General features: G+C 38.8%; 4 protein-coding genes and 1 pseudogene across 13 annotated transcripts in view; 3 read left to right on the forward strand and 2 right to left on the reverse strand.

The window, feature by feature from the left end:
* The window catches only part of RNFT1 (ring finger protein, transmembrane 1), an 11444-nt gene extending 5577 nt beyond the window's left edge, over positions 1-5867 (forward strand). The window contains exons 5-9 of the mRNA XM_021703989.2: positions 1-72; positions 677-835; positions 1201-1266; positions 4044-4142; positions 4935-5867. The exon at positions 1-72 is cut by the window's left edge and continues 82 nt beyond it. Coding sequence (XP_021559664.1) covers positions 1-72; positions 677-835; positions 1201-1266; positions 4044-4142; positions 4935-5069 — 531 coding nt within the window. The 3' untranslated portion in view covers positions 5070-5867. The remainder of the gene's footprint in view (positions 73-676; positions 836-1200; positions 1267-4043; positions 4143-4934) is intronic.
* A 4892-nt stretch (positions 5868-10759) lies between these two features.
* RPS6KB1 (ribosomal protein S6 kinase B1) lies at positions 10760-48613 on the reverse strand. Of its 6 annotated transcripts, none has more exons than XM_021703894.2 (15): positions 48419-48613; positions 40011-40060; positions 38880-39000; positions 37575-37643; positions 26741-26888; positions 24604-24661; positions 23058-23158; positions 21011-21101; positions 20735-20825; positions 20134-20241; positions 19354-19416; positions 18889-18966; positions 15053-15160; positions 12718-12830; positions 10760-11774 (listed from the first exon to the last, which is right to left on the reverse strand). In XM_021703894.2, the coding sequence occupies exons 1-15, from the start codon at positions 48557-48559 to the stop codon at positions 11537-11539; spliced, it is 1578 nt and encodes a 525-aa protein (XP_021559569.1). In that variant the 5' UTR covers positions 48560-48613; the 3' UTR covers positions 10760-11536. The 6 variants fall into 6 exon arrangements, with proteins under 6 accessions (XP_021559569.1, XP_021559570.1, XP_044777845.1 ...); XM_021703895.1 differs by lacking the exon at positions 48419-48613 and adding an exon at positions 47812-47927; XM_044921910.1 differs by lacking the exon at positions 37575-37643.
* A 355-nt stretch (positions 48614-48968) lies between these two features.
* Positions 48969-76304, forward strand: TUBD1 (tubulin delta 1). Its single transcript, XM_021704165.1, has 9 exons — positions 48969-49061; positions 49884-50099; positions 53155-53302; positions 54097-54313; positions 55200-55431; positions 62721-62885; positions 70072-70212; positions 74255-74438; positions 75960-76304. Exons 2-9 carry the CDS (start codon positions 49928-49930, stop codon positions 76060-76062), a joined length of 1362 nt encoding a protein of 453 aa, XP_021559840.1. The 5' UTR covers positions 48969-49061; positions 49884-49927; the 3' UTR covers positions 76063-76304.
* A 15775-nt stretch (positions 76305-92079) lies between these two features.
* VMP1 (vacuole membrane protein 1) overlaps positions 92080-144179 on the reverse strand; it is a 139109-nt gene continuing 87009 nt past the window's right edge. For 4 of the 5 annotated variants that reach the window (XM_021703977.1, XM_021703974.1, XM_044921390.1 and 1 more), the window contains 5 exons: positions 123720-123800; positions 119781-119897; positions 113446-113507; positions 94662-94764; positions 92080-93404 (listed from right to left, as the gene is read on the reverse strand). In XM_021703977.1, coding sequence (XP_021559652.1) covers positions 93261-93404; positions 94662-94764; positions 113446-113507; positions 119781-119897; positions 123720-123800 — 507 coding nt within the window. In that variant the 3' untranslated portion in view covers positions 92080-93260. The remainder of the gene's footprint in view (positions 93405-94661; positions 94765-113445; positions 113508-119780; positions 119898-123719; positions 123801-144179) is intronic. The other variant, XM_021703976.1, reaches the window with a different exon arrangement.
* LOC110593112 overlaps positions 134858-144179 on the forward strand; it is a 25922-nt pseudogene continuing 16600 nt past the window's right edge.

A 144179-nucleotide genomic window follows, 5' to 3' on the forward strand; every position in this document is an offset into this window, starting at 1 on the left:
AAATTCCTCTTCATGGGCTTAAAATGCCTTATTTTGTTGATGCCTTCTTTCATCATGCCTTTTAAATCCAAGGTAAGAAACTAACATTGTTTATTGAAAAAATGTTAGCAAAATCACATTAATGCTATTTAGTCTTTGTTGAAATGACTCTTTTATAACTTTTCAGTTTCCTAAATAACCTAATTTATCTGTATTACCTCAGACTGGCAACCACTGCTCAAAGACTTGAACCCAAATATTAATCTAGTCCAATAAAATCAGAATTATATTTGCTTCAGAATAATCTAAATCAGTCCCCACATCACATATAGAAAAATAAAATTTAGATTTGTACTTCTGTTCTCCAGGGCTTTATCAATTAATAATTGATAACTGACTATATTCAGTGTTTTTCCCATACTCAGTAAAAACTTTAATATAAATTTTTGTAATCAGCAAAAATGTAAGTTTTACTTATAGTATATATAAAAAATTTTCAGTCATTCTTTAGAAATTCTTTAGAAACAGTAGTTGTGAAAACGAGGTTGAGATTGTCAATCATAACCATTATCATTATGAAGATTAATTTCATAGTTATTGTGCCATATGCTCATGATTATTTCAGTCCAGTATGAAATATTTGTGCTATGTATATAAGTAGCTTGTGTAGCTGTTTTTTTTTTTCCTTCATTTTTAGGGTTACTGGTACATGCTTTTAGAAGAATCATGTCAGTATTACCGAACTTTTGTTCCCATACCAGTTTGGTTTCGTTACCTTATAAGCTATGGGGAGTTTGGTAATGTAACTAGACGGAGTCTTGGGATATTGCTGGCTTTACTCTACCTCATACTAAAAGTAGGTAACATGGGGTGCCTGGGTGGCTCAGGCCATGATCCCGGAGTCCTGGGATCAAGCCCCACGTCGGGCTCCCTGCTCAGCAGGGGAGTATTCCTCTCCCTCTCCCTCTGCCCCTCCCCCCTACTCGTTCTCTCTCTCTCCCTCTCTCTTTCTCAAATCTTTAAAAAAAAAAAAGTTGGCTTAAATCTATAAATTGAGTAAAATATTCCATAATTGGATTTTAAATATATTTAGAATGAAATGAATATGCAATAAGCATTGTTAATATCAGTATTTGATATTATGGGATTTTAGCTTCTATCTCTGGGTTTAACAGATAGGGCTCTTTGAATTAAAAAATTCTCTCTTATTTCCTCTTTCAGCTTTTGGACTTTTTTGGACATCTGAGAACTTTCCGACGGGTTTTACGAATATTTTTTACACGACCAGTAAGTACTTTTTAAAAGTTAAAAAAAAACAAGCACTTTACCTTTCTTCATTATAAAAATGTTTTAGTTCATAAATTTTACAAGTATGGATTTCATAGGGAGCCTGGCTGGCTCAGTCGGTAGAGCATGTGACTTGATTTTGGGTAGTGAATTCAAGCCCCACATTGGGCATAGAGCTTGCTTTAAAAAAAAAAAAAAAGTGGATTTCATAATTACATGCTTTTTTAGTACTTTGGCACATGGGGCTATGGTAATAATTTCAGTTTTATCTCTGTGATCAGTTTCTTGACTTGAATGTTGACAACCACCTGATAGTTGATGTGGTGCTTATATTTTTCAATGTGCCGCTTCAGATCACTTGATGTAAGGGTTTATATACATTCCCTTAAAAATCTTGTCATGAACTTTTGTACTTCCTTTTTTTAAAAATTCACATGGGGTGCCTGGGTGGCTCAGTCGGTTGAACATCTGACTCTTGGTTTCAGCTCAGGTCCTAAATCTCACAACCCCGTGTTGGGCTCCGCATTCTGCAGGGAGTCTGCTTAAGATTCTCTCCCTCTACCTCTGTCCCTTCCCCTTCAGCTCCCCTTGCTCACGCATGCTCTCTAAAAATATATAAATCTTTAAAAAAATTTTTTCACAGATGGTGGTTTTGTGTACTTCCATTAACTCTTTAGCTCCTATAAAAATGCTCTCATTATAATTTATTGTGTATATGAGAAAAGCTCATTACCAAAAATGTCCCTTGAAACTTTCTTACTGGAAAAATTTCCCCACCAAGTCAATTCTGTAACACAGTAAGTTCACAGCATGGAATTTAACAATAAATTGAGATTCCATTGTCAATTATAAACTTGATTATTATGTGATTCCACTGATGTTACACACTGCAGAGAAAGGCTCATTTGCTATTTAGTAGCCTCAAAGGTTGTCAGTACTCAGATGTGGACACTCTTTGGCTAGATGTAGAGCTAGTAATCTTCTATTTTTTTAAAGTAAGCTCTATGCCCAATGTGGGGCTTGAACTCATGACCCTGAGATCAAGAGTCACATGCTCTACCAACTGAGCTAGCTAGGTGCCCCTAGAATTACTAATTTGGTAACAGGTTTTGCTGCATCCTATTCAGATTTCTTTCTTTAGACAGGTACATTAAAATTGAGAGTTCTTTGATGAAGTTTATTCAATTGATTATATGCGTTATCAGCCATTTTACTATAATTTAGTAAGGCCTGTGCTGAAATACTTTGATATTCATTCTTTGTGAGGCATAAAGAGAAATCACAGTCTTTGATACTCTTTGATTTATTCGTGAGTCTCATGAATACATGTATACACATATTCCTGAACTTTGCCAGGGAAATGGCAATCACCATCAAAATAAGTCTTCACCTGAAGGGAGTCTGCAAAATGCCAGACAGGAGTGCTATTTTTTTTTTTAAGATTTATTTATTTATTTATTTGAGAGAGAAAGCGGGAGGTGCAGAGGGAGAGAGAATCTCAAGCAGCTGTGCTCAGGCCCCCAAGGCAGAGCTCAATCTCATGAGATCACAACCTGAGCCAAAACCAAGAGTCTGAAGCTTAACTGACTATACCACCTAGGCACCCAGGAGTGCTATTTTAAAAGTTTGTCAGCTTATGCTTATATATCTGCAGTGCACTCTGCTAAATGACATTTTAATGAAGGAAAATTGGCACCAAGATCATCCATCAGTATCCCAGTTTGTTTCTGGAATCTTTAACATCACCAGACTTAAAAAAAAAAATCTTATTTTTAAATATTTTTATCCTTTGAGTCTTCGTTTGATTTTATTAACTCTCAGTATTTAGTAAAATAAGTTTAGATCATAGCCTCAGGTTGAGTCAGGTCATGCTTTGCTCTCATTACCATGACTGAACTTGGGTATTCTTACTTCTCTTCAGCCACCTTTTCCTCATCATTTCTACAAAAAAGTGATCTCATTGGCAACATTTTGTCATGTCTAGTTAATGACTATGGTCTACTGAATTTGGTGATGAAGTTATTAAGGTCTTAAAGAGATCAAAAACTTTAAGGACTTTAGGAGAAAAGGAAATTCAAAGAATTGTGTTACCGTTCAATCTGTTTTGACAGTTATAACTCTACCCATGACATTTTGCAATTCCAGTTCTTTTGTAAAATTTTATTTTTTCTTAGTACTAAGTGTTCTCTGACTTTTGTGATAATTAAGGATGACGGTCAAATTATTTTTAGATTGAGTAACAATCTTCTTCATTCAGTTCACTTAGCTTTCAAAAATTAGATTCCTGGGTCACATCCCAGTATGTCTGGACCTATTGAATCAATCTCCAGTGTGGAGCACAGAAATCTATTTTTAAAGTTATCTCTACATGAGTTACATTCAGCCAGCCAAGCTTTGAATGGACTGTTTTGAACCAATGCCATATGTAATAAGTGGGCTAATTGGTAATACTAGGTCACATAATACGTGAATATAGATTTTATAATAGTTCTATTTCAGATTGCTTAGTCTCTTAAGCCAGTTGAATTTGTAGCACTATCATTATTTGGGAAGTCAATGAATCTTAACAATCTTCCAAGATCCTATTATGTATCTGATGAGTTCACCTGGATGCACGCAGTCCATCAAGACATGGTTCAGCTTTGAAATATTTGTGTCCTTCAGGAGAGTTTTCAAATGCCTAGTTCCAGGGAGATTTGAGAAATACAGCATCACCTATGTATTTGAGTAACAGGAAAGAAAGATTTGTAGATGAACAGAACTTTTTATCTTCATAGAGTTATGGAGTGGCTGCCAGCAAGAGACAGTGTTCAGATGTGGACATTTGTTCAATATGTCAAGCCGAATTTCAAAAACCAATTCTGCTCATCTGTCAGGTAAGTATATATATACATATATATATATATATAAATTTTTTTTAAAAAGATTTTATTTATTTATTTGAGAGAGAGAATGAGATAGAGTATGAGAGGGAGGGGGGAGGGTCAGAGGGAGAAGCAGACTCCCCGCTGAGCAGGGAGCCCGATGCGGGACTCGATCCCGGGACTCCAGGATCATGACCTGAGCCGAAGGCAGTCGCTTAACTGACTGAGCCACCCAGGTGCCCAGGTAAGTATATTTTTTAAGCATACCAAATATAGCACTTCTCTGAGTCACAAGTCATATTTATATTAGTTCAAAGGAAAAATCTACAGTGTTTAGCCTAAAGTAGCATTCAGGCCACATACTAGTAATTTCTTACCTGTAATCAGGGGTTTGGTACATTAGCTAAGTCTTGTCCCTTATGTTCTAATGATTTGTATGGAGAGGAACGTATGTAAGGCCCTTTCCTATACTTTATGGCAGTTACTCATAAAGACTTTATTAAGCTTTTAAGTCATTATACTTAAAAGTTATCGTCTAGAGATAGCTTATATTATATATATATGTTATATATAGTTTATATTTATTAAAAGTCGTTAAATGAACAGTCAAAAGAACACTAGTGGCTCTACTACTGACACTGCCTTGTGTCCTTGAATGTCCTATTTGTTTTCTTATTTGTAAAATGAAGGGATTAAGTGTTCTCCAAAATGCCTTTCAGCTCTGGAGTATGATTCTCTGCAGTGTGATGATTTTAAAATTAAGATGTTATAAAGTATAAAGCCTAATTTTTAATTCCCTTACAGCATATATTTTGTGAAGAATGCATTACCTTATGGTTTAACAGAGAGAAAACATGTCCACTGTGCCGAACTGTGATCTCAGACCATATAAACAAATGGAAAGATGGAGCCACTTCATCCCACCTTCAAATATACTAAGTTGTACAAACTATGAAGGCCACAAAACATTAATTTCATTTGGTTACACTGATTATTGATAAAGACATTAGAATGGGTTTTCAGGACTAGAAGTTAAGGAAAATGTTTCCAAATGGTTTTAGATTATTATGGTAAGACATGAGTATGTAGTCTAATTTATCAAAAGATTAAATGAAAGAACCTTATGTTTTAAGAAATATATAAGTAATGTTCAGCCTAATGCATATGGCACATTTATTCTGTCCTAATTATTTGACAGGTGGTTGCAGTGTTAAATTGTGAATGTTTTCTCATTAATGTTACCAAAACAGCAATTGGGTAACTAAAACTAATGGTTTTAGAGGAACTCAGGTATTCTTTTCCTGACATTGTTTTCAGAATAAAGAATATTTTTCATAATATTTTAAGATACACATTATCTGAAAGTAGAATTTTCTTTAGCATTGACTTTTGTAATTCCCAGTCTAAAATTTCTTAAAATTTTCATAAAGTTTGTATTTTTAAATGAAAGTTCTAAAAGCTATTTTTCATCTGTAAACAATCAGATTTTCTAAGTGCAGATTAATTTACTGAGGATGATATATTTTAATACTGTATTATTCTTTGTAGTATGCTTAGCAATCAGTTTGTGGACCTGATACATACAATCCTGCCATCAGCTTTAATGTACATGATCTTGCTTTTTGTATAGTGCCATGAACTATTTTAAAGTAACTATTAAAATAATCACATGGATTACAAACAGCTGGCTTCACTGATGATTTGAATAGTGTGATAAAGGAGACCTACTCAAACTCTAAAAAATAATTCCCCTTATAAAGTCTTCTCCAAAAAGTTTTGGAATTTTACACGTGAGTCATCGTTACTTGGGAGATTAAAGCTTGCACTCAGAGCTTCCAGGAAAAGCCTTAGTGTAGTTTGTTTGCCTCTAGGTCCTTGTGCAGTGTGATAGAAAAGGCAATGAGGCAATTTCTCTCTCCCCATGAAACCTGTAAGGCAGAATCAAATCTTTAACAGAAGTATGAAGGGCTAGTTATATCTAGAGTAGAAGTTTCTGCCCATTTCCTCTATGACCATTAATCAGTTTGCACACAAGGGAGATAGTGGAAAGGAAAAGTTGGGAGGTAGAAAATAAATTTGCAGTATTAAGACAAAGTCTAAACCAGCATGGATTAATAGCATATGGATTAATGACAGTGACCAACCAGCTCCAGATTAAGTCCTTTTCACGCCTGTATAGCCACCCAAATTGACAAAAGAATATTAGAAAGCGGGGCACCTCCGTGGCTCAGTTGCTTAAATGGCTGCCTTCGGCCCAGGTCATGGTCCCACAGTCCTGGGATCCGAGCCCTGCATCGGGCTCTCTGCTCAGCGGGGACCCTGCTTCTCCCACTCCCTCTACTGTTTCCCCCACTTGTGCTCTCTGGCTCTCTGTCAAATAAATAAAATCTAAGGGGAAAAAAAAAAGAATACTAGAAAGCCTGTAACTATTTTTCCTACAGTAATTGCCAGGTTTTAAGTACAACTGTTGCTATTCAGTGATGATATATTTAACTATTACCTACTTTGAGAACAGTTGCAAATATTGAAACAAGCTTACTTGGCCTTAACTCACCTTCTTGACTGTGATGAAGCCAACAGTTATTTAGGTGTACAGCAGGAGATGGGTGAGAAAGGCAGTTTGGGATTAGAATTTGAGTGTGAAAGATAGCTGTGCTGATTTCCTATTACCAATACAAGAGTAGCATCTTACTCACATGGGTAAGCCCTATTACAATACCTACTCTTCTTACCCTATGGCTATATGGATAGTGTTGTTTCTTAATATGATTTAATAAAAAAGGAGGTCCATGATAGTTGTGTTTTTGTTTTTAATGAACAAGAGAGCAGTTCACATACGAATTTAAAGGGGGGGATGTAATAGGAGAGCTATGCCATCCACCAACAACACTGATGAACTGGAAGCATTTCTCTACTTCTTCACCTCAAAAATGGAACAGGGATTCAAAAACCCATTTATTCTGTGAATTCAGATCACACCCTCTGAAAGACTTTTATCAGCACTAAAAGCCACAACCGTGTTTTATAAAAAAGTCAGTTTGAGAACTTCTATACAGAAATCATCCAAGTGTGATAGAATTACTTCAAATAAGTGGCTTATACTAAACACCCATCTTACACTAGATATATTGAGACATTAGTTAAAAACAGATTTATGCACTACATTATGTAGTACATACACACCCAGTAACCAAATGTAGTTGAAAAGTGTGGCTGAACAAACTGTTGATTGTTAGCACAAGAAAGTCGTCCTAGTGTATCTATGTGAAGTTATTTTTCACATGAGTTTTTTTTAAGCAACCAATTCAACTATTGGACAGAACTTGGAAATTACAAGTGTGTAACATCTAATATATAATATCAGTTCTAAAACTTGTTATATATTTAAGTAGCTTAAATTGCTCAGCAGAAAGTTTTACAACTGTCAGTCCTCACATATTATATAAGCAGTTTATTAAATACGAGAACCTGAACATACCTGGTATGTTAGCACAAAAAAATTACTGAAACCATTTGTGCACCTGATTGATATTTCTTCCTATCTTAGAATAATAAAAAAAATCACTTCTATTTTATGTTCATTCAAATTTGCATTTAATTTCTATTTACATTCATTCAATCCGAAATCAAAATACTTAATACAGTAAACTAATACAAGATGAAAAGCAGAAAAATGTGTTACCCTCATAGCACTCCTAATAAGGCAGCTGAAGAATTTATTTACTCTGATAGATGCAAAGCCAACTTGGAATAGGAAAAAAAAATAATAGCTTAAAGAGCAAACAGATGAACCCATCTTTCAGACGTTACTTCAGATAATCCACTGAGATAATACTTGTGCTGTAGTGATAAATTAAGAATCACACAAGAAAAGCTTTTTATCGATCAGCAACAGACCACAGGTCATGGTGTGACAGGTACTTTTATGATTGTTTTGTCCAGCTTGCTGTGTCTACTCCTATGAAAAAGCGTAGATGGTTGGACACTGATGTTTTTGAGAAATTAACCATTTTCAAAGCCCCAAAATCCATTCTTCATAAATTCAACATTTCTCATGGGAATAATCTTTTTTTTTTTTTTTAAAGATTTTTTTTATTTATTTATTGAGAGAGTGATAGAGAGAGAGCATGAGAGGGGGAGAGTCAGAGGGAGAGGCAGACTCTCGGCCGAGCAGGGAGCCCGACGCGGGACTCGATCCCGGGACTCCAGGATCATGACCCGAGCCGAAGGCAGTCACTTAAACAACTGAGCCACCCAGGCGCCCCTCTCATGGGAATAATCTTAAGATCTAACCCTTGTAAGCTAGGAACCATATGACTGAGTAACCAAAATAGTTAGGTCCTGTATTAAACACAAAATCCAAGGCTCAATATATTAATACTCCTGAAGATGCATCTTGTTTATAATCATTTATTAAAGAATGTTGAATTTATGGAGTATCATACATGCATTCTTACCCCCCACCCCCCAATTATCTTCTATCTCAAAAATAGTATGGAAAAATTCTTCTTGAAGGATTCAAATTAGGTGAGACCATAAAGGGGAAAAAGAACATAATTTTCCTAAAAATCTGGTTCAAGTTCAGTAATTCTTTACATTGTTAATCACAGCTGGTTTATAAATCCCAGTTTATTCTGTAATGCTACAAACCTTATAAAATCAAAATTAGTAAACTTCAGTTCTCAGTGATTATATTTTAATTAAAAAACAACATGTATAAAGTAAAAAAATATCCTGTAATAGCTGATTTTAAAGAAAATAAGTGATGAAAGAAAAGCACTTAATCTCTTTTATATACTTACCTGGAATAATCATAGAGAATCCTCTTAAGAAACTTAAGACTAGTAATATTGACATCATATATTTTAAACTATGCTTGGATTTTTACAAATAAATATAGGGTAAGCCATATTGCATAGGTGTGTGCTTTCTGTCTGTGACACTTTATAAAGTGGCACTTGACATGTTTTCACAGTCATAGTAGGGATATCCATTTATGAAACACAATTTCTCCGTAAACTTGCCACAGCATAGGAAATTAATTTCACTCAATGTTAAGTTTGAAAAACTATTTGTATGGATGGTAGGTGTGCAATTAATGCTTTTTATGCAGAAAAGTTGCAGTGTGTGCCACTACTGCTGGTAGTACGAATTATGAAAATAGTTCATGGGGCGGTTAGAGCCAGCCAATCATAGTGCAAGTATTACTAGTAAATAGGACTGAGGAGGGCTATTTTGGTGTACAAATTTCTCTGGAATTTGGTTAGGCAGTCAACACTACAGTTAGTAAACACATTTGCAAACAAGTATCAGAGTAGCACAAGCCATTTATAGTCTGAAATAAAGCCTGTACGTATCACCACAGCTTTTGGGTTCTGTTTTTTCAGACATTATAAATTGTCAGAGAACAAAGATCTGCACTCTAAGTACAATTTCTGCCCTTTTCATTACTGTAGCTTCTAATTTACTAGCTACAGTTACAAAGTTCTCAGTAGGCTGCTGCAATGAGGGAGGAGGGGGTCTAGAGGAAGTGATTAAAAAAAAAAAAGGCTTTCTGTCCACAGATGAACTGTTACCAATTCTTTCATTTATTGCCACAATTGAAAAGGTGTATTTCCAATCATTCTTCATGGTTCTATTTTGCCTAATGTCATAGGATTTCATCTTACCTCACTCGAATTGCCATTTAAATAAGCAAAGCTTTACTCTTTTCTGACTGAATTCAACATGCATAAAGAATCTTATGGCTTGGATCCTATGGCTCAAAAAGGTCTGAAGAACATAGCAAGCAGCATCTATTTTAAAAAATTGTAGGGTTGCAAAATATTACAAACTGACTTTGCACACTCAGACTGAAGACATTATAAAAAACAAAAAGAGGTGGTTAACACTCAACTGCAACTGCATGATCATCTATTATATACCAGTATGCACTGAAATGTATTTTTATAAAGCTCTGCAGATATTAAACCCTTTCACCAGCTAAAGTCATGGAAATGCTCTCTTTAAGGCAGGAAGTATTTAAGAAAGGTAAAGTTACCTTTATTTTTATTCTTTGTACCTGTATATCACTTATGTCGATTTTGTTACAATTTCAAAAACATAGTGTCTTGTTAACATATTTCCTAAATTAAGCCACTAAGTTTTCTTATTCACTGTGGAAGACATTCATCAAAAGGCCATCAAATATTTTTACAATCAAAAAATGTAGCCCCAGTATAGGAGAAAAAAATACTTTTTTTTTCCCTTTTAAAACTGTTGAGGAAAAAAAAATGTAAGGAAGGTAGACAGCAAAAACAGTTAAAAGTAAAACTTAAAAATCTTACCAATTTGCTGTAAAGAGATTAGACACAGAGAGTGGAACATGACAACACCCTCTTCCCCTGGATCTCCCTCTCTTCCTCACTTTACTGCCCTCAGTATGCATTTTATCCTGACTCTTTTTCATCCTTCTTCAGCCATGGGCTGAAAATATTTGGCATCTTGAACCAAATACTGGTATAAGAACAGGTGGCGATATTTTTCCAGTGCAATGCAGGCCCAGGACAAGGATGAAATGTAGGACATACAATTTATGCCCATTCCAAAGCTTCCAGTTAAGCTTAGCACATAGCAGTACTGCAAGTAGAAATGATTAAATAGATTTTTTTTTCTAGTATTACAGACAGGTATTGCAGCTGGGTTACTGAAAATAAACCCCAAGTCCACCCCAATCCCTCAAACGAGCCACAGCTGTGGTTAACAATGATTCATTTGCATTTTTATTATTTCACCAAGAGAAGAAACAGAAGTTGTCTGGCTTTCTTCACACCAACCAATAATTTTGCATTTTAAAGTTGGGATGTTTTCCATAATGAGCTGAATCAAAAATCTATTTGAAAAATATATATTTATATAAAAAAAAGATTCAGGTTGTTTGCACGTAAAACATCAATTGTTAAGTTTCTTTTGTCTTTGATTCCATGTTGCTGGAAAAAGTTTGAACAAGCTTGCATGCTAATTTGTCCTTAGTTGCAAGTATTACAGGCAATTTCATACTTTGCCTAATGAAAGGATAACCCTTCTTCGACACAATCAGAACTCAACAGTGATTCAGAAGCAACATCCTACCCTTAATACTGTCAGTTCGAGCCATGAAAATCCTTGATAAGGTTGAGAAGATGTCGCTAGGAATCAATTAATTGATGTGCCTAAGAGTTCCACAATACTATTTTGTTTTTTTTTTTTTGCACCATTGATTGATTTTTTAAAATCCATGTTTATTTTTCCTCTGTCCAAAGTGTTCAAATGTAATGACACTGACTCTTCAAGACTGTCATTTTGAGTCTTCTTGTTTCACCTTACAGGATGCTCACACATCCCTTCCCCACCTTTTTTGCCTTAAATTCATTAAAATCTTTGCTCTGTCATAGATTCATACGTAGGTGCTCTGGTCGTTTGGAGATCATGGGAAAAGCTTGTTTTTTGTATGGCCCGGAGTTCGGCTGTCGTATTGGAAGTGGTGCTGAAGCTTCCCCACTCATCGTCACATCCATCTGCTCTACTCCACTTGTTTCCATTGGATATTCCACAGGTGTCTGAGGATTTGCCGTGCTGGCTGAAGCACCTCTTCCCCAGAAATCCCCAGGAGAAAATTTGACTGGGCTTTAAGACAAGGAAGAGCTATCATTCATTTATCTCAAGGATTATCTCAACAAGAAATATTTCCCTTAAATTTCAAGGGAGTGGGGTAATGTGACATTTATTTTTATTTAATTTTATTTTTGTGTGAATTAGTACAAAGGCCATTGCTCCCCTAGACTAACTGCTAGAGTTTCCTAACTGGTGTCTTTACCTCTATACCTGCCTCTGTAAAACCCTCAGTGATACTTTTTTTTTTAAATCATTTTACTCCCCCAACTTAAAATAGCTTCCCATTGCATTTAAGATAAAATACTTCTCCAAACCTTTCTCTTCGTCACTCACCACACAGCAGGAACATTGACCTTTCATTTCCAAGACCAAGTTTTTCCTCCCTTAGGGCTTAGGGCTTTTGCATGGGCTGTTGCTCTACCTGTAACATCCTATACTTTTATTTTTTGTATGGGTGGCGTTTTCTCTTCATTCCTAGATGTTACTTCACCAGGGAGGCCTTTCTCTGACCACCATGAATACGAGCCGCCCTGTTATTCTTAGCTACCACCGCACTTTTTTTCTTCATATAGTAACTTGACATTACTTGTGATTACATAATTCTTATATTTCCTTCTTTGGTTATTTTAACTCTCTTCTCACTAAATTGTAAGCTTCATCAGGACAAGGATAATTCCTATGTTAATCATGTATCCCCATCATGTAACACAGCCCCTGGTATACAATAAATGTTGAATGAATGGGTAAAGACGACATTTGCCAATGCAGCAGCTTACTTTCACAGGAGGGAAGGTAAACTATATAGCATATAATACAAGACGTAGATGCTGTGCTTATGTCAACCACAGAGAATATGACAGAGCTTTCATTTATGTAACGTGGCATAAATTTCTTAAGCATACTCTTCCAGGTTAAAAAAAATAAAAAAGATGTGAGAATAACAAAGTCTGAATACCTGACAGGTGTTCGTGGGCTGCCAATAAATCTTCGAGGTGATCGGATTTTTGGTTCAAAGGAAAATTTTTCTTTCACACTTTCAAGTACAGATGGAGCCACATATGTAAAACCCTGAAAGATAGTAATTGTAGACTCCAGAATGGCGTTTTGTCATATACATTAAGAAAATGTGGTTTCAGTCTCTGACACACCAAAACAACAGTGCACACCTAAAATCACCACTCTGGGTCCTCCCATTTCCCCAGTCTCATTTCACACCTGTTAGCTTCTTTCCAGCCATTTCTTGAGGCAAAGACCTCAGGAAGGCAGAATTCTATTGAGTCCCATATGCCAGTAAACAATATTCTACTTTGTTGAAAGAAAAACAAAATAGGAAAATGTAGGCTTCACATTAAGATATTAAATACCAAGATGAATGCAAAGAAAATTCTAGTGTTTCTAGCCCACATGCCCATGAGCAACTAAGATTATCACACCCCAAACAGTTTCTCATTATTAGGCCAAAGTAAAAATAGAATTCTCTAACTCGGCACGTGTGATCTCTCTGGTTTTATAACAATGATTGGATAGATTTGGTATTTTCTTGATGTATAAGGGTCAACATTGTGAAAACCCTCAATTATAACAGGCAATTATGCAGTTTTATTAGGTTTAGTTCTTTCTTGGACCTTGCTATCAGACTACCAGGTGTCATTTCTCTTGCTGTAAATGTTTATCCCTTTAACAATCAGTCCTCCACCTAACTTCCCTTCCATTTATTATTCTAGTCACCTATGAATAGGCATTTTGAGTTATAGTAAGAAGACTCAATAAGCCTCTGGGTGAAGTCCGAACAAGTGAGGTGCAATTCTATAGCGCATATGCTTCAGAAACCATTTCCCCACATAGTCCAGTGGGCTAAAGCTCTAACTACCAAGAGGGCCAGGCTGTGCCTTAATCATCTTTCAATTTCCTTTAATTCTGTGATAGGAATTTAAATAATTATTGAACTGAAGTTGCTCTGACCACAGTCTCCAGGTAAGTGGGATGTTACTGTTTTTTATTAGTTTTTAAGAGGGGTACCTGGGTGGCTTAGTTGGTTAAGCAACTGCCTTCAGCTCAGGTCATGATCCCAGGGTCCTAGGATCGAGCCCCGCATTGGGCTCCTTGCTCAGCAGGGAACCTGCTTCTCCCTCTCCCTGCTACTCCACCTGCTTGTGCTCTCTCTCTCTCTGTCATATAAATAAATAAAAAATCTTAAACATAAAAAATTAAGAGATTCACTTTATGTAACAAAGGAAATGATATAAAATGAGGTTTTTGTTGATCAAAATCTAAAAGCTCTAAAAAAAAAAATCTAAAAAATCTAAAAATCTGGGGTGCCTGGGTGGCTCGGATGGTTAAGCATCTGCCTTCAACTCGGGTCGTGATCTCAGGGTGCTGGGATCAGGCCCCACGTCAGGCTCCCGGCTCGGCTGGGAGTCTGCTTCTCCCTCTGCCTCTGCCTCTCTCCCCTGCTCATGCTCTCTCTGTGTCTCTCTCTCTCTCTCAGATGAATAAATAAAATCTTAAAAATAAATAAATTAATTGAATAAAATAAAAATAAAAGTAAAAAATCTAAAAATCTAAAAGCTTTGCTTTTCTGAGGCGACAAGGTACAAATCAACACAGATACTTCTACAAATAATTTACTATTACATATGAACCAATATATTTTGATGTCAAATATTCATAATTAACAGGTTAAAAATCCCCTACAAAGTTACACTAAATGTACCAAAAATCTGTAGCTATTCCAGGAATAGAACAGTTACAGTGAGCTCTTCTACTGTTGTAACGGTGTGACTTCCTTTTTTTTTTTTTTTTTTTAAAGATTTTATTTATTTATTTGACAGAGAGAGACACAGCGAGAGAGGGAACACAAGCAGGGGGAGTGGGAGAGGGAGAAGCAGGCTTCCCGCCGAGCAGGGAGCCCGATGCGGGGCTCGATCCCAGGACCCTGGGATCATGACCTGAGCCGAAGGCAGACGCTTAACGACTGAGCCACCCAGGCGCCCCGTAACGGTGTGACTTCCAATTGAGATACTGAGCCAAACATTTTAAGTCAGTGGCCCATCTAAAAAGGGAATCATATACTCCAAAGAATCAGACAGTCCCACTCTAACTGCTGAAATGGAATACTGGATTATGGGAATCAATTTTCTAACTTAGCAAGTTGTAAATTAACTTAATAAAAAATAGCATCCCAGGTTATCTACATCAACTGCAAAGCAAACAAATTGAATTTTCTTATTGAGAAGGGTCCATCCCAATACTTAAATTTCTCATGGCTACATGGAAATTCTTTCACTTACCAGAAAGACCTGGTTGGCACTTTCACTGAGAGTTGAGTCATCTGGGCTGTCAACAGGTGTCTGACGTGTAAACTTTGAATCAAACTGACTCACATCCTCTTCAGATTGCTTTGCGAAAAACAAAATTAGAAAACGATGAATAGTCTATATTATACGTATCAATCAAATGCATGACTTATATTAGAGAAGGCTCTAGCTAGAACTCTCCATAGGGTTTGATTGTAATAAAATATCAGAATAGTTTTAGCAGGCACAGACTGAAAAATAAATTGGAAATAAATTGGTGGAAAGTTTCTTTCTTTTTTAAGGTTTTATTTATTTGAAAGAGAGAGCTAGAGAGAGCACAAATGGTGGGGAGGGGCAGAGGGAGAGGGAGAAGCCGACACCCTGCTGAGCAGAGAGCACGACGCAGGGCTCAATCCCAGGACTTCAAGCTCATGACCTGAGCTGAAGGCAGACGCTTAACCGACTGAGCCACCCAGGTGCCCCCAGGTGGAAAGTTTCAAAGGTCAAATTACATCTTCAATTTTTAAGCATTTATTAAAGTAGATTTTAGTACACGCACATCATTTTAAAAAAAAAAAATCTGTCAAAAAAAATTTGAATGTCAATCTTCCCCACTTACAAAGCTTCAGGGCGCCTAGTCCACTGGCTAAATTCCCTATTAGATATAATTTGCTCAGCTGGCCACTGCAGGTTTATAATAAACCTGAAAAACTACTGAAACAGAACACAAAACACATTTGTAAAATGCTCTAAAGCTTCTTCCCATAGCTTATTTCATCCTACTACAGATTTCTCAAGGAGCAAAAATGATATTCTACACTGCATGAGTACATTTTCTTATGAAAAACATCACCTAAATCTAACCACCACATCTGTTTAATTCCTTCTCTCTGGCAACATCAGACTTTGTGGTCATGTCAAAAGAGCTAAGGAACCCAGTGTCAAAAGATGATAAAAACTAAGCATCAGTAAAAATTACTGCAATGGACTGAAACACAAATATATTAAAAGGCATAAGTTCATAATTTTTTTTTTTAAGATTTTATTTATTGATTTGACAGAGAGAGAGACAGAGAGGGAACACAAGCAGGGGGAGTGGGAGAGGGAGAAGCAGGCCTCCCGCTGAGCAGGGAGCCCGATGCGGGGCTTGATCCCAGGACCCTGGGATCATGACCTGAGCCGAAGGCAGACACTTAACGACTGAGCCACCCAGGCGCCCCAAAAGGCGTAAGTTCATAATTATACTGAAAAAAAAAATCAAAGAACTGGTCAATTTTGGAAGATGTTAAAGAACTAATTTATTATTTTGAAAAATGGGAAAGAAACAAACATTCATCCTGCCTTTCCTGTATGAACAATGTAGGTTTCTCTTTAGGGAAAAATTCACTAATGAGGAATCAATAATAGTATTAGAATAAGACAATTTTGCAAACCCCCACTGAAATCCTGAAACTAGGCCAGAGTTTCTGAATCTCAGCACTACTGACATTTTGGGCTTGATAATTCTTGTTGTAGGGGTCTGTCCTATGTAAAAGAGGATGTTTAGCAGCATCTCTGGCCTCGACCCACTGCAAACCAGTAACATCCCCTCCCCAAGTTATGACAACTTATCTCCAAACCTTGCCAAATTGACCATACCTAAGCATCACTAATGTTGGCAATGATCACAACATCACTAAAAAAAATACAAATACACATTATGCCTCCTGACTAAAATATACAACATCAAAAGTTTAATCTGAAGCAGATTAAGTATTTAAATCTAAATACTAGTTTTTGGAAATACAGGGAACAGATGAATATGGTCAATGACACTATGGGGTTAAAATCAGCAAAATCAAAGTTAGAAACCCTATAGGACATATAGTCCAGTTTCTTCAGTAAATACTCAGGAGAGGAATCGAGAGGGGGTTGGAAAGAGACCTAAGAGATACAATAACCAAACTGTATAGACCTTGACTGAATTCTTATTAAAAGAAACCAACAGGGAGGAAAAGAAAACAAAAGAAACTGGGGAAATTGTCAGCTTTTTAGTTGTGATGATAGCTAGCAGTTCTGTTTATGTTTAAACAAGATGACCTGACAAGCGGGACCATTGGTACAGAAGGGTTAATTATCCTCCTTACAATTATATATGCGAAAATTTTAAAGCAAGTCACCTTGTGCTCCAGAACCAAATTATCATCATCATTATCTTCCTCCTCCTCCACCTTCATTCCAAGAAATAGAAAAATAAACTATATTTTCTCAAATTCTGAGGTGGAAGAAAGACAAGAACTAACACACTAACTCATGTACTCATAAACACATTGTTATGCAAACATAAAGGCAGAGATCAGGTAATGTGCCTACAAGCCAAGGAATGCCAAAGAGTGCTAGCAAGCCACCAGAAGCTAGGAGAGACGCACAAAGTGGAACAGAAGGCTCTCACAGCCTTCATAATGAACCAAGCCTGTCAATACATTATCTTGGACATCTAGTCTCCAGAACTGTAATACAATAAACTTCTGCTGTGTAAGCCACCTAGTTTGTGGTACTTTGTTACAGCAACCCTAGCAAACTAATACACATTTATACTATATTTTAAAGAAAAAAATTCCCAGAAAATCAAATTCAAAACAGGGTTGAATCAGAGGGTAACCACACTTACCCTGGTGAGCATTATGTTATGTATATAACTGTTAAATCACTATGCTATATACCTGAAACTTATATATTATTATATGTCAACTATATATATGACATATATATTATATGTCAACATATAATACATGTTATATATTATATTATATGTCAACTAAACTTCAATTTAGAAATAATAAAAAATAAGGGGCACCTAGGTGGCTCAGTCGGTTAAGTGTCTGCCTTCAGCTCAGGTCATGATCCCAGGGTCCTGGGATCGAGCCCCACATCAGGCCCCCTGCTCGGCGGAGAGCCTGCTTCTCCCTCTCCCTCTGTTGCTCCCTCTGCCAAATAAATAAATAAAATCTTTAAAAAAAAGAAAAGAGGGGTGCCTGGGTGGCTCAGTTGTTAAGTGTCTGCCTTCTGCTCAGGTCGTGATCCCAGGGTCTTGGATTGAGCCCCACGTCTGGGATCCTCCTCAGTGGGAAGCCTGCTTCTCCCTCTCCCACTCCCCCTGCTTGTGTTCCCTCTCTCACTGTCCCTCTCTGTCAAATAAATAAAAAATCTTAAAAAAAAAAAAAATTTAATTAAATTAAGGGCACCTGGCTGGCTTAGTCAGAGGAGCATGTGACTTTTTTTTTTTTTTAAAGATTTTATGTGCTTACTTGAGAGAGAGATAAAGAGAGTGCAAGCAGCGGGCAGAGGTAGAATTAGGCTCCCCACTGAGCAGGGAGAGAGAGACCCTAGGATCATGACCCGAGCCGAAGGCAGATGCTTAACTCACTGAGCCACCCAGGTACCCTGAGCATGTGACTCTTGATCTCAGGGTCATGATTTTGAACCCCATGTGGGATACAGAGATTACTTAAATAAATAAAACTTTAAAAAAGTTAAAAATAAAAAAATAGAGTAAAAGATTATACTCCATAAAAATAAAATACGGTTGAATTAAGCAAACAAAGCAAAAAAGTTCTAACTACTTGAAATATTTAGTTGTCTTAGGCAACCAACTTAAAAATAGTTAATATACTCATCAATTGCTGCTGGCAGTAGTCCTTGAAAAGACTGTACAGAATAAAGATTCTGAAGAGAACATAAACCAAAGTTTTCTGAATTGTTAATATAAACATAACGTTTCTGAATGCTCTGAGATTTTATTCTAAGTAAGTACCAGGTCCTTCAAGTTATATGGTTTCATGTATACATACCAACAGAGGTTTAAAGGGGGGCTCCACCTTCCGAGCTAGCAGTTCTTCCCAGTTAATATGCCTGAAGAATGGATGAGCCTAGGAAAAAAGAACAGGAAGCAAAGTCAAGGCAAATAGACTTCATTGGATTGACAAATTAACTGTTTGTTTGAAGTTACAAATCACAAAATAAACTATACTATTTATTTTTTAGATTTTATTTATTTAAGAAAGAGAGCATGAACATGAGTGGGGGGAGGGGCAGAGGGGAAGGGAGAGGGAGAATCTCTCAAGCTGACCCAACACAGGGCTCGATCCCAAGACCCTGAGATCATGACCTGAGCCAAAACCAAGAGTCGGATACTTAACCAACTGAGCCACCCAGATGCCCCACAAAATAAACTTTAAACAACTCCATACAATCCTCACAAATACAAAGAATTAGCACTATCTTCCCCTCAAACCACCAAAAAGGCCAATCCCTACTTGAACTTCTCCAGCATCCCCAGGGCCAGCTCCAAGCCGAGAAGCAGCATTTCTTTTCAGCAGCTTTAGGGAGGGAAAACAAAACAAAACAAAACATTTATGAACCTTAGCCAAATTGATTATTTTTTATTTACAGAATTTGCTTGTCTATATTGCTTCTCTATTTTGAGAAAATAGGCTTTATTAATTACTACTAAATATTGTTTGGGAATAAAAAGGAAAAATCTTTTTTCTTTTTTTTTTTTTAAAGATTTTATTTATTTATTTGACAGAGAAAGACACAGCGAGAGAGGGAACACAAACGGGGAGTGGGAGAGGGAGAAGCAGACCCCCCGCTGAGCAGGGAGCCCGATGCGGGACTCGATCCCGGGACTCCAGGATCATGACCTGAGCCGAAGGCAGTCGCTTAACCAACTGAGCCACCCAGGTGCCCGGAAAAATCTTTTTTTTTAATTATTTGAGAGAGAGCAGAGAGAGAGAAAGCACACATAAGCTGGTGGGGCAGGGGGTAAGGGGCAGAGGGAGAGGGAGAAGCAGACTCCTGCTGAGCAGGGAGCCCAATGCGGGGCTTGATCTCAGGACCCTGTGATCATGGCCTGAGCCAAAGGCCAGCCACCCAGGCACCCCAAGGAAAGAAAATCTTTAAACAAATTTGTACTTTACCTGCAAAAACTGTAGGCTTTTTTGTTTAATATATGTGTATGATTCTTTATTCAAAATGTATGTTCAATTCTATCTATTTAGATCCCAGTAGTTAAGGGTCATCGTTTCGTGTCCTACCTTTTTAAGCAGATCTCTGGCTTCTTGTGTGAGGTAGGGAGGCAAATTGAGTTTACATTTGAGGATTTTGTCAATTGTTTTCTTTCTATTCTCCCCAGTGAACGGGGGCTAGGAATAGAGAGAGTGAGAAAAATTAGCATATAAAAAATAAAATTATCCATTTTCTGAATTAGTCAGCTATACGTAGAAATCAGAAATGTATGCTGTGATATGGGCTGACTGCTAAAGATCTATAGTTTTTAAGCAATGGGACAGAAGAAACAGCAACATCTCAGAAGAAACTGGGTTTCCACTATTAACTTTATGTTATAATAGGTTAGCCATGTGATTTTATGCTTTACTTTCTCCTTTTATAAAATAAGGGCAGTAATCTATTTTATATCTCTTTCACAGGACTGACACGACAGATCATTTAAACAAAAATGTTTTGAAAAGTATAGGGGCCCATTCTACTACCAATAAAGCTTTATTAGGGTTAATTTTTTTTTAAATAACTCCATCAGTAACATTTTAAAAAGCGCAGGAAAGGTCTCTTGCCATAATGATTTAATAACTACTCAGCACAGACCATAATACATGCAGCTTTTAACTGTGCACCTACTGCTCCAGTCAGCATGTCATACATTAATGCTCCCAAACTCCACCAATCCACAGCACGATTGTGGCCACTTCTCATCAAGATTTCAGGGGCCCTACAATGAGAAAAATAATATGCCTAAAAAATTCACCCATTTGCATATCATCTGAATTAGAAGTTTTAAAAACAACATATGGAGCCAAATGATGCTATAGAAAATATATAGCACACTATTAAACCAGGTAAAAGTTAGCTATTACTCCCCCAAACCAGTTTTATTTCTTTCAACATGCAGCTCACATGTATTCTATTGTTCCACAAAATGTGTGTGTGACTGTTCCATCATGAATAGATTCTTTGCATAGTCCAAAGTCTGTTAGTTTCACATGACCTACAATGAAAGATCACAGCAGTTATTCTGAGAACTCTAAGCATGTGCAGTGTTTGAATGTATCATACAAGACAATAATCTATCCTTCCATTTAACTTTTTCTGCCTTAAATATTTTTTGAAGATACAACTAGTAAGGTGCCATCCATAAAATGGGATGCTAACTTTTTAAAGCTAATAGTCATTTTTTGCCAATGATGTAATATAAAAGGAAAATAGAGAAAAAAAGTAAAACAGCTTGTCCAAGGCTCTAGCTCTACCATCCTGAGAAAACAAGCCCTTTCAAGAAAAATTTTTGAAAGTCTGGTTAAGTACACAAACCCTAATAAAGATATGCTGCACCTTTTAAAGGTCTGACACTGTATTTCAAATATATAACTTTTTACCACAGTGAACTGTGACTGGACAGTTTTTTAAATAGTCTCAGAAAGTCACTATAACAAGTTAGCTTATTCTGCCAATACTGCCAGTTCAGAAAAAGAAATGAAATTGCTATGGCATGGGACTGTCATCTCTAATCCAGAAAGTGAAAAACTCACCACCTTACACAAAGAACATTACTGAACTGTTATCCAGTGGTTCAACCACCCCAGGGACCCTACTATTCCAGGTTTATTTCAGAGAAAAGAAAAGGCAATGGCCTATTGATACAAATGTAAATGTGTACTTTACTCTGACACAGAAAAAAATATGACCTTTATTTTCACAGAGCCACCTGACACACTCAAGCTTATGGATCAAAGAAGTTAACTAGTCATTTCCCTATTCTATCCTTTGCCTTAAAATTCAGAATCAGAATCCAGGTTTGGGGGGATGGGAGCAGAACTGGGAGGGAGAGAGATACATAGATTCACAATGATGTACTTGGTTAAGTAGAGCATTTCTCTTTAAAAAAAAAAAAGAGAAAGAAAAGCACAATATGAAACATATTCATACTAGTGTCAGTTGTCCACATCATTTCCTGTCCAAGAATTTAAAACCCTTAACCACCTATTGTATCATTTTGTAGACATCGAAGGATCAGCAACTGCTACCAGCACCCTGATAGCCTGGTTGGCTGGTTGCTCCTTTGGGGTATGAGTGAGCTGTGAAGTCTACCTAGCCCAAATTACTCTTGCATAAATCAAACTGTCTACAGCAACATGCACTTGTAATCAAGACTCAATTTGCTCTACCTACACCTGTAGAGAATATTAGCCTTTCTGATATTTATGTTTGTTTTTACAAACAGTAAGAATAAACTGATGCCTACTAAACATTTTCTTTCCAAGGCTACATCAAATATTTTGGTTCAATTCTGATCCTTTTTTTACAGCATTAATGAAATTTATCATAAAAAGTATTAATTCTGGGGCGCCTGGGTGGCTCGGTTGTTAAGCGTCTGCCTTCGGCTCAGGTCATGATCCCAGGGTCCTGGGATCGAGCCCTGCATCGGGCTCCCTGCTCAGCAGGAAACCTGCTTCTCCTTGTCCCACTCCCCATGCTTGTGTTCCCTCTCTCACTGTGTCTCTCTCTGTCAAATAAATAAATAAAATCTTTTTAAAAAATAAATAAAAAGCATTGCTTCTAATATTTATGTATTTTTATCATTAAGGAAAACTCAATTTATAGGGTTAAGATCTTTCCAATTTAAGGAAGAAACCAAAATTAAGGTTTGGACTGGCTTTTGACTCACCACATGTTATGTAAAGATTTCAAAAGAACGACAAGCTATAGAGAGCACGGACTAAACTGAAAAACACAGTTGAGTGGCCAGTTATTCCTAACTCCCTCTAATCTCATCAATCACAAATATCTAAATACCTAAATCTCAGCAAGTATTATGATGCCATAAATTCTGAGGGAGGAATGTATAATAATAGATACATGACTATGGGGCTTTGTAAATGACCATGACTTGTGTGGGAGGATTTTAAGATGATTATTTACTATAGAATTGTTTACGGTATATCTCCACCTTGGTGATTAAGCATGATATTCTCCGGCTTCAGGTCTCTGTAGATGATCCCCTTTTGATGTAAATGCCCCAAAGCCATGGAGATTTCTGCCAAGTAAAAGCTGGAAACAAAAGTGATTTAATAAAATTAAAAAGAGTAATATACTCAAAGCAGTTTATGTATGGAGCAAAATTCCTTGAAAGAAATAGACATGCACCAAAGACCAAATTAGTGGGGATGGGGGTGGGGATGGGGGAAAGAGATGGCATAGGATGCTGCCAAAAGGCATGGTGACATTTATGTTTCACTTATTTAGTGAAACTATAAAATGTTTTATTTCATCATTAGAACATACTGCTAATTGCAAAGAAGTCCAGAATATGCCAAACTGTCACTGGTTTTTGTTCTGTGTAGGAATTAGGCCAATAGTCATTCAGATCGGAGCAAATTACTCCCACCCACCCCCAATTTTAAAATCCCATAGGACGTAGGAACTTTGTTATTCTCAGACAGCAAGTCTTAGTTTCAAAAGATACCTTATAAATAACCTGACCCTTAGAAGCCCGCTCATCCCTTAATATAGCTGCATAATTATATACAGTTCATGCCCACAGTATCTGCCCTCCCTCTTGCCAGCCAGCCCACAACTATAAACTGTGTGACACTCAAATTTATCTACCTCAAAAGAATAAAGGGCTGAGTCAACCCTGTCTGGATTCGAAAAGCACAAGGCACTGCAATACTGGCTGCATAACAATGTTGCAATCCTGCAGATTACTCCAGGATGGAGAGGGTGTGTCCTAGAGGACTGAGGCAGTTTCACAGCCAGCAGGACCACAAATACAGCCTCCAACACGGCTCAGAGAGCCTCCTCCAAAAAAGGGTACTTCATCCCTAAGGCTCTTAAATGCAGCTTCTGTGTTAGAAAAGGCCTGAAATTAAACAATGGAATGCAGTTTGGTAATTAAGGTAGAAAAAACATATAAGTGTTTTCTATTCAATTAATGTGTAGGATAAACTGATTTATTGTTACCCAATACTGTCATCTCACAAAAGGATGTATATATTTTTAATTTGAAGCAGATGCCATCTTAAGAAATATAAGGGTAGATCCCATCCTGGCCATAGAATCAATCCACAGATGATGTGTGCCGGCTTATCACCTCCCTAAGACTGCACCTTGGGAACTGGAAAGTCTAAAAAAAAAGAGGAGATGATTTCTGATACTTTCCATTGTTCCAGACATAAAGTTTCACCGGAAAACCACACTCACCCACAGCCAAGGCAGGCAGCTTACCAATTCAAGGAAAGAAAGCCCCAGTGAGAATGGTTCTGTTAGGAACTGGCGTGAAGAGCGTTCCACCCAAGGCCTGGGGGCAAAGGAATGATGTGACCTCCAAAAGCTGCCCCGCCCCAAAGATGCTTCTCCCCCTTGAAGTCCTGAGTGACTGACTGGCTCCAGAACAATTTATTGAATCATTTGGCTGCCCACAGTGGGAACAGGACTTTGCTTTTAATTATATGAATCATTACCTGAATCCCTGCAACCACAAAAATTTCACTTACCAGGCTGTGTCTTCCATAAATATTCCCTCTCTTTCTAACTGCATAAATAATTCTCCTCCTGTAAAGAAAAGGAAAAGATATTAGAAATAAAACAATCTTCATTTCCAACCCCTTTCTAACCACAGTTAAAAGATATCAATCCCTTAAAAATAAAAAACAGATTCTAAAAAATACAGGTTAAAAAAAAAAAAATACAGGTTTAAAACTAAGTCTTCAGGATTCTATTTTTAGTAGTGTTCTTATTTTTATGTGAAATACGTATTTTGGAGTTCCAGGTTTGTACTTTTTTAACTTCAAAATAGTTATAGATTCCAGACCTGAGGTTAAAAAAATAATCTTGGTTAAAACTTCTCTCACATTTTACCCTAAGCAGAAAAACGTTAGTATATAATTAAGCCACCCTTACAAATTAAAATTAGTGAATACCCTTATTCCATATTTTCAGATCTCTTAATCCAGAGAAACCCGGCAGCAGCTTTGTTAAAAGCATGGCACTGTTTTGAATATCAAAATAAATAATGATAATAAAGAATTATATCCCACTGAAAAATCTTAGAATCCATGAGCCCACAATGATGTAAATCAATGAAGAGATCAATAAATTAAGTTTTAAAATGGGAGAGAAGGGAAAGCTCTTTGTTACAGTAGAATGCCAAATAATGAATGAGGCACGATGGAATAAGAAAAATCACTTGGCAATCATTACAGTTAATTGTTTCAAGCAAGAATCAATGAATGCTAAAACTGTATGTGAAAGCTTGATGAGAGACAAGATATTTCAATAATCCCAAAGTATCTCAAGATACTTATTCATTACAAAGGGAAAACTTCACCAGGGAAAAAACTGGCCAACACCACCTTATAAGTGTGATCAAAGTAAATATCAACAGTAATGGGACAAAGATATAAACATCATGTACCTCCTGATCTGACAGAGAAGGACACAATGTCATTTTGATGGTCCTCCCCAAATGCATAACCTGAATCTAATCTCGAGGAAACATCCCATAAGCCCAAATTGATGCATTCTACAAAATAAGTGGCCTATATTCTTCAAAAATGTCAAGGTCACAAAAGACAAAGACTGAGGAACTGTTCTAGATTAAAGGAAACTGAGAGATATTACTGTATCAGTGTTAATTTCCAGTTTTGATAATTTTAGTAGAGTTAAGATACTATCACTGAATTTAGAAAATATACACTGAAGTATTTAGGGGTAATGGGAAATCATGTCTGCAACACTCTGTTAAGCAATCCAGAAAAAAATTATGTATATACATACACATACATATATACACACCCATACATGTGTATACATATACGTAGAGAGGGAGAGAAAAGAAGGATGAAACAAAACACCTGTAAAATGGTAACACTTGGGGAATTTAGGTGAAGGGTATGTGGGAAGTCTTTGTATATTTCTGCAACTTTTCTGTGTAAATCTGAAATCATGTCAAAATAAAGTTACCCAAAAAAATAGCAACAACAGTCAAAAAAGTTGCTAAATTCTGCAGCTTTCTGTTCCATGTTACAGGCCATTGTGAAACCTGCTTTTCAGAAAACTCAAATATGTTGGCTGTAAATAGATACCTGTGATCTAGAAATGGTAAGAAGCAACAAGTTTCGAGGAGGTAGTAAGCCCTGGAAATTGTGGATGTCTTCCTACATAAACTGCACAGTCTATCAAAAAGGCTACATTCAACCAAAAAATTCTTCTGTTTAGAGATGCAATTTTGAAAATACTCAATATCTTAAATACTCTCAATAAGTTTTCCATTTGAGTTGAGAAAGAAATGGCTTTGATGGTTCATTTGAATTATAGTATCTTACCCGAGTGCAGTCAATGTGATGGCTCTGTATCAATTAGGTGTTTGTTATTTTAAGTAACTGATTACAAAAGGATTAGGACTAAGATAAAATTTTACAGATGGGGAAAAAACTTAACCTTTAAAGTTTCCTTTATATTTGTCTGCGAAAAGAAACATATGGTCACATCTGAATTCCTTATGTCAATGTATTTGTCAATTTTAAGAACTATTTAATCACATTGGGGAAAAAGCATTTTCCAATGGAAAATAATGTTTGACCCAGTTTCTGAAGCAAATGCAAATAATTACACCAAACTGAGTGTACTGACCGCTGAGATACTCAAGGATGAGGTAGAGTTTTCCACCGGTCTGAAAGGCATAAATTAAATCCACAATGAAGGGATGCTTTACTTCCTCCAGAATATTCCGTTCTGCTTTTGTATGAGCTGTATCTTTAGCATTTCTTACTATCATTGCCTAAAGGAAAAGAGATGATCTATAAGAACAAAACAGTAGACATTTTTATTCTATAGTAACTGGAAAATCTATTTTGTGCTTTTCTTGCCAATATTAAACTATTACTCATAGTTCCCACTAGAGACTGAGATAGGAGTAATGGAAGACATTCACTTCTCATTTATATCTGCACTGTTCGGATTTTTTGCAGTGAACATGTAAATGACAACCTAAAGATACCTTTTTAAAAAATGTAAACAGGTGAAGTTTATTCATATATTCACTAACTGTTCAATGTCTACTATGCTCCAGGCTCTGTAATAAGAAAGAAGAACTAACAGAAGTCTCCAGCCTATAGGAGTCCAAAGTCTCGGGGAAGAGAGAAGTCACTGCAGGTAAGCACAAGGTGCTTTGGGAGAACAGAGCAACTACATCTGACATGACAAGAAGTGTTCCTGGAGGTGACAATAACCTAAACTGTATCATAAAAAATTATTAAAATGAAATGCAGAGGGTAAAAAAAAAAGCATTTCCAGGGCCAGAGAGGCTTGACAGGACATGTCTAGGGAACCTATAAGTAGTTCAGTATGGTTAGAAGTGGCTAGAGATTAGGCTGGCGATGTAGGTGGAGACCAGAAATGGAAGGCCTAGGTATCTAGGCAAAAGCGTGTGAATCTTATCTTAGAGGCAGAGGAAAAATGTTGAGGTTCTGAAAATGAATAACCCTTTAAGACAGCTTAATAGCAGTGTGGAGTTTTAGGGAAGAAATGAACCAGTTAGGAGGCTAGTATAGTACACTAAGTAAAGTAAGACCTGTAACTAAGAAAATGAAGTTGGGGGGCACCTGTGCGGCTCAGTGAGTTAAGCGTCCAACTCTTGATTTCAGCTCAGGTCATGATCTTAGGGTGTGAGACTGAGCCTGGCAGTGGGCTCCACGCTGGGCATGGCAGCTGCTTAAGATTCTCTCCCTCTCCCTCTCCCCTTACTCAACCCCCTCTAAAAAAAAAAAAAAAGGAAAAGGAAAATGAAGGTGGAAAAAATAAAAAAATAAAAGATAAAGATGTATTATCAGCACTTGCAGACTAGGTTGAGAAGAAATGATGATACCATGGTTTCTGCATAAGTAATAGAACAATGGTTATCATTCAATAACAGGAAACGGAAGTCAAGAAAAGAGTTTTGGGAAAACGATGCATTGTTTTTGGACATGTTAAGTCTAAATTCTAGGACTAAGTTCTGGTACATCTCCAGTAACATGAAAATGCATATACACAAGGTTATTAGTTGCAATATTATTTATAAAAGTGAAACGTTAAAAACAACGTAAATGCCCATGTATAGAATACTGGATAAAAACCTATGGACTACCTACCTAATGTGTAAAAAAAGCTATAAAAAGAAGGGGGAATGTCTCTATGAAAGCAAGGTGCAAAAGAGCATATATGGCATAACAGTATCACAGTATACTACCTTTTGTGTAAGAAAGGGGAAACAAGAATATGTATATGTATCTCCTTATATCTTCAATAATGAACACAACTAAGATAAACCAAAAGCTAATGACAGTGGGAAGATTAAGTAATGGGATTAGACTTCTGAGTACATCTTTGGAGTAAAACCTCAATGGTTTTAGCTTACCTAAATAAAATTTTTTTTTTTCTCTTACCTAAATCAAATACTATTGTGATTATAAAATGGAGGTTTTTGAATTCTGAACCATGGTAATGTTTTATACATTCCAAAACTAAAATTAAATCAACAAGGATGGGGAGGAAAATAAAACTGAACACAACAGAAATATATAAATGTAACTGAATATTACCCTGATAATTTTACCATAGGAGAAAAAAGATATTTAAATAACTTTATGTGGCACACTCTTAATGACATATATGTAAGCATAACAAAAATTGCAAAGAAATCTTATGCCACACTAAGTAGGTTTGTAGCTGCTAATAATACTGATATTGTAATTCTCAAACTATTATGCATATATTGTACGACTGAGCAAATGAGTAAATTTTTATTGATGTTACTACCAGGCTTCTCACTGTGGAAAACCAGAGATGTAAATATGGACTGAGATAAGAAAAGCCCTATGGAACTGGACTGGAATTAGGGATATCAATATGAAGCCATGATTTAAAAAGAAAAACCTCCTAGCTCTACCCACTGAAAGAGCCAGAAACAATGACACTTTAGTACTAAGGAGCATAGCTGGCACCCAGATCTTGGTTTCTCTACCAAAAGAAACCAGGGTTCGTTAGAGAAAAAGATGGTTCTAAGCCAGAGTTAGGGAAAGTGCAAGGGAAATCCGGAGCACTCTATTATACCAGGAAGTACTCAAAAACTGACAAGGACATATCAAGGACATAGAAGCCATCTTAAAAGAGTTCTCTGTAGCAAAATTTGGGACAATTTGAGAACCAAATGAATAATGAAAGAAATGGATAACACACTGAAAATAAAAAGTCCATACTGACTCTTAAAAAATTAAAATTTAAAAAAGGAAATATAAAAAGCTCTTTATAGAATGACAATATAGAAACAAAATGGCGGGTGCCTGGGTGGCTCAGTTGGTTAAGCGACTGCCTTCAGCTCAGGTCATGATCCCAGGGTCCTGGGATCGAGTCCCGCATCGGGCTCCCTGCTCTGCGGGGAGCCTGCTTCTCCCTCTCCCACTCCCCCGCTTGTGTTCCCTCTCTCGCTGTGTCTCTCTCTGTCAAATAAATAAATAAAATCTTTAAAAAAAAAGAAACAAAATGGCAAAATAGAAAAGTCTCCATTTTGTAATCACCATAGTAATATTTGATTATAAGAAACAATGGATGATAAAACCACTGGGTAAAAGATTATTAGGATAGAATATTCATATCCCTATTATACCATACACTGAGAACATAATATTCCTGCAAAAAGTATTTAACCTAAATTTAAAATTTAGGTGTTTTCATGAGTAAACAATGAAACATATCCAAATTAAGGGATATTCTGCAAACAACTGGCCTGAGCTCTTCAAAAAATGTAAATGTCATGAAAGACAAAAGAAAAGGGTGGGAAATGGCTCCAGAATAAAGGAAACTAAAGAGATAGGACAACTCAATGCATATGTGAACCTTGGCTAAATCCCGAATATTAAAAACAAAATAAAACAGCTATAAAAGATATACTGATACAGCTGAGGAAATCTGAGTATGGACGATATATTAGAAAACAGCAACTGTTTATCAATGGTAAGTTTCCCAAATGTGATAATTACACTGTGATTTTATGTGAAAATGCCCTTACTCTTAAGAGATACAAACTAAAGAAAATAAGGGTGAAATACCATGATATCTAAAATTAACTTTCAAATTGTACAGCAAAAGAATGAAAATTTTGAATATGCATAAATATACATATACATGGAAGGGATGGAGAAAGTGAGGGGCAGACAAAATATGGCAAACTTAGTTGGTGTTCACTGTACTATTCTTGCAACCCTTTGGAAAGTCTGAAAAATTTCAAACATTATTACTTTTTTTTTTAAGATTTTATTTATTTATTTGACAGAGAGAGAGATAGTGAGAGCAGGAACACAAGCAGGGGGAGTGGGAAAGGGAGAAGCAGGCTCCCTGCCAAGCAGGGAGCCCAATGCGGGACTCGATCCCAGGACCCTGGGACCATGACCAGAGCCAAAGGCACACGCCCAACCGACTGAGCCACCCAGGCACCTTCAAACATTATTTTTTAACTGCTCAGGAGGTTTGAGTTTTTTAAATAAGTAATTTTGAGAAAGTCTGGGAAGCAAGAGACTAAGAGATAAGATGAAAAATTAGTAAAGCAGAATCACATAAGGAAAGAAAACAGTTTCAAAATACTGTGGTCAATAGCTTCAATGTAACAGAGAAGTAAATGAAGGATGAATTAAGTAAAGACCATTGAATTCAGCCATTAGGAGACTGGTGATGACAAGAGTTTTATTGAAATAGCAGAGTCATTAAGTCAAAATATAGTGAATGAAAAAATAATAAAACATGACTTCTCAAGAAATTCAGCTATGAAAGGCAAAGAGGGTGGAAGCCATAGGAAGACTTTGTGAGAAGGATTTGTTTTACTAAATATGGAAAAAACATGAATATACTTAAACAAAGAAAGAAGTAAGGATAGAGGATGGAAAAAGAGAAAGAAGTGACAAAGACCCCTAACAGGCAGAAAGAGATGGGATCCAAAACATAAAGAGAGGGCTTAACCTTGGAAAGGAGAGGAATATATCTCTTACTAACACTGGAGAGAAGGAAGTAAAGACAAATGAAAATGCAGATTAATATGGTATTAGGGGTAGGGATTAGAACAGGAAGTGGAAGGAAATCACATGTTACAGCCTCAAATAGGAAGAGAGGCAGTCTACTAAAGAGGTAAGAGGGACTGATAGCAAAGTTATAGAGAACGGAAGAAGTTGTCTAGGGACATGGAGAAAAACAGCTGGTGGGGTGCCTGGGTGGCTCAGTCAGTTAAGTGTCTGCCTTCGGCTCAGGTCATGATCCCAGGGTGCTGGAATCGAGCCCCACATCGGGCTCCCAGGTCAGCAGGGAGCCTGCTTCTCCCTCTCCCTCTGCCTGACACTGCTTGTGTGCTCTCTCTCTCTCACTCTGTGTCAAATAAATAAAATCTTAAAAAAAAAAAGGAAGGAAGGAAGGAAGAAGGAAAGAAGGAAAGAAAAATAGCTGGTGAATACCGAGGGTCCAAATGATTTGGGGACTACAAATTTGTCCTAGCAGCAATCTACAAGTTTGTGATTTCTGCCAGCAATGCTCAGTAACTGAAATACAGGAATAAAGGGGCATTAACAACCAAACAATTTTTTTTTTTAAGATTTTATTTATTTGACAGAGAGAGACACAGTGAGAGAGGGAACACAAGCAGGGGGAGTGGGACAGGGAGAAGCAGGCTTCCCGCGGAGCAGGGAACCTGATGCGGGGCTCGATCCCAGGATCCTGGGATCATAACCTGAGCCAAAGGCAGACGCTCAATGACTGAGCCACCCAGGTGCCCCAACAACTAAACTATTAAAAGTAGGACTTTCCCAGGGGCACCTGGGTGGTTCAGTCATTAAGCGTCTGCCTTCGGCTCAGGTCATAATCCCAGGGTCCTGGGATTGAGCCCCGTTGTCGGGCTCCCTGCTGGGTGGCAGGCCTGCTTCTCCCTCTCCCACTCCCCCTGCTTGTGTTCCCTCTCTCGCTGTCTCTCTGTCAAATAAATAAATAAAATCTTTAAAAAAAAAAAAAAAAAGTAGGACTTTCCTAAACATAAGGTCAATGGCGCTAGCAGTGACTGAAATGGCAGATCATGCTGATTATGCTGGATTCAGAATAAAGTGAAATAAGAAGGGGTTAAGAACTTTAGAAAAAAACCCAGAAAGGTCAAAGGACTAAAAGGTTGAAAGCCAAAAACCAAGCATTGTGGGAATAAAGAAGTGAGAAGTTATTGTTCTATTGTAGTCCAATACTTCAGAGGTGGAGAATACAGCTATGGGGGCTGGTAAAGTGGAATGGAAGTGAAAGCTGATAGAGTTGAGATCAAGGAATTAGAAAGGCTAGGCTACTGATTACTTATTTAATATAAGGACAGCGAAGACATACAGGATGACAAGGCTCAGGAGTGAGAAAAAAAATGATAAAAGGTAAGGGAGGTTTCAACCTCAATGTAGAAAGGATTTTGACCACAAGATAGAAGAGAAATTGTAAGAATAAGCTTAACAGTTCTTCCCTTGAATTATATAGTAAGCAGAGTGAGAGGAAGAGACCATATTCGCCTCAAATGCTAAATCCTAGTATCTAGCGTAATGCCTGGCACATTGCCAGTTCTCAATTGATTCAATAAAAGGAATGCAAAAAGGATGACCAATCTGTGAACCACAAGCCTTTAGCCAAAGGGTCTAAAATTTACAGTGTGGGCTGAATTAACGCCATGGGCAATAGTACTTTGCTCTCAGGGTACATTTTTGTTGCAACTGGCAGGAAAGAGAAAGTCTTTTCCTCAACATTCCACCCTGAGAAAACACCCAAACAGTACCATTCCTGTAAAAAATCCCAGGAGAACTGATAAATTCAAACAGACTGTCCAGATGCAAATACCTCGTTTAAGATAAGGAGACACGTGGTTCTACTCTGATTTGATCCTCAAGGCTGGAAAGACATATGTTCTTACTGCATACAGAGTTCAGGAGGGTTAATAATAATAAAATCAGAATAAAGAAACTCAAAGGCAGCATACAGTCATCTTATCTAGTTAGGAATTAAAATTCTGGACTTAACCGTAGCAACCTCTTCACTTTCATTATTTACGCTGTGAGCCTGTTTTCAGGGACAGCAAGGAAAACATGAGACAGCATCTGACTCTCTAGCCAAGCTTGGGGAAAGAAAAACCCTGAGAGTGGGAGGGAATGGTAACTAAGCAAAAGGAGAGGTGAGCAAGTCAGGTCTTGGATGCCTGGGGCTAAAAACGAGGTCTGACATTTAGCAGTAATTAAGTCTATGGATTTCCCAATACACTGTGCCTATCCACCACCAGCGGAAAAACAACACCCTCTTCTTTTCATTAAAGATGTCCATGCCAGAAACATACTTCACTCAAGATAGAATTATGATTAATTATGGTCAGCCCTGATTATAAAATATATCAAAAGGAATAAATTAACCTAAGAATCTTGTCCAGTACTTCTTTCAACATTTCTAGGACAAGCATTATTATACTATCTCCAATTCTATACCTAACATGTTTTATAGATCAAAGCATCATTAATCTCAAATGATTCCAATGGGAAAGCCAGACAGCAGATTAATACTGACTTATTGATACAGAAAGTGATGTTCAGAATATCTAAACTGCTTCTTTTAAGACAATCACCAGGGTGATTCCAGCTGGCTGTCAGAACAGCATCAGCATGTGACTCTTGATCTCGGGGTCATGAATTCGAGCCCCACACTGGGTGTAGAGATTACTTAAATAAATAAATAAACAAAAAAAAAGACAATCACCAATAAAGTTGTGGTCATATTTGTTCCTCAGCTTTTATACTAATAAGCCATGTATACTGCTTAAGTGAAAATCAGAAAGATAAAGAGCAAAGTATTACAAACCCTGTAATTTTTGTTAAAAGTTGTTTCGATTGTCTTTTAATATAGTTTTGTAGTAAGACTTGTTTTAAGACAGTGTGATCTTGGGGCGCCTGGGTGGCTCAGTTGGTTAAGCCACTGCCTTCAGCTCAGGTCATGATCCTGGAGTCCCGGGATCGAGTCCCGCATCGGGCTCCCTGCTCAGCGGGGAGCCTGCTTCCCCCTCTGACCCTCCCCCCTCTCATGCTCTCTCTCTCTATCTCATTCTCTCTCTCAAATAAATAAATAAAATCTTAAAAAAAAAAAGACAGTGTGATCTTTTCAGAAATCAATCCCAAACAAAAAGAACAAGAAACCAAACACACATAACCCATTTTCAATAAAACTAGGAAATGCATCTCACTCCACACCTCAAAAGTGAAGAAAACAGAGTGGGATAAAGCAATGGTACATGACTCAGTGGAGTAGAATATGATCAAATCTAAATGCCTGCACAGAGAACTCAAAAGAAGCTCATTCCATAGAACCTTAGTAGGTTCAAAAACTGGAGACAAAAATAAAAAGCAAGAAAGGAAAAAAAAAAGTCATTAGGGACTGCAGAAGGCGGAAGGTGGAGGACTAAAAACAGGTAGATTACTAGCACTTAGAAAGGTGGACTCTCCAGAAAAAAAAAAAAAAAAAAAAAAGAGTGAAGGATCAGATACAGAGTGAAGTGCTAAAGTAAAAACTTGACTTCAGTGAAGGTCTGCATGTTGAAAGGTTAAGATCTTCATCTCTTCTCTCCCATCCAGGTCCAGGATGCTTTTTCTAGGTAAAAGAATAGAGGATCTTTCTCAGCACCAACTGACTACAGACAATGATATTTGGAGGTTCTCAGTCAATTGCCAGCTAACCACATGACTGTCCTAAACAGATGGAACTTCTGATCAGCTTTTCAGAGTTCTACTCTTAAATATGAACAATCAGTGAAGGACACCAGGCATCTAAAGAAGGCCTTTCACATGGAAGAAAGAGACTAAATCAAACTCAAAGAAAATAGGAACTTAGAAAAGAGATACAATGCATAGAACAAAAAAATATTTCAAAGAATTATCATTAATACCCTCAGAGGAATAAGATAATGTACTCATAAAATACGTTGCTATAAAAAGAAAAAATGAGGGGTGCCTGGGTGGCTCAGTTGGTTAAGCATCTGCCTTCGGCTCGGGTTATGATCTCAGGGTCCTGGGATTGAGCCCCACGTCAGGCTCCCTGCTCAGCGGGCAGTGTGCTTCTCCCTCTCCCTCTGATCCTCCTCCCCACTTGCGCTCTGTCTCAAATAAATAAAAAAATCTTTTAAAAAAATGAATAAATAGGGCGCGTGGGTGGCTCAGTTGGTTAAGCGACTGCCTTCGGCTCAGGTCATGATCCTGGAGTCCCGGGATCGAGTCCCACATCGGGCTACCTGCTCAGCAGGGAGTCTGCTTCTCCCTCTCCCGCTCCCCCCTCTTGTGCTCTTTTTCTCTCTCACTCTCTCTCTCAAATAAATAAAAATAAATAAAAAAAAATAAAATTAAAAAATTAAAAAATGAATAAATAAAAGAAAAGAAAAAGAAAAAAATGACAAAGCTCTGGAGAATGACAAATATGATAGCTTAAAAAAACAGTAAAAGGATTAGAAAACAAATTTCTAGAAAAATCTCAGAGAGTAAACAAAAAGACAAAGAAATGGACAAATGGAAAAGATAAGAAAAATAGATGATCAGTCCAGGAGGTCCAATATCCAACTAACTATAAATCCAAAAGAAAAAACTTCCCCCTCTCCAAGTAGAGGGAAATTATCAGAGACCATATAAGAAAACCTCCTAGAGCTGAAGGATTGGAACTTTTAAGATTGAAAGAGTAAAAATAAAGAAAATAATAAGGATCAAAGCAAGATAAACACACCACTGTAAAAAATTTAGAATAACAGAAATCAAAAAAAAATTTTAGATATCTTTAAAGAAAAATAGATCTCTAGGGACGCCTGGGTGGCTCAGTCCGGTAAGTGTATGCCTTTGGCTCAGGTCATGATCCCGAGGTCCTGGGATCGAGTCCCACATCTGGCTCCTTGCTCAGCAAAGAGTCTGCTTCTTCCTCTGTCTGCTGCTCCCCATACTTGTGCTCTCTCTCTCTCCCTCTCTCTCTCCCTGACAAATAAAATCTTTTTTTTTTAAAAAGTTAAAATAAATAAATAAGAAAGAAAGAAAGATCTCTAAAGAAAGGGGAATCAGGGGGCGCCTGGGTGGCTCAGTCAGTTAAGCATCTGCCTTTGGCTCAGGTCATGATCCCAGAATCCTGGGATCAAGCCCCACATCGGGCTCCCTGCTCAACAGGGAGTTGGCTTCTCCCTCTCCCTTTCCCTCTGCTGGGTCTCACTCACTCTCTCTCAAATGAGTAAGTTTTAAAAATCTTTAGGAAACGGGCACCTGGGTGGCTCAGTCATTAAGTGTCTGCCTTCAGCTCGGGTCATATTCTCAGGGTCCTGGGATCAAGCCCCGCATCGGGATCACTCCCCCTGCTTGTGTTTCCCTCTCTCACTGTGTCTCTGTCAAATAAATAAATAAAATCTAAAAAAAAACTTTAGGAAAGAATAAAAAGAAATGGGAATCAGTATGGCAAGGGACTCCTTAATAGAAACACTTAAGGCTAAATGAAAATAAAGCAAAATCCTGGGTGAAAATGATTTTCAACTTCAAAACCACACTCAAACAATCAAACAAGCATAAGGGTCTAATAGGGAAATTTTCAAATATGCAATATTTCCCCCAAAATTTACCTTCATGTACCCTTTCTCAGGAAGCCACTGGTAGATGGTCACCAAAAAATGGAACAAGGGCATAAACTAAGATAAAGGAATATATGTAATCCAGGAACAAAGAATCCAACACTGATGGAGCCAAGGGGATTCCAAGGATTGTGGTGAAAGTCCAGTAATGGCAGCTATGCCTCAAGAGCTACCAATACAGACAGGAATAGGGGGACAGAAGGTTCTGACGGGATTCCACAGGAAAATAAATGGAACTGATAGACTACCTAATAAGTGGGACCATAGAAAACTGGCCTGAACAGAGTTGTTGGAAGGTATGAGAAGACAATAGACTCAAAGAAAACAAAGCAAAATGAGAGGATGGGGAAAAGGGAGGAAGAAGTGAAAGAGAGTAGAGTGGAAGTCAATACATAATTCTAAAACTGCTATATTAAGTGACAGCAGAACATGCTTATTACTTAGAAATATGGAGACCAGAACAAAGAGCTAAAAGAGTTACTTCAGAGGAGAATTAAAAGAGCTCTCCTTTCCACATTCACCAAGCAGAAAACAGGAATACCAATAATGAAACATATCTCACATTCTAAGAGGACTTGTCATATTGTGTTAGAAATACATTTTCTTGACTGAGAATTTTAGGCCAAAATGTGGATTTTATAGCAATTAACAATAAAGTTGGGGAGGGGCGCTTTGCTGGCTCAGTCAGTAGAGCATGCAATTCTTGATCTCAGGGTCGTGGAGTTCACCCCCTATGTTGGGCGTGGAGCCTACTTAAAAAAAAAAAAAAAAGGAAAAAGGAACAAAGAGGAGGGAAGGAATCACCTTTTTAAGCACCTTCATGGCAAATATTTTCCCAGTATTTGCTCCTGTTACTTTTCGTACTTGAAAAACCTGGATAAAAAATAAAAGTGTTTGTTATTAAAAGCTAAACTATGCTAGTCACACTCCCTTAATTCCTATTTATAGAAAACAGATGATACATAGTTTATATTCTTATAAAAACTAGTAACACAAAGACTGTGCAAAAATGATGACCTCAAAGAGCAGACTATATTAAAGATTTAGTAATAAAATCTGTTAAACATGGGACTGTCCTATTTGGTCTGCTGACATCTGGTGGCAAAGTTGGTCAGTGACCATTCAATAATGAGCACTCTATATAACTTCATACACAAAATCCAAGTTTTCTTGGAAAAAGCTATAATCAGGGTTTCCAGAAGCAGAATACCAAAAGTAAAAATTATAAAATATTTTTAAGTTTCTTCCAGGAATGCCACTGTTCTTGCTTCACATAAAACTTTAATAATAGTTGACAGGAATTACTGTTTACCTATTCCTTAAAAAGGCTAACTATATAAAACATCATGCAATAGCTAAAATAATGTGAGACTCAAAGTAAATGTGTTCCACATTCGAGATGATTAGAACACATCAGAATGTGTCCTTAAGCCTGAGAAGAACCTACAAATGTCATGCTATGAAAAAATTAACACTACACAGTAGCATAAATAGTTCTTAAACTTAATCCTAACTACTAAAATGTTATCCAAATTCTATGTTTTGATAAAGAATAGCTAGGTATAAATTTTCTTGGGCAGAATACACAAAGGTAAGGTCACAAATTAGAAAGACTTGGGCAAAATATGAAGCTAAGAAGTTCTCTTCATTTTTCTTCTCCCTTCTTATATTTTTCAGCTTCCCTAACTCTAATGCTCCAAATACTGCAAGTCAAAGAAAACCAATTCAGATTTAGATCTCAGTAATAGTAACAATTTAATGGCCATGCCTCCTAAAAGTAAGGAGTGGTTTGTTTTTTAAGAGGATACCTATAGAGGATTCCATTTAACCAAAAGAAGGAAGGATTCCTCTAATAATAGACTTTGCCTGGCACAGTTGCCTATTTATTTATTCAACAAATACTGACTGAGTGCCTATTATGTGTCAGTCTTTTATGTGTATGTTGGTAGGAAGAGAACTTCTGTACATCCCTCAAATAATACCAGGTTAAGTGATCATATCCTTTGCTGATAGCTAGTAAATAAAGACTGAAGAGGACTGCTAAACCAGGATCTAAAAATTAACCTACCCAAGACAGACAACAGCTCTTATTTCAAAAATACTTCCTACCTTTCCATAGCCCCCTTTTCCAAGTACCCGAAGTAGCTCAAAACATTCTGGTCTGATTTTTTCTGGCCCTCTGTTCACACTAGTTTCCGAAATTTCAAATTTCTCACAATGTTCCATGCCACTGAGGAGAAAAGTAAAACCAAAAGTAAATTCTCAAAAAGTTAAATTATCTTCAGTTTACTATAATTGTAATCCAAATAAGTAAAAAGAAAAGGTATATAACAACAAATTTACTATCTGTGCTCTCAGTAAACTAATGATTCAATGGCAAGGTAGGTCAAGATTAGGATGGCTTGATAATTGCTTATCTGCTTGTTTACAGAATATGCTATTTTTTTTTTAAACATCAAGCACCCCCAAACTAAGATAAATTAGAACAAGTTTATTAAGTTGACAAAGGCAAAAAAGTCTTCTAGCTATTCATATTTAGTTCATTCAAAATGTCTATGAGACTAGGTATTATCCAACTTCATTTGGCAACTTCAGAAAATCTGGGAACTTTGTAGAAGTACCCAATTAGTTCAAGAATTTATGCTACAAAAATTCTTGCTAATAAAATGTATCCATGCACCTTTCCATATCTACTATTAGCTTGATTTAAAGACTCCAAAAGTGGCATTTAGTGGCAATTTGTCCCTTCAATGCTTTTTATATGAGTTATCTTGGTCTACCCCCAACCCATGGTTTTTACTTAAGGTTGGGGTACAGAGCAGATTAATCACCATTCTCATTTAATAGAGTTTGCCTAAAATGACTTGAGATTGCACATATCTGTATGAATGATGTATTACAAGCAAAACAAAAAGCATTTGACTTTGGAAGGCATTTCTAAAAATTTTATTTTTAAGTAAGAAAAGTTGACTCTATTAACCTAATGAAAATTCCTTACCCACTCAGACTCATATTCAGTATACTGTAAGTCAGAATGAACATCTTTCTCTCAAAATCTATATATGATCTCAAAACCCTGGATATATTACTATATGGTGCTAAACTCAATAAACTAAGTGTACATATATGACTAGATAATTAAGAACAGGTTATTGGAATCACATGATGGCTACAAACTGGAACTGATAAAACCTACTTGTAAGAAAGACAGCACAATGAAATCTTTTCATATACACTTACAGTTCATATGGTCCAACTCCCCCATGGTCCATGCTTTCATTTAACTGACCCTGAAAAATGTTAAAGTTTTAAAAATAAATAATCTCATAAACATAGAATCAAAATACTTAATGCTTCACCCTACTACTAAAGGAGAAATGAATGAAATAAACCAGCTTAAAAATTCTCCATACTTTAATAACCAGCAAATGTGGTGATGAACAAAATAAGGTACATGATACCAGAGGGATTTCACTTTTAATTTTCTATGACAAGCTACAGATGCTACTGATCAATGATCTACAAACTAGGTGATAGCTCCTTTAAAAATTACATTTATTCAAAAGATGTATTTTGTGTATTATGAAACTAAAGGCACCAGATTCTAAGTATGAATTACTAAATCAAATGATTTACAAAAAGTGCTGTTCTGAATATGATTCTGATACACAAGACTAACATAACATGTAACTACAACCTAACTAAGCCTACAGTAACCACAACCAGTCCAAGATACTGTAGTGTATAATGTGGCTGATCAAAGCAAAATAATTAAGCAGCATCCTCAAATTGTCAAGAGTTACGCTGGCCAAACATTTTTATTCTGACCATAGTATAAATGGATGCAAAATTTAATTAACTTTCTGTACACTAACAATGAACAATTCAAAAATGAAATTAAAATAACTGTTTGCAATAGCATCAATAATAAAATAGCATCAATTAGAAAAAATTTAACAAAAGTGTAAGACTTATACATTTGATAACTATAAAACATTGCTGAAAAAAATTAAAGATCTAAATAAATCAAAAGACATTCCACGTTCATGGATCTGACAACTTAATATTGTTTAAGATGGTTCTACTAACCAAACTGGTCTATAGATTCAACTCAATCCTATCAAAATCCCAGGTTCCTTTCTTACAGAAATTGACAAGCTGACCATAAAATTCATACAGAAATGCAAGGGACCCAAAATAGCTAGAACAATTTTTGAAAAAAGGAGAACAAATTTGGAAAACTGACATTTCCTGATTTTAAAGTGTATTTACTACAAAGCAACAGCAACGAAGACAATGAGGTACTGGGATAAGGACAGACATATAGTTCAATGAAATAGAATTAAGAGTCCAGAAATAAACCCTTATATTCATGGTCAACTAATTTTTGACAAAGATGCCAAGAAAATTCAATGGGAAAGAGACAGTCTTTCAATAAATGGTGCTAGGACATTTGGATATCCACATGCAAAAAAATTACTTTGGTCCCCTACTTCACACCATATTCCACCACACTAAAAAATTAACTTAAAATTCATCACAGGCCTGGGGTGCCTGGCTAGCACAGTTGGTTGGACATCGAATTCTTGGTTTGGCTCTGGTAGTGATCTCAGGGTCATGGGATTGAGCCCTGCATCAGGCTCCATGCTTAGCACAGAGTCTGCTTGGGATTCTCTCTCCCTTTCCCTCTGCCCCTTCCCACGGCGTGTACACATTCTCTTTCTCGCTGTCTCTCAAATAAATAAATAAATCTTGAAAAAAAACTGATCAGGGCCTAAATGTAAGAGTTAAAACTAGAAAACTCCTAAAAGAAACCTAGGATGGAGTAAATATTCATCTTGGGATAGGCAATGATTTCTTAAGACACATCACCAACGGGCGCCTGAATGGTTCAGTCTGTGAAGTGTCTGCCATCAGCTCAGGTCATGATTCCAGGGTCCTGGGATCCAGCCCCATGTTGGGCTCCCTGCTCAGCAGGGAGTCTGCTTCTCCCTCTGTCCCTGCCCCCACTCGTGCACTCTCTCCCTCTCTCTCGATCACTCTCTCTCTCAAATAAATAAAATCTTTGAAAAAGACACATCACCAAAAGAACAAACGATTCAAGGAAAAAAAAAAAACCAATAAACTGGACTTATTCAAATTTAAAACTTTTGCCCTTCAAAAGACATTATTAAGAAAGTAAAAAGAGGGCGCCTGGGTGGCTCAGTCGTTAAGCATCTGCCTTAGGCTCAGGTCATGATCCCAGGGTCCTGGGATAGAGCCCTGCGTCGGGCTCCCCGCTCAGCGGGAAGTCTGCTTCTCCCTCTCCCACTCCCCTGCTTGTGTTCCCTCTCTCGCTGTGTCTCTGTCAAATAAATAAATAAAATCTTTAAAAAAAAAAAAAAAAAAAGAAAGTGAAAAGAAACCCCACAGAAGAATTTATAAAGAACTTCTACAACTCAAAATTTTAAAATAACCCAATTTTTTAAAAAGTATGTTAGAATCTGAATAGGTATTTCTCCAAACAAGATACACAAATGGTTAATAAGCACCTGAAAAGATGTTCAACATCATCAGCCATTACAGAAATGAAATTCAAATCAAAATCACACTGAGATATCCCTTCATATCCACTAGGGTGGCTATAATTAAAAAGAAAAGTAAGTTGGGCAAGAAGTAGAGAAATTAGGGGTGCCTGGGTGGCTCAGTCATTGGGTGTCTGCCTTCGGCTCAGGTCATGATCTCAGGGTCCTGAGATCGAGCCTGAGCCCCGCGTCCCGCGTCGGGCTGCCTGCTCAGCAGAAGCCTGCTTCTCCCTCTCCCACTCCCCCTGCTTGTGTTCCCTCTCTCGCTGTATCTCTCTCTGTCAAATAAACAAATAAAATCTTTAAAAAAAAAAATTAGAAGTAGAGAAAATTAGAACACTGGTACACTACTGTCAGGAATGTAAAATGGTGCAACCTCTTTAACAGTTTGGCAGTATCTTCAAAAATTAAACATAGACTTGGGGCGCCTGGGTGGCTCAGTCGTTAAGCGTCTGCCTTTGGCTCAGGGCATGATCCCAGGGTCCTGGGATCGAGCCCCGCATCGGGCTCCCTGCTCGGCGGGAAGCCTGCTTCTCCCTCTCCCACTCCCCCTGCTTGTGTTCCCTCTCTCGCTGTCTCTCTCTGTCAAATGAATAAATAAAATCTTAAAAAAAAAAAAAAAAAAAAAAAAAATTAAACATAGACTTAACATATGACCCAGCAAATCTACTCCTAGGTATCTACCCAAGAAAAATAAAAATATATGTCCCATAAAGACTTGGGCACAAATGTTCTTAGCAGCATTATTCACAACAGTCAAAAAATGGGAACTCCAATGAACATCAACTGGTGAACTGATAAATTGTGGTTGATACATACAATGGAATACAATTTGGCTTTATGTACATACTATGACACAGATGATCTTCAAAAACGTCCTGTTAAGTGAAAGAAGCCAGACACAAAAGTCCACATACTGAATGATTTGGTTTATATGGAATGTCCAGAAAAGGCAAATTTATAGAGATGGAAAGTAGACCACTGGTTACCTATGGATTGAGGTGGCAATAAGGAGTGACTATAAATGGGCCCAGTTTCTTTTAAGGGTGATAGAAATGTTCTAAAACTAAATTGCAGTGATGGTTGTACAACTCTATAAATATACTAAAAGTCACGTAATTGTTAAATAACTTGGCAGTAGAAATTCAGTTATTAATATTATAAAGTATAGTTTTAAAATGAGTATTCTTGAATATAGTCTGGTTATGAGTCTTTCAATTTATACAAAAGGATATCACTTAATTGGGCTTTCAAAAATGATTTTTTTTAAGTGTTGAATCACTAAATTGTACACCTAAAACTAATATTACATTGTAGGTTGACTAACTGGAATTTAAATACTTTTTAAAAATGCTAAGTTTTTATTGAACATTTTAGAATAATTAAAAAAATATTTAGGTGAACACATCTTCCTTCAAAGGTACCACTGCACATTCAAGCTACACAAAGAAAACTGACAGTATTTTTTATTTTAAGATTTTATTTATTTATTTGACAGTGAGAGAGAGAGCATAAGCAGGGGGAGCAGCAGGGAGAGGGAGAGGGAGAAGCAGGCTCCCTGCTGAGCAGGGAGCCCGACGTGGGGCTCGAGTCCCCAGGACTCTGGGATCATGACCAGAGCCGAAGGCAGAAGCTTAACCAACAGAGCCACTAGGCACCCAGAAAACTGATAGTATTCTTAAACAAGGAACACTTAAATGCCCCCCCAAACTACAAATTTTCAGCCAAAATTTGCTCATGGTGTGAACAAGTCAGGATGAAGTCTAATACTAGGGATGTATGTTTCAATGTTAGACTGAGCCAAATGGATGAAGCAGTATCAAGGGGAAAAAAATTCTTGCAGTTTCAACTTGATACAGTTTCTTTTGGGGGGTAGGGGTAGTTATGGTTAACGGTTTTTTGGTCTCTGGTGCTTCACATAACCACCTATGATGGCTTCACTTTAAAGACAAAAGACTAACTTCTCTCAAATGTGATAAAACTGGAAATACATAATTGTTTTTACTTTAATGTTAATTTTACTTAATTTTAAATTAAAGACCACAGGGTAGTTAACACTAAACCATGACTTTGAAGCCACCTAGAAAGATATGCCCTGTGGCTATGTTTCATTTCCGGAGCCAGCCAGGCCTGTATTACCACCTGCATCTGTGTTCATAACTTCCTACCGTTACCTTCTGGAGCAGAAGTATTTGAGGCACAATGCTTTTCTGCTACCCCATGTTACCTTTAGAAAAGTCTCACACCAGAAGCATCAGGCTAACATTATATAATACATAGACAACTCTCTTTCAGAGGAAACTTTTTAGATTTTTTTTCTTCTGCTTTAAGCTTCATGACCCATCCAATACTCTTTTTCACGTGCTACTATGATTGACAAAGTGAATCCTGCTCATCTAAAGTACTATTCAAGATATGTTTCAAACCAGCCCACCAAACTATTTCCAAAGTTTTAAATTAAAATTGTATATAAGTTCAAGTTAATATGCCTAAAATCCCCATCAAAGAGGGAACATTTCATAAACATGTAAATAAATTGTTACAGAATGGGTGAAATATCCTTAATCCAGATATTCATTATACTGTTTATCCACTTGCCTGGCTGTTTGCTCACAGACATTTCTTTATAAAATAAGATTCAGTAATTCAATGAATTGGGAGAAAAGGAGTAAACCTTGTTCAAAATCTTGAGGTATTTAAAAGTGCTTTATAGTGCCTATTATAATGCAGGATAAGCATTGATGTTTTTCTATAATTTTCATAACAGTGAACATTATTAGCTATAGCACTTCATTTTTCAAAGCACTAAAAAATTTTAAACTTTTTGCTCAATAAAAATCTGATATCCCAATCTGAAACTCATGCAGTAAGCTTCTGTGACTACTTCAAATTTTGAATTAGTAAAGTAAAAATTAAGGATTAGACTTTTCTATTACTCTTTTAACTTTGTGTCTCCACAGAAAACAGAGGTTTCCAACATCTTCATAATCTAGTGAAAATCTCTAGAGGAAAACGTTCCCTTAGTTTCAACTCACTCTCCCCAAATTATACCATCACCAATGAAAAACGAACAAAAAAGACCCAAACCTAACCATCCAGCCCCCTCCCAAAAAATGCTCTTACCCGCTGCTTTTTAATATAGTCCTTTGAGGTATTCAATCAGGGTCTTTTCTTAGGTAACATTCAGCTTTATCCATAAATGCATTCATTTACTGTCCTCATCCTTTACTCACTGAAGAGTTAATTATGATGTATAAATACATATATTTCCTAATATAAATTTAGTCAGTGTAACATATCTAAAAAAGCATGTATCTCTGAATAGGACCAATAATTTTAAAAATCCTACAGTTTCAAATATGCAGCACCTCTGGTATAACTGCATTTATTAAGTCTCTAGGCATAGATGAGGGTAAACTTGAATGTTTGGTTCCTTGGCAATGAGTAACACTGACAAGTTGTATTTCCATGAACTAGCTAACTGCTTAATATGCAAGAATATCTTAAGTATTTTATATACTTTATCTCACATAATCCTCATTTGACAGAAAAGAAAAAAGTGTCAGAATAAGCAATTTATTCTAAATCACACAGTCAGTGACAATGCCTGGAGGGATCTGAATTAACTTCTGACCCACCACAGAGGTACAGTATGAACAAGACTAGTAAATGCAATGAAGAAGCTATGCAATGAAGCCTGCAGGCTGGAGTCAGAAGACACTACTAGTTAACTAGTTATCTATGTGGTCTTGGGCAATCACCTCTCTGGTTTATGCCTCCGTTTCCTTACTATACGATGAAGAAGTGGGGCTACTCGGATATGCACCAATTTTTTTTTTTTAAAGATTTTATTTTATTTATTTGACAGAGAGAGAGATAGCGAGAGCAGGAACACAAGCAGGGGGGAGTGAGAGAGGGAGAAGCAGGTTTCCCGCTGAGCAGGGAGCCCGATGTGGGGCTCGATCCCAGGACCCCGGGATCATAACCTGAGCTGAAGGCAGACGCCCAACGACTGAGCCACCCAGGCGCCCTGCACCAATGTTTTTAAAAGTTTGTGTACTAAATGTTGCATATTCACAAATAGCCAGATTTTCAAGAATCTAAACTTCCTTTGTTTTTCAAAATTTTTAAATTTTGTTTTAGAGAAACCTGGGTGTCACTGAATTTCCTCAGGTGGCCAACCCAATCCCATCCTCAACTCTTTTTGCTTGTCCACCTTGAGGAACCTCTTAGAATAACACACTCAAAAGAAATATTTTCAACTCCAAAAGCATTGCTAAGTAAGATAAATTTTGCTGAAGGCTCTTCCTCAAAATCCTCTTTACCTCTGCTTTTTCTCCAAAGTTCCCCTCCCCAGGATAGTGGTCATATTTCTTTCTCTTTCATATTTCTACCAATTTCTCTGGCCTCCTCTTCCACACTCTCTCAAAAACCTGTTTGCTTGTACCCAGCAAAATGAACGTACAGGAGTAGGCCAAAATACATCTCAAGGAGTCCCAATTCATAACAGAAATCTTAATACAGTGTTTTACTTCCAATTGCTTTAACGTCTCCTGAATTATCCAGTTTTCTCCCCTGCCCTGCTTCAAAGCCACTGCCATATGGAGCCAATATAATTAATGAAAGTATGCAATACATAGTGAAAGTAATTCCATATTTGTTTCAAATTGTATGTAGTGTATCAGGTATTCGATTAAGAAGCTAACTGGAATTCCGTAGGCAAACATACTAAAAAGTACACATCTCAATACCCACCTTACAAACTGTGTGATTTTTATTAGACTTATTTGATTATGAAAAGAACAGTATTATTTCAGCCCACTTAGTTTCTTAACACGTTCAAAGCTCTTTATTTATAGCATCTAGATCTTTTGGCAACAAGCGGGGCACAACTTACTTTCCAGAAGAGGAAAATCAGGTGAGGAAAAGGGGAGCCCCTTACATAGAACAAACATCTGACACCAGTCCTTAACTCATGTACTCACCTAGACAGTGGGATTTAAAATCTAAATTATCATGAGGTTATCATGGATGATCATTTGCCCAGAATCAGTGATATAGTATGACAACAGTATTTTTGAACTTCAAGTGCAATTTGTGATTTTTCAATAAATTTATCTTGAAAAAAGAATGATATTCTATAAAGAATAACAAACTATTAAGACAGCAAAGGTAAAACCAAACTATGCATTAGGAAAAAACAATTCTAAATTTAGTACCCTAAATTACAGCAAGGAAAGTCCTCGCACCACCATTCACAAGTCTCAGTTCAAGCAATTTATTTTTGGCAAGCCAAATCACAGCTGTCAACGCTGGTTTTTTCCACCCCCAAATTACACAAAGTATTTTGAAAAAATGTAGACATCTTCAACTAGGGGAAAAGTTACAAATGCCGTGTGTCGTTATAAATGTTTAAAAAAAAAAAAAGTCACAGGGAGGGGGGGGGTTAAAAAAAAAAAAAAAGCAAACAAACAAACCCTGGAAGATGCAGCAGAGCCCCCTTGCTCCCGAAATAAAACTCCTGGTGGCTGTAACAGCAGCGGCAGCGCTACTCCCGACAGAAGTTTTCAGCTGTCACTTCTAACAGCTGAGCGCTTCCTAGGAGAGAAGCGACAGGCCGAGAAGAGAGGTGGTTGTGGGAGGTCTGAAGATTTAATACTTGAAATCTTACACTCGAAGGGAAACCCTTCAGCACCTCACCTGCACTTAAGGGACACCCAGAAAGCGCAGTCCCCCTCCCCCCAACATGCGCTTACACCACTCGCGCCCCGCCACACTCAAATTCAACAGCTCGAGGAATCGACCACGCGCCCTTTCTCGTCCCCTCAGCAAATAGACTGCTCCGGGCTGCGCTGATCTGGGGCTACCGGCGCGACCTGCACCTGCGAGCCCCGAAGCGGCCTCACACCCAGGGCCACGTCCGCCCCGCCCGCTCCCCTGCCTCGGACCGCGCGGCGCCTAGCTCCTCCTGGAGACTACTCGCGCCCCCCCGGGTCTCCGCGCTCTCCAACGCGCCGGGCTTCCAGGGCCCGCGCCGCCGCCCCGGCCCTGTCACCTCGGGCCCCCCGGGACCCCGGGCCTCACCCCCTCCTCCAGCTCATCCTCAGAGCCCGCGTCCTCTGGCTGGTCCAGGTCTATGTCAAACACTCCTGCCATGTCCTCAGCTTCCCTGTCTCGGAAGTCCGGCGCTGGGTAAAAGCCGTCCCGCCTCCGTCGTCGCCTCATGGGCCCGGACCCGCCGCAGCCACCGCCGCTGCTGCCGCCATCACCGGCTGCTTGGGCTCAGTGAGTCTGCGCCTAGGCCCTAGACTGGCTCCTCAAGTTCAGCGCTAGAGCATGCGTACAAGGTTCTGTGAAGCCAAACTGTGGGCAATGAACATGCGTAGAGCTATCTCCTGGAGCCAGGTACTAGCAGAAACATGCGCAGAACCCCAGCCGAAGCCTCTTACGGTAGCTAGATCGTGCGCATTCTCGGCTAAAGCTTTTGATGGACAATGAGCATGCGTACCTTGTCTGAAGTTGATAAATTGAAATTGAACATGCGTAATTAACCTTTCTGAATAGAGGGGGGGAAAAAACACACACACAACAAAACTCTTCGTTTGTGAACATGCGCAACTCGTTCTCCGTAGCCTTTTTTTAAAATCGAAAGTGAGCATGCGCATAATGAGGGGGTTGGCCCTCTGAAGTTTGAACGGGACGGAAACGGCTGGTTCTGGGTCTGCGAGTGAGTGGGGTTTATGGGGAGCTCCTGGGACTGGTAGGGAAAGGGAGAAACTTGGTTTTGCTATTCTATTTCGGTGGCTTTGCGAAAGTCACATAACCTTTCAGAGTCTCAGTTTTCTTATCTATTAAATGAGAATACCTAGTTTGCAGGGTTGTTTGAACATTGTAAGTACAGTCTGGCTCGAAAGCCCCTGCTCTTTCCAGTGCTGCGAAGACCTGGTGTGAGGTCTTTACCAAAAATTGTCTCTTTTCATTGTTAAAAATAGTGAAGACTTGCTCTCCTGTTTCATCTAGTCCTCTCTTTCCAAGCTTTGTCTTCCTTGCTGTCTAAACAGAAGTCTTTCTTGTGTTATTGTAGTTACCAGGCCAGAAAGTGATTGGTAGAGAGAAAGTCATTAGTTAGAAGAGAGAAAATTAATGTTAATTAAAGGTACAGTTGTTGAGCTAACTTCTGTGTTCTGTGTGTCCCTGTAGTATAAAGTATGTACTAGGAATTCCTTCAACTAGCATTCATTTTGTTTTGTTTTGTTTTGTTTTAAATGCATGCTTAGGGACACAGTGAATACAAATCAGATTTCAGACACTATTGAGCTGTCTGTGAATGCATTTGGGTACAGTAAATTCCAAATCCCAAAAATATGTAGAGAAAGAAAACAACTTCCTTGAATGATTAGCTCCTTAGACAACATAGCTATTTCATCTACAACACCATATATATGGCATTTTTAAATTATGTTTTTTATTGATGTACATCTGACATTTTATTTGTTCCTTGTTTATTGGTACTGTAGTGGTTCTCAAAGCCTATATTTTTCTATTACAGGTTGCTCACTTTTTTGAGGGAATAGGCCTAGTTTGCATCTCAGCATGTCAATAGTAACAGTGCAACTTGGTCAGTGTGGTAATCAGATTGGTTTTGAAGTATTTGATGCTCTATATACTGACTCACACTGTCCCCAGGGACTCTGTTCTAAAAGAGAGAATGAGGCATATCAAGCATCTTGCAAAGAAAGATTCTTCAGTGAGGAGGAAAATGGAGGTATGTGTGATCCATCTGTATTCCTCTCCTTTATCTGACACCTCTTCAAGGCCAGGTCCTCAATCCACATGGTGTCTGAACCCCATCTCTTCCCATCTTTCTAGGGAATGACTTTGCTCTCAGCCCTTTGTTTCTGTGTTAACAACCTTTGCCTCTCCACTGGCAACTTCCTGTTAGCATATGAGCATGCTCAGATCTCACCAACCTAAAACCAACCAACCAAACAACATACAACTACAGCTTTTTTTTCTTTTCTTTTCTTTGGTTTTTTAAAGGCTTATTCCCTGGGGCGCCTGGGTGGCTCAGTCGGTTAAGCATCTGCCTTCAGGTCAGGTCATGATCCCAGGGTCCTGGGATCGAGCCCCGCATCGGGCTCCCAGGTCAGCAGGGAGCCTGCTTCTCCCTCTCCCTCTGCCTGCTGCTCCCCCTGCTTGTGCTCTCTCTCTGTCAAATAAATAAAATCTTTAAGAAAAATATTTTATTCCATTTTGTGTGTAGGCACTGTGGGGTAGTATAGAGTACAGAGATTTGGAATTTGGAATAAGCGTTGCAATTTTTTTTAAGTAAACTCTACCCCCAATATGGGGCTTGAACTCACAACCCCAAGATCAAGAGTCACGTACTCTACCGACTGAGCCAGCCAGGCATCCCAAGCTTTTCTTTTCCTTCTTATCTCTCTACCTTCTCATCTAAGATTCTCAAACCAACTACAGTCCTGCTTTAAGCCCTACACCACTACTGAAGTGCTCAAAGAAAAGTTCCTAGGGGAGTGGAGGGATGGGGTAACTGGGTGATGGACATTAAGGAGGGCATGTGATGTAATGAGCATGGGGTATTATATAAGACTGATGAATCACAGACCTGTACCTCTGAAACCAATAGTACATTATATGTTAATTAAAAAAAAAAAAGTTCCGGGCACCTGGGTGGCTCAGTTGGTTAAGCGACTGCCTTCGGCTCAGGTCATGATCCTGGAGTCCCGGGATCGAGTCCCGCATCGGGCTCCCTGCTCGGCAGGGAGTCTGCTTCTCCCTCTGACCCTCCTCCCTCTCATGCTCTCTGTCTCTCATTCTCTCTGTCTCAAATAAATAAATAAAATCTTTAAAAAAAATAAAAATAAAAAATAAAAGTTCCTAGTGGGGAACCTGGGTGGCTCAGTCGGTTAAGTGTCCAACTTTTTTTTTTTTTAAGATTTTATTTATTTATTTGACAGAGCGAGACACAGCGAGAAAGGGAACACAAGCAGGAGGAGTGGAAGAGGGAGAAGCAGGCTTCCCACCCAGGCACCCCAAGCATCCAACTCTTGATTTCAGCTCAGGGTTGTGAGATCGAGCCCCGCATCGGGCTGGATGCTGGGTGTGGAGCCTGCTTAAGATTCTCTCTCCCTCTCCCTCTGCCTTTCCCCTCCTCCCTCTCTTAAAAAAAAAAAAAAGTTCCTAGTAATCTCCTAGATCCAGTGACTGTTTCTCTTTTCTCAGTTCACTTAACTTCTGTCCTGGATTTTATAACATTAACTATAAAACTCCTTATTTATTTATTTATTTTTAAAGATTTTATTTATTTATTTGACACAGAGAGAGAGCACACAAGCAGGGGGAGCAGCAGAGGGAGAGGGAGAAGCAGGCTCCCCACAGAGCAGGGTGAGCCTGATGTGGGACTCGATCCCAGGACCCCAGGACCATGACCTGAGCCGAAGGCAGTCGCTCAACCAACTGAGCCACCTAGGCGCCCTCAAACTCCCTCTTTAAAACTCCCCTTAGTCTCTGAATTTTTCTTTTCCAGTGGTTGCATCTCAGACTCTCTCTCCTCTGTCCTCACTGGTATAGTTCCCTCTGGGCAATTTCAGTTACTCTTGTAATTTGCAACTTCTTTGACACTAGTGATTCTCAAATCTGCAGCCTAGCCTCTCTTCAGAGTTGCAGACTGATTAGTGGACATCTCCACCTGCATCTCCCTGTGTACCTCAAACTCAACATCTCCATACCCTAGGGCATTCATTATTTTTCCTTTAGAACTTGGGCTCTTACTGCCCACATACCATCAAACAATCATCTGCTGCTTAATTTACCTCCTACATATCTCTTCTCCCCTTTCCATCTTCACTGCCATTGGCTTAGTTCTGGCTCTTGTCCTCTCTCACCTGAATTGTTTCAAGACATTCCTTCTAGTTTCCCTGCCTTGACTCTTGTGTCTATCATATCTACCTTCCACACTGCTGTATTTAAAAAGTCATCTGATGGGGCCCCTGGCTAGCTCAGTCGGTAGAGCGTGTGACTCTTGATCTCAGGGTTGTGAGTTCAAGCCCCACATTGGGTGTAGAGATTACTTAAAAAATAAATTGAAGGGATGCCTGGGTGACCCAGTCATTAAGCGTCTGCCTTCGGCTCAGGTCATGACCCCAGGGTCCTCGGATCAAATACCGCATCGGGCTCCGTGCTCAGCAGGGAGCCTGCTTCTCCCTCTGCCTGCCGCTCCCCCTGCTTGTACTCTCACTTGCTTGCTCTCTCTCTGACAAATAGATAAATAAAATCTTTAAAAATTAATTAGTTAAAAATAAAAGCCATCTGACAATTCCTCACTTGCTTAAACATTTTCAGTGGTTTCACATTATCTTATAGATAAAATTTTAAGCTTTTTAGCACTCCATACCAGGACTTCCAAGGTCTGAGCCCGGCCTGCTTTGGGTCGTACCACATCATACTGCGATTAAGTTTTATCTCTTGCACTACTGCTTCTAGGGCTAGATTGATGTTGTCTTCATCTCTGTGTTCCCAGCACAGTGCTTGGCACATTGTGAGCTCTCAACAGATGTTTGTAGACCTGACCCAGGGATCATTTTAGCCCACACTGATTCATTCTACTTAGTAGAATGCTAGGCATTATGAACCATCTGTATATGCCTGCTGCTGCCCACCTTAATTTCTAAGCAGTATGACAGATCTTTCTATCCTTAACCTTTGGACTTTTTTTTGGGGGGACCTAGAAATTTGTGCTCTGAAATAACCCAAATAAGACATATGAAATATTTTTCTTTTGGTCTTTTTGCTACCTCTAGTTCCAGTTGCCCGGGCTGTACTTGTTGATATGGAACCTAAAGTTACCAGTCAAACACTATCAAAGGCTGCCCAGTCTGGCCGATGGAAATATGGCCAGCATTCATGCTTCTGTCAAAAACAAGGTTCTGGAAACAACTGGGCATATGGGTAAGAGTAATTCCTCATGATTTCGGTTTAGATACAGCTACCTGGACGGCATAGTTACAGCTGCATAGTTGATATACCAAGCACATAATCTAGAAATTGCTATTTTAAAATTTAGAGAGTGACTTCACTCGGAAGAAACTCTTCATTCTATCTCATGTATGTCTGTGCTTCAGGTCCAGGTACTGATAAAACCAAGGATCTCTTGCTGCAGGGTTTTCCACTTCATCACTGTCGTTCCACCAACTAACTTATTATCAAAACAATATCTTTATCTGGCAGGTATTCCAGCTAATAGGGAACACAACAAGGCAGTAGTATGTCCTAGGGTTCTTTGGAAAATTCTGATGCCTGGGTCTTACTTCAGAAATTCTGATTTAATTGGTTTAGGATGAAGCCCGGGTATTGGGATTTTTATAAAGCTTCCCTCGGTAATTCTAATGTGCAGCAAAGTTTGAGAACTACTGCTTTAGGAGTATTATTATGAATATTGAATATTATTTTGTACCATAAGCTTGCAGAACTACCTGGTAACTGAAGTCTTCAGCTACAGGAATGGCCTATAAAAGAGAATTTTCTGTACCCAGTAAATTCACTCTCCCCACAGTCCTATTCATCTATTCCATATATTTAACGTGTGTATTTTAAATTTTATCAGTCAGGGCACTTGTACCTTTCATGAGAGCTAGTTCACATCCATGGGTTTTAAAAAACCTTCCCTATCCTGTATCTTCCTGTCTTGCCTCTTTCTGAATAAATTGAAAGGTGTTTGTATTTGTTTCTTTTGTGTTGCATAGTTACTCTGTTCATGGACCCAGGCATGAAGAATCTATAATGAACCTAATCCAGAAGGAAGTGGAGAAATGTGACTCTTTGAGTGGTTTTTTCATTATAATGAGTATGGCTGGGGGCACAGGATCAGGGCTAGGAGCCTTTGTTACACAGAATTTACAAGATCAGTACTCAAACTCTTTGAAAATGAATCAGATTATATGGCCTTATGGAACTGGTGAGGTATGAACATATTAATTGAAAATTTTTATATTTTGGGGGCGCCTGGCTAGCTCGGTTGGAAAAGATGTGACTCTTGATCTCAGGGTTGTAAGTTTAAGCCCCATATGGGGTGTAGAGATTACTTAAATAAAGCTTAAAAAAAAGAAAAGGAAAATTTTGTATTTTGTATTCTTTGAAGTGAAATAAATATAGGTAAAAGATTGATCTCACCCTTTCTTTGGAAATGTCAAGTCACTACATCAGGAGTCATTCATTATGTAATACAGTACTTCTGTGAACAATTCATTTAACTTTGCTTAAACTTTTCTAGACGAATGAGGTGTCCTTGTTTTAAAAAATTCCAAAGGAGACAATTGTGCATCTTCTCTCAGGAACCCATTCCTGGATTAGTCCCTGTGGCTATAGTATGTAAAGGAGGGACCTTGACCTCATGTTGGGGTTCATCATGCCATTGCCAACCTTCAAAGAATTTTCCTTTCTTTCCATTGAGAGGAAATGTCTATATAGATCAATTTCCTGTTGATCAGCCTTGTAAGAGAAATAATAAAATGGAGATGAGTTAAGTCACTATAGGAAATGCTGTAGGAAGAAAGTGTGATAGTAGTAATCACTGTTTTTTGAGCCCTTACAAACAGCAGGACACTGTTCTAAGTGCTTTACTTGCATTCTATCATTAATCCTTACAACTCTAGGAGCTGGTATAATTACTGTCCCGGCTGTACAAGTGAGAAAACTGAGGCTTGGAGAGATTACATAACTTGTCCAAGATCATAGATCTAGAAAGTGACAGAGCTGGGATTTGAATCCAGGCAGGATGCCCTTCAAATCTATCCTCTTAACCACTCTTTTCCCTTGCCTTTTTTTTTTTCTCACTTTTCCTCTCCAGGTTATTGTCCAGAACTACAACTCCATTTTGACTCTTTCTCACTTGTACCGATCTTCAGATGCCCTCCTTGTTCATGAAAATGATGTTCTTCATAAGATCTGTGCGAAACTGATGAACATCAAGCAGATCTCCTTTAGCGATATAAACCAAGTCCTTGCACATCAGTTGGGAAGCGTGTTCCAGCCTACGTATTCTGTGGAAGGCTCATGTCACTACAGAAGAAATCCATTAGGTATTTGTCCTCTCGTATGTAATTTGTAGGGAAGTCTTATGTTCTGAAAGCCTCAAAGTTACTCCCCACTGGCTCTTCCTCTCTGTCTGAGGATACACTCAGGTTTCCCTCCTCTCAAAAACCTCCTAAAGAGCTACCTCACTCTCCAGCTGTCTTACTGAAGTTTTGAGAAGTTATAAATTTCTGAAGAGTTGTGATACCCATTGACTCCATTCTTCAGGATCCTTTCTCTTCTTCTTCTTTTTTTTTAACAGCAACTTTGACATGTAATTCACATACCATACAATTCACTCATTTAAAGTATATGATTCCATTTTTAGCGTATTCACAAATGGTGGTTGTACAACCATCATTCTCATCACCCCATAAAGAAATCCATCATTCTTTTTTTCAGCTTGTCAAGTGGTGCCTTATCAATTCAAACCATCTAGATGCAAATAACTCCATAATCTATACCCTCCTCAGTCCTAATCTCCTTCCCAAATAGTCGCCCATCCCAATTTTCTTAATTGCCTTCTGCTTCTTTAAATTTAGATTATTCTGAATGGATCCATCTTTTTCTCCTTCCCTCTCTCTCCGGCTCCCTCTTCCTTAATTTCTAACACCTGGATTTCTCCCACGGTCCTCATATCTAATCAGTATGTTCAGACCTGTTGGTGCCATCTCTGCCGTCTGCCTGCATTCTTCCCCCTCTTTCCCTGTCTGTCTGACATTGGTTCAGGGTGTCAGTATCTCTCAACTAATACTGCATACTCTCTCTAAATACAAAGTAAACTAGCCTCTTTCTATTCTTTCTCTCTCCCTCCCCTCCCTCCCTCCCTCTCTCTCTCTCTCTCTCTTTTTCATAAAAACAGAGCTTACATCAAGTTGACATTCCTGTCTTAAGGTGGTCCTAACCCTGGATTCCTTCCTGTTTCCTGCCTCTTCCGCCTGCAGTCCATCTTGCACAGTGACTGCAAAAGAGCCTCCCCAATGCACAGGTCTAATTCTTGTACTCTCCTGTTCATCCTGTGGCCACATTTGTCAGAATTCCTTATCCTGGCCTCCACATTATGCCCTGAACCCTAACTTTCTAGCTTCATTACCTCCTGCCTCCTCTGCATGGATCCCTACCTACTTTTTATCCTATCTCCACTGTCTTCCTTCAGTCTGGTTCTTTCCAGCCCTGATCCCTTTGCTCATTGTTCCTTCTCTGTAGTAATTGCTTCCTCCCTCCCTTCTTCACCTCTATTGAAACCTTAACTCATCCTTCAGTGTCCAATTCAAGTGATAATTTTTCTTTTTTTTTTTTTTAAAGATTTTTTTTTTATTTTTTAGAGAGCGAGCGAGAGAGAAACAGCATGAGAGGGGAGAGGGTCAGAGGGAGAAGCAGGCTCCCCGCTGAGCCGGGAGCCCGATGTGGGACTCGATCCCAGGACCCTGGGATCATGACCTGAGCCGAAGGCAGATGCTTAACCATCTGAGCCACCCAGGCACCCGTGATAATTTTTCTATAAAGCTTTCCTACTGAGGCCTTTATGTAAAATAGCCCTCTTTTCTCTAAACTTTAAGGCATTCTCTATATCTCTTTTATGTCACCTAATATTTTTTAGCTTTATTATTTCTTTAAGTGTGTTTGCTTACCTTTAAAAGTAACAGGTAGGGAAGTCTGGGTGGCTCAGTTGGTTAAGTGTATGCCTTCGGCTCAGGTCATGATCCCAGGGTGCTAGGATCGAGTCCCACATCAGGCTCCTTGCTCAGCAGGGAGCCTGCTTCTCCTTTTGCCTGCTGCTCCCCCTGCTTGTGCGCTCTCTCTCCTCTGACAAATAAATAAATAAAATCTTAAAAAAAAAAAAAAAACTTTAAAAGTAACACGGGGGCTTGGGTGGCTCAGTCGGTTGAGCATCTGCCTTCAGCTCGGGTCATGATCTCAGAGTCCTGGGATTGAGCCCTACATCCGGCTCCCTGATCAGCAGGGAGTCTGCTTCTCCCTCTCCCTCTGCTGCTCTCCCTGCTTGTGCTCTCTTGTTCATGCTCTCTCTCTCAAATGAATGTATAAAATCTTCTAAAAAAATTTAAAAATTAAAATTAAAAAAATAAAAGTAGCACACACACACACCCCTATTCAAAGAGTGCAAAAGGGGGGCTGCCTGGGTGGCTCAGTCGTTGAGCATCTGCCTTCAGTTCAGGTCATGATCCCAGGGTCCTGGGATCAAGCCCTGCATCAGGCTCCTTGCTCAGCGGGGAGTCTGCTTCTCCCTCCCCCTCTGCCTGCCACTCTGCCTACTTGTGCTCTCTCTCTCTCTCTGTCAAAAAAATAAAATCTGTAAAAAAAAAACAAAACAAAAAACAAAGAGTGCAAAAGAGTATGCAATCAAAAGTTAGTGTCCTTCTCACCCTTTCCCAGATGTTACCACTGTCACTAACACCATGCATTTCCTTAGAAAGGGATTCTGTCATGTGCATATTATGTAGTCCCACTCATTTGCAGCTTCCTTGGAGACCTGTATCTTGTTAATTTCTCTGTATGTCATAGTACTTACCATGTTGCACATCTGTTCACTCAACCAATATTTATTGACTTCCTACTATGTGCCAGTCACTATGCTAAATGTTGGGGATCCAGTGGGAGCCAATGCAGACATTGTGTTCACTGTGAAATGGGAAGGAGAGACATTAAACAAATAAATTACACCAGAACATATAATTAAAAACTGAGTGAAGTGCTCTGAAGGAACGAAGTACAGTTTCAGGAGAATGTGTCACGAAGAGATCAGACTTAGGCTACAGGGGCAGAGAGGGCTGCTCAAGGAAATAACACTTGAGCCGAGAGCTGGATAAGGACTCGGACATGACTTAGCCAAGGGAGGGAGGAGATAGTAGCATGTGCAGAGGGAATAGCACGAGCAAAGGCCTTGCAGCAGAAGGAAGCGTGGCACATCAAAAGAGAGAAATCCAATGGCACTGGAGTGCAGAGAATGGGGTAGGGGGTGCCTGAAACCTGAGGCTAATGTGGTGAGCAGGGGCAGGCCTTGCAGGTCCTTGTAAGCCATTTAGAGGCCTTCCTCATCACCCAAAGAAAAGGGGAAAACTGCTGAACAATTTTAAGCAGGTTAGTGACATAATCACTTTTACTTTTGAAAAATCCACTGGACTGCCTGTGGATAGCTGATTGGAGGTTGAGTCTGCAGGCTTGTCTAGTGATTCCTCACTGGACCTCATTGAGAAAATAAAGGCACTTAGTCACACAGGAGCTCTCTCGACTCCCCCACCACGTTTGCAAGCCTTACTGTACTGTCTAGACTCACCTTTGCACTTCACCTGGTGTTACAGTGGGAGAAGTGTCCTGCTCCTATCAAAGGCTGATCTCTCGCTTGGCTTCTGGGTCTCAATCCCTCTCCTTTCTCAGGGACTTAATTCGTCACTCATCTCTTGTCCTCCATGCGTCTTTCCTGGATTACTGCCATTAACAACTCTCTGGCATCTCTCACACTGAAAATACCCTCCTTTGACCTCACCTCTAGTGACTGAACCCATTTCTCTGTTATTCTTTAGAACAACGCAAGGGTGTCTGCCCTTGTTGTCCTCTCCTCTTCATCTCTTTACTCTTCAGCCCACTCTGCTCTAGTTTCTCCAACCCCCACTTTTCTGAAATTGCTTTTTACAAGTCACAAGTATGTCCACATTGCCAAATTCAGTGGACCCTTTGCTGTCCTCGTTTCTATCAACCTGTCAGTAGAATTTGGCATGGCTGACCTTTGGTCTTCCAAATCTTCTCTTTGTCTTTTGTGACAGCCCTCTCCTGATTTTCCTTCTATCTCAGTGACTACTTCTTTTATTTCCTTCTTTTCTCTTCTTTTGGCTCCTCTTCCTTTTCCCAAGCTCTCAATGCTGGTCTTGGACCCTCTCCCTGATAACTGGCCCACTTTCATGGCTCTAAACACCATCTGTATTCTCCAGCCTGCTGGTTTATCTCCAACTCCGACCAATTCCCTTAGCTCCAGATTTCTATATCCAGCAGCCTTCCTGTATGACATCTGTATGTACACATTTCATGGACATCCCAAACATAATGTGTCAGAAACAGAGAGCTTTCTCCCAGAAGCTTGTTTCTTTCTCACTCCCTCAGTTGCTCAGTTTTAAAATCTTAGGTCTAGGGCTGCATGGAGCCTACAGGGGAAAAAAAAAAAGATTCTAAAATCTTAGGTCCAGCTTTCTTATAGTGAAGTCTACCATTGCCTCAATTGTATGTGATCCAGCTTCTGTCTTCTAGGTTCCCTTCTTTCCTGCCATTCTCTCCGTTCAGGGGCACAGCCTCGGGGGCCTCTTTACTCATCATACAGCCCAGCTCATTCTCACCAGGAGGTCTGTTCTTGCTGTCCTCATCAACTTCCTACTCCCTCTATCAGGAATATTCTCCTGGCCATTTCCCATTCATCTTCCCAGTCTCAGGTCGCTGTTACCTCCTTAAAATGGCCTTCCATGATGATCCTATTTGAGGAGTGAGTGTCTATAATATCATCCCATTTGTTCCCTTCCCAGCACTTATCACTCTCTGACGTTGTTTTTGTTCACTTATTACCATTTTTATTCTTTGTTTCTAACCACTAGAATAGAGGCTCTGTGAAGGCAAGGCCTTGCTCACCACCATGTCCCCTGTCCTCAGAACAGTGCCTCTCATATAATAGGTCCTTGCTAAAGGGGACTAAATAAATGGAGCTAACAAGGATGGATTTGAAAGCAATTGGGGGTAGGGTAAAGTGCACAGGACTAGGTGATGGATTGGATCTGGAAAATGACATAAAGGGAGGTGTAGAGCAGAATTTGTGAGGCCCTGATTTGCATATCAGTATAAATTGTAGTGCTGTTCACTAGCGCTGGGGACGCTGAAAAAGGATGTGGTTTGTGGGGCACAGTACAGGCCAAGGAAAGAGGTGGGTCTTAGACGTGTTGAGTGTGAGGTGCCTTCGCCATACCTAATGGAAATGTCATGTGAGGAGTTGGCTGGAGCGCAGCCAACCTGGTCTTCCCCCTTCAACCTTTGCCAACCCAGGGGCACCTAGGTGGCCCAGTTGTTGAGCGTCTGCCTTCGGCTCAGGTCATGATCCCAGGGTCCTGGGATCGAGTCCCACATCGGGCTCTCTGCTCTGTGGGGAGCCTGCTTCTCCCTCTCCTCCCCACTTGTGCTCTCTATCTCACTATCTCTGTCTCTCTCCTTCAAATAAATTTAAAAAATCTAAAAAAAAAACCTTTGCCAACCCACAGTCTTTCCTTAAGTATAGCAGCCAGAACTCTGACTTTGTCTAAAAGGTTAAATCCTGTTAGATCCTGTTACTCTCCTACTCAGAACCTTCAAGAGGTTTCCCGTCTCACCCAGACTTAAACCCAAAGTCCTTGGAGTCATATGTAAGGCTTTGCTCTGTCTGGTTTCCCACTGCTTTGTTGATCTTATATCCTGCTACTCACTCTCTTCCAGCCACATTGGCCTCCATGCCGTTTCTCAGGTATGTCTGCCGTGCTCCAGAGTCTCTGCACTAGATGACCTCGGATATCCACATGGCTCCGCTCAGGTGTTTGAGGAGATGGCACCTTTACAACAAAGCATCAGCGTTAGTGGGCAGCAGTGTTTGGCATCTAAATTCTGAGGGGTCCCATCTGTGAGATGGGGCGACTTGCTAAAGCTGTGCTCTGACAGGCTCAGAGAACGTGAGGATAGAGGCTGGTCCAAGACTGGGTTTTCACTAGAAAGATCTGATGAAGAGAAAAGGGCAAGTAGCTGGGTTTGGAGAGAAGTGAAGCAAGGGGAAGACTAATGGACTGAGAAGTCAAAGTCCGTGGGTTAGTTAGTCTTATTCCATAGGCTGCTATAACAAAAGTGCTGTATACTGGGTGACTTATAAACAACAGAAATTGATTTCTCGTGGTTCTGGAGTCTGGGAAGTCCCAAAATCGAGGCAGCAGTGGTAGAGTCTGGTCAGGGCCTGCTTCCTGGTTCTCAGATTGCCTTCTCACCATGTCCTCACATGGCAGGAAGGGCTAGAGAGCTCGGTAGGGCCCCTTTTATAAGGACACTAATCCCATTCAGGAGGGCTCCACCCTTACCATACCATCACCTCGGGGGTTAGGATTTCAGTATATGAATTTGAGGGGGGAACAAACCTTCAGTCCAAAATAGGGTCTCAGTGGGTCCCAGAATGGTTAAAATGAGAGCGGGTGAACAAGAAGGCTGGAGGGAAAAGTAGACTGTGACAATTAATAATTCATGTATTAGTGCTCAGGCTATGTCCGTTGACTGTTACTTGTTTATTTGTGCTGTGCAATAGAATTCAGCTCTAGGTATTTTTACAGAAAAGGATTTTTATGTTTAGAGGAAACTCCATTGGCCATAAGATCAATTTGTGCAGCACTTTGTAGACGTTTTTGTCAAAATCTGTTCTTTTCCTTAGGATATACGATATGAGTTTGTACTGTTATAAAATTTACATTTCATGTTGTTATAGTAATATATTTTTCTCCCTCCTCTAGTTTTTTTCTATAAATATACAAAACAGCTCTGAATGCAAAACAAATTAGCCTTTCTCCATAATCCTGTTTCATTACAAATATAAGTTTCTAAAGATAGGCATATTCCTGTCTTTAGGAATCACTGATCATGTCTTTTTTCCTAGAAGAGTTTGATTTAAAAGGTTCTGATTACCATTTAACTAGGTAAAATAAATAAGAGATCTATGAAAATTTTCTAAAGGAATGTTTAGTGAATAGAAAATGATGATAAAAGCATAGTCGTTCTCATGCTTACTTTATTTTCCTGGGGTGTAGCTAAATATTTCATTCATGTTTCCAGTTTCTTAGCTTCTAAATTCTTGTTTCCTTTTTGGCAAAGTGTCTTTTCTCACTCGTGCTAAAATAGGTGCCAAAATATGTAATCTGAAATAGACATTGTCTCTGAAATTCTATTTTTCTTTTTTTTTTTTTAAAGATTTCATTTATTCATAAGAGACAGAGAGAGAGAAAGAGAGAGAGAGGCAGAGGGAGAAGCAGGCTCCCCGCCGAGCAGGGAGCCCCTTGCGGGATTCAATCCCAGGACCCTGGGATCATGACCTGAGCCGAAGGCAGACGCTTAACCATCTGAGCCACCCAGGCGCCCTGAAATTCTATTTTTCTATTTACGTTTTTAAATTTAAGCAATTCTGTTCTTGGAGGAGAAAACATGTTTGGCCCCTAAAACCATCAAACCACAGTTGTGTATGGGCCAATGGAAATGTAATGGAATTTAAAAGTTTAGTTCAGATTTTTTTTTTTCTTTACAGGAGACTTAATGGAGAATTTAGTTCCCCATCCTGAATTCAAGATGCTGGGTATTCGTAACATTCCTCAAATGTCTGAGAACTCACTGGCATACAGCACATTTACTTGGGCTGGCCTCCTCAAACATCTGAGACAGATGCTCATTTCTAATTCAAAAATGGAAGAAGGTAAAGGGTATTTTAAAAATATGCAGGCCACAAGCTGGGAAAAGTGCCTGTACTGGAATTCAATTGCTTGGCCAGTTGAAATAATGGTGCCTTCTTCTGGTGAGGGAGGCCCCCTCAGAAACTCACCAGGACATCCCAGGAGGGTTCCTTAATCACTTCACAGTTTCATTTCCCAAAAATGAAAAAAAATGTCAGAGGAGCGTGACATTTATTTTTTTTAAGGTTATTTATTTATTTATTTTTAGTAATCTCTACACCCAGCATGGGACTCAAATTCACTAACCCGAGATCAAGAGTCGCACACCAGCTGCCGCTATTTCATTTTATTTTTCTCAGAGTGATATATGCACGTATTTTTAAAAAATCAAATAGTCAAACCTGCTGATATTAAGCCTTCTTCAATTCATCCAGGTTCTGTAGGGCATGTTCTGCCTGTCCATTAAATGTTAATGAATCCTAAAAAAAAAAAAAAAATCAGATAGTCAAAACTCATCTAAGTGTATACTTATATCCGTACATTGCATTGTATGTAAGTTATATCTCAGGTTTTGTTTTTTAAAGCCAAGTAATTGTCCAATAGGAATTTATAACAAGGAAAAGAGCAGTTCCCTGTCCCACACGTCCCCCCTACCCCAATGAAACTACTTTCAATGTTTTTACCTGTGTTTTTCTGGAATTCCCCTCCATATTTCTAAGTATCTTGCTTATACTGTTACTTATTTTATATTTTATGGTTACAACATACTTTTGAATTAGATTAGTTTTCGGTGTTTATATTACTCTTGATAGGTAGATATTATTTACAGTTGAGCCACGTACTGTATACATAGATTAAATCCTATTTCATGTACAGTTAATTTTTTCTTCCTCTGGTTGATAATTACACTTATTTGGGGTATAAGACACTTACTTGTCTGGCTCAGTTGGTAGAGCATGCAACTCATGTTCGAACCCCACACTGGGTGTAGAGACTACTTTACAAAAATTATACTTACTTGGTCAGTATTCTGTGTGCCTATCACTCATCTGTCCCTAAATTTTTCCATAAAAATGGATCCCTTCTCCACATATTCAAACCCATCAGGTACTCTCTTACTTTCGCTGTCTGCTTGGAAATGTCCCTTTTGGAGACCTCATCCTCTTGTTGCTGCCCTGGTTGCTCTCCGGGCTTGATGAGCAGCCAGCACCGACATCTCTGCCTCATTCTGTGTTCTATCTGATTTCCGAGATTTCACATCTGCCTTTTTTTTTGGTTTATTCCCTCATATTGATAGACCACACTCTCCAGGAGCTTCCGAAGAAAAAGTACAGGGAAGGTAAAAAAAAAAATTTAAAGCTATATAAATGTCATTATTCTGCCCTTACATTTGATTGATAGTTTGCTCAGGTATAGGATCTGAGGGTGGGGAGTCATTTTTGCTCAGAATTTTGAAGGCATTGTTCTGTTACCTTCCAGCTTCCAGTGGTGCCGTGAAGTCCAACGTCAATCTGATTCCTAATCCTGTTTTGTTCTCTCTTGAATCTTTTAGGATTTCCTCTTTGTCTCTAACATTCTGGAATTCCTTAGTGTGGATCCTCCATTCTCTCAGTAGAATGTAAGCTTTAGAAGGGCAGAGACTTCTATCTGTTTTGTTTACTGTTGTATCTTCCGAGCCTGGAACGCAGGGCCCAGCGCGGCGGCCAGAGCCTCCCTGGGTTAGCCTTTCCTGAGCAGACGGCTTCTAGGGCGAAGCGGGGCACACCCTCTGCTGCCGGGAGTGAGGACGTCTCAGGCTCTCCCCACTCCGTGCACTAATGCTCTTGTTTTCCCCTCTTTCAGAAGTCCTGGCCTGTTTCCAGGACCTCCGCTGGGGGCAGAAATATCAGCTTTCTCTGGTTGCTAAGTCAGCCACCGCTGGTTCATTGGCTTGCCAGCTTCCAGTGTTGTTCCCATGATCTTCTCTTCCCTTCCCTGTTTTCTTGTTTATGCCTTTTAAAAATGTCTGTGATTGTCTTGTTAGTGAGATTTTGGGAGAGATGGAAAGTAGACTGGTATGTTCAGTCTGTCATGTTTAACTGGAAATCACTACTATTAGTGATTATTTGAGCAGCATATATTTTATCACAAATAACAATGACAGGTTTCAATACTATGAAAGCGGATGGATTTCCTCTACATTTACGTACCAGTGATACCTTATGGATTGTAGATCATAGTGCCTGAGATCTGGAGATAAATAGAAATGTTACATCTTAAAGGAATGCTTACCAAATTTTTTGGCCTCAGTACCTGTTTTTCTAGTAATACCTATTAACATCTCAAGGAACACAGTGTTCCTCAGGGTATAGTATAAGACGTGCTGCTCTGAGCTCTCTTAGGTCAATAAACCACAGTTTGCTTAGTCATTTTCCCATGCAGAATCTTGAGTGTCAACATTTTTTCACAGTAATAGATACAGCTTTGAACATATAAATATTTTCATATATATGAGTATATATGAATAAATGTATTTATGTCAACAGGTTGAGACAAATAGCTTTAAAAATCTTCATATATATATATGTATATATATATATACACCCCCGAGAAACTGCCATATAATGGTGCCTTCTTCTGGTGAGGGAGGCCCCCTCAGAAACTCACCAGGACATCCCAGGAGGGTTCCTTAATCACTTCACAGTTTCATTTCCCAAAAATGAAAAAAAATTTCAGAGGAGCGTGACATTTATTTTTTTTAAGGCTATTTATTTATTTATTTTTAGTAATCTCTACACCCAGCATGGGACTCAAATTCACTAACCCGAGATCAAGAGTCGCACACCAGCTGTCGCTATTTCATTTTATTTTTATCAGAGTGATATATGCAGCGGGGAGTCTGCTTGAGATTCTTTACCTTTGCCCCTCCCGCCCTCACTCACACTCTCTCTAAAAATAAATACATCTTTTTAAAAGGAAGGGAGGGAGGGAGGGAAAGAAAGAAGAAAGAAAGAAAAAGAAAGGAAAGAAAGAAAGAAAGAGAAAAAGAAAAACCTCTCCTAAAGCCATCTGCCCTGCTTCAATCGAGACTTTTTGCCCTCAACAACCAGGGGACACTTGTCACCCTGGATATTCTCTTTGCCTGTCTCCTGGGTTGGATATTCTGCTGTGAAGGTTTAGGCAAAGCCCAAGTGATCTGGGGAAAGAGGAGGGGAGGGGTCATGGTTTTTTTGGGTTTTACTAGATCTCTCTGGTTTCATTATGTACCTTACCTGTAACTCTGCCTTGTGCTCTCCAGACCAGAGACCCTCAATCATATCCTCTCCAGAATGTAAACCTTTAGTTTTATGCTGGGGTAGGGAAGAGGCAGTCGTCATGCTAAACAGACAAGTTTAGCAACATTCCTTAATCAGGAGTCAAACATAGATGGTTCTCTACATGATAGCAAAGCTAGTTTAAGAGCCAGTGACTTAGTGTTTTCATGGATCCCCTTAAAGAATGGTGTATCACCAATGCTGTGCAGAGACAGAGGACAGTAATGTGTGAAAAAACATTGGCATCATTAACGCTGAGTCAAAAAGTGAGAGTCACTGTGAAAACATTTTAGAAAAACCTTAACCAATTTATTTTGTTACATTTTTTATGGTTGCTCAAGAATGATACGATTTTTAAAAATCTAAACCTAATTTACTCTAAAAGAACTCTTTCAATAAGTATAAAATTTAATGATCTAAATGAATCATTTAATTGACATAATTTGACATTTTTTTTCTCTTATAATCAATGGTGTCTTAGATGGAAGGAAATACAACATTGTGGATTTATATCCTTTTTTGTTACATGGGTTGCAGATATTTTTCTCCATCATTTTTGTCTTTTGTATTGTATTTTTCACCATATGGAGGTTTTCCATTTTTATGTGAGCCGTATATCTTCCTATTTTATAGATTCTGAGCCTTGCCTCAGATATAAAATATTTAGTATTCCCCAGTATTTTTATAGTTTTATGTTTAATATTTAAGTTTTAACCCATCTGGGGCTTATTTTTATTTCTGATAATGCCTTTTTTGTTACTTCTCTTCCCATTTTAAATTTTATTTGCTTAACTTTTCCCTTTTCATTTTTTATACGTTAGTTTTTCAAGGGCCTAACTTTGGAAGGCTTCATGTCTTTTTTCTTTTTGAAACTTTTATTTATTTATTTTTGAAACTTTTACATAATGTTGATTACCTTTTATTTCTAGGTAATATAGAGTGATGAATTATCTAACAAATACAGCTTTTAGGGGGGCCTGGGGGCTCAGTCCGTTAAGTGTTCCTGCTGAGCGGGACCCTGCTTCTTCCTCTCCCTCTGCCACTCCCCCTGCTTGTGCTCTCTCTCTCTCTCTCTCAAATCAATCAATAAATCAATCAATAAACAAAATCTTAAAAAAAAAACTGGCTTGTGATAATGGTTGCATAACTCTGCAAATTACTAAAAACATCACCGAGTTATACTCTTATCATAGGTGAAGCATATGGTATATAAATCACACCTCAGTAAAGATATTTAAAAATTTATGACCTACTGTAAAAGCTGTATTTGTTTGTTTTTTAAGATTCCATCTATTTGGCAGAGAGAGAGCACAAGCGGGGAACGGCAGGCAGAGGGAGAGGGAGAAGCAGGCTCCCTGCTGAGCAGGGAGCCCGATGTGGGGCTCAATCCCAGGACCCTGGTGTCATGACCTGAGCCTAAGGCAAATGCTTAACCAACTGAGCCACCCAGGCACCCATATCACAAGCCAGTTGTAGAACATGTCCATCACTTCAAAAAAATCCTTGTGTTCATTTGCAGTCAATTCCCATTTTTATTCCTACTCCCAAACAACCACTGGTGTGCTTTCTGTCTCTATAGATTTGCCTCTTTTGGACATATAATATAAATGGAAGTAGACAATATATAGTCTTTTGTGTCTGACCTTTTTCACTTCGTGTCTTTGAGGTTCATCCACGTTGTAGTATATATCAGTAGTTCAATCTTTTGTATCGCTGAATGGCATTCCATTAGATGGATATACCACATTTTGTTTAGATGTCCAACAGTTGATGGATGGTTAGCTTGTTTTCACTTTTTGTCTAAATGAATAATGCTGCTGCGTACATTTGTATAAAGTCTTTGGACATATGTTTTCAGTCTCTCTTTTTTTTTAGAATATCTCACAAACGTGCGATTTACAATGACTTTTTTTTTTTTTGAGATTTTATTTATTTATTTGACAGAGAGAGACCCAGCCAGAGAGGGAACACAAGAAGGGGGAGAGGGAGAGGGAGAAGCAGGCTTCCTGCAGAGCAGGGAGCCCGATGCGGGGCTCGATCCCAGGACCCTGGGATCATGACCTGAGCCGAAGGCAGACGCTTAACAACTGAGTCACCCAGGCACCCCCAGTCTCTTGATTATATACCTATAAGTGGCATTGCTGGGTCAAAGGATAAGTCTGTGTTTAATGTTTTGTAAAATTGCTATACTTTTTCCAAAGTGGCTACACCATTTTACATTCCCACAAACAGTTTAAGAGGGTTTCAGTTTTTCCACATCCTTGCCAACATCTGACATTGTTAGTCGTTTTGATTATAGCCATTCTAATAGGTGTTAAGTAATGTCTCCTTGTGGTTTCAATTTGTGTTTTCCTAATGACTGTGATGTTGAGCATCTTTTCATATGCTTGCTAGATTTGTTTATCTTCTTCAGTGAAATTCTGTTCAAACATCTTTCTGACTTTTAAATTGGCTTGTTTGTCTTATTATTGAGTTCAGCATGCCAAAATTTTTGGTTTCTTGTGTTTCTATTTTTGTTGAAAATCAATCTGTTGCTGTGTGCTGAATTTTGTCCCTATCCCACGTATACTTTAAGAGTATTTTCTTTTTTTTAATTTAAATTCAATTAGCCAACACATAGTACATCATTAGTTACAGATGTAGTGTTCAACAACTCATCAGTTGCGTATAACACCCAGTGTTCATCATATCACGTGCCCTCCTTAATGTCCATCGTTCACCCAGTTGCCCCATCCCCTCGCCTGTCTCCCTCCAGCAACCCTCAGTTTCCCATAGTTAAGAGTCTCTCATGGTTTGTCTCCCTCTCTTACTTCTTCCCCTTCAGTTTTCCCTCCCTTCCCTTATGATCCTCTGCACTATTCCTTATATTCCACATATGAGTGAAACCATAAGATAATTGTCTTTCTCTGCTTGACTTATTTCACTCAGCATAATACCCTCCAGTTCCATGCATGACAATGTAAATGGTAAGTACTCATCCTTTCTGATAGCTGAGTAATATTCCATTGTATATATTAAGAGTATTTTCTTCGGGCACCTGGGTGGCTCCGTCGTTAAGCGTCTGCCTTCAGCTCAGGTCATGATCCCGGGGTCCTGGGATCGAGCCCCGCATCGGGCTCCCCGCTCCGCGGGAAGCCTGCTTCTCCCTCTCCCACTCCCCCTGCTTGTGTTCCCTCTCTCGCTGTGTCTCTCTCTGTCAAATAAATAAATAAAATCTTTTTTAAAAAAAGTATTTTCTTAATATTTCTACATGACTGGTCAGTTTTCAATCCTATTTTTGTTTTGTTTCTACATCCCTTAACATTTTTGTATGTATTCTGTTTGTTCCCACAGGTGTATAAAGTAAGGTTCACCCTTTTTAGGTGTATGGTTCTATGAATTTGGACAAACCTCTATAATGTGTAACCTCCACCACAATTGAGATAGAATGTTTCCACCATCCTAAAAAGTTCCTTCATACTTTGTAGGCACTCTCTGCCCCCCACTCCAGCCCCTAGCAACTACTGATCTGAATTTCATTCCTATGGTTTTGCCTTTCCCAGAATGTTCTATAAATGGAATCCTACAGTATGTAATTTTTTGAGTCAGGCTTGTTTCACTCAGCATAATGCTTTTGAGATTTATCCCTGTTGTTTGTTATGTGCATTAGTAGTTTCTTTTTACCGGTGAGGAGAAACCCATTGTGTGCATATACCACCATCCTTTAATACTCTATGAAGAATATTTCATGCCTTTCTCAGGATTGAGTAGTTTGAATCACTTTAGGTCAACCAGATAAGAATTTTTAAACATTTAGTAGAAAAAGCAACTTTTATGTATCAAATAAAAATTTATGTAAAATATACATACCGTAATATGTTTTTCTCTTCTTGCTCAGAGCTTTTTTTAAAATCTCTTGCTTCTTTTCCTTTGGTAGGTATTGATTGGCAGGTACGGCCTCCTTTACCAGGACTTCCTACTCTGGGTAAAGCGTCTCTCAACAGGGGGCTTCATTTTAACATGTCCATCGCCAACTTGGTCATCCTTCGTGGGAAAGATGTGCACAGTGCGGATCTGGGTAAGCGGAAGTTAAGGTGCAATTAATATGTACATTTTGTACATCTACATGGTAACACATTTTTTTTTTTAAAAAGGAAGTCCCTGAATTTATTTTTAAAGAAAGGAAAATCATAATTTTGTGTTTTAGTAGCAAAATGTAACCATCGTATCAGTTAGTATGTGACCGGACACCAAAAATAGAAGTGATTGAAACAAGATACAGGTTTAATTTTCTTCTGAACCTTGCTGTTCTTATTGTCCTCACCTTATAGCTTCCTCCTTGTAGTCCAAGGCATCTGTCTGAGCTTCACCATCAAATCACATAGGTATGAGCATGCCGCCCGCCTCCTCCTAGGGTTGCACACCATACTAGTGTTTATATTACCTTTTATTGGGGCTGACTCATGTGCTACAGCTAGCTGCAAGAGTGGCCATGAGCACAGTTAAAATTTGGGGGTTCTCTTACTAAAGAAGAAGGGGAGAATAGGTCATGTAGCATAACTAGTGGTCTCTGTGACAAGCATTTTGTTACAAAACTTTCAGGAAGTTCGAAGAGCAGTAACCTGTCAGCTTTGTATTTTTATGGAACATCTCCAAGTTTGTCTTATCTTTATTTGATGGTTTTGTTTTATTTTTTTAGAGATTTATTTATTTATTTTGGAGAGAGAGAGTGCATGCGCGAACGAGGGGAGGGACAGAGGGAGAGAATCTCAAGCAGACTCTGCTGAATGCAGAGCCTGACAAGGGCCTTGATCCCACGACCCATGAGATCACAACCTGAGCCAAAACCAAGAGTTGGATACCCAACCAGCTGAGCCACCCAGGTACTCCTTATTTGATGATTTTAGCAGTATCAAATTGGCTGCTTCTAGCTGTGATATAAAGAAAACCAGTCCCACATCGGGCTCCTTGCTCAGCAGGGAGCCTGCTTCTCCCTCTGCCTTCTGACCCCCCTGCTTGTGCTTTCTCTCTCTGACAAATAAATCTTAAAAAAAAAAGAAAGAAAGAAAGAAAAGAAAGAAAACCAAATAATCTAGTTCCTGTAATACACCTTTGATAAGAAAGTGGTAATTAAAAGGGATCATTTCAAGTCTGTCAAATGGTATACTTTCTCCCACCTCAGAACATTTTCTTCATATTCTTCATTGTAGATTTTAAATTAAGAGAATTAATAAGAGGATATATAAAGTAATCAAACTTCCAAAAATGTATCCACAGCAAATGACATACATACAGAGAGGTGTTCTTGCAAAGATATTCACTGAAATATCTTTCACACAGAAATGCAGAAACAGGGCGCCTGGGTGGCTCACTCGTTAAGCGTCTGCCTTCAGCTCAGGTCATGATCCCAGGGTCCTGGGATCGAGTCCCACATCGGGCTCCCTCCTCGGGGGGAAGCCTGCTTCTCCGTCTCCCATTCCCACGGCTTGTGTTCCTGCTCTCACTATCTTGGTCTCTGTCAAATAAATAAATCAAATCTTTAAAAAAAAAATGCAGTAACAACCTAAATGCTCAACAGTAGGAAATGTGTTAAATAAATTATGGTATACTCATATAATAAAACATTATGAGTGATATTTATTGACATGGAAAAGAGGTTCACAACATATTACTGAATGAAAACAAATTACGGAACAGCGTTTTTGTAAAATTACAGACACAAGGTCAGCAAAATGTTCATGGTCTTCTCTGGGTGGTAACATTTCAGATGTTAGTTGACTTTTAAATTTTCTTTTTTTTTGTTTGTTTCAAGTTTTTATTTAAATTCCAGTTAGTTGGGGCACCTGGGTGGCTCAGTCATTAACCGTCTGCCTTCGGCTCAAGTCATGATCCCGGGGTCCTAGGATCAAGCCTCGCATCGGGCTCCCTGCTTGGCGGGAAGCCTGCTTCTCCCTCTCCCTCTCCCCCTGCTTGTGTTCCCTCTCTCGCTGTGTCTCTCCCTGTCAAATAAATAAATAAAATCTTAAAAAAATTTAAAAAGAAAAAAGAAAAAGGAGGGCGCCTGGGGTCTCTGTCAAATAAATAAAATCTTTAAAAAATTAAATAAATAAATAAATTCCAGTTAGTTAACATATAGTGTAATACTAGTTTCGGTGTCGGATTTAGTGACTCATCAGTGACACACAACACCCAGTGCACATCACGGGTGCCCTCCTTGATACCCATCACCCATTTAGCCCATCCCCCACCTACCTCCCCTCCAGCAACTGCCAGTTTGTTCTCTGTAGTTAAGAGTCTGTTTTATGGTTTGCCTCTCTCTCTTTTTTCCCCTATGTTTGTCCCTTTTGTTTCTTAAATTCCACATATGAGTAAAATCATATGGTATTTGTCTTTCTCTCACTGACTTATTTCATGTAGCATAATACACTCTAGCTCCATTCATGTTGTTGGAAATGACAAGATTTAATTCTGTTTTATGGCGAAGTAATATTCCATTGTATATGTATACCACAACTTCTTTTTTTTTTTAAGATTTTATTTCTTTATTTCAGAGAGATGAGAACACGAGCTGGGGGAGGGGGACAGGGAGAGGGAAAGAAATCCTCAAGCATACTCCCCACTAAGCGGGGAGCCTGATGCAAGGCTCGATCCCAGGACCCCAAGATTATGACCCAAGTGGAAATCAAGAGTCAGACACTCAACCAACTGAACCACCCAGGCGCCCCTGTATACCACAACTTCTTTATCCATTCACAGTCAATGGACATTTGGGTTCCTTCCATAATTTGGCTATTGTTGGTAATGCTGCTATAAACATCAGGGTGCATGTGTCCCTTTGAATCAATATTTTTGTATCCTTTGGGTAAATGCCTACTAGTGCAATTACTAGGTCTGAGGGTAGCTCTATTTTTAACTTTTTGAGGAACTTCCATACTGTTTTCCAGAGTGGCTGCACCAGTTTGCATTCCCACCAGCAGTGTTAAGAGGGTTCCTCTTTCTCTGCATCCTCACCAACACCTGTTATTTCCCGGGTTGTTAATTTTAGCCATTCTGACTGGTGTGAGGTGGTATCTCATCATAGTTTTGATTTGTATTTCCCTGATGATGAGTGATGTTGAGCATCTTTTCATGTGTCTGTTGGCCATCTGGATGTCTTCTTTGGAAAAATGTCTATTCATGTCTTCTGCCCATTTCTTAACTGGATTAATTGTTTTTTGGGTGTTGAGTTTGATTAGTTCTTTATAGATTTTGGATGTTAACCCTTTATCAGATATGTTATTTGCAAATATCTTCTCCCATTCTGAAGGTTGCCTTTTAGTTTGGTTGATTGTTTCCTTCGCTGTGCAGACTTTTTGTCTTGATAAAATCCCAATAGTTCCATTTTTGCTTTTGTGTCCCTTGCCTCCAGAGACGTATCTAGTAAGAAGTTGCTATGGCCGGGGCGCCTGGGTGGCTCAGTTGGTTAAGCGACTGCCTTCGGCTCAGGTCATGATCCTGGAGTCCCTGGATCGAGTCCCGCATCAGGCTCCCTGCTCGGCAGGGAGTCTGCTTCGTCCTCTGACCCTATCCCCTCTCATGTGTTCTCTCTCAAATAAATAAATAAAATCTTTAAAAAAAAAAAAAAAGTTGCTATGGCTGAGGTCAAAGAGGTTGTTGCCTGTGTTCTCCTCTAGGATTTTGATGGTTTCCTGTCCCCCATTTAGGTCTTTCATCCATTAAATTTTCTTCGTAATACTTTTCTGAATGGTGTGAATTATTTTTTTTACAATGAATATGGATCATCTATGCAAAAGCAATATAAAGCTAGTTTCAAAGATTTTTATTTATTTTTGTGAGAGAGAGAGAGTGTGTGCACGAGCAGGGGGAGGGGCAGAGGGAGATGCAGACTCCCCACTGAGCAGGGAGCCTCGTGCAGGACTCATCCCAGGACCCTGGGATCGTGACTTGAGATGAAAGCAGACGTTTAACCAACTGAGCCACCCAGGCACCCATAAAGCTAGTTTTAAAAGGCAAAACAAAAGGAGACTTCTGGTGAAATGAATAAGAAAATATGTTTATTAATTTGTTTCCAAAATTAATGATTTATGATGTAAACAATGGCTTGTGTTGTTTTACTCTAGGAGGATTTAAAGATTCAGCTCTCTATACTTCTTGGTTAGAGCCTATTAATGCTTTCAATGCGTGGAAAACCCACCGAGCCTTTAGCAAATATGAGAAGTCTGCAGCATTGGTCAGCAATAGCCAGTTCTTACTAAAACCACTTGATACGATTGTGGGCAAAGCGTGGAATATGTTTGCTTCAAAGTAAGTAAAAAATAAATCTACAAACCTTTCTAACCTTAGGCAGATAATATCTTAAAACACAAGGCAGGACCTGGAATGTTTTAGTCTGTTTGGTTTGCTGTAACAAAAATAGCCCAGACTGGGTATCTTATAAACAACAAAATTTATTTCTCAGGAGTTCTGGAGACTAGGAAGTCCAAGGTGAAGGTGTTGGCAGATTCGATGTCTGATGAAGACCTACTTTCTGGTTCAAAAGTGGTTTCTTGTGTCCTCAAATGGCCGAAGGGGCAAAGAACCTTTCATGGGCCCCTTTTAAAAGGGCACTGATCCCATTCATGAGGGCTCCACTCTTGTGACTGAATCACCTTCCAAAGCCCTCGCCTCCTAATACCATCATCTTGGGGGTTAGGATTTCAATGTACCAATTTCAGGGGAATACAAACATTCAACCTATAGCCTGGAGTAAGCATGGCTACCACTGTAGGTATGAAACTGGGTCATGTTACTTCAGGTGTCATTTTCTTATCTGCACAGTGGGTCTACGCTGAGGATATGTGGTGAGGATTAAATGTGATAATCATGTAAAGTTACCTACTACAGTGCTGTTATTGACTAGTCATTTCTAAATGAAATGAAATGAAAGTAGAAATTTCATTATAAGGATGGGACAATAAAATAGTTTTCCAAAATAAGACCCTTGAAAGAATGGAAGAGATTCTGATCTTGTTCAGCAAGAAATATTCCAAGTTCAACTCCATCTGCTAAGAAACGTCTGCTTGATACTAAGAAATGTGTTATCAGATTTCCTGACCTCGGCCACAATTACTTAATGTCAAAGCAAAATTCCCATATCAATGGGCAAGACCTTTACTGTGATTAGTCAGGATTCCCAAGGGCCCCCCATCCTGCACGTGGCTGTTCCATAAGCCCCCACTCCCAGGACTGTGAACTCTGTCCGTTTCCTGGTATTGTTCTCTTCCCATTCCCATTAAATGGCAGCAGCCCTTATTACCTCAGTTTAATCCATGTCTGTCCTTGGCATTCTTTTTAACATGACTTCTCCTGCCTCAGGACATTTGGGGGTATGAGATATTCAAAGAACCACCTGGCATAAGTGCAAATTACATGTCTGAAAAATACCTGGGACACTTCACTTCATTCCTAGAACTGGATTAATGTGTTTCTGCAGTTTCAAGGCTTAGGTAAAAATTCTCAGGCACTTTTTAGAGTTGATACTGAACCCAGTCATCTCTGTAGGGTGTTGAATATGTGCTGGGTTCAATAACCAAATCTAAACATGCTTCTTTTTCCTGTGTGCTTCTTATTGTCACTCTCTTGAACGCTAAAAAGACAGGGAGCTTGACATAAACTTTCAGAGTTTGCTAATCTTTGGAATTAACATTGAAGCAAATATAAGACATTTAAGAGATTCTGCCATCCTCAAATATTCATGAGCTAGGAAAGTTCTATTTATTGTTTGATTTTAAGAGTTATTCATTTGCCTGAGATTTTTTATTTTACATTTGCTGTTTCTTTCACCAGAGCCTACATTCATCAGTACACAAAATTTGGAATGGAAGAAGAGGACTTTTTGGACAGTTTCACATTGTTAGAACAGGTTGTTGCCAGTTACTGCAACCTCTAATCTCGAACAAAGGAAAAAAGTACCTTAAGTCATTTTTGGGCTAAAATATTTTCAATAGTACTTTCTCTGTACAGTTTTCAAATGTCTACCTGTTAAAGTAACAAAGTCAAATGCTGTTTCCTTTGGCATATTATGACCACGGAAAAGGAGGAAAACCTTTTAAACCGAGAACATCATGTTTTCTTTTTTTTTTTTTTTTAAGATTTTATTTATTTATTTGACAGAGAGAGACACAGCGAGAGAGGGAACACAAGCAGGGGGAGCAGGAGAGGGAGAAGCAGGCTTCCCACTGAGCAGGGAGCCCAATGCGGGGCTCGATCCCAGGACCCTGGGATCATGACCTGAGCCGAAGGCAGACGCTTAACGACTGAGCCACCCAGGCGCCCCGAGAACATCATATTTTCAATGAAAATGTCTACTTGGTATTTTCATTTGTAAGAAAGAAACTGGTGCTTCTATAAAAAAATTTGGAAACACTTTGCTGAAATGTTGGAACTCTGGAAGTATCCAAAAAAGGGAATATTATGTTCTGTCCCCATGTTTCTAAGTCTTCCCTTCTTTTTTTTTTTTTAAAGACTTTATCTGAGAGCGAGTGAGCGTGGGGGGAGGGGCAGAGGGAGAAGCAGGCATCCCACTGAGCAGGGAGCCTGATATGGGGCTTGATCTCGGGACTCCGGAAGTCTTCCCTTCTTTATTCCAAAAAGGATTCACTAAATACCAGCTAAACTTTTACAGCACAATTTGAAACTGAGAAATTGCAGTTATGCATTTAATTGAAGTGGATGCCTTGAACCACAAGAGGGAGCTATTGTCATATGCTAGATTATGAACTTTTTTAAAAATACTTTCTTCTGTAACAGTAAGATTTTCCACTTTAAGCAGCTATTTAAAAATAAATATCAGATTTTGTTAATAAATGTATATCATGCTTAAGTACAAAAGTAAGGAAGTAAATGCTTTTCTTAAAATTTTCTAGGCATCAGAAAATTGGGTCAGTTTTTCTTTTAACCCTTGAAATGTAAGAGCAGAAAGTGACTTTATTCAACTAGTGCTTTCAGATTACTTATAGGTATTTAGCTAGCGTGAAAGATGTTATGCTTGTCAGTAAAAGGGGTAAGTTTTCACTAAAATTTCACTAGGTTGAGAAAATTACCACCAAGGTAATACTGTCCTTGATGAAATTGAACATACAGATGTGGGTTTCACTCAGAACAAAACACACTTGGAAATTGGCAACTGAGTTTGAGGGTAATTGTGTATTTCAATAAAACATGTCACATGCAGTGTATTAACATATGTCAAATGGGAAACAAATAGGAACATTTGCCCTTTCTGCCAAATCTACCAGTGGTGATTTATTTTTATATGGAAAAATGACAGTTCACAGCTTCACTGGTTTCTTCCTTTTCTTTCCATATGGAAATGATTACTTTTTTGCTGTTTTTCTTATCAACTGTTGCTATGATTTAAAATACTGAGCCATATCTTATTTCTAAGGAATGTGAAAAGTGGTCTGTTCAGCCACTAAAAGGCACACCCCTCTGCTGCATTTTGTTAAACCAAGTATACTTGAAAAATAATCAGATAATGATTTTTACAAAATAAAGTTAAAAGTAATGGTTTTACACTGAAGACATCCGAAGACTGAAACAACTTCCCAAACTGAACTAGCATTAATGAAGATCCGGAGCTTACCAGGGGTTAAGCTGATTCTGAGGAACCTGCTAGAAGTGAAGCTTAAAGAAAGTTGTAAATCACTTTATATTTAAGAAAGGAATTCATGAGGTACCAATGGGGACAAGTTTATTTCTAATTTGGCAACTCATGAAATCAATGGCAGGTGAATATTAGAAGAAAGCCCCAGTTAGACACAGCTCTGGGTCCATTCACTTATATGAGTAGAGCCTTTTTTATGATCCACAACTGCATTATTTGATGTGTGTGAATACCTAAATATTTGCAGACTTGTTTTAAAACATTTAGATGAAAATTTTTTTTTCTGTTTGGAGTAACATAAAATTTTTGCTGTTAGAGTTGTGATTTAACTTTAACACAAAGGGGATGCCAAAGCTTCAAGATAGGGGGTGTAACTGGAAATGTACTTTGTGTAGAGAAAACGGCCGATCAGCCAGGGCAACATTAGGATCATAACTTCCTGGGCATACAGATCCAGAAGCTTTGAACTTGAAATATCTTAGATTACTGGGTAACTGGAGTACTATGTTGTCACTCACATTTCTCCCAGAGCCCACACACACTCCCTGTAGGCAATAACGAAGCGTAAATTCAAACTGCTTATTTTTAAGCCTCTTCACTCCTTCATTTGTGCTTTTGTCAAGAGTTCTTTAAGCGGTAGAACCTGTTTCTTCCCATTCATTCCCTCTTGCTTCTAGCTTTGCCCCTGCCAACAGGATCCAGTCAATCTGCAACATCTTTCTCCTTTATTTAACCTGTCACTTAGACCTTAGCCAACATATCCACGATTCACTGTTCTCAGGTAATTCATTCATTCCATCAATATCTAGTCAGTGCCAGGCACTGATTTAGATTAAAGGGGTTAAGACCACATAGTCTAAATGAAGAAGCTTACAGTGTAGCTAAGTTTCTTTGAATGTCTTTTTCTTTTTTTTAAGATTTTATTTATTTGACAGAGAGAGACACAGCGAGAGAGGGAACACAAGCAGGGGGAGTGGGAGAGGGAGAAGCAGGCTTCCCATGGAGCAGGGAGCCCGATGCAGGGCTCGATCCCAGGATGCTGGGACCATGACCTGAGCCGAAGGCAGACACTTAACGACTGAGCCACCCAGGCGCCCCTTTCTTTGAATGTCTTGATGCTCCAGTCCTAGCTTCCTCATTATTGGTTATTTTCCCCATGTCCATGTTCCACTTTTTTACAGGGAAGATGTAATACAGGGAACAATGAGCTCGGAGCTCTAGTCTGGGCTTTACATTGGTCTGAAAGGCCTCCTCCCTGGCTCTGGAGACTATTCTGCGGGGTACATACCAATGATTCTTCTGACCGCCATGTTTATCACACTTGAATTCCTGTCCAAAATTTTGTTTTAAAACATGCTCCATATGTTCCTATCACAGTATTCTCTCCCCATGAGCCCAAGGTTTGGCAGTCAACCCTCTCTTGTTCTTCAACCTACCTACCAAATACGGCTTTACTCACTAACTTGTCATTTTTGGCAGATAATCAGTTATTTAAGAGATGTCTGCTCATCTTTATCAATCACACTGTTTCCTATGGGTTTTAGGGATGTGAGCTAAAAAATCTGGCTTTACGTATTTAACTAAATACCTTCCTACTCCTGTACTCTGAAATGTTTCGGATGATGCAATGTCAGCCTTATTAATAAATGGAATCCCACTTCCACTAGCCAGAATGCTTGCACAAGAATTTAAGATGAACAGGGGCGCCGGGGTGGCTCAGTCGTTAAGCGTCTGCCTTCAGCTCGGGTCATGATCCCGGGGTCCTGGGATCGAGCCCCACATCAAGCTCCCTGCTCAGCAGGAAGCCTGCTTCTCCCTCTCCCACTCCCCCTGCTTGTGTTCCCTCTCTCACTGTGTCTCTATCTGTCAAATAAATAAAATCTTTAAAAAAAAAGAATTTAAGATAAACAGTGTAAGTATTTCCAGTTTCTGGGCAACACAGTGTGGGGTCAGTGTTGTAGAAGTTATGGCATTTAAGGGAGAAGAGGGAAAAGAGAAAATCCCAATCACTGAGATCCCAGGCAGCCAGTGACACAGGAAGAAATGAAAAAGAAGGTTAATGATGCCCCCCCCTCCAGCCCCCAAGAGCCGCTTACAAGCAGAGAATAGCTTACAAGCATATTAAGAAAAAGACTTGATGGTTCTGAATTATGGATTCTACCTAAAGATGAAAAATCTAAGAATAGCTTACAAGAATAGCTTAAAAAGGAACAGGAAGCTAAATAACGTGTCATTTAGCAAATAATTCTCTTACCTGAATTTATCTCCTTTGCTAATGATGGAGCCGATAAGATGAATACTTTCGTGGCTTGTCTAATTATTTACATGGGGAGTACACAAAAATTCAAAGATTCTGTACCTGTGCTGTCCAGTAAGGTAGCCATTAGCCACACGCGGCTCGCGCTGTAAGTATAAAATACACATTGGATCTTGAAGACAGTATGAATAAAAGAATGTACAATATAAATATTTTTAATTGTTGAAATGATATTGTGGACATATTTAGTTAGATTCTTTGAATTGGTATTTTTTGTTTCTTTTTACATTTTTTTTTTAAAGATTTTATTTATCCAGGGGCGCCTGGGTGGCTCAGTCGTTAAGCGTCTGCCTTCGGCTCAGGTCATGATCCCGGGGTCCTGGGATCGAGTCCCTCATTGGGCTCCCCGCTGAGCAGGGAGCCCGGGACCAGTCGCCTAAGGACTGAGCCACCCAGGTGCCCCTCTTGTTACATTTTAAAATGGAGCTACTAAAGTTTTAAAATTAGATATATGGCTTGAATTATATATATATATTTTTTAAGATTTTATTTATTTGACAGAGACAGGCAGCTAGAGAGGGAACACAAGCAGGCAGAGTAGGGGAGGGAGAAACAGGCTTCCCGCTGAGCAGGGAGCCCTATTCGGGGCTCAATTCCAGGACCCTGGGATCATGACTTAAGCCGAAGGCAGACGCTCAACGACTGAGCCACCCAGGCGCCCGAATTATATTTCTATTGGACAGGGATATTCTAGACATTTCAGGAGCAAAGGCCTGGGAACTATAGAAAAGGGAGCTGAACAAAGCTTGTCCTTATTAGGTGAGAGGTCATGGGAACATGATAGTAAGAAACATGACATAAGGCAAAAGATGGGAGTTTCCTTTTTGGAAAAAAAAAAAAAGACAAGTTAAGCTCATGTGAACGGTATGAAAAAGGCAGGATGTGAGCTTAACAAACATCCATTAACCACCTGCAAGGAAAGACAGCGCTAGGAGAGGCAGATTTTAAAAATGAGTTAAACCTGGCCTCTGTCCTTAAGGGGTTTACCATTTGATATATTCTTTGCTGCAAACATATGCCTGGCTCATGGTAGAGATTATAGATTAATACAAATGTCTAAAAAACTATGGAAGAGACGAAAAGCTGCAAAACTAGAAGCACAAAGTCCATTAAAGCTCACTTATTATCAACAGATCTCATAGCAGATAAAACTGAGGACCTGGAAATACAAATATAATTAAAAATATTTGGTCTTGGGATGCCTGGGTGGCTCAGTCGGTTAAGCATTTGCCTTTAGTTCAGGTCATGATCCCAGGATCCTGGGATTGAGCCCCACATCGGGCTCCCTGCTCAGTGCGGAGCCTGCTTGTCCCTCTGCTTGTGCCCCCACCGCCATGCTCGCTCTCTCTCTTCTCTTTCTTGCTCTCAAATAAATAAAATCTTCAAAATTTCTTTTGTTTTTTTGTCTCTGTGCCATCTTATACAACTAAGAGCCATTTAAAACAGTATAAACTCGGGGCACCTGGGTGGCTCAGTCGTTGGGCGTCTGCCTTCGGCTCAGGTCATGATCCCAGGGTCCTGGAATTGAGCCCCGCATCGGGCTCCCTGCTCTGCGGGAGGCCTGCTTCTCCCTCTCCCACTCCCCCTGCTTGTGTTCCTGCTCTCGCTGTCTCTCTCTGTCAAATAAATAAAATCTTAAAAAAAAATAAAACAATATAAACTCAATATATTGAGAATGAAGAAATGCCTTTGTTTGTAAGTCCTTGCCTAAAATCTAAAGCTCTAGTCCCAGAATTCCAAGCCTTCTAAAGTTCAGCACTCCCACTGTTCCCCTTTACATATGCGGCAGTAGCCAAGACAAACGGAAATGGCTGTTAAATGTTAACGAAAAACACGGATTTGTTTAATTTTGTTCAGTAAGGACAGGGACGGAGCAGTCTATCACTGACCTGAAGATAAGAGACATGACCCAGTGATTCTGGCTGCCCCTGCTTTGCCCCCACTGCCAGCCCCCAAGACCAAGGAGAATGGGAAGCTCAGAGCATTTTTTGAACAGTCCTGAAAGGATACACACTAAATTTCATAGTAATTTCTTTGGGGGAGTATCTTTCTCAGATTTCCTTTTTATGCTATGCATTTCTTTTGCTTGCATCTTTCTAAAGCAAACTCTTTGCCCAATGTGGGGCTCAAACTCATGACCCAAAGATCAAGAGTCGGATGCTCTTCCGACTGAGCCAGCCAGGCACCCGGCATATTTTTATTTTATTTTTTAAAAGATTTTATTTGGGGGGCGCCTGGGTGGCTCAGTTGGTTAAGCATTTGCCTTCGGCTCAGGTCATGATCCCAGGGTCCTGGGATCAAGCCCCGCATCAGGCTCCCTGCTCAGCCGGAAGCCGGCTTCTCCCTCTCCCACTCCCCCTGCTTGTGTTCTCTCTCTCGCTCGCTCTCTCTCTCTCTCGCTCTCTCTCTCTCTCTCTCTCTCTGTCAATTAAATAAATAAAATCTTTAAAAACAAAAAAAAAGATTTTATTTGGGGTGCCTGGTGGCTCAGTCGTTAAGCGTCTGCCTTCGGCTCAGGTCATGATCCCAGGGTCCTGGGATCGAGCCCCACATCGGGCTCCCTGCTCAGCGGGAGGCCTGCTTCTCCCTCTCCTACTCCCCCTGCTTGTGTTCCTGCTCTCGCTTTAAAAAAAAAAAAAGATTTTATTTATTTATTTGACAGAGAGATAGCAAGAGAGGGAACACAAGCAGGGGGAGTGGGAGAGGGAGGAGCAGGCTTCCTGCCGAGCAGGGAGCCCCATGTGGGACTCGATCCCAGGACCCTGGGATCATGACCTGGGCCGAAGGCAGACGCTTAACGACTGAGCCACCCAGGCGTCCTGGCATATTTTTATTTTAAACAAAGCTTGAAAAACCCAATGTAAAGATAATATAACTCAAATTATTTTTAAAAGGGTGTTAACACCTACAGACAGTTTGAAGAATGAAGGAATAAGTCAAATGAATCAGAAGGCAGTAACAAGGGGTGGAAGTAGTAAGGAGTATCATTGCTCTGTAAACTATCACATAAATAGGTGTAGAAATTACAGGATGCTCCACATACATTCAAGGAACAGGAGGAAGGGGGAAATTAAAGACTAACTTTGGGGTCCTACTATCTCAACATGTCCTTCTAGTGAACACACTATTTCAGGGAACACTAGTAAATATTTCTCACACACACAAACACAGTCTGGGAGCAGCCTAAAAAGTAGACTGAAAAGTAGGAAAGCTTTTGTATCTGAAAGAATTTTTTTTTTTAAGATTTTTTATTTATTTATTTGACAGAGAGAGACACAGTGAGAGAGGGAACACAAGCAGGGGGAGTGGGAGAGGGAGAAGCAGGCCTCACGCTGAGCAGGGAGCTCGATGCTGGGCTCGATCCCAGGACCCCGGAATCATGACCTGAGCTGAAGGCAGACGCTTAACAACTGAGCCACCCAGGCACCCCCTGAAAGAACTTTTTAGGATTTTTTTATTTTTAAGTAATCTCTCCACCCAAGTGGGCTTGAACCCACAACCCCAAGATCAAGAGCCACATGCTCCACCTACTGAGTCAGCTATGCATCCCTTATGTAGTTTGAGACATTTTTTTGTCTTTATTTCATTTTTAAGATTTCATTTATCAGAGAGAGAGAGTGCATGAGCGCAAGCAAGGGGGGAGGCAGAGGGAGAGGGAGAAGCAGGTTCCCCGCTGAGCAGGGAGCCCGATGCGGGGCTCAATCCCAGGACCCTGGGAACATGACCTGAGCCGAAGGCAGATGCTTAACCGACTGAGCCACCCAGGGGCCCCGAGACATTTTTTGTCTTTAAAAGTAATCTCTACACCCAACATGGGGCTTGAAATCACAACTGCAAGATCAAGAGTAAGATGCTCTACCGACTGAGCCAGCCAGACGCCCCTGTGTGAAAGAACTTTTTATTTCCTCCTTGCAGAGACCAGGAATGTTTTTTATGCTCCAATGGATTCTTTATGTTTGAAGAAGGAAATGTAGAGCATCTGAAAATTTCTTTGATCTCTGTTTTTTTAAAAGCACTATTTTCAGCTTCCTTTTCTCTTCTGAAATTGTGCAAAGCACTCCCACATACATGCTTTTACTAGATAGGCATCTCATTACATCTGATTCCATCAGAAAGCCAGGAACAGTGACACCCCAATTCTCCCAGGCTTCAAAAATTGCATACCCACCTGAGAGCAGAATACTAGAGTTTTGTACCTCTCTTCTCCAGCAGAGGATCATACACAAGTTAATCTCTCCTTCTGAACTCTGCTGCTCCTGGTGAGTGGTATAATTGTGGTCATATGTCATTGGTTCTGGACTCCTAGGCAGCCAACTTCAATAAGCATACCTCATTTATTGAAACATGTAAACAACCCCAGCACCAAAGCAGCCAAATGGAAAGCCGCCTTGACCACGTGCTCTAGAAGGTGTAATAAAGCCATGATTCTGCCTTTTGGCTTGGCAAAGGCAGCTGGGAGGATGCCCTCATACTTACTTGAGAATACTTAGGACATCTGGGTTCTAGGTGGCTGCCACTGCTGGAATCTTGGACTCCAGTAGAAATATACAGGAAATCACATTGCCAAACTTTTCTCCTTATAAAGACAATCTGTCCAGGAATTACCATCCTCCCAGTTCTCATAGGGAGGAGCCATTCATTAAGCAAGCAGGATACAACTGGGGTGAGGAATTTTAAAGCAGTTTCCTGTGGCCACAAGGTCTGGTTACAGTGCCATCTTTTTAAGAACAGTGCTACATAACAAGGCTTAGACGATCACTTATGGGAAAGTACAAAGGACATATTCCTCTAGAGAATTCTCTGAAAAAGTCCAGTTTGTTCTGTGACTGAAGTCACAGAGTGGTCTAACGGATAGCACATTCACAAGTCCAGGAGTTAGAAACCCTGAGATACAGACCCATGGTGGGACCCTCCATCCTACTGGGCGGTACCTTCCTTCTGTATGTTCAGAACAGACCACCATTTCTCTCGCTCTCGAATTTGCTCCTCCTCCTGTACTCCTGGCCTGGTGATGGATCAGCACTCTGTCTTCTCAGGTTCTCGGGTTCCTTCTTGACCTCCGCTCCACTTCCTCTACTGCAGCCTTGCCTAGCCCCCTGTTACCTTGATTCCGGTGGCCTCTCCTGTCCGCCTTTGCATGTCCACCGCTCCTTCACCTGGACTGCGAAGGTCACCCAGCAGACAGTGAGCTTACCGAGTGCCAGGCCCAGGGCAAACAACGGAGAGCACAAGGGCCTGCCCTGACAGGGCTTATTCTCGTGGAGGCGACAGCAATAACAAGAAAACAGAGAAACTACTTGTGAGTTATGCAGGTGCTTTAAAGGATACAAAATGGGGCTAAGGCGAAGAATAAGAGGTGGGGGGACTGACTTTAGGTGGCTTCTTGGGTCTTGTCTCTTCTCTCCACCCGACAGAGCTCTCCTTTTTGTGCTTCCTGCTGTCTCACAGGGCTTTCTCTGGCTGGACTTCCCTCTCCTCACCCTAGCTGGCAAGTCAAATGCCACATCCTCATGAAACCTTTCCTGATCCTTCCTAGTCAGCCATTCTCATCCTCTTCTCAGTTTTTCTTAGCCATAGGCTTCACCTTGCATTGTAGTTATCTGCATAGATGCATAATACCCCTAAGAAGACTCTATGCTCCTAGAGGGAGAAGATGACCCCCTCTAGTGACCTAGCATTGTCTCTTCCCCACAGTACCTTAAACCTATAGAAATTTAAAAAGCAAATTTAAAAATGCCTCCTCCCCTCCACCCCCCCAATGTGGCTAATGCCACTTTGGCTCTATTTCATAGAGGCTGTTGTGAAGATCAAATAAAATTTAACATGTGAAAGTGCTTTGAAAGAGAAAAAAAGGTCTGTACAAATAGAAATTGCTTTGTAATCATAATTATAGCAAACACCACTCTGGGAACCTGCCCACACAGGATGGCTAAGAATGGAGCTGGCTTTTCCAACCTTGTTATATAGGGAAGCACAAAGACTGCTCATCTATTTAAATGGCAAAACTTTTAAGGCTGTGGGCTTGATTTTCATTGTCTCTTTCTCCATCACCTACTTGTGATCACAAGATCAAATAAGTATGTAGACAACAAACATGCTTGGACTTTTGTACTGGATGTTTCTGGAGAACTGAATGTTTAAAAGCCAGAATGCCTAGGTTTGAATCCCTTTCCTGCATCCTTGCTTCCTACACCCAACTACTAAATTCTCTACCTTAATTTTCTCATGGGGTTGTTGTAAGGATTTCAATATTCAACATACAAAACAGCACTGAAAACAGTGCCTGGTACAAAGTGAGCAAACAGTCATTATCACGGTTACAGTAATCCACTGTACTTCCTGGTAAAGGGCACAGCAGAGGAGGTTCCTGGGAGCTAATCTTGACTGCTGGTGTAACATGGTTGTGGGCAGAGAATATATCATAGAAGGGACATGGGAGTGGAAAGGGGCTGATACAATGGTCAGAATGGAGCAGAGGTATCTGAAGAGCCTCAAGAGCGTGGCCACTGTGAGGTTAGGCAGAGAAGTCTGGCTGCTCTAAGAGGTTTAGGCCAGTCACTCAAGAGAAAGGACCTCTCAAGAGGCTGGGAGGTGCATTAAAAAAACAAAAGGCAGAGAAAGGCATCCTCTCATTTTTAGCTTTCATTTTTTTTTTTTTTTAACTAATGAAAAGAGGTTGAGAACAACACAGTTCTTGGGGTGACTGGTGCACCAGGCTTCCACTGCTAAGAGGAATGAACCTGAGCTCTTTGTGGCCAAAGAGAGAGACAAAAGTCATCTGAACAGTCATTTCCCACCTTCAAGGAAAGGCAGAAGCATCTCTCTTCAAATCTCAAACTGCCTTACTCCACGGAAATTTTTTTTCCCCCATTGGAAACAGGCTGGGACACAATTAAGCAATACTGTCGGGTTGGGTCAGTCAAAAGCGCCTGAAGGAAAAAGCTGCTCATGCTCTAACCCCCTAAAGGGGATACACAGCAACAAAGGGAAACGGCACATTTAGGATGAGGTGGGGGGAGAGAAATGTGGCCTACAGACGCCTCCTTCCCAGAACAAGGGCTCTCTCCACAAGGCTTTAGGTGGAAGGCCATCAAATCAAGTTGCACATACTCACCCCCTTGGAAACTCTTAAAAGAAGGCAGTGCCTGTTAGCTTAGATAGATGGCCTGGGGTCCCTCTTAGTCAAAGATGCCCAGAATAAGTGAGAGCCTTCCCCTCAAGAATTCAGGAATGTGGTTTCCAATGCAAATAAAGACTACATTGTAGAAATCCTGCTGGAGTGCATCCAAGCCCTCCCTCTGTCCTTTGAGTCATTTGGAAATAGTTAACAAACGGGTTGAACACCTGGGCTGATTACCCCTGACGGGGATTTCCAGACTCTATCCTGTAAAGTCATCTCCTCCCCTCCCAAAGCAACTCTGTTCCTCCCTCTCTGAGCTGTGCCCTAAAGATTCCCAATGTTCTGATCCAAGGCTTCCTAAGTTAGAGCAGCAACTGCCACTGACACAAAAGAAACAAGGAGCCAAGCAACTTTGTGCTTTTTAAAAAAGTTTATTTTAAATTAAAAGGAACAGATGTCCAATGTTTCAAAAAGCCACACATTTGTGGATTTGGCTGACAAACCATCTAAGCTGCATTTCGTTTCTGTTCCCATCGAGTCAGCCAGCCACTTACAACTGACTCATGCTGGGCCACAGTTTGGGCCCGTCTCCCAACTACAGAATTAGAATCCCAGATCTCAAATGAATCCAGGGTGTCTGGGTGGAGAGCGGGGGCCATCTAAAATAAAATTTTTCTTTTAATTTAGTAGTATCAACACCCACACAGCAAACTGTGCAAGGCTAGTAGGTCAAAGACAATGAGCAAACAGTTGGCACCTGTCCATCCCAGCACCACAAAATTCTAAAGGCAACGAGTAAGCAGCTCTCCAGAACAGGTTTTTATTATAATCTCTTTTATGGGTACTGGTTAAATATGCAAATACATGTAGGTTATTTGCTGCAATTCAAGGCCTCACCCCCAAGGCAAACGCATTACCTCAGGTGAACTCCTGGCCTTGTTGAGAAGGGCAGGAACCTAACACCCTGACTACCAGACACAAATGACTCAATGGCTTTTAGAATTTTCAAGTACATTATGTGCTTTTCTGGTCTTAGAGAATAAAGGAACAAACATTTCAGATGCAACAGTTTTGCTTAGCATTTCATTTACCATGTTTTATGAATACCAGAGAAGCTTTGATCAATGTCAGTTACAAATGGAATGTTACTTGGCTTTCAAAATGGCTATTAAACGCCTGCTTAGGGGCGCCTGGCTGGCTCAGTCAGTGGAGCATTGAGACTCTTGATCTCGGGGTAGTGAGTTCGAGCCCCATACTGGGCGTGGAGCCTACTTAAAAAAAAAATTCCTGCTTAGGTTGTTTTAACTTTTTGTGAGCACATTAAATCACTAATTTTTTATGAATAAAATAATCCAACTTTGTTTTTCTAACAAAAATGAGACTTTTAGGTCTATTGAGGAAAGGTCTTCCATGCCAACTTTTTTTTTAAACTGCTTTAACTATTTACACCCAGCAAACCTCACTGGATATTCTAGATGGAGCATTTCTAACCAGGTATTAAAAGCGGATATTCCTTTTTTCCTCTACCATGTAGATTTTTTTTTAGTATTGTCTTTATAATAAAAACAAATTAGGAGGGGCACCTGGATGGCTCAGTTGTTAAAGTGTCTGCCTTCGGCTCAGGTCATGATCCCGGGGTCCTGGGATTGAGCCCCACATCGGGCTCCCTGCTCAGCGGGAGGCCTGCTTCTCCCTCTCCCACTCCCCCTGCTTGTGTTCCCTCTCTTGCTGTCTCTCTGTCAAATAAATAAAATCTTTAAAAAAAAAAAAATTAGGAAACGTCATTTCAAGTTGATAATGTTAGAAGAGCATTTTCAATTATTTTATAGTAAATTTTGTGTATCTGTGCTTTGTACCTTAAATTGCCTAGCTGGGGGGTTATTTTTAGAATTCAGGTTTTGGTTTTATCAAGTCAACTGGTTCCTTAATATCTGCTTTTCTCTTTATTAATCTTCTGTATCTTGGGTTTGTTTTAACTTCTTTAAACAGAGCATATCTACACCCTAACAAGGGCATACAGGCTAAGAGTATTTAAAAACGTGTATGCTGGGGCGCCTGCGTGGCTCAGTCGTTAAGTGTCTGCCTTTGGCTCAGGTCATGATCCCAGGGTTCTGGGATGGAGCCCCCGCATCACATCGGGCTCCCTGCTCAGAGGCAAGCCTACTTCTCCCTCTCCCACTCCCCCTGCTTGTGTTCCCTCTTGCTGTCTCTCAAATAAATAAAATCTTAAAACAAAACAAAACAAAAAACGTGTACGCTGGGGTGCCTGGGTGACGCATTTGCTTAAGTGTCTGCCTTTGGCTCAGGGCATGATCCTGGGATTAAGCCCCGCGTTGGGCTCCTGCTTCCTTCTCTCTCTCTGCCTACCGATCCCCCTTCCTGTGCTCCGTGTCAAATAAATAAAATCTTTAAAAACAAAAAAACGTGTACGGGGGCGCCTGGGTGGCTCAGTCGTTAAGCGTCTGCCTTCGGCTCAGGTCATGATCCTAGGGTCCTGGGATCGAGCCCCGCATCGGGCTCCCTGCTCGGCGGGAAGCCTGCTTCTCCCTCTCCCACTGTGTCTCTCTGTCAAATAAATACATAAAATCTTTTTTTAAAAAAAAGTGTACGTTGGGGCGCCTCGCTGGCTCAGTCTGTAGAGCTTGCAACTCTTGATCTCAGGGCCCTGAGTTCAAGCCCCAGGCTGGGAGTTGAGCCTACTTAACAAAATAAATAAAAAACGCGTTTTTGGAGTAAATGTGATGTTGTAAAATTCTTGCATGTGTATCAAATGCTGTCTTTGATGAATTAAAAACGAGAATACACTAACATTTATGGCAGTACTTTACATTTTATCCGATTTAATCCTTAGAACAATCTATGGTGTTTTTTTTAATCTGAGAGAGGGAGAGAGAGCACAGGCAGGGGGAGCAGGGGAGAAGCAGGCTCCCCACTGAGAGGAGCCAGATGTGGGACTTGATCCCAGGACCCTGGGATCATGACCTGAGCTGAAGGCTGATGCTTTACCGACTGAGCCACCCAGGTGCCCCTATTTCTGTTTTTATAGATGAAATCTAGGCTCAGCGTTTAAGACTTTCTCAAGGTCACCTACACGAAAGGTATAATTATAAACCACCATTAACACAGACTTAGACACGAAGGGAAATGGGTTTCAAAAATATGGAAGGCTTTTTGACACTAAAAGGTTGGGAATTCCTATGAGCTCTTTACACATGGGTCATTCAAAACACCGTTCACCCCAGGGTAGGAGAGGGCAACCAGTTATTCTAATTAGCTTAATGCATTGATTGTACTCAAAGGAACCACAGTTGAGTTGTGAAAGGAAGACAAGCCTCTGCGGTCCTACTAAAGCTATAGCTAGCACAGAGTGCACTGGAAACAGGCGGAGCTTGTTTATGCGGGAGCACTTGCTACTGTATCTACCAAACTAGGGTACTTCAGAAACTGCACTTTGGCCTTATCTTTTTCTGATTTTTAGAGGAGGAGGAGGGTGGCCATCATCCAAATGAAAGTAAAATTCTCCCTTTCTTTCGAGCCCCACACTCCAGATTATACAGAGTAGAGCTACCACCGCAAGTTCCCCACGTTACACAAGCCGTTTGAAGGGAGGTGCTCCCTAGTGCGTAAGCGCAAGCGCATAAACCGCTGTTCTACTGCGTTACCTCGTATCGCACTGCTTGCCCGACACGGAGCTGAGACATAATCAAGTACCACAGAAATTCAAGGCACAAAATGACACTTAAACAAAGTAGACGGAATTAGAATTCCCAGGCCCCTTTTTTTATTTGCAGTAATATCAAGCCATCCACTTACACATGTTCTGGTCTTCCATCACCTGGAATCAACTAGGTTTGTCTTTGGGATCATGTGTTTGTTGTTTGTGTCTACTTTGGTGGATACAAGAAAGGAACCAACCAACCACTGGAACAGAGGGTGCCGCTCTGCCCCAGCGGGAAGCCGGCAGGACCATCTGAGCGTGCCACACCTGAACACTTAGCGGAGGGAAGGAAGACAGCTGCTCTTCCTTTGTTTTCCAAGCAAATTCATTTGAAAGTGAACAAACCATCATCCTAAGTCAAATGTATTAATTACTTAGACTGTCAGTCTAAGAAATATTTTTCTAATACCTTACCCTGAAATAAATTTACCAATAAACCCTAAAGATTCAGTACAAATAGTACAATTCATATTTGATTTCCTCTTTCCTTTCTTCGAACACCAAATAAAATGCAGGTGAAAGAGATGAAACCCAACTGGAAGCTGACTCAGCAATTCATGCCAACCCTAATGAATCTAAAAAATTATGTTGGTTAACGTGAATCTCTTTACAAAGAGCATCTGGGTACGGCTTTTCAAATAAAGGATCAATCACATTGCCAGAAGGTCCCTGGGCAGAAAAAAAGATTGTTACGAATAATAACCTTTTCAAAACCCACAAGGCAGGCTGTTTGTCCTTTATTTAGCTGTGGTCATGGAGACCATCCCAATTTTCCATAAAATCTTCTCGATACTCCTGAAATATCATGGCATAAAAGATTCAAAGTGCCACTAGACGTAAGGACCAGAGTTTCTGATCATAAACCATGAGGCTAGGTAATGTTTAAATGGGAATATTTGATATGGATGGTCAGATGAAAGATACCAAAATGTCAGACAGCCCATCGACTGCTGTTGCCATGAGATTCAACAGTCAACATCAGTCTGATAAGCTACCCGACAAGGTGGTACAGCCATGGAGATGTCGCGACGATAGGCAAAAGTAAGCAGACATTCAGGCAGGATTTTATAAAACAATCAGGCACTTCTGGCCTATTGAGATTTAAACCCAATTCTACTCTTAACATAACGTCAGAAACAATCTTCCTAAAGAAAAAAAGTGAAACTGTTTATTTTCCTCCCAAGCAAAACAAAATGACCAAGTTCAACCAGAAATATCCCAAAAGAAAATCACAAAAGAACATAACACTTACTGGAGAAGGCAAGAAAATTAGGTTACATTAAAAAGTAAATTTGTCAAAACCAGAGTACATGCTGAGTTAAAATTAACACAGATATAAGAAAGTGTAGTTTTTTAAAAAACAAACAAAATTAGTTATTTCTCTCTTCAGTGCCCTTTAATTTACATACTTTCATTTCTCCTGTTTTCACAAACCCCTCACCGTGCAAATCTGTAAGCTGCCAATTCAGCAACGTGTAGCAAGCTGCCCGATTCCAACCTAACAAAAAAGTGCCTTGGTGGTGGCTCTTACATGTAAATAAATGAAGGCTTAAGAAATGATGGTTGTAGGTGGATTTGGCAAGGCTGACCATGAGTTGGTAGTGGCTAAAATGAAGCAAAAATCAAAACGCTCAAGAAAACGGACACAATTTTGGAATGATCAAAGATGTCTTTATAAAGTTTGTTCATGACTTCATTCTAAATATACAGAATAAAAAATGGTGTCAGCTCATTCGTGAGATACCAACCAGAATTTTCTTATACTGTCTCAAAATTTAAAGATCAGTTTCCCCAGAGGGCAACGCATCATAAAATGGCCTTTTTTTTAAGGTAGGAGAGGAAGGGCTGGGCAGAATGGCATATTAAATTTTACCATGATACACATGCAAGACTGTTATCCAATCTAGTATAATTTATATACATTTTAAGGACTTAGAAAAACAAAGGAGTCATTTCTGACAAGCCTAAATGACTTGACATATTCAACATACTTAGGAACTATTTTATGGTGTCCGGAATTCTTTAACTGTACCACGTGGGCCTTTTGAAAGTAACAAAGAAAAGGCCAGTTTCTGTTAAGTTTGCTGCTGAACATCACATTCCACCCTAATAAAACACAAGTTGGATTGAATTGAGGGTGGATACCTTACCTTAACACACAAAGGAAAAGTATGTCAGTGCAAAATATGGACTAAACTGCTTTCAGGGGAAAAAAAAATTAAGTTGATACAGGTTGGAAAAGGGAATTTTCCTTCCTGGTTTGGAGTCCTCCCAATTTAAGGTAGAACCCATCCATTCTAACTTCTGCCATTAAAACCTTTTCCTGCTTATTTAGTTTTTTCCTCTGAGTTCAACCGCTGCTGCATTCGTTTGGCATAACTTTGTGCCATGGAGTTAATGATGGACAGGATGAAGTAACACACCATTACAACGACCAACTTCTCAAACATCCAGGACAACCAGTTTTCTCCCTGCAAGAATAAATGCAGAACAATCCAGGAGAAACGTTTCATTAGTTCAGTAGTAAAAAGGGAATCATCTACAATATTTAAGGAAAATGATGAGAACTTGGAGCTTATAACCTATAAAGTCGAGAAACAATTAAAATGAGAAGTCTTACATCTCCAGGTACCCTGAAGTCTACATTCAAGTCTTTTAACAGCCAATTGTTAAGATTTCACTTTGTTAGATGTAAAGTCAAGGTTGATTCACATAGTTTAGAATGGGCCAAGTGTGAGGTCGCCTCTTATCTTTTACTACGTAAGAATAAAATTGATTAAATTCTACTATCTGAAGTTGCCATGTAGATACTTGTACAGAGTAGTATCAAGATAGTTACATATTCTTGTTCCAGCATTGGGAGCAACTTTTAAAATAGGTTATCTCTTCCTGAAGTCATGTTTGGTCAACTGAGGGCAGCAAAGGGCCACACAGAGTCTAAGGCCATCAAAACAACAACAACAAAAAACCAAACCAACAACTGGGGCACCTGTGTGGCTAGTTGGTTAGGTTAAGTGTCTTACTCTTGATTTCAGCTCAGGTCTTGATCTCAGGGTCGAGTTCAAGCCCCGCAATGGGCTCCACGCTAAGCGTGGAACCTATATTAAAAAAAAAAAAAAAAAAAAAAAATCCAACAAGTATGCGTCCTTCAAGTTTCCCATTTCAGGTTCCTGCTTACTCATCCTCTTCTAGTCATTTCCCTTTGCCACAGAACTGTTTACAGAAAAGGCAGGCTTAGTTTAATAAGTTAAAGTTTTTAAGTTCAGCTACGTGAAGAGCCTTAGTTGATTAAAAAAAAAAAATTATTTTCCCATCTCTGAAAAGAAAAATAGGGCAAAAATGAAGGGAGATACTCAAATGGCCTCAGTTAGTCTAATACTTTCTTATGCTACAAAATGCTACAAATTTAAATTTTTTAATCCAGTTGGGAAGTATATTTGCTAATAAATCATTTAAGATCAGTCAACAACTCTTCTACATAACAGATCCATTATTCTCCATTAACCCTACCTTTGGTTTTTGGGAGAAGATAGATACAAAATAGAAATTACATTTCTGATTTAGACAAAGACAATTCCCAGTAGAGAGTAAGTAGAGCCTCAACCTCAGTTAAGGGAGACTGACAAACCTCGCTCTATTTGCCTAAAAATGCCAGTGAGTACTGTGAATGTAATTTCAGCCTGAAACCGTGGGGGTGGGGAAGAGAAGAAAACGGAGTCAAGTCTCACCTGTGGTGTGCCCATTTCACTTTTGTGGTGAAGCTTCTGCCGCTGGGCCTCCAGGTATTCCTGGAATGGCTTCTGCAGAGATGGACCTACGCCGGGGACAGCGCTGGAAGCAGGGCACAATAACCCAAGGAAAAAGATACATTTGGGGAGAAAAGCAGGAAAAATGTTAAAGAAAAATCCACTTACCACCTAGATTCAAAAAGCAGGGATTGGACAGAAAGAGAACAAAAATACAACAATCAGCAGAGCTAGCAAATCCTCTGAACTTTTCTCAGTGGGTAAAATTCATCCTTTAACAACCCCTTAGAGGAGAAAAATCTCTTCCACCAACACGTCTGGGAGAAAGTAAGAGCTGAGCCCCTTCTAGCAGAAGAGTTCATCCTCAGAGTGAGGCCAGCTAAGCTGATGCTGCACACTGGTGTGGCACAAAGAATAAAATGAATGACTTCTGAGAAGTCCCACATTTATCACCACCAGTTCCTGTAAGAACTGGTTTGAACCGATTAATAAGGAAATGACTTATGCTTGTGTCATCCCCAGTTGAAAAAGAAACTGCCCGCCCTCTCTCTGACTTGTCCCATCTTCTCAGAGGGGGCGGGCCTTTCTCAATCTAAGTCCTTATTAGGACAATCTGTGCGTCATCCTTATCCAAAAAGAATGCATTAGCAAATTTGGGAGGCACCTCCCACTAGTCAGAAGTCAGTGATTAACAAAGGAACAAAGAAGGAACTATGAACCTTGAATCACTTCGTGGTTTATGGTAGATGGTTTGCACAGAAACTACAGTACATTACTAAACAACCTGCTCTGAAATGACTGGGGTAGTGATCTCTGATAAGTTTATGTGCTCGGAGCTCCCTCTCACCCAGAGTACGTAAAGGCAGGGCTGTTGAACCGGTCTGGCAACCAGCGACCAGGATCCCGTTTTAGAAATGCTTGCAGGCGTTTTTTTTAAAATGGTAACTTGAGGCAACTCAGAAAATCAAACATCTCTATTTTCTGTACCTTTTATTTTCTCATCTGCCATAACAGGGCTAAAAGGTAGATGAGCCCAATCTCCTGCGGTCGGCAAAAGGTATGTCAATATGTATTTGAAACAGCACCTAATGGTCTCCCTTGTAAGTATTAACTTCACCTCCCCTTTTCTAGAACAATCAGTTACTGCTTTCTGTAATAAGAAGCAGAGGAGCAGAGGAAGAGAACTTTTTTGCTACTATATTTACCAGAAGCTAACACATAGGTAACTCCTGGCTGACCCTTTTCTTTGATCCTCTTAACTATCAACCACCAAATACTTAATGGAGTCCTTATTTTGTGTCTGACATTGTAATCGGCACTAAGGGAAAACAAAACAAGACAACTGCAAGAAATAGTTCATGCCCACAAGGAACTTAAAATCTTGATGGAGATTCAAAACACACATGCAGATACATACAAATGGATTTGTGAACAAAAGAATTTACAAATCAGTACTAAATTTTTTTTTTTGGGTACAGAAGATATATTCCAAAGGAACCGGAGAAAGAAAGGAGTGATCAGTGTGCGGTGAAGCTGTACAAAAAGCTCCTTTAATAAATACCCAGGATATGGAAAAGAGGCTGAATAGACATAGGTAGTAGGGGCAATGGCTGCACTGATAGACCAGAGACCCACATTACAGGCATGAAAGATGGAGGAGGGCCAAGTCTCTTAACTTACAGCCTCAGTCTCTCTCTCTCACTGACTTTTAAGTGGCTTTACATTAACTACCCATTCTGGGGTACACCAGAAGAGCTGTGTCTGAGCTATGTTCCTGTTTATCAATAATGATTCTGACTACAATGGGGCAAGAACAGGACAAACTTTCTCTTTATTTTTTTTTAAAGATTTTATTTATTTATTTGATAGAGAGAGACACAGTGAGAGAGGGAACACAAGCAGGGGGAGTGGGAGAGGGGGAAGCAGGCTCTCCGCTGAGCAGGGAGCCCGATGCTGGACTCGATCCCAGGACTCCGGGACCATGACCTGAGCCAAAGGCAGATGCTTAACTGACTGAGCCACCCAGGTGCCCCTAAAGTTTTATTTATTTATCTCTATACCAAACATGGGGCTCAAACTCATGAGTCACACAGTTCTCTGACTGAGCCAGCCAGGCATCCCCAAAAGAGAAATTTTCCTTGGGTAAATTTCCTTTTCCTTACATAATGCATAAGGGAATGCAAATAGCTCATCCATTTACACTTGGAAAACACCACGTGAATACAAAAAACAATTCCAGTAAAATACATGTGTAAAAAAATGGGTTTTGAAGATGGCAGATTTATAAGAACTTTGCTTCAGATACTGATTCATACTCTTTTTTTTTTTTTTTTTTTTGCGAGAGAGAGAATGAGAGAGAGCACGAGAGGGAGGAGGGTCAGAGGGAGAAGCAGACTCCCCGCCGAGCAGGGAGCCCGATGCGGGACTCGATCCCGGGACTCCAGGATCATGACCTGAGCCCAAGGCAGTCGCTTAACCAACTGAGCCACCCAGGCGCCCCATACTCACTCTTAATAACAATATCCTATGTCATTGTTTTAAACTCCCAAGGATAGCCATAGTCAAGCCACTGTGTTTTTATAAGGTTAAGAAAACCCTTTTATTTATAAAGGCTGAAATGACTGTATGCTAATTTGAACAGCTGGTTGTACAAGAAATGACTTGAAAATTCTCTTTTTGATGTCCTCTAAGAGTTGGATTCCAATATATGTGCCTTGTTCTTTCTACAGACTTCTAACTTCAGACTGGAGTTGAGGAGAAATATGGCTTACAGTTTCCCTCAAATCATTCTTGGGCTCCATTCTTGGGCCATAATTGAAAGAGAAAATGAAGAACTAAGACCCACATGTTAGAAAGGTTCTACTTTTTTGTTGCTGTGGTTGAGGGGAATGAGGAAGGGACTGGCAACAATCATTCTAGACTCCCTTCAAAATAATCTGAAAAGTTAAACGACTCCCATCGTCGAGTCCATTAAGACGTGCACTCTAGCTGACAGAGAATATGTCATTACACATTTACATTTAGTGATGTGCAATTTTCAATTATCTTGGGCTAATACTGAGATTAATTTTTCAAGGCACTAGAGTGTTACATGCTTTTTACATGTTTTTGGTGGGTGGGAGATGTCTATGCAGTTTCTCATAAGAGACTAGGAAAACAGTTGAAAACAGAGAAGTTAAAAGTTTTTATTGCAATATATTAACCAAAACTATCATGAATAAATGCCACATGATCTGAATAAATCTGAAAAAATGATATAGGTATTAAGTATTATATAACTAATTATTTGTCAGATCCTCAATCTTTATATATTTGTCAAAATTTTAGTTTTATTTTCATTGCTCTATCTCTACAAACAATGGTTTAGGCCAAAGTTGCCTCAGCTTTTACAAAGCACACTTACACATTAGAGTTTCCTTAATTAACATTAAAGCTATTTTAGTAATGGACTACATAAAAGTTCAATTACATCCGTCACTCTTCACGTGCATTTAAGGCAAACAATAATAACCAGCCTATGACCTCATCCCTCAAGTTATTTTCAAGCAGCCAACAGAAGAGTCCATTCTGACATTTAAGATTAATTTAAGGTACATAAAAGGGGGGGTGGGAAGAATAACTTGCATTCCACTCCAGTGGTTTTTTACAGTTGGCTTAGGAAATAGCTCCAGTGCCATTCTCTGAAAGCCATTAAATTCAGAGTACCCTGTGCACCTGGCCAAGGACTCATCTCAATCTCTAGCTGAATGGGTCCTCCTTCTGCCATTAGGTGCTGATTAAGTTAAAAGTATTACAGTTTTGTGATACGAAAATAAAGTTGGAGGAAAACAAACACACAGAAAACTACTTTTCAGTCAACTGTTGGCCTTAAATATGTTTAAATTAACCTTGTCAACAGCCACCTTCTCTAAAGAAAGCCTTAAAAAAACCAAAAAACAGAAAAAAACAAAAACAAAAATTGATCTCATCTGCTTTTCCTTGCTGTAGACTTTCAACATGGTGGGTAGAAAAAGCTGTGGATAGTAATTATCTTGATATTTATTTTCTTGGCATACACAAATATGTTTCAGATAATGGAACTCATTAAAAAACAAATTTCCAACAAATTATTCTAATGGCATTTTAAAAATTTTTGTTATTGATTTTAAGAAAGGAAAAAAAAAACCCTCAGAAAATGCAAACAAATGAGGGAAAATAAAAATAAATAAATAAATAAATAACCCACGTAAGTCCAAACCCACCCAGAGCTTCAAAGTGGTTTCATGGGAACAGTATTTTGTCAGGCTTACATATTTTAGTAGGTGTTAAAACAGAAACAAGACAAACTTCTCTGTAAAATTCTGTCAAGGGCCCTGACCAATATGCAAACAAAACCTATTATTTTTCTATAGTTTTTAATACGTATGTGACTTTACTTCTGAAACCCATTTATCTGATAAGAAATCTATATTTTAAACTCTCCCCATATTGACTCATTATTAATAAAGGTCTCCATTATTCTTTGTACCCACAAAAGCCAGAAAATCTTCCAGAGGAAGCATCACAATTGGCAGAGGTTGCATAAAGAGTGAGTGGTGTGATTATTTTTCACAATGCTTAAATTTTCATTTTGTTGGTTATTCCTGGGCTCACACCCGTTCCAAAAATTTATCGGTCATTATTAACTGTTTTCAAGGGACTCTTTTCAAATTGTGTGACTCTCAAACAAATTGGTTCAACAAATATAAAAAACACACCTTTTGATTTACTTTCAATCTCCTCTCCATCACAGAGATAGTCATCAAACTAAGACTTGTTACTAGAAGACCTGAAATTTTCCTGTTCATGATTCTGTTTGGATTTTTCCAGCCAGGTGTATTTTTTGCTGTTGTTACTATGTGCCACCATAAAACTTGGGCACAGTGTTCAATAACAGAAATAACATGAACTTAAAAAAAATTGATATGTCTTGTTGTTTAGCCCTACTTACACAGGGCTGCCTTATATAAAGGTTAAACAGTTAAAGAACTAAGTGGACATGAATAAAGTAAATGTTTTATTTAATATAGGCTCTGCTCCTTTCTTAACCACTTTTTTGAGGATCTTAGCATTAATGTGATCATGTAAGTTACACTGGCTTTCCTGAAAACATACTGTCTGACATCAGTTCCTAGTAAGGCTACAGGGTAATAAGCCTTTATCTTTCTTAGAAAAAACTATAGACACAAGGTTTTTTGTTTTTTTTTTAACCTTTGTTTCACTGGTTGTGCTGTACGTTCAGGCTGATTTATTTAACATCCCTCTGATGATTAATTATAATATCTAAATAACATTCTCAGGGGGTGAATCAGTCAAACCTCTGAAAGCTTATAAATGGGACAAAAATGTTTTTAGAATAAAATTCAGGTCAAGGGTAGTATTAAAGAAAGGAAAATATAGGGTTTAATCAATTCTAGTGTTGTTATAATTCAGAAGTATGATAGAGATTTTTTGAAGTAAACTAATGATACCCAGTACTTTTTTGTTTTTTTTTTTTAAGATTTTATTTATTTACTTGACAGAGAGAGAGACAGAGAGAGAGGGAACACAAGCAGGGAGAGTGGGAGAGGGAGAAGCAGACTTCCTGCTGAGCAGGGAGCCCCACGCGAGGCTCAATCCCAGGACCCTAGGATCATGACCAGAGCCGAAGGCAGATGCTTAACCACTGAGCCACCCAGGTGCCCCCCAATACTTTTTTGTTTTTTAAAAGATTTTATGTATTTATTTCAGAGAGAGAGAGAGACAGAGAATGTAAGCATGAGTGAGGGGGTAGATGGGTCGGTGGGTGGGTGGCAGAGGGAGAAGCAGGCTCCCCGCTGAGCAGAGAGCCCAGGACCCTGGGATCATGACCTGAGCCGAAGGTAGACGCTTAATAGACTGAGCCACCCAGGCGCCCCATGCCCAGTACTTTTTGATAGCATAAAAAGCGGCTTTTAAGGCCAGAGGAGCTTAGACCAATAGTCTATAAACATTTTTGATATATGTATATATTACTTATGCAAACAGTAAAATGTACAAATACAAATTAAAAAGGATAAAATAAAGCTAAAATTTAAAAAATTTTAAAAATTCTTCATTTTAAATGTCTTACTAAGTATGATGGCTTTTGTGCTATTAGTGAATATTTCAAGGCACATAACACACTTGTCCTGGATTAAAAGTAACAATTTCTAAATTTGTTGGCTGACTTCTATAGGCATGTACTGGGAACAGGTAAAATGTCAATGGTGCAACTTTTTTACTGTCTCTTGTGACTGCACTATTACCTCTATCTTCCTTCTATTGTTTCTTTATAGGAAACTTTTAAAGCCATCTGTGTGTTTTGTGAGGGTTAGTTTAAACTAGGAATTATAAATCTGATTAATGGGGCATGGAAAAAACACAATACATTGCAAAAGACCCACTGTGAACCCCTTTTGCATTGTGGAATTCCCGCTGTTCCCCTAGCCTATTTTTGTACTCCATGAGATGTGATTTTCAGACATGTGGCCTGAGGGAGTGCCAATCAGACTGATGGTAGTAAACTACATCCTCCATACGTGTACAGTCATATAAATTGTGTATGTATGCACTACCATAATGTTATATGCCTAAAATACACAAAAAAGAAAATAACAAAGATGAAAATAAATATAAATAGAAGATCTAAAAAAAAAAAATAAAGTTCTATTATTTTAGTCCCATTCTGATGGTGGAGACCACTGGTGTAGACCATGAGGCTACACTTCAAGGGGTATAAATATTATACCTTATTCCCAAAAGGTATGGTTAGCAGACCAATTCAATGCAAGACTGTTAGGTAAGATATCAGAAAAAAAGCTATTTCTACAAAGATGCAGACTCGGGGGCGCCTGGGTGGCTCAGTCGCTGGGCGTCTGCCTTAGCCTCAGGTCATAATCCCGGGGTCCTGGGATGGAGCCCCACATCAGGCTCCCTGCTCAGCAGGAAGCCTGCTTTTCCCTTTCCCACTCCCCCTGCTTGTGTTCCCTCTCCGTCAAACAAACAAACAAAACAAATAAATAAATAAAAAGATGCAGACTGGATGTCTCTTTTTTGCTCAGATTTCTAACAGTCATTTATAAAGAGGGACTTTTAGAATCTAAACCTCAAGAGACTGAAATGAAACCCTGTGCCCTCAGTTAGAACATAATTATATTTCAAATGAATATCAGAGTATTCAGAATTTTCTTGATGTAGGATCACTGTGTGTAAATCAATAAATCAGATTTATCCTCTGACTCCAGAGAATTCTTCTATCAACTGAGATTTGGCCCAGGAGGACAGGAGTAGAGAGCCCTATTATTAAATGGAAAATGGTCTCTTATAGACTCAAGCCAACAGATTCTTCTGCTGAAGAGACTGAATTTTACAGTGAAGTAGTACTAGTAGGATATATATATTCAGGGATAAAATTAAAGACCCTCCCACCCCACTCCCCCTTTGCATGCTGACATTGTCTTCTATACACAGGAGGTGATGACAACATGGTGGAAGTTCAGTAAGAAGACGGGACTAGCAATTCCCTTTCTTAATTTTTTGTTGTTTTTAACTTTTTTTTTTTTTTTTTTTAATAAACTCTACGCCCAACACGGGGCTTGAACTTATGACTCCAAGATCAAGAGTCGCATGCTCTACTGACTAAGGCAGCCAGGCTCCCCACGAATTCCCTTTCTTGATAACAGTCTTATAAATAATTTTCTGTTTCCAGAAATGTGCACATTTTAGTAAAACACTACAGCATTAAGTCGTGCCCCCCAACCCACGCAGTGATCTAAACAGGCTTAACGGTTAGTATTTTAATGAGTTGTCATTTCCTGTCTGATAAAGATTCTCACAGTATTTAACCACCAGTTTCCCTGGGGCCCAACCAGTACTAGAGCTCTATTCATAGTGACTCAGAATGGATCTCAGACTCCAGGCCTGATTCAACAATGACAGATTGCCCTCCAAATGAAACTGTCTTTCCTCATAAGGTAGACTGCTCTGGAGAAGGGAGGAAGGGGGGAATGTAGTTTATCACGCAATCTTTCTTTAGAAGCCAAAGGCCATCATGCTGACTCCCATTAATATTTATAGCTTTCCAGTCCTCAGAGATTAGAGAAAGAAAAAAAGAGAGAAACAAACTGATTAACCCAGGAATATGACAAGTAAATGAACTGGTGCTAACTGCATTTACTAGGTTATATTTAACCTAGTAAAAATGGGATCCCGTAATTCTGTATGACTGGAATGAAAGGGTTATTAATTTTCCCACATAACTGAATGGAGAATCTGAATCTTTGAAGCTAATATTACAAGAAAAAACTGTTAACTGATGTATTCTACTTGCTTTTGGCTCTGAAATGTGTTAGCCCACCCAAACCAAATTCCTTTATATCTTAGGATCTTGGAAGAGTATCCCAACATAAAATCAATCAAAGTTAAGCACTACACTAAAAAATCTAGGGCTTTTTCAGATATAAAAGTTTGGGCTGATAATTTCTGGCACTGTCTAAAATCCGTTGTGATTCAACCTCAGGATTTGGAATTAAAACATTGAATTTCGTTCACATCTGTGTCCCTTTCAAATGATTAAAACCTCTTTTGTACTCAAGTTCATCCACTGTGTGCTCAATGGTATTATAAACACATGACACCATCAGTTTCTTAGAGGCCGGGTAGAAGGAAGACCGCTGCTTTATCCTGAGAAACATCAGGTGTATTGCTGCTATTGGCTCACAGCATATTTCCATCACAGGCGTCTTTCAAAAAAAGAATTTGCAACTGTCCTTGCTTTTGAACATTTAGAACTGTTTTCTATCAGAAGCAGAATGGAGGTAAAATCTCCTTATAGTAATTAATAGCTACTCTCTGAATTATGTGATCATTAAAGGGACATTTTTGAAAACAAAACCTCAAATCAGAATGTAGACTTGAGCAGCAGGAGCCAAACAGGCGTTTATGTTAATGAATGAAGCCAGAGCTAAAGGAGTGGTCTATAAGCACCAAGTAAAAGTGATTGGCTGCCAAAACAAAACCCTGTAAAAAATCAACTGATTTCAGTTCTAGAAAATGGCAAACTGGTGGTAGCTTTGTACAGTGACAAATCTATGGCTGGCTTGAAGACCCACTGAGTTCTAAGGATGAAATCAGCAACAGGGAACCACAGACCCAAAGTCAAGAATAAAGAAGAGTTTGTAGAATTTTAAATTGAAGGTGAAATGGCATAAAAACTTACTGAGCTTTAGTCATTCAAAGTGGCATGATGGTGAGTGGATAAAAAAAATGATAGTACTGATTGGAATTCAATCTCAGAACAATGTAACTATTCCAATATTAGGCAGAAAATCACTAAACGCAGTAGATAACTAAGAAAAAAGTCAAGATCGGGCGCCTGGGTGGCTCAGTCGGTTAAGCGACTGCCTTCAGCTCAGGTCATGATCCTGGAGTCCCTGGATCAAGTCCCGCATCGGGCTACCTGCTCGGCAGGGAGTCTGCTTCTCCCTCTCCCGCTCCCCCCTCTTGTGCTCTTTCTCTCTCTCACTCTCTCTCTCAAATAAATAAATAAAATCTTAAAAAAGAAAAGAAAAGAAAAAAGTCAAGATCTTTGTCCTTAATGAACTTAATCTAGAAGGGTGATGAGAGGGAAAAAAATGCACTGAAATCTACAGTACAAAGGCCAGTACGTTTCTCCCTCAAAGTAACACCTGCAGTAGCTAGTTACAGCTGCACAAGGTGAATACACGTGTGAACAAGGAGTGGACAGAATTTCTGCTGACTCCTTATCAAATTCACACAGTAGCCATTTGACACTAGTGCTGTTGTCCAAATCTACAACTTCAAGTAGATTACCTCACTGCTTTCTTTTCTTTTCTTTCTTTTTTTTTTTTTAAGATTTTATTTATTTGACAGAGACACAGTGAGAGAGGCAACACAAGCAGGGGGAGTGGGAGAGGGAGAAGCAGGCTTCCTGCGGAGCAGGGAGCCCGATGCGGGGCTCGATCCCAGGACCCTGGGATCATGACCTGAGCCGAAGGCAGACGCTTAATGACTGAGCCACCCAGGCGCCCCTACCTCACTGCTTTCAATAGCACTCCCTCAATTCCTCTTTTCTACTTCAAAAGATCTTGGAATCGCTACTCCAGTTTTGAAGGAAGAAGTGGTTAAGAAAATAATCAATCCACTTAGGCTTTTGATCTTATCTCTTGGATCCTATCTCCATCTCTTGCATTTATATGAATTTAACTTCTGTGTGTTTCAGTTTCCCCATCTACACAGATAGCACCTTATAGGTTTTGTTATGCATATTCAATAAAAATGTATGTAAAGCATCTGGCACAGCAGGTTCTTACCAAATGCTAATTTCCAACCCACATCCTTCCTTTTTTTCATTTCTATTTTCCATCTCTAGTTCTTTACTAGAGTCTTTCCCTCAGCCTAAAAATACACAGAGGTCTCTCTTAATAATGAATGAATTCATTTAATCAACAAATATTTACGAACACTTAAAATGTGTCAGGCATGACCCTGACCTGCCTTTTCCTTTAACCAACAATTCTATGTAATACAATATAATTCAGTTTTAGTTTTCATCATTCTACAGAAATGTTCTAATTATGGTTAGTAGTAACTTCCTAATACAATGACAATTTCTCATACAGTCAAACTTCGGAGTACCTGCTTTATCCTTTAGCTATGTTGCCTCCCAATATCTATAACAAAAATATAGAAGAGTTAAGTGTCAAAAGAGAAGATAACAAATTACAGGAAAAGGACATGAAAAGGAAGGAGTTTTCCACCTAAACTGCAGAAGATTATGTTAAAGTCAGTGTATACAACTGAGTCTCAGCAGCTGGGGTATTAAAACTTATTGTATCCTTTTTTCAGTTAATACAAATATTTGTATTCACACTTCCGTAACTTCTTCTGATTATTTTATAGTGATCAAAGACAAAGAGAATCAAATACATTAACCATTTTATATTTTAAAATGAAAGAATAGATTTTCTTTCTGTAGAAGAAAAAGTCCAGGCCAACATAGCTCATTCTGCCCACTTGTTATAGAGTAAGGAACAAGAAACATTGTTAAGATTCAAGAACTTAATTACTCACTGGTTAAAATGATCTCTCTTGCCACAGGCAAGTCCGACTCTGAGGTCAAACATCAAGTTAACTCAGAAATAGGAGACAGCAAAGGGCACGGAACATTCTGTATCTGGTAAAAAGTCCCTGCTCCAGCCAACCCCCTCTCCCAAGTTCAATGATTCAGTTATGGAAACTTTCCTGTGTGGTAAAACTAGGGACTTTGTCTTCCAATAAGACCCTGGCAACCTGACAATGAGCCAATGTTCTGCATATGGTTCGTTACGAGTCATATGCTTAATGTTATTTTCTGGGAATTCTCATCCTCTATTTTGTGAGAATACTGGAACATGTCATTTTAATCATGATTTTAATGTTAGACTTGGTCATGGTCTTTAAGAAATATGTCCAGGTCTCTCTCATTGGAGAAAGTCTAAAATTAAATAAAAATTAACTTTAAATCTTACTTAAAAAAAAAAAAAAAAGACTGAAACAAATGTAATGCCTTTGAAGCTCTGAAGTTCTTTCTTTGGTTCTGTCCCCTGACTTATTCAACCTAAGATACCAAATAGTGAAAAACTCTCTTACATGCCGAATCTTTTTTTCAGAACCTTTTCTCTATCCCCCTGCCAAACATACCATAAACCAAAAGGCTTTTTCTAAGGCTATTACCTGTATTCTAACATCTCTCAGAATGTAAAACTGATTCATTACATCTGTTCAGATTTCCATATATAACTAGCCAAACACTTTGATTTAGGAAAAGATAACAGAGATACCTTTCCCTAAACCTAATGACAATAGCGAACTTTCCAGAACTGTCGAAGAAATAAATCTACTAATTACTATTTCTAGTTGAGGGAAGGGAACTATTTACTCATAAAATTACAGTAAATTTTGAAGGTAGGGTTTATATTCTCTCTGGGACCTTAAGACTGTCATAGAATGACATACTGTACTAAAAATACCAAAGGCCAAGGGTATACTTAGGGTGTCATATTATGCTGGGCCACTCTCTACTTACATTAAGACAAGAAGCCCTTTGGAAAGGAGTATTTCCTTCAGTCATCAGTATAGCAGTCATACCTCGGTAAAATTAATATTAAACCGCACCACCAGAGATGTAATGGTCAACACTAACTCACTGCCAGGGGTGGGGTGATGGTGGTGAGCAGTTTGGCCTGGCAGGCCACAGGCATACCCGTGGTGAGAATTTGCCCAAATTTGGTCCTAGACAAAATTATCTTGTCTTATCAAAATTAAGTTATCAAAACTAAGTGTTATCTTGCTTATGTCCAATCTCTCTTTTATTCTCTTTTCCGTCTTGTGTTGTCCCCTTCAACATAGTCTTAGGCTCTTTACTATGTGCTTACCTATCCTGCACTAAGAAATGCCCATGAATGGGGCGCCTGGGTGGCTCAGTCAGTTAAGTGTCTGCCTTCGGCTCAGGTGATGATCCCAGGGTCCTGGGATCGAGTTCTGCATCAGGCTCCCTGCTCAGTGGGGAGTCTGCTTCTCCCTATCCCTCTGCCCCTCTCCCCTGCTTGTGCTCTCTCTCACACATGAGTGCTCGCTCTCAAATAAATAAAATCTTAAAAAAAAAAAATGCCCATGAAGCAATGATCAAAACAGTAAAAACATGGAAACATTCCAAATGTTCAACAATGAGAAGTGGATAATTACCCAATGGAATAATATATAGCAGCCAACATGAATAATATTCAGCAACACACAATATTAGCAATATAATAAATGAAAAGTCTGAAATGATTACATATGATACCCCTTTTTTAAATAAAGATTTTATTTATTTGTTTGTCAGAGAGAGAGAGAAGTTAAATAACTGGTCTGGGGCAGAGTTCATATTCAAATCTTAATTTGTTTTGTTCAAAGGCTGTACACTCTTTTCATAGTCCACTCCCTAGCTCTCCTTTACTATTGGGGTTCATTTTTCATTCTTCCTTTTCTTAGTATCTCATGGTTTTAAATTTCAATTGTTGCTGACTTTTTGGTCTTGTCTTTTGATTTTTTTCTCTCTAATGGCAATTCACTACTCCCTTAATTGTGGGTACATAGTTTTAAATATCCTTCAAAGGGCTGTATTCCAAATTTTACTAGTTTAGTTTGATCAACTGCTAAATCATTTACAGTTTAATAGTGTAAAGAGACAATTAACAATCAAAGGATAACGTTATTATAGCAAGCTATAGGCATTATTTTCAGTTCAACTCAACAATGGGTCTAGGGAATCAATTTAATTATTCTCTTTTCTGAAATAAATTGCAAAACTATTTATTATGATATGTAATAATAAATTTACGTCTACTAAAAATTCATTCTCTTTGTTTAACTTAATTTTCAGTCTAGGCTTAGTGAAACTATTAATTATCATTTGAATAGTTGTATTTAAAAGCATTTCCTACTTCAAAATGTAGGAAAACAAATCATATCAAGCTCAACTGGAGAATCCGATTAAAGATAATGTTATTCCTGACAAATATGAAAAATATACACACTGGCGTCTGGTAATAAAGAATCACTATCATCTGCTAAGTCTGATTATACTGTTTAATACACTGTCTAGAAAAGAAATTGATGAGGTAATCCATGTAGACAGCACTGGGTAAAAGATGAGGATATCAGGACATCCCAGTATCTATCTCCTGAAAACAATTTTAAAAATATGGTATCACCCATTTAATCCAATAAAAATTGGATTCTAGCAGGTCTTGATTATCTTAGAATAACTTTATGCAAAACCATCTTTAAGAAGGAAGAATCAGGGGCCCCTGGGTAGGCTCAGTTGGTTGAGCGTCTGCCTTAGGCTCAGGTCATGATCCCAGGGTCCTGGGAATGAGCCCCACATCAGGCTCCCTGCTCAGTGGGGAGTCTGCTTCTCCCTCTGCCCCTACCCTCGCTCATGCTCTCTCTCTCAAATAAATAAAATCTTAAAAAAAAAAAAGAAAAAAAAAGAAGGAAGAATCACTGGGGCACCTGGCTGGTTTAGTTGGGGGAGCATGTAACTCCTGATCTTGGGGTTGTGAGTTCAAGCCCCATGTTGGGTATAGAGATTACTTAAAAATAAAATCTTTTTTTTTTTTTTTAAAGATTTTATTTATTTATTTGACAGAGAGACAGTGAGAGAGGGAACACAAGCAGGGGAAGTGGGAGAGGGAGAAGCAGGCTCCCCGCCGAGCAGGGAGCCCGATGCGGGGCTCGATCCCAGGACCCTGGGATCATGACCTGAGCCGAAGGCAGACGCTTAACGACCGAGCCACCCAGGCGCCCCAAAAATAAAATCTCTAAACAAAAAGAAGAAGAAAGAATCACTGGATTTTTTTGAAAGGCTGTGCTAGATGAGATAACAGAAGGAAGAAACTACTGTTTTTGAAAACTGTAAGAAATTCTAACTTTAATTTGTTGGCCTAAGATTATAAAAACTCTTTTATTTCTATTTACTGTAGATAAGTAATATAACTTTTGAGAAGCTCGAAAGGCTGGGGAAACAGAAGATTCTGGGCTATGAAATAATATGCTAATTTTTATTAGTCAGATCTTTATTTGGACACCATGTGTTCATTACATCCACTAGATATTCAGCAAGCACCTGCTATACGTCAATCAAGATGCCAGGTGCTACAGAAACAATAGTGAACAAAACTAGGCACGGCCTTTGCCAGAAAGAAGCTTACAGGTTAGTGGTAGAAAGGTAATAATCATATACCCTCAAATATAAATGTAAAAACACAACTGTCAGTGCATGTAGTACATGCTGTTGTGAACAGATGTCCCTAAAAAACAAGATATCTGATTTAGTCAGGGAAGGCATTTTGTTAATGTAATAGTTGAAATCTAAAGGATGTTATCTAGGGTTGCCGGGGTGGTTCAGTTGGTTAAGTGTCCGACTTCTGACCTCAACTCAGGGCTTGAAAACACGATCCTAAGATCAAGCGTCGTGAGTTCAAGCCCTGCACTGGGCTCCATGCTGGGCTCCATGCTGGACATGGAACCTACTTAGAATAAATGAATGAATGAATGAATGAATGACATTATTTAGGCCAATGGTTCTCAGTGGGGTTGGTGGTGGTAGTGGAGGTATATGTGCATTAGGACATTTGGTAATGTCTGCAGACATTTCTGGTTGTCATGGCTGGGAGATACTACTAGCATCTAGTGAGTAGGAGGACAGGATGCAGTTAAATATCTTACAATGCACAGGATAGTCCCCCACAACAAAGAATTAGCTGGCCTAAAATGTCAAAAGTGCAAAGGTTAAGAAACCCTGAACTAGGGGCGCTTAAGTGGCTCAGCTGGTTAAGCATCTGCCTTTGGCTCAGGTCATGATCTCAGGGTCCTGGGATTAAGCCTGGCATAGGGCTCCCTGCCCAGCAGGGAGTCTGCTTCTCCCTCTCTCTCTACCCCTCCCCCTGCTCGTGCTCTCTCTCTCTCTCTCTCAAATAAATAAAATCTTAAAAAAAAAAAAAGAAAAAAAGAAACCCTGAACTAGGCAAAGGAAAAACCACAAGCAAGTAAAGACCACTGATGGGAGCCTCAAGAAGATTACAGGGGATACATCATACAAAGCTCTCTAGACCATGTTCAGGAGTTTTAGCTTTATCTTAAGAATGAAGGAAAAAACAAGTAAAGGGTTTCAAGAAGATGAGGAGCTGGAGGTAAGGACAGTGGTGGTGACATGTTCAAATTAATATTTTTAAAAGGTTACTAACTACAATATGGAGAACAGATTGGAAGGGAACATAACTTGATGTGGGTAGATAAGATGGCTAGTTACCTAATTTAACTTTTTAGAAGCTCCAAAGGCTGGGGATATAGAAGGTAGTAGTGGTATGTATAAATTGCTGAAAAACTTATTCCCATCCTTTTTTTTTTTTAAGTTAATTAATTTATTTTAGAGAGAGAGAGGGAGAGTGCATACGTGAGCACGCATGCAAGTGGGGGAAGGGCCAGAGGGAGAGAATCTTCAAGCAGACTCCCCACTGAGCGTGGAGTCGGCCGGGAGGCTCCACCCCACGACCCACAAGATCATGACCTGAGCTGAAACCAAGAGTGGGATGTCCAACCGATTGAGCCACCAGGCGCCCTGATAAACTTCCTTTTATAAATGTTCAGCATAGGAACAGAAGAAGGGAAGACTGTACAGTGCTACATCCACAATCATCCCTGTAACTTGTGGGTTTGTGTAGTGGTCAGCTCTAGGTCCTTCGGAATTCTAGAGATGGAATAATAACTCTAAAAACAGATGAAATGTCTTCTTTGTATTTCAAAAATAAGGAACAAGAATACTTCTTTCTTTCTGCATGTGATGTATGGTGACTTGTAAACCAATTCATTTGTAAGGATCCAGAGAACAAAAAACTGGAATAATTAAATTTTAATGGACAAGCTATAATCCACATTTATAATCAGAAGCTTAGGAAGTAATAAAACCAATAACTGGCCCGACTGAGTATATTCTCAAGAATATGTTTTTCCTTGGGGCGCCTGGGTGGCTCAGTCGTTAAGCATCTATCTGCCTTTGGCTCAGGTCATGATCCCAGGGTTCTGGGATCGAGCCCCGCATCGGGCTCCTTGCTCAGCCAGGAGCCTGCTTCTTCCTCTCCCACTCCCCCTGCTTATGTTCCTTCTCTAGGTGTCTCTCTCTCTGTCAAATAAATAAAATCTTAAAAAAAAAAAAAAATATGTTTTTCCTCAGTTATTACATTAAAACCATAAAAGAAAATATCAAATACTATTTTATTACAAAACATATTTATAGAAGAGAATAAACATATAAGGTATGGTTTAAAGAATAATAAAACTAGAGGCATCTGGGTGGCTCAGTCTGTAGAGCATGCGACTCTTGATCTCAGGGATCTGAAATTGAGCCCCACATTAGGCTCCCTGCTTGGTGGAAAGTCGGCTTCTCCCTCTTCCTCTGCTGCTCGCTCCCCCTGCTTGTGCCCTTTTGCTCACGCTCTCTCTCTCAAATAAATAAAATCTTTTTTTTTCTTTAAAGATTTTATTTATTTATTCGAAAGACAGAGAGAGAGAGGCAGAGGCAGAAGCAGGCTCCCTGCTGAGCAGGAAGCCCGATGAGGGACTCGATCCCAGGACCCCGGGAACACGACCCTGAGCCGAAGGCAGACGCTTGAACCATCTGAGCCACCCAGGCGCCCCAAATAAATAAAATCTTAAAAAAATAATAAGACTAACACTCATGAACGCACCTCCAAACGGCAATTTTTTAAAATAGCAAAAGTTCTCATAAGTGTTTTGTTTTATAAATGGCTTTTAAGATAAAGATTTATGCTAAAACTACATAAAGGGTACCTTGTACCACTGGGCAGTTAAACAATTTTTTCAAAGATTTTATTTTATTTTTAAAAAGATTTTATTTATTTACTTGACAGAGAGAGAGACAAGCGAGAGAGGGAACACAAGCAGAGGAAGTGGGAGAGGGAGAAGCAGGCTTCCTGCTGAGCAGGAACCCCGATGTGGAGCTCGATCCCAGGACCCTGGGATCATGACCCGAGCCGAAGGCAGACGCTTAATGACTGAGCCACCCAGGCAACCCCCTAAGATTTTAAGTAATCCCTACACCCAGTGTGGGGTTCGAATTCACAACCCCGAGATCAAGAGTCCCATGCTCTACGGACTGAGGCAGCCAGGCGCCCTTGGGCAGTTAAACTATTAAATGAAAAGAAAGCCTCTCACCTGTAAGCCCCAAATAAAAAAAAATACATTAAAAAGTTCATTATCTGACACTATTCCCATTCTAGTTAATTAATTTGATTAACCCGACAAAGAGTCTTTCTTTACTGTTTTATCAAAGTCAACTCCACAAATTTGTGACCTTACCATTTGAAGCATAAGTTAAAACTGATCTTACTCACTTCTATAAACACAAAACTAAAAGCTTTGGAAAGTCTAGCCTTTTAAAATGGCCTGATTTTTCTCTAGTGAAGTAATAGGTTCATAACTCACATATTTTGTAATATTATACCATCTTATCATGCCTCATTTAATTAAATATTAATATTTTATATACGATTTGTATTTAAATTAAATGCAACTGTGCATCTGGCATCCAATTTTGGCTAAAAATCATAGCATTGTACTAAAGCACCATTAAACTGTAATAATACACACATGTCTTTTATACAAAGAGAATTTCTTATTTCTTTGGAGGAGCAACAGTCTCAAACTCCAAAGCTTTTTTTTTAAATCAAGAATTATATGACTTTGGGGCGCCTGGGTGGCTCAGTTGTTAAGCATCTGCCTTTGGCTCAGGTCATGATCCCAGGGTCCTGGGATTGAGCCCCGCATCAGGCTCCCTGCTACGCAGAAAGTCTGCTTCTCCCTCACCCACTCCCCCTGCTTGTGTTCCCTCTCTCACTGTGTCTCTCTCTATCAAATAAATAAATAAAATCTTAAAAAAAAAAGAATTATATGACTTTAAAATTAAAATTTAATTAAAAATCTAAAATTAAATAAGGATTATCTGAACTTCATCTTTCCCTGCTGTAGGGCAAGAAAGTCTTCAATTTAACTAACAATAAGGCAAAAGATTTTTCTTCTCAAAAAATAAAAAGGTATTAGAAAAATTCTGTCTCAATAAAATTTTTTATACATTTTCTTCTATTTGAACAGTGATGACATTAATATTAATCCACAAAGAATTACTCACCCAATGAAAGCCACCATCTGCTCCACTATGTGTTTGCTGAATGTTATTATAACGAAGATTTTCTGTAAAGAAAATAACAATTAAAATAAGTATTTCTGTTATCAGAAAAAAACCTCAATATAAATTCATAATTCTGATAAGAGTCTAAAGAGGTGAGGTCCTGCCCCGATTACAATTTTTAAAATTCTTTAAAAAAACAAAAACAAAAACACCACTTGCTAACAAATGCTACCTACTTTGTATTTTAAGGATGTTTTTCCTTAAGCACAGCTCTAGTCTTACAGGATACACGACCATGTCTGAGGGAAAAATGTGAGTCATGAAACCCAAGGCTGGGTGGACATTCCACATGTACTATGTATCTTAGAATGGAGTATACAAACTGAAGTCATGGGTTCCCATACATAGCCCCCACTACTGAAATTAAAGCTGATCAGCCTGAGGACTGGGATAAATCTAATCCAGAGGATCCTGAAAAGCCTGTACATCCTTTATAGAAAGTTTATAGAAATTAGCATTAAAGTTTCATTCTTAGACCCTGAGTGATCTTAGACTTTTAGACTTACTGTACAAGCAAAAACATCAACAGGTTATTGAGAATCTTTATCAGACTTGGGTGATTTTCAATTTGGTGTTACTGAGATACTCTCCATTAATTAAAGATGTTGATACCTTACAAGTAAAGATGCCTTTAGTGCTAAAAGGTAGCAAATATCCCCAACTCAATTAAATAAATGTTCAAAATAATATATATCATGAGGCATTTTTATGGATTTTCAGGGAACATGAAATGGGAAGGACACTTCTTGAATGTCCTGAAAAAAATTTTTTTTAAAGATTTTATTTATTTAGGGGCAGCTGGGTGGCTCATTTGTTAAGCGTCTGCCTTAGGCTCATCCTGGGATCGAGCCCCGCATTGGGCTCCCTACTCAGCAGGAAGCCTGCTTCTCCCTCTCCCACTCCCCCTGCTTGTGTTCCCTTTCTTGCTGTGTCTCTCTCTGTCAAATAAATAAAATCCTAAAAAAAAAAAAAGATTTTATTCATTTATTTGAGAGAGAGAGAGAGCAGGAGTGGGGGAGGAGGGGCAGAGGGAGAAACAGACTCCCCGCTGAGTAGGCAGCCTGATGCGGGGCTCAATCCCAGGACCCTGAGATCATGACCTGAGCCGAAGGCAGACGCTTAACTGACTGAGCCACCCAGCTGCCCCGTGCCCTGAAGAAATTTAAAAAATTTTCTATACATAGTAGAGAGATGATAAGTTTTATATATATACATAAACTATACATGACATTAGTAGTAAAAATGTATTATACAAGTTCAGAGAAAGGAAAGGTCATATAAGTAGGATTAATAGGAGATTCAAGAAGGTGATACTAGAGTTTAAGTCTAAAGGACTGATAATTCTTTTATTAAATATGAGTAATTCTAGATTCTCTCTCCAAATTCCTGATGACCGCTTGCATTTTTGTTATTGTTTGTCAAATAATAACTAGCCTATGCAACAAAAAGGGAGCGAAGAGAAATAAAATGAGTAACAATAGACTTCTTTTTATCCACCCATTATGAATCTCAGGAAAGTAGCTAAGTTAGACTAAAGCATATTATTTCAGATAGAAGACTAATAAGGCAATGACATTTTCTTCAGAAATGTCCTAGTGTTAACAGAGACACTGGCAGCTGCACAGCTGGGTATGTGTAAGGAAGTAAGACTGAAAAAAAAAGTTCACAGTCTTTTTTGGTGTTTGTGTATCTATTTTTTTTTTAAGTTTTTTTTTTTAATTTATTTTAGAGAGAGAGCTGCGGGAGGAGCAGGAGAGGGACAAGCAAACTCTGTGCTGAGTGTGGAGCCCGACATGGGGCTCGATCCTATGTCCCTGAGATCATGACCTGAGCCAAGAGTCAAACGCTCAACCAACTAAGCCACCCAGGTGTCCCCATTTATGTATCTATTAATTTTAAAAGGATACTACCTATCTCATGAAAAAAGCAAGCACACGTCAAAAACAGGTACAAGATGGATGATGATTTCATAAACAGTGTTATACATATGGTGTATGAAGATTATGAAACCAAACAGACAATTATTATAGATCATTTAGGGAGAAAAGCATTAATATATAGGGGTCCTTCTAGTTTCCATAAAAGCCAGTTACTGGAGCTATAAATCTTTCACTAAGAATTAGAGCTAATAGTTTTGCCTCTCAGTGATTTCACCACCATGAGTTTTCCTTACCATCATTTCCTAATGCTGAAAATAAGCCAATGCCCAGATAATTGCATAATTTCATTGCTTGAAAACAAAACAAGACTTTCTTTTTATATGTAACGGCTTGAAAATTCACTGTGCTGGGGAAGACATAAATGTGCCAGATATTTAAGAACATATGTCTCATCTCATTCAGGCTAGAGGTCTGAGTGGGGATTCTACCAAATAAACAAAAGGCACTGGCCACCAAACAGCCCACTCAACCATGTGTGCAGAGGAAAGGGTTGAGTAGGTAAAAAAAAAATATGGGTGTAAGGAACTAACAGTGCCCAAATGAACAAAGAAGAAACTATCTATAAAAGAAGGTCCTTTAATGGAACGAAAAATCTTAAATTCATTTATTAAAAATTTACTGAGTAGGGCGGGGTGCTTGGATGGCTCAGTCAGTTGAGTGTCTGACTCTTGGTTTTGGCTCAGGTCATGATCTCAGGGTTGTGGGATTGAGCCCTGTGTGGGGCCCCGCACTCAGTACCATGTCTGCTTGAGATTCTCTCTCCCTCTCCCCCTTCCCCTGCTCATGCTTGCTCTCTCTTTCTTTCAAATAAATAAAATCTTAAAAAAAAACCCAATTTACTGAGTGGGGCACCTGGCTGGCTCAGTTGGCAGAGCGTGCGCCTCTTGATCTCAGGGTTGTGAGTTCGAGCCCCACGCTGGGTGTACAGATCACTTAAAAATAGTATCTTAAAAAAAATTTTACTGAACGCCTACTACATGTCATATGATATTCTGCAATAAACAATATACATGGTAAGTAAGTTACAGGGTATGTGCAGTACTGAGTATAAATATATTGACTTTGGAAATCCCAATCTGATATTATTAGTGGGCTACTTCAAAATTTTTAGGGGAAGTTTAACAAATAGCAAGATATCAAAAATAATATTTTTGGCTGTTTACTTTAGGCTGAAGAAAAAGAGAAAAGAGCCAGAAGATAGGTTTACTATTAGATTACAGAAAAATCTGTGTGTGGTTTCCCTCTGATTACTTCAGAAATAGTTAAAACATTTATATTACACACTACTATTGCTTACCCAAAGAATGAGAAATGTTTGTCACCCTGAGCTACATCTGGATGTACATCAAGTGACATGCCTTTAGAAAGTATGTCTCCCTGGTACAATGGAACACAGCAAACATATCCCATGGTCTCAGTTTAGTGAAGGAACTCAGATTTTCTGCTTTCAAAAACAGAAAGATTTTGGCTTTCTTTTTTTCCTTCCACACACATAAAGAGTATAGCTTTGAATTTATAGAGTTTCGTTTGAATTCCAGGGCTTTAGCCATGTATTTTATCTTCTCTAACACTCAGTTCTCCTATTTATGAAATATGGATAATAATTATCTCACTGGATTGTTCTGAGATGACCAGTGTACACTGCCTGGCATAGGTCCTGATAAATAGCAGGCTTTAAACAATTCAGTTTCCTTAATCACATAAATAATTTATAGTTTAGAAGGCAATGTAAAAGAATGGAAAGAACACTGAACTTGAAGCCAAAAGACATGGGTTCAAATTCCAGCTTTTATTTACTTTACTTATTAAACTTCTAAGTTTGACAATTATATAATGGGAGTAGTCATTTCTCTATCCAAGGATTATAATAAAATCAGCTCACAAACACTAAGTGCTTTGAAGTGAAGTACCATATAAAAAAATTAAGCATTATCATAACTTGAAAAAAATGGAGAATGTTTAAAAAATATACTATTTTTAATATTCTGTAATGAAAAATCTGGTAAGTTGAATGCCCATCACTATAGAATACTCTTAGCATAATAAATTTTACTATAATTTATAAAGAAAGTTACTACACAAAGGTGGGTGCATAAAGCTTATAGATTCCCAGAAAAGTGGCTATTATAAAGGGAATTAAAATAATTATTGTTTCTTAGGTATTAATACTTTCAAGGGATAATTATTAATTTTTAAAAGCAAAATGATAGCTTCCTTCTTCCCCAGAAAGAATTGAAAAGATCAAAGAAAAAATTATTATTATTATTTTTTAAAGATTTTATTTATTTATTTGACAGACACAGTGAGAGAGGGAACACAAGCAGGCAGAGGCAGAGGGAGAAGCAGACCTCTCATGGAGCAGGGAGCCCGATGCAGGGCTCGATCCCAGGACCCCGGGATCATGACCCGAGCCGAAGGCAGACGCCCAATGACTGAGTCACCCAGGCGCCCCTATTTTTTTTTTTTTTAAAGATTTTATTTATTTATTTGACAGAGAGAGCCACAGCGAGAGAGGGAACACAAGCAGGGGGAGTGGGAGAGGGAGAAGCAGGCTTCCCGCTGAGCAGGGAGTCCGGTGCGGGGCTCGATCCCAGGACCCTGGGATCATGACCTGAGCCGAAGGCAGACGCTTAACGACTGAGCCACCCAGGCGCCCCAGAAAAAATTATCTTGATACACTGCAAAATAGTTTACTACTCGCCATAGTATTTTATTATTTGAAAAATTCTTTTTTTTTAAGAAGATTTATTTAAAAAAAATTTTTTTTTAAGATTTTATTTATTTATTTGACCAAGAGAGAGACAGCAACAGAGGGAACACAGGCAGGGCGAGTGGGAGAGGGAAAAGCAGGTTCCCCACTGAGCAGGGAGTCTGATGCAGGGCTCGATCCCAGGACCCTGGGATCATGACCTGAGCCGAAGGCAGACGCCCAACGATTGAGCCACTCAGGCAGCCCTATTTAAAAAATTCTAATATGGTATTGTAATATTTACCAAAGTAACTAGCATTCCAATATTAAAAAACTCATTTCATTGAACAATATACTTAATATTATTCCTTGAAGGAGGAATGTCCTTGGAATAGTGAGTGATTATCACGGCAGGGGAGTAGAAGACAGGCTCAATAAACTCATCCCAAATGCCAAAATCTAACATTAGAAACTGGGCAGGTCTAAAAGCAGCTGAAGTTTTCTTGTTTCATTCTAAGAATTGAAGGTAGAGAGGTGTTAAGAAACTTGGGACAAAGGTGCTTTTAATTTTGAAGTAATCATACCAGGGCACTGCTCTTGCCTTTCCTTTGGTGAATGCCTCTGTGCTGCAAACCTCACTGGTTAAGAAATTCTTTTCAGATTAATTGTGTTTTCTCCTAGTGAGATTTGCCCTTTTAAAAGGAAAAAATTCGGGCGCCTGGGTGGCTCAGTTGGTTAAGCGACTGCCTTCGGCTCAGGTCATGATCCTGGAGTCCCTGGATCGAGTCCCGCATTGGGCTCCCTGCTCGGCGAGGAGCCTGCTTCTCCCTCTAACCCTCCCCCCTCTCATGTACTCTCTCTCTCTCATTCTCGCTCTCTCAAATAAATAAATAAATCTTAAAAAAAAAAAAAGGAAAAAATTCCTATCACAGTTCTAGAAGCACATATTCATTTCCTTCAATTTTCTCTCCTCTGTTCATATACGTGTTTGTGTGTGTGTGTGTGTGTGTGTGTGTGTGTGTGTGTGTGTAGACACACATACATACCTCTATCCTAGGGCTTTTGTTAAGACTGGCTTTGAACAATAGCAGATTCTCACTTCTCTAACCACAACCCACAGCTCTTCGCCTCTTCAGAGACCCCTTTCTTCCCCATTCTCTCCCACACTAACATCTGGCTGGTTTTCTGTAAAGGACATTGGTGCCTTGAGAGGAAGTATTATTGGGGGGGTATGGAAGAAAAGCAGAATTAGTGAAAGCCCATCTTCTCTCAGCTCATGGTCAGTAAAAATATGACATTTTTGTACTATGTATGTGAAAATGATGTGCATTTTCCTATTTTTGCTTGATAACAGCCTTGGATGAACAGTTTCACAAGGCAAAAAGTGAAATAAATACAGGAAAGGAGGGAGGAAAATGAAGAAAGAAAACAAGGAGAAAAGTCTTAAAGGGGCACAATTTTCCAACAGGGACAGGGAAAACCAGCACCAAATGACTTTCCATGGTTAAATACCCAAGTAAGATACCAATTAACAGAAGCAGAACCAAAATATTAACAATTCATATTGGAATGAGCAAAGGAATTAAGTTTTAATGCCTTTTAATGGGCTCATCATCACTAGGCAGTGAATCAGAGGGTATCCTTACCTGGATATGCATTTTAATTATTGCTTTTCCAATCAGAGTTGCACCAAAGAAAGTCCAAAAAGGTACAAGAAAGTGTCCACATGTTATTCCAGCCAGATCAAATAGAGGATTTGGAATCTATTAAAAAAAAAAGTTAAAATATATAATCCAAGGAACAGTTTAATTTTATCACCTACAGGTATGTGGAATCATGCTTTAAGCCTTGCTTTCATTGCAAAGACAGGTATAGGTTCCCTGATCAATAACAGACTGTTCAGAAGGTTAGGCAAGTATTGTTTCTGTAAGTTGGGTCTCATATTCACTTCCAGTTGCTGTTCAAAGCAAACCCAGCTGTCCTTTTGCATGTACTACTTATAGCTAACACCCCATAAAAATACTTTAAAAAAAAATCACATTAGAATTGGATAAAACCAATGGACCTGCAGGAATTTAATACCATGCAGCAGATACTTTGCCATTTGGTAGCTGTGTTTAAGTTGAGGTATAAATGAAGAAAAAGCCATAAGATTATTTCAGTAGTTACTAGGGTTCCAAAATCTTCAGCTTGAAATAAGAATATTATCTAGAAAGTACTCACATCTATACAGTAAGCATTCTTATAAAAATTACAAATACATTTATATGTAGCTGTGCGTTTATTCTTCAACAGAAAAAAATTCATAATTTGTATTTTGCACATACAAATCTCATCATTTGTATGACAGCCCAAGGCTGTGGGGCTGTGTAAATATATTTTAAAAAGAAAATCAAGTGTGGAAATATGAGCACATAGATTCAGATGTTTTGAATACTCAGTCCCAGACAAAGAAGTGATTCACAACAAATACCTTTTCCAAACATTCCCACATTTCAAGAATGCTGAAAGACAATTTCATGTAAAAATGCAAAGAAACCACAAGCTGTTTTTGAGCACTTCACCCATTTTTCTCCCATAGAAGCACTCTGTCCTTGTGGCAGTTGGCAGAACCATTCAGAAGCCAATTAATTTATATAATTTCATTTTTGAACTTTCAAAGAAAAGCCTACTTGTTTAAAAGATATTTGTCACATATGTTCTTTTAAAAATAATTCCATGACTAAATTAGAATTCAAATATTCTTTTGTTCATAACACTTGGATTCAATAACTCAGTTTTGTTTTTCTCATACAAATTCAAATGTTTTATGCAATTTCATCTGTCTTATAATCATGTTAATAACAATACCATTTGTATAGCTTTACATCAATCATTTTTTATATTTTCTCATGTGACCCTCGTAATTCCATGGATTACAATTTTAATTGTTTTCCTTTATTATCAGGCTCTATCTCATGTTGAAATAGAAATTACTTTAAAGTATACAAGATATGTAAAGCAGAGATTAAAAATTAGAATTTGCTGAACATGTTGGACAATTCAGTGTATGCTGTATACCCTCAGAAGAGCATAATCAGTGAATTTATTGTTTCATGTGCATGTTATTTATTCTTTTTTTTCAACTGCTGACTAAATACACAGAAAGGAAGACTGGGATTAAATGAACTACTAAGTAGCTTTGAAATGTTCCCTCAACTAGGAGTTTTATTTATCTTAGTTTGAATGTTAGTAACAAAATAATTAATAAACTTAAATGAAGTATATATGCTTTCAACACTTGAAGTATCAAAAATTTTCTAGAAAAAAGTTCCTAGAAGGCCAAATTGATCCGTCAATATTCCTAGTCAAATATAAAGAAGACTGACTAGTATAGAAAGTGGATTTCAGCAGTGAGGACACAGGGATAGATAAGTGCCAAAGAATACTATTTTTTGCTTTAATAAATTGAAGGTACTCTGTGTTTTCCCCAGGAATAATAAAAGCTAATTTTTCTTTTCTTTCTTTCTTTTTTTTTTTTTAAAGATTTTATTTATTCATTCGAGACACAGAAATACAGAGAGCATGAGCAGGGGGAGAGGCAGAGGGAGAGGGAGAAGCAGGCTCCTTGCCGAGCCAGGAGCCGGACGTAGGGCTTGATCCCAGGACTCTGGGATCATGACCTGAGCCGAAGGCAGATGCCCAACCAACCCCGAAAGCTAATTTTTCTTGAATGTTTTGCCTTGTTAGGTACTTTTCTAAAGTTTCTACATCGCCAACTTACTTAATCCCAAAATAATGCTATATCATTACACTCACTTTACAGAAAAGTGAGACAGACAGGATCGACAATTTATTCAGGATAGAAGGATTTCAGCAGCAGAGCAGGATTTCAACTCAGGCAATGTGGCTCCCATGCTTGTTCACTTAGCCTCTGAAGTAAGGACATTATTATCCATTAGGCCTCTCAGCTTAATCCCATTCTGCTGACTTCCATGGCACTTTCAATTTATCCTTATATTTCAATGGTCTCCCTCACTAGACTTCAGGATCCTTGAGGAAAGGGAATATCTTTCACCTCTTTATTCCAAACACTCAGTGACTGAATCATAGCTGACAAATAACAATAAAAAATGGAGGAACATTTATGTTCTAAGCACTGTGTTAGTTCACATATATTAAATCCTCACATCAGCCTTTAAGAGCAGTGTCTTATTGCCCCTTTTTAAAAATTAGAAAACTAGGGTTCAAAGAGAGTAACTTGACTAGGTTACATAGTTAGTAAGAGGCAAAACTGGTTTAGGAATGCCGAAGCCAATTCTCTTTCTACTATATCACACTATAATATAAACTGCTCAAATAATTGAGGTCAATATTATGAAAAAGAGCTTCTACATTAAAAAGAAAAATTAGATTATGAAAATTTCTAATATTGCCAGGGTCAAAGGCACATGTGTATTTTACAGTATATCTAGAATGTTCACATCACATTAGAAATTTTGGCACCAAATGTCCTCTTTTTTGATCAGGTGCTTTGCTAAGGGAGGAGTACTCAAAGATGAATTCACATTCTAGTACATAATGGATAAAGGAGCTGTGTGTCAGTAGACAATAATTTTGTGAATTATACGTACAGTTGCAGTTTTTTTTTTTTTTTAAGATTTTATTTATTTATTTGAGAGAGTGAGAATGAGAGAGAGCACATGAGAGGGGGGAGGGTCAGAGGGAGAAGCAGACTCTCTGCTAAGCAGGGAGCCCGATGCGGGACTCGATCCAGGGACTCCAGGATCATGACCTGAGCCGAAGGCAGTCGCTTAACCAACTGAGCCACCCAGGCGCCCCAGTTGCAGTTTTTATAGGTGCACCTAGTTATACTGGCCAAATCCACCACCGAACTGCCAAAAATTGTGTATAGGCTACTAAAGAAAACTCTGTTCAAACTGTTCCATTTCAAATATAACTGTTTCTATTATATTAGAAAAGGACCAGGATAAACACCGACTCATCAAGGAATGTCCATTTCACAAACTACGGTTTGAGATATTAGCTACATTTTTGACATACGTGGCTTCTTAGTTCCCTGTAGCCAAAGATGCATTTAACTTTGCCCGAGAGGTTTCAATTACCTTGATAGTTGTAAATATCCCTTAAGACAGGTTTCATATGAATTCTTCCTTATAACTAACGCTTGAAACTCTGGAAAAAGACTACTTATCTATAACTCTGGAAAGAATGAAGTCATTGTTATTTGGTTAAATGCACTTCATTTGATAAATTCTTCGTGGAAAGGAAGAACTTTCTCTCTTTCTTTTTTTATCTCTTCTATTCTTACTGAAACAAGCCATTTAGGTCCGAAGTCATCAATGGCAAGATGAAATGTTTAAAGTCAATAAACAAGGTATGAACCTATCCAACAGAAACAGCTCATTTGATGAGTAAGATGAATGATTAATAAAACTACATACTCATTAAAAGTGATAGCATTTTTGTTCACTCAAGTGTGTCATCTTTATTTTTTCCTAGTGTGCTATCTTTAAAAACAAATTGGATCAAAATATAAATCTACCATTTATTGGAAGTTCTCACTTTTAATACAATTCACTTACTGAAGCACAGGCCAAAATTCCAAAAAATCCAACCTTCTGTACTAGGTTCTGAACTGCCAGTTTAGCCCGGGAAGCAAAGTCCTGTATAAAAGGAGGATAATCAAAACATTAATGAAATGAAGAATGAAAGATGGCTCTTTATAAGATTTATAATAAATATCTCACAACCTGATTCATTTAATCATTGCTTTTGAATGATTTTTAAAAACTCACAGAAGGTTGAACTAGAAAATATGCAAATAAAAAACTTGATAGAACAATTATACTCTTAAAGATAACGTTTTACCACAATTCAAGCATAAGCCAAAACATTGTTACTTTATTTTTCAGATTATCTCTGGATTATCTAGGGATGAACAAAAGGTTATAAACTAACTATGAACCAACACATTCTTTTTTTTTTTTTTTTTTAAGTAGGCTCCGTACCCAGCATGGAGCCCAGTGTAGGGCTTGAACTCACAACCCTGAGATCAAGATCTGAGCTGAGATCAAGAGTCAGACACTTAACTGACTGAGGCACACAGGCACCCCAAACCAACTCATTCTTTCGGGAATACTGACCTATCACATTTGTCTCTTTCTCTTTCCTTCTACTACTTGCCAGACTCACTCCCTGATTAACATCAGGGTTAAAAATCATAGGATTTTTCAAGACAGCCAATGAAGACCTCCAGTCAGATGAAAAAAATAGTTACGTGGCAATAACTGAATAAGCATTTATTACCCCCCAAAGCAAAACGCATCTTACATTTCACAGCTTGTGCTAGTTTTATGAAATATTTTCAGAAACATTTTACTCGAGCCTTTCAATAATCCTGCAGTGTAATAAAGCAGATCCTTTAGACTCTGAATCAGTGCTCTTTTTATTTCACTATGCCATCTCCCATGCTGAAACATGCATTTGGCTGGCTAGCGTATTTCCATGACTTTCTTTTTCCTTCATGTTGATGCTACAATTATATATATATATTTATATATATTTTATATTATATATATATTTTATATATATATATATATATATATATATATTTTTTTTTTAAGTGCCAATCTGGGGACGCCTGGCTGGCTCAGTTGGTAAAGCATGGGACTCTCGATCTCAGGGTGGTGAGTTTAAGCCCCAAGTTGGGCACTGAGCTTACTAAAAACCAAACAGAACAAAACAAAACACAAACTCCAAATTACTTGCTGAGGATGGTGAGAAAGTCAAAGGAATTAAACCAATAAGGTATATCTTAAAAAATATTAATAGTTGGGCGCCTGGGTGGCTCAGATGGTTAAGCGTCTGCCTTCGGCTCAGGTCATGATCCCAGGGTCCTGGGATCGAGTCCCGCATCGGGCTCTCTGCTCCTTGGGAGCCTGCTTCTCCCTCTGCCTCTCTCTCTCTGTCTCTCATGAATGAATAAATAAAATCTTTAAAAAAAAAAAAAATATTAATAGTTAAGATAAACACTTTCAAGTTCAAATATATCGGCTCTCAAAGTCAATCATTAACTAAATTCTACAATGCAGTTTTGTAACGTTACAATTTATTTCCAAAGAGAGAATTTTTCTTTTTGGGATGTCTTCCTTCTTCAGTAAGTCAACTATAATCAGATTTTATATATAAATATAAGTATATATATACTTATGTAAAATAAGCTCTACACTGAATGTGGGGCTTGAACTCACAACTCTGAGATCAAGAATCGCATGCTCTACCAACTGAGCGAGCCAGCCCCCAAGATTTAATATTTTTAAACAAATTGATCTACTGTAACAGAGAACTTTCTATTTTTATTCAGATTTCTAATTAAAGATTAATTTTCTTCTTAAGCCAGCATCTATTGCATTAAATGTGAAACACTGATTTTATTGATTTATTAATTTTTTTCTTCCATGAAGATAGAAGTGTTTTCTTATTTATTTATTTTTTAGTTAGTGAACATACAGTGCAATATTGGTTTCTGGAGTAGAATTCAGTGATTCATCACTTATACAACACCCAGGGCTCATCACAAGTGCCCTCCTTAATATCCATCACCCATCTAACCCATCCCCACCCACCTCTCTCCATCAATCCTCAGTTTTTCTCTATCATTAAAAGTCTCTTATGATTTCTTTCCCTCTCTCTTTTTTTTCTTTTCCCCCTTCCATATGTTCATCTGTTTCCTTTCTTCAATTTCACATATGAATGAGATCATATAGTATTTGTCTTTCTCTGACTGACTTATTTCGCTTGGCACAATATACACTGTATATTGTATTGGCACAATACATTGCAAATGACAAGATTTCATTTTTTTGATGGCTGAGTAATATTCCCATTATATATATACACATACTACATCTTCTTTATCCATTTATCAGTTGATGGCTATTTGGGATCCCTCCATAGCATGGCTATTGTTGATAACGCTGCTATAAACATTGTGGTACATGTACCCCTTCAAATCTGTATTTTTGTATCCTTTGGGTAAACAGCTAGTAGTGCAGGGCGCCTGGGTGGCCCAGTCGGTTAAGCGTCTGCCTTTGGCTCAGGTCATGATCTCAGGGTCCTGGGATCGAGTCCGGCGTCAGGCTCCCCGGAGCTCTGCCTCTGCCTGCCTGCCACTCTGCCTACTTGTGCTCTATCCCTCTGTCAAATAAATAAAATCTTAAAAAAAAAAAACAAAAACCTAGTAGTGCAATTGTAGGAGTGCAGGGTAGATCTACTTTTAACTTTCTGAGGCCTCTCCATACTGTTTTCTAAAGTGGCTGCACCAGGGGTGCCTGGGTGGCTCAGTTGTTAAGCGTCTGCCTTCAGCTCAGGTCATGATCCCAGGGCCCTGGGATCGAGCCCCGCATTGGGCTCCCTGCTCCGCAGGAAGTCTGCTCCTCCCTCTCCCACTCCCCTTGCTTGTGTTCCCTCTCTCGCTGTGTCTGTCAAATAAATAAATAAAATCTAATAGTGAAAGAGGGTTCCCCTTTCGGGCACCCGGGTGGCTCAGTCGGTTAAGGGTCTGCCTTCGGCTCAGGTCATGATCCTGGAGTCCTGGGATCAAGCCCCGCATTCTCCCTCTCCCTCTGCTGCTCCCCCTGCCTGTACTCTCTCTCTCTTTCTCAAATAAATAAAATCTTAAAAAAAAAAAAAGAGGGTTCCCCTTTCTCTGCATCCTCGCCAACTTCTGTTGTTTCTTCTCATCTTATTAATTTAAAAACTGTTTAATATATAATGAAACCAGTTTTCCTATATATTTTAAAACAAATTACACTTCCATTTATTTTTAATAATTTACACAATCAATCCCCAAAAGTCATTAAACTGTAATTCATTAGAAGCACTAAATAAAAACTGGTAAGCCATAATGAATAGATATGTTTTGAGTTTTAAAAATATCAAACAGTACTATTAGAGTATAAACGAGTTATGAAATTTTAACTATTACAGCCCAAGATTTAAAAATATAAATTCGGAAAAATGCCTTCCTTTACAGCCCTTGCTATCTTCATAGCAAATCCATCTTTTTTTTTTTTTTAAAGATTTTATTTATTTATTTGAGACAGAGAGAATGAGAGAGACAGAGAGCACATGAGAGGGGGGAGGGTCAGAGGGAGGAGCAGACTAGCCCTGCAGAGCAGGGAGCCCGATGCGGGACTCGATCCAGGGACTCGATCCAGGGACTCGATCCAGGGACTCCAGGATCATGACCTGAGCCGAAGGCAGTCGCTTAACCAACTGAGCCACCCAGGCGCCCCAGAGCAAATCCATCTTAATGAGTGGTAAGATGGTACTCAATTGCTAAGAAAAAGTAAAACAAAGAAAGTCTATAAAAATTTTATTTTAAAGACAACACACTTTTTATAACTGTATTTCCCAAGTGGGACATATGTGGGAACACTTTTCTATCTTACCATTTATGTAGTCCCCAATATGTAAAATTACAGCAAAAAAAATATTTTTTCTTGCATAAAATAATACAGAAAAGATCAACAAAGTGCTTTATTTCAAGTTTTGTGTCCTGGGTGCCTGGGTGGCTCAGATGGTTAAGCCTCTGCCTTCAGCTCAGGTCATGATCCCAGGGTCCTGGGATGAGTCCCGCATCGGGCTCCCTGCTGAGCAAGGAGACCAATGCAGGACCCTGGGATCATGACCTGAGCTGAAGGCAGATGCTTCCTCGACTGAGCCACCCAGGTAGGCATCCCTAAAGGCTTTAGAATTTTGTATTTATTTAAACCAAGAACTATGATACTGCCATCATTTAAAACTGATTTTTTTTTTCTATTATAATGATACATACACACACACTTTTTTTTTTTTACTTTTTCTTTTAAAGTAAGTTCTATGCCCAATGTGGGACTGGCATTCATGACCCTGAGATCAAGAGTCACATACTCTACCAATTGAGCCAGCCAGGCACCTCCATACAAACAGATTTAAATTAGAAAAGAGGTATGACTATACCAATTGGCTTATATAAAGAAAAAAAGATTAGGGGTGCCTGGCTGGCTTAGTCAGTAGGGCATGTGACTCTTGATCCTGGGGTTGTAAATTTGAGCCCCGTGTTGGGCGTAGAGAGCACTTAAAAAAATAAATAAAACCTTAAAAAAAAGAGAGAGAAAGATTAAACATTATGCAGATCACCTAATATACAAAACAATGAAAATATTTAAGCCTACAGAAGTTCATGGAATCACCACATTTTTAAAAACATCCTGAAAGTAAAAACATCCTGAAAATTATTTTAACCCTCTGGGGCAGAATCTCTTTACTCAACAGAAATTAAATAAGAACAAAGGAAAATAGACCCCTTGTCCTTTCAGATGCCTGGATGCCCATTATCAATGATCCTTAAGGGTACTGTAAGAATTTTCATTTGAGGGGAAAGAGTTACTTTACCTAAATAAATGAAGTAGAAACCTCTCTTTAACTTTTTTTTTAATTAGTTTTTAGCTTGCATGTCTTACAAGGAAAAAAAATTAAGTGGCTTTCTAATGGGAAGTTTTACTTTTTAAAAAGTCTGAAAGTTGTCTATTGAAAATGGATTTCATAAATCTTATTATGTGTTTAACACATACAGTGACCATGCTACTTTCAGTTCCTGTAATTTATTTTCCAGGACTTTCACAATATTCTCCGAATTAAAATTACATTTATATACTAAACAATCCATAAACGTTTATTTAAATTCAACTAATATGAAGTCTGCACACTTGTTTTCATTATAAGAAACCAATAGTAGCAGAATATGCAGCTTGAGGGAATATTTTCTTCATGTTTTTCCTTGCCATGTAATGAAAAAAACCTCAGGGAAGCATTGTACTAGTATCTGCATCAAATCTAAAATATTTATGATAGTAACTCATGTTTAGATTTCATAAACACAACTATATTTTGTTGTTTTTATTTTAAACTTATTTCACTTATTTAAAACTTACTGATATGGCTCTAAAGGCTTTATTGACATAATTTTATTGAAAACATCATTCTTTTATTGTCTAAAATGTTCTACATGTTAAATGTAATTGTACTTTGTTGCTCTGTAGTTTTAAAAGTTCTTTTTTAAAAATAATTTCAGTATTTTTAAATTATTTACATATTTGAAAGTTCTTTTTTATCAGATAATTGTTTTTTTGTTTTTTTTTTTAAAGATTTTATTTATTTTTCAACAGAGAGAGAGACAGCGAGAGAGGGAACATAAGCAGGGGGAGTGGGAGAGGGAGAAGCAGGGTTCCCGCTGAGCAGGGAGCCCGATGTGGGACTCGATCCCAGGACCCTGGGATCATGACCCGAGCTGAAGGCAGACGCTTAACTAACGACTGAGCCACCCAGGCGCCCGGATAATTGTTGATTTTAAAAAGTAACATTGTCTATGTATATGTTTATTTATATTTCTGCTTGCTTTTAAAACAGAATTGTATGGTAGGTATATTATTTGACAATAAACCCAACTTACACGCGCCCCCCCACCATACAACCCCCTCTCAACACCAGCCAAAAAAGGCCTCTTTTACTAAAGTTTAAAAGAATCATTTCAAACATGATTTGCTCTTCTTTTTAGGCCAGCAAATAAAAAAATTAGCCAAAAGAAGTGCACCAATAATGAACAACACCTTTTTTAAAGACAAAGTTTAACAAATTAATATGTTAGGCATTCAATATTCAAGTTAAATATCAAAGGAAATTAGTATCTCATTTTAAGAGTTTTGGTGTATTTGTGGGAACAATGTAGCAAGTTCAATTTGATTACTTCCTCAATTGTCATTCTTCCATAAAAAAAAAATCTGTACAACTAAAAACAAATTCCTTTTAATAGTTTCATTTCTCTGGATTCACATTTCACAACGTTTACCTATTTCACAATTTAAATGCCTGAAAGTTTTATTCTCTAGTTCTACCTAAATAAGCAGCATGCATTTACAATTTGTAACAATGTATCTCATTCGACTTTTTAAAAAATAAACAAAATACAAGTAAGTTTAAAAAATAAACAAAATACAAGTAAGTAAAATTATCATTCCCATTCCCACCAATTGTGATTATATATTTAACTAACCATGCTTCTGAAATTAAGAATGAGAGACACTAGGAGCATTTCCCCAATAACTACAAGACAAATGAGGCAATGTTACAATAAATCCTTCTTATCACTGAGACTTTAAGGATTAATAAAGAAAAAACAGATAAAGCCTTCAAGTGTGAATATTCCTGCACTACTTTTACTTCACCTTTCTTTTTCCTAAGAAAAATATTTATGATTAAGGGAGAAGAGAGGGGCGCCTGGGTGGCTCAGTCATTAAGTGTCTGCGTTTGGCTCGGGTCGTGATCTCAGGGTCCTGGGATCAAGCCCCGCGTTGGGCTCCCTGCTTGGCAGGAGGCCTGCTGCTCCCTCTTCCACTCCCCCTGCCTGTGTTCCCTCTCTCGTTGTGTCTCTCTCTGTCAAATAAATAAATAAAATCTTAAAAAAAAAAAAAGGGGGAGAAGAGAAACTGTATGGATAATTATAAGTAGCTTGTAAAATACTAATCTTTGAATCTAAAGATACCAGATGGATTTAAATACATGAAATAATATTTATCCTTCAAATGGCAACAGTACACTTCTTTCAATTTTCATAAGTAATCACAGGAAATTTCAAGAGCTCTTTAAAAGCAACAAAAAATACCTAAACCTGTTAAACAAATGCAGTATTACTGGAGATAATTATGTATTTGGTTAATAGCTTATGTTAGTTTGAGAAGATCTATTATTATCAATGTGATGATAAATGGTGAACGATTTTATAGATTATAATTTTGTATATTATCTGCCTTCTTAATCCATAATATGTTAAAACTTCTGCTTAGCTTGGGATGGTACTGAAGTGGCTCCACAGATAATATTAAAAGCACAGAGCAATGGCTTCAATAATAATTCCTCATATATAAAGTGAATTTAAAATATAATGTATTTTTGAAGTTCTTTCACCATCTAAAAATGACTTTTTAGTTCCTTGGCCCTAGTCAAATATGTTGTGTCAAGGAAGTAAAACTCTATTAACTAGATATGGAGCTAAAGAGTAATGATGACTTAATATAAGCTGTTTCAGCATTGTGGACAATCATTCTGAAATAGTAACTTGTTATTAAGATCTTAATAACCATGTAACTAAATTAATTTTCTACGCTGAAGTCATATTAAACATAATAAATACCACAATTAAAGGGTACAATTAATTCTCATCATAGAAACTACAATGAAATATAACTCATATTCCTTAAATCTTTCAGACTAAAACATGTCCTAATTGTAATTTTCTACCTTTGATCAGGGTTCTTTATGGGTTATTTTCACATAAAAATGTAGATTAATTCACTGAATTCAAGTGAGCAAAATATTTTATCTTACTGTTAACTTCCTCAACAATATCAATAATGTAGCTGCTATGCTTTAACACTACATATTTAAGTCTCCTTTATTTTTATTTTTTAAGTAAGTCTCCTTTAAATGAGGTATATTTTCAAGAGTCATATATCATCTATTCTGTTTTTGTTTTTGTTGTTGTTTTAAATGTTTTATTTATTTATTCATGAGAGTCAGAGAGAGAGAGAGAGAGAGAGAGGCAAAGGCAGAGGGAGAAGCAAGCTCCCCGCCTAGCAGGGAGCCCGATGCGGGACTCAATCCCAGGACCCCGGGATCATGACCTGAGCCGAAGGCAGACGCTTAACTATTTGAGCCACCCAAGCCCCCCTCTATTCTGTTTTTGAATTATAATGGACTCAAACATGCTTATGAGGTGAAGATTGTAAGGAAATAAACTCTAGAATTACCAGCAAAAGTAGGGGTATTAACTTGATGAAATAAAGTGATTGCAACAGTAGTAAGTAGTTAATAAATTTTAAATTTAGTACCTATAAAATGCCGGATTACAAAATGCACATACACTTACCAAAAAAAGTGATCAGAGCAGAGTTGTGCAATAACTACTGAAAATGAAGTGTTTTAATATCAAATTTATGGCTTTTTACATTGTTACATCAGAGATGATCACTGGAATGTCCTTTTTTTTTTAAGATGTTATTTATTTATTTGAGAGAGAGAGAGTATGTGAGAGGGCAGGAGCAGACGAGGGGAGGGAGAAAGAATCTAAAGCAGACTCCACACTGAGCATGGAGCCCAACATGGGGCTCAATCCCACGACCGTTGAGGTCATTACCTAAGCTGAAACCAAGAGTCGGGTGCTTAACTGACTGAGCCACCCTAGAATTTCTAGAATTTCTATTTAAATTGGATATTAACGTAAAATTCTACAATGGTGCAAACAGAATACATCACATAAACACATTTCATAAAAGCAAAGCAAAGCAAACTTATTTTGAAAAAACTTGGGAGATTTAGAAATTGTTTTTGTTTAAACATTTTATTTATTTATTAAATATTTTATTTATTTATTATTTTATTTTATTTATTTGAGACAGAGAGAGAGCACACAAGTGAAGAGGAGGGTCACAGGGAGAGGGAGAGGGAGAGGGAGAAGCAGACTTTCCGCTGAGCAGGGAGCCTGATGCTGGGCTTGATTCCAGGACCTTGAGATCATGACCCGAGCCAAAGGCAGATGCTTAACCAACTGAGCCACCCAGGTGCCCCCAGATTTAGAAGTTTTAAGAGATTACAGAGTTCTGATTCAAGATGGTAACATAGGAGGCTCCTGAACTCACCTCTTCCCACATACACACAGAATGTATAGTTACATAAAGAACAGCTCTCTCTGAAAGAAATCCAGAAATTAGCTGAGCTATTCCTACACATCAGGCAAGCCAGAAAAAAAAAAAAAAACCCACATCAAAAGGATAGGAGAGGCTTGGAAACAGCTCACCATAAAACCTACCTCCAGTGAGACAATCTACAACTGGGAGGGAAAGCATAATTCTCAGCATCTTCCTGAGGAATGAAGGGTTTGGCCCCCCACAAACCCATACTTGGCACCCTATCTTTTAAGACTTCCATGTGAGAGGCACCCCCAAAACATCTAGGTTTGAAAGCCAACAGGGCTTATGTCCACAAGACCCACAAGGCCAAACTAAAAGACAGTTCTTAGCCTCGGAACCCAGTATACAGGCAGCAGACTAAAACACCCAGTCTTTCCACAAAATAAGACTATTTGCTTATCTTAAAAGCTCTGGCCTGAGGGATGGGCTTCTAATCTAAAATGCATCTAGGGGCACCTGGGTGGCTTAGTTGGTTAAGTGTCTAACTTTGGCTCAGGTTGTGATCTTGGGGTCCTGGGATCCAGCCCTGTGATGGGCTCCACGATCAGCAGGGAGGCTGCTTCTCCCTCTGTCCGCCCCCTGCTCGTGCTCTCTCTCAAATAAATAAAAATAAAATCATTAAAAAAAAAAAAAGTATCTAGAAGCCGACTGCAAACTCTCCAGAGCTGCAGAGGCTGGCATGTACCATCTTCACACTGTCCCTTTACCCATTTTTAGGTTCCTGGGATCTCCCAAAAAGGAGCTTATGGACATGTCTGGTGCCCTGGATCTTGCAGTTCCTGTGCCAGGGATCCCCCTTGATTGCCTGGCTCCAGTGGCCAGTGGGGCTTACGTTCACAGAGAAGGAGACTGCAAGAGAGAAACAGTCCTTAACTGCATATCCACCAAAGGAACAGTGCAGATGCAGCGGACAGAAATGCTCAGTCTTTCCATGAAAGAGGTCTATTTGTTTACCTAAAAAGCTTTGGCCTGAGGGTCAGGTTTCTTTTGTTTTTTTCTTTTTGTTTTAAAGTAATCTCTCTACTCAACGTGGGGCTCAAAATCACGACTCTGAGATCAAGAGTCACATGCTCTACCAACTGAGCCAGGCAGGCGCCCCAGCAAGCTTCTAATTTAGCACACATGGGGGCCCATGGCAATCCTTTCCAGAGACTGCAGAGGCCAGCGAACACCATATCTGTCCTGACCCCCATCACCGGTGTCTCTGAGAAAAGAGCTGGTGCAAACCTCTGGCGCCCCAGCTTTTGTGGCTGCCTTGCAGGGTACACGTCCCTTGACTGCCTGGGTCTGGTAGCCAGTGAGGCTTGTGTTCATGGGTTTAATAGGACGGTAGCAAACAGAAACAGTTCTTAGTTGACTACGTTCCCAGGGCTCAGTGCAGAGAGAGCAGAGAGTAACGCCCATCTCTGTCTCCCCCAAAAAGAAGTATGTTTGCATACATTAAAAGTTGCTGCCTGGGCGCCTGGGTGGCTCAGTTGGTTAAGCGACTGCCTTCGGCTCAGGTCATGATCCTGGAGTCCCTGGATCGAGTCCCGCATCGGGCTCCCTGCTCGGCGGGGAGTCTGCTTCTCCCTCTGACCCTCCTCCCTCTCATGCTCTCTGTATCTCATTCTCTCTGTCTCAAATAAATAAATAAAATCTTTAAAAAAAAAAAAAAAAAAAAAAAGTTGCTGCCTGAGGGTCCATTTTCCATTCAGCCTGCATCTAGGTGCTGCCTAAGCTATTCCTCTTATGGTCACTGACAGGTATTGGCCACCCTCAATTATTAGGAGACACTAAGAACAAATAAGGCTCTTTGAACACGGTCACAAAGGACTGACAGACAAGTAAGAGCCAAGGCAGGGTTGAAAGATACAGTTCATTTCTTACAGGAGGCCACTTGTTCAAGACTGAGAGAGGTGGATATTTTATCTATTGCATAGAAACCAACACAGATGGTCACAGAAAATGAAGCAAAAGAAGAATACGTTCCAACAAAAGAACAAGATAAAACCTCTGAAAAAGACCTTAATGAAATGAAGGTAAATAATGGCCTAAGAGTTCAAAATAATGATCATAAATATGCTCACTTAGATCAGGAGAACAAAGCAGGAACAAAGCAAGAATTTCAACAAAGATAGAAAATATAAGTACCATACAGAAGGCACAGAGCTGAAGAATACAATAACTGCATTAAAAAATTCAATAGAGGGGTTCAACAGTAGACTAGATGATGCAGAAAAAAGGGATCAACAAGCTTGAAGACAGATTAGTACAATTCTCCAATCAGAGCAGGAAAAAAAAAAAAAAAGAAAGAAAATGAGTGAAGATAGCTTAAGGGAATTATGGAGAAATGTTAAATGGACAAATACTCACAGTCTAGTCCCAGAAAGAGAAGAGAGAGAGTAAGGGGAAGAAAAGTTATTTGAAGAAATAAAAGCTGAAAACTTCCCTGGGAAAGGAAACAGACATCCAGATTTCCAAATAAGATGAATGCAAAGAGACCCACACCAAGACACTTTATATTTAAATTGCCAAAAGTTAAAGGCAAGGAGAGAACTGTAAAGGCAGCAAGAGAAAAACAACTTGTTACATACAATGGAACCCCTATAACACCATAAGCAAATTTTTCAACAGAAAATTTGTAGGCCAGAAGAGAATGGCACAATACATTCAAAGTACTGAAAGAAAAACAACAACAACAACAACAACAAACCCTGCCAATCAAGAATATTTTACCTGGCAAAACGGTCCAGACTGAAGCGAAGAGGAAAGTTGTTCAGACAAGCAGAGTCTGAAGGAGTTTAGCACCACTAGATCAGCCTTTCATGAAATGATCAAGGAATTTTTGTAAGCTAAAACAAAAGGGTGCTAATCAATAACAGGAAAACAAGTAAAAATATAAATCTTGAAGGTAAAGGTAGGTACATGGTTAAATTCAGAATAATCTAATGTTGTGAAAGTTGGTTAATCACTTATAAGCTAGTATAAAGTTTAAAAGAGCAAAAATAATTATAATAATAATATGCTAATGAGTACACAGACAAAAAGACAAAAATCGTGATATCAAAAACAAAATGTGACACTAGTATAAAAATGTAGAGCTTATTTTTTAAAATTAATGGTCATTTAGATTAACCATTTTTAAAAGTTAGTTTGTGTTTTTTTTAAATAAGTAATCTCTATAATACCCACCATGGGGCTCAAACTCATGACCCCAAGATCAAGAGTCACATGCTCTACCAATTGAGCCAGCCAGGCGCCCCAAATGTAGAGCTTTAATATGTGTTTGAACCTAAGCTGTTATCAACTTGAGAAAGACTGTTGTAAATATAAAATGTTTTATGTATGCCTCATGATAACCACAAAGCAAAAACCTATAGCAGATACACACAAAAAAAAATGAGAAAAGAATATAAGCATACCATTACAGAAGATCATGAAGTCATAAAAGAGCAAAAGAAGAAAGGAACAAAGGAATTACAAAACAGCCAGAAAACAATTTTAAAAATGGAAAAGATCCATATTTATCAATGACTACTTTAAATGTAAATGGATTAAATTCCATTTACATTAAATTCCAATTAAAAGGCAGAGTGGTTGGATGGATTAAAAAAAACAAGATCCGGGCGCCTGGGTGGCTCAGTTGGTTAAGCGACTGCCTTTGGCTCAGGTCATGATCCTGGAGTCCCGGGATCGAGTCCCGCATCGGGCTCCCTGGTCGGCGGGGGGTCTGCTTATCCCTCTGACCCTCTTCCCTCTCATGCTCTCTGTCTCCCATTCTCTCTCTCAGATAAATAAATTTAAAAAAAATCTTTAAAAAAAAAAAAAAAAACAAGATCCATCTATACGCTGCCTACAAGAGACTCACTTCAGCTTTAAAGACACACACAGATTGAAAATGAAAAGATAGAACTAAGGATATTCCACACAAATGAAAACTAAAACAAAGCATGGGTAGCTATACTTATATCAGACAAAACAGACTTTAAGACAAAGACTGTAATAAGAGACAAAGAAGGCCATTATATAATGATAAAGGTGTCAGTCCAACAGGAAAATAGAACATTTGCAAATATTTGTGCACCAACATACAAGCACTTAAATATATAAAGCAATATTAACAGATCTAAAGGGAGAAACAGACAGCAATACAATAATAGTAAGAGACTTCAAAACCCTACTTTCATCAATGGATAGATCATCTAGAAAGAATATCAATAAGGAAACATTAGAACTAAATGATACTTTGTAAAACCAGTTAGACTTAATAGACATTTATAAAACACTCTATCCAAAAGCAGCAGAATATACATTCTTCTCAAGCACACATGGAACACTATCCAGGATAGATCATATATTAGAAAATAAGCTTTTGGTTTTTTTTTTTTTTGAGAGAGAGAGAGTTGTGGATGGGGAGGGGCAGAGGGAAAGGGAGAGAGAATCTTTTTTTTTTTTTTTTAAAGATTTTGTTTATTTGAGAGAAAGAGTGTGAGAGCGCTTGAGCACACGTGCTCATGCAAGCAGGGGGAGGGGCAGAGGGGGAGGGAGAGGGACAAGCAGATTCCACACTGAGTGCAGAGACCCACATGGGGCCCAATCCCACGGCCCCAAGATCACCACCCGAGACAAAATCAAGAGTTGGATGCCCAGCCGACTGAGCCACCCAGGCGCCCAGGGGAGAGAGAATCTTAAGCAGGCTCCATGCCCAGCATGAAGCCCAGCATGGGACTCGATCTCATGACCTTGAGATCATGACTTGAGCCAAAATCAAGAGTCAGATGCTTAACTGACTGAGCCACCCAGGTGCCTTTTTTTTTTTTTTTGAGAGAGAGAATACAAGTATTAATAACTAAAAATACTGAAATTGTATGAAGCATATTTTTTTTTTAAAGATTTTATTTATTTATTTGACAGAGAGATAGAGAGAGAGCACAAGTAGGCAGAGAAGCAGGCAGATGGAGAGGGAGAAGCAGGCTCCCCGCAGAGCAGGGAGCCCGATGCGGGACTCAATCCCAGGACCCTGGGATCATGACCTGAGCCAAAGGCAGCCGCTTAACCGACTGAGCCACCCAGGCACCCTGAAGCATCTTTTCTGACCACAATGTTATGAATCTAGAAATCAATTAAAAGAAGAAAACTGGCAAATTCACAAATAGGTGGAGATTTAACAACATGCTATTAAACAACCAATAGGTCAAAGAAGAACTCACAAGTAAAATAAAAAACTATTGAGATATATGAAACTGGAAACACAACATAGCACAACTTAAGGGATGCAACAAAGACTGTTCTAAGAGGGAAATTCACAATGATAAATGACTACATTAAGAAACAAAAAAGATCTTAAATAAACAACCTAACTTTATACCTCAAGGAACTAGAACACAAAGAACAAACTAAACTCAAAGTTTGTAGAAGGAAGGAAATAACAAAGATCATAATGGAAATAAATAAAATAGAGACTAAAAAGACAATAGAAAAGATCAATGAAACCAAGCTGATTTTTTGGAAAAAATAAACGTAACAGACAAACCTGTAGCTAGATTCACCAAGAAAAAAAGACTTAAATAATACACTGAAAAACTGGACAACCTAGAAGAAATGGATAAATTCTTAAAAATCTACAACCTACCAAGACTGAATCATGAAGAAATAAAAAATCTGAACAGACCAATTACTAGTAAGTAGATTGAATCAGTACTCAAAAACCTCCCAACAAGCAAAAGTCCAGGACCAGAAGGCTTCACTGGTAGATTTTACTAAACATTTAAAGATGAACTAATGCCAATCTTTCTCAAACTCTTCCAAAAAAACAGAAGAGGAGAGAACACTTCCAAACTCATTTTACAAGGCCAGCATTATCCCAATACCAAAATCAGACAAGAAAACTAGAAGCAAAGAAAATTACAGGCCAATATCTCTGATGAACACAGATGCAAAAGTTCTCAAAAAATTTTAGCAAAGTGAATTCAACAATACACTATAAGGATCACTCACCAATTGGGACTTATTCCAGGGATGCAAGGATGATTCAATATACAATTTCAATGGCTGAAATACACCACATGAACAAAATGAAGGATAAAATCATACGATCATCTCAATAGATGCAAGAAAAGCATTTGACAAAATCCAACATCCATTCATGATACAAACTCTCAACAAAGTGGGTATAGAAGGGATGTACTTCAACAGAATAAAGGTCACATACAGCAAGCCCACAGCTAATTTCAGACTCAATGGTAAAAAACTGAAAGCTTTTCCTCTAAGATCTGGTACAAGACAAGGATGCCCACTTTCACCACTTTTATTCAACATAGTACTGGGAGTCTAGTCAGAGCAATTAGGCAAGAAAAAGGAACGAAAGGCATTCATTCAAAAGGAAAACAATAAAACTATGTTTGTTTGTAGATGACATATTATATGTAGAAAATCCTAAAGACTCCACCAAAAAAAGTATTAGAATAAACGAATTAATAAGTAAACAAATTAAGTTGCAGGATACAAAATCAATATTCAAAAATCAGTTGCATTCCTTTTTTTATTTTAAAGATTTTTATTTATTTTTTGACAGACAGAGACAGCAAGAGAGGGAACACAAGCAGGGGGAGGGGCAGAGGGAGAAGCGGGTTTCCTGCTGAGCAGGAAGCCCGATGTGGGGCTCAATCCCAGGACCCTGGGATCATAACCTGAGCCGAAGGCAGACACTTAATGGCTGAATCACCCAGGCACCCCTCTTTTTTTTTTTAAGTTTATTTATTTTTAGTAATCTCTACACTTAAGGTGGAGCTCAAACTCACAAGCCCAAGATCAAGAGTTGCTTGCTCTTCCAACTGAGCCAGCCAGGTGACCCCAAAATCAGTTGCACTTGTATACATTAATAATGAAGTATCAGAAAGAGAAATTAAGAAAACAATCCCATTTATATTTGCACTATTACACACTAATGAAAGAAACTGAACACACAAATGGGAAGATAGTCTGTGCTCACAGATTGGAGGAATATTGTTAAAATGTCCATACTACCCAAAGTAATCTACAGACTCAATGCAATCCCTTTCAAAATTCCAATGGCAGTTTTCACAGAAATAAAATAAAACAACCCCAAAATTTGTATGAAACCACATAAGACCCAGAATAGCTAAAGCAATCTTGACAAAGGTGAACAACGCTGAAGGCATCACACTTCCTGATTCCAAAGAACATTACAATGCTATAGTAATCAAAATAGTATGGAATTAACTTAAAAACAAACACACAGATCACTAGAAAAGAATAGAGAGCCCAGAAAGAAACTCACACTAATATGGCCAATTAATTTAAGACAATGGAGCCAAAAATATACAATAGGGAAAGGACAGTCTTTTCAGTAAATAGTGTTGGGAAAATTGGATGGCCACATGCAAAAGAATGAAACTGGACCCCTATCTTACACCATATAGAAAAATCAACTGAAAATGGATTAAAGGATTTGAATAAAGGATCCAAAACCATAAAACACCTAGAGAAAACACAGGGAGATAGGCTCCTTGACACTGGTCCTGGCAATGATTTTTTTTGGATAGGACACCACGGCAAAGGCAAAGGCAACGAAAGCAAATAAACAAGTGGGATTCTATCAAACTAAACAGCTTTTTTTTTTTTAAATATTTTATTTATTTATTTTACAGTGAGAGACATAGCAAGAGAGGGAACACAAGCAGGGGGGGTGGGAGAGGGAGAAGCAGGCTTCCCGTGGAGCAGGGAGGCCGATGCGGGGCTTGATCCCAGGACCCTGGGATCATGACCGGAGCCGAAGACAGATGCTTAATGACTGAGCCACCCAGGCGCCCCCAAACTAAACAGCTTCTGTATAGCAAAGGAAACCATCAACAAAAACAAAAAGGTAACCTACCCAATGGGAGAAAATATTTATGAATTCTATACGTGATAAGGGGTTAATATCCAAAATATATAAGGACTCCTACAACTCAACAGAAAAGAATCTGATTAAAAAAATGGGCAGAGTATCTGAATAGATATATTTTCAAGACAACCTATTGATGGCCAACAGGTACAATGAAAAGGTATTCAACATCGCTAATTATCAGAAAAATGCAAATCAAAACCCCAATGAGGTATCACTTCATAAATGTTAGAAAAGAAAGCCTGTATCTTTTTTTTTTTTTTTTAAAGTAGGCTCTATGCCCAATGTGGGGCTTAAACTCATGTCCCTGAGATCAAGGGTCACATGTTCTACCAACTAAGCCAACCAGGTGCCCAGAAAGCCTATCATCAAGAAGACAAAAGATACTAAGTATTGGTGAGGATGTGGTGAAGAGGGAACCCATGTGCACTGTTTAGGGGAATGTAAATTGGTATAGTCAGTATGGAGAGTCCTCAAAAATTAAAAATAGAACAATCATATGATCCAGCAATTCCACTTCTGGGTATTAATCCAAAGGAGACAACCAATATCTTGAAAAAATATCTGCATCCCCCAGGTTTACTGTAGCATTATTTATAATATCCAAGACATGGAAACAACCTAAGTGTCCACTGATGGTTGAATAAAGAAAATGTGGGAAATACACACACACACACACACATACACAAACACACCCTGAAATATTAGTCAGCCATTAAAAAAGAAGGAAATCCTCCCATGTGCAACAACATAGATGGACCTTGAGGATGCTGTGTTAAATGAAATAAGACAGAGAAAGACAAATACTGTATAATCTTATTTATATGTGGAATATTTTTAAAGCCCCAAAGTAACAGATATGGAGAAAAGATTGGTAGTTGCTAGAGGCAGGGGGGAGAAGCAATGGGTGATGGTGGTGAAATGATGCCAGCTTTCAGTTATAAGATAAATAAATTCTGGGAATGTATACTGCATGATGACGTAGTTAACAATACTGTATTGTATAGCTGGAAATTGCTAAGTTGCTAAGAGAGTAGATCTTGAAAGTTCTCATCACAGGAAAAAAATTGTAACTATGTATGGTGATGGATATTAACTAAACTTATTGTGGTAATCATTTTGCAACATGTATGTATATCAAATCATTATGCTGTATACCTGAAATGAATACAATTTTATGTGTCAACTGTATTTCAATTTTTAAAAAAATAATTCAATAGTTAAAATGAAAAAATAAAAGAAGGGACTAATGGTACAACTGTTTCACAGATGTGGCAAAAACCAATACTGTAAATGATAAATATAAGAAATCTGTGTACTCCCATGTGTAATGAGCTAACAGTTGTCCTGTCTTCTTCATATCCCATCCAGTACACTCATTTTTTAGAGAATTAAAGACAAATGATTATAAAAACAGTATTGGATTATCTAGCTAGAATTACTATTGCTTGCTTTTGTTATTATCTAAAACTGGGACTAAGATTTCCTTTTCTCTGGCACACTAAAAATAAATTAGAAGAGGGCGCCTGGGTGGCTCAGTTGGTTAAGCGACTGCCTTCGGCTCAGGTCATGATCCTGGAGTCCCTGGATCGAGTCCCGCATTGGGCTCCCTGCTCGGCAGGGAGTCTGCTTCTCCCTCTGACCCTCCCCCCTCTCATGTGCTTGCTCTCTCTCATTCTCTCTCTCAAATAAATAAAATCTTTTAAAAATAAATAAATAAAAATAAATTAGAACATAAAATAAAAACCATCTTTTCCCCTTTAAAAAAGAAGAAATTATATATAAAATATATCTCACATCCATCAAAATCAACAAAAACTGAACACAAGCAAAGAAGATCTGTGTATTCTTTGAAACAATGAGAAATATTTATTTTGGCCACTTACTAACTAAATAAGTACTAAAAAACTAGGTCCTCTAGAAATCTGAAAAGAAAATTCAGTTTTTGTTCCTGTTCATATTCATATATTTCTATTACTTATGGTACTTTTATTAGATTGCATATTGTGAAAATTTCATGTGTGTATATGGGAGGGGGAGAGTAATTGGTAGAAAAAGCAAAAAGAGATGATGAATGACTCAGGAAACCTACAATGCAAAGGAGAACAAGAAAAACAGAAAAGATGAAAAAGTACTTAGAGAAACAATACAAACACTAATTCTACAGAGCTCAAGTGACATCAAAATGATACAGCGCTGATCATACTGTCTTTAAAGTTTCCTGAGCCAGTTTCTTCAGCTTTTCTATAAAATGGTGAAATAGTATCTATCACCATGATAAATAAGAGATAAAAGTGATTATGGGAAAAATAATAGACCAAAGTTAAATTACACAGTAACTGTCAAAAGATTAAAAAAACCTGAGAGCCAGGGGCGCCTGGGTGGCTCAGTTGGTTAAGCGACTGCCTTCGGCTCAGGTCATGATCCTGGAGTCCCGGGATCGAGTCCCGCATCGGGCTCCCTGGTCGGTGGGGAGTCTGCTTCTCCCTCTGACCCTCCTCCCTCTCATGCTCTCTGTCTCTCATTCTCTCTGTCTCAAATAAATAAAATAAAATCTTTAAAAAAAAAAAACCTGAGAGCCAGTGAAATAAAGTATCTTGTCAGAATTCTTTGTTGGCATTATGATGAGCTCAGTTCTAGTGCAATCTTACAACCAAGGGGATAAGGTTTTTGTTTTATTTTGTTTTTAATTACAAAAAGAGAAAAGCAACATGTTAATATCAAGGAAGGAAGAGGGCTGTAAAGCAGGAAGAAGGGAAGGAAGGAAATGCAGTAAGAACTGAAAATTTATCAAATCTGTTTTGTAATGCCAACAATTAGTTTACCAAATCCTCCTTCATAAGAGAGTAGCAATGAGTAAGATTATTATTCCTAGGGGCACCTGACTGGCTCAGTGGGTAGCCCACACAACTCTTGAGCTCGTGGTTGTGAGTTCAAGCCCCATGTTAGGTGTAGAGATTACTTAAAAATAAAATCTTAAAAAAAAAAAAGATTACTACTCTTGAATGCTAGTTCTTAATCAACATATTCTTGTCTCCAGAAAATAAGAGGTAATTCTTCAGTTATTTACACTTGTAATGGTTATCTCCCTATGATTACTAATCTTAAAACTCACAAATAATCTTTTAGACATAAAATATCTTGTGAGTAGTCTAGGAGGAAAGACAAGATGGAAGAAGTAAGGTTTCAGGAGGTTTTCTCAGGGCTGATCATCAGCATTTGTTAACATTGTTAGATAAAAAGCAGAGAAGTATTTTTAAAAGTTCAGATAAGCATACAGTACTTTTTTCTTCCTTTACATAGTTCAGTCAAATTAAAATTCAAGTCCAAGTTACCCACATTTAAATTGACCAGTATCTGCTGCTTCC

This window comes from Neomonachus schauinslandi, chromosome 15, assembly GCF_002201575.2.
Source record: "Neomonachus schauinslandi chromosome 15, ASM220157v2, whole genome shotgun sequence".
NCBI classification, from domain to species: domain Eukaryota; kingdom Metazoa; phylum Chordata; class Mammalia; order Carnivora; family Phocidae; genus Neomonachus; species Neomonachus schauinslandi.

Excerpts from the sequence above, each read along its gene's own strand:
- RPS6KB1 (XM_021703894.2), bottom strand. The coding sequence starts at position 48,559 with ATGAGGCGACGACGGAGGCGGGACGGCTTTTACCCAGCGCCGGACTTC. Across the intron at positions 20,826-21,010 it reads TGTGGAACAATAGAATACAT|GGCCCCTGAAATCTTGATGA; the intron begins GTGAGCTGCATG and ends TTCTCATTGTAG. Across the intron at positions 20,242-20,734 it reads ATGACATGCTGACTGGAGCA|CCCCCGTTCACTGGGGAGAA; the intron begins GTAGGTGCACAG and ends CTCTATTCCTAG.
- TUBD1 (XM_021704165.1), top strand. The coding sequence starts at position 49,928 with ATGTCAATAGTAACAGTGCAACTTGGTCAGTGTGGTAATCAGATTGGT. Across the intron at positions 55,432-62,720 it reads CTACAGAAGAAATCCATTAG|GAGACTTAATGGAGAATTTA; the intron begins GTATTTGTCCTC and ends TTTTCTTTACAG. Across the intron at positions 70,213-74,254 it reads TGTGCACAGTGCGGATCTGG|GAGGATTTAAAGATTCAGCT; the intron begins GTAAGCGGAAGT and ends GTTTTACTCTAG.